The following is a 109226-nucleotide window of genomic DNA, read 5'->3' as shown; positions in this document are numbered from 1 at the left end:
ACATGGGGAAGAGAGCAAGATCCCTCTCTAAACATAAACATTATAAAAATAACACAAAAAATGGCTCAGCACGGTGGCTCACTCCTGTAATCCCAGCACTTTGGGAGGCTGAGATGGGTGGATCACGAGGTCAAGAGATCGAGACCATCCTGGTCAATGCGTTGAAACTCTGTCTCTACTAAAAATACAAAAATTAGCTGAGTGTGGTGGCTCCTGCCTGTAGTCCCAGCTACTCAGGAGATTCAGGCAGGAGAATCACTTGAACCTGGGAGGCAGAGGTTGCGGTGAGCTGAGATCATGCCACTGCACTCCATCCTGGCAACAGAGCAAGACTCCATCTCAAAATAATAAAAACAAAAGCAAGTAAGTGTGTGTGTGTGTGCCTATGCCTCCGAGCAAGTGCAGGTCGGTGTGCGTAGCTGTGTGTTGTGTCCAGGTGAGTAGGCACATGTGCATGTGTGTGAGTGTTGGATGCTGGGGCAGTCAGGCTTAGAGTCACTCACAGTCAGCACCTGCTCCTCACTTCCTCATGCCTGGTTCCTGCAGGTCCCCACAAGAAGCATGTAGGGCCCAAGCACCCCTGCCACCTCTGAACCCCAAGCACAGGCATGAGAGGGTGAGGGTGGCTGACTACAGGGCCCAGGCTTGGAGGATCCTGGAACTGACTCCTGGTGCATGTGCCACAACCACCAGCCTGCCCTGGCCCAGCTCCTGGGAAACACTTGCCCTTGGCCAGCTGGAGAGCTGTTGATTTGGGACACAGCCCCACAGCGATCACCATTTTATCCCACCCCCAAATACTTCCTAAGGCCATTTGTTGCTAGGAGATGGGCACAGGCAGCCTGCTCTGATGGCTTCCTAGACACAGGCTCTGGGGACAGGAAGCCCGTCTGGCCCCCTTCCTATGACGTGGCTGGGAGGCAGGGGATGGGCTTCGGGTATGAAGGATAGATAAGGGCAGCTTGGGCATGTTGGGGTGATCAGACCCAACATCAGGCTGTGGGGGCTACCAAGTCCAGTGGAGTCAAAGGAATGAGAAAAGACAAGAAAGAAAGTGGGACCAGGGGGCAACACTAGTATGGAGGCTGCAAAGGCCCTGAACTCTGGGAGCCCAGGCTATTTATTGGTGCTCAAACAAAGAAACAGGTGGTGAGGATGTGGGAGTTTAAAGGAAGCAATGTATCAAGTGAGTGAGCTACAGCTGTGATGGTGTAGCATTTTCTTTGCACTTGCCACGCCCCAACCCAAGCTAGTCTTTCCAGGCCACCCCCTCTGAGCCACCTCCCCACTTCCCCAAACAGGCTCCTCCATCCTTGGCCTGCAGGGCAGTTACGGTTGCTTTGCATGTGGAGTTGGTGCTCACTATGGCACAGCCCTGCCTGTAAGCTGGGGAATCCAGCCATTGAGGAGTGCTTGCCAAAAGAATGAATGAGCACTGTGATTCAGAAAGGGTCCTGGACCCACATGTGTCCCCCAACACAGTGTGTGACCTGGGCAAGCTCCCCCTCTGCACCGCATCTCCTCTGTCCACAGTGGTGGTTGGTCCCCAAGATCCCCAAGGGCCCTGCTGGCCCTCACCTTTGAAGCTCTGGGACACAATTATCAAGGGAGACCCACTGCCTACACTCCCAGGGCTGAGAGCCCAAACAAGCTCTTAAATCAATCAGCGACATCACCTTCCAAGTGAAGAAAACAGGGCCTCTGGCCTAAACACAAGGACAGGGCAGAGGAGGCTGCAAACACCCCTGAGCGAGATGGTTAGGAAGGGTCACTAGTTGTCTGGACCTGGAAGTTGAGGGACCCACAGAGAAAAGCAGGGAATCTCAGCTGGAAGATGGGGACAACATCAACTCAGACCCTCAGACTCAACCTGGTGAGGGAGAGTGGATACATCAAGACTCCTTACACCACCAAAATCAACTCTGGCTAAGTCTAGCCAAGGCAAAGCAAGTAAGCAATGTGCTGGGAGATTACAGGTTAGCTCACAGAACCAAAAGAAGAAATAAAAAACCACATACTGGAAAGGATTGGTTTGGATATGAAATTTAGGTAGCCAAACTACTGGGAAGCCCTTGGATGAATGAATTCCCTCTGCTTCCATCCTCAAGTCACTCTACTCAAGATCCAAATTTCCTTAATATATAAAGAGTTCCTACAGTCAATAAGACAAATGAAATTGCAATAGAAAATATGAAATAGAAAAAATGTCCATGAGTATAGACATGAACAGATAGTTCACAGAGCAAGAAGTAGAAATGGCCCTTGAGCTTATAAACAATGTTTAGCCTAATTTATAACCAGAGAAGTGCAAATGGAAACTATAGTTCAAGACCATTTTTCACTTATCACATTGGCAATCATCCAAAACTGTGATAACACTGTGTCGGCGTGGGTGTGGGAGACAAGCTCTCTCGTACATTACTGGTGGGAGTATAAACTGGTATGGCCACTATCAACATTTTTTTTGATGCACGTGCCTTTTGATCTGAAAACTTACTCCTAGAAATGTACAAGGACACTTGCAAATGTGCTGATGGCCCTAGTACAAGGATATTTATTGTGGTATGTTTTTCTTGTAATAGCAAGATTGGAAACAATCTAAATATCCATCAATAGAGGTTGGTGAGCTCTATAATAATGTAGCCACTCAGTGAACTCTGCAACTGTGAAAAAGAAGAATGAGGTAGCTTTACATACTGCAGCCTGGAATGATCTTCCAGATAGACTATCCCATGAAAAAGCATGGTGCATGCATATTTGTGAAAGCCTCCATTTCTGGTCTCTGAATTCAGAACGCTCACCTTTGTCTTGTGTGGCTACTGTCCACTCTCCACCTGTAGGTCACAGAAGCGTGACCCCTTGCACCTTCCCATGCGTCCCTTTCCTGGCCTCAATGGTCTTGGTTTCCAACTGTCCACACCTATGACTCTTTGCAGCAAGACTGTCATCAGGCTATTGGAGCCCCTTGGTCCTTTCTGCAGAGAGTTGGAAGTGTCCCCCTGCTGCAGGATGGCCCTTCACTAATGACTGACACGTGTATCCATAGCTCAGGCTGGGAAACAGAGATGTGACTCCACTCCACAGTCCCCCAAGGGACCTGCTTCTGTAGGATTTTGCCTGGGGCCACAGACTTGCATGGCTTCTCCCCTCCCTGTCTGCTACCCCCATTCCCTTACCACTCTCCTTGGGTGCCTGTCCTTCATCAGTCACTGCCATACAAATCAGGATCTACTTCTGGGGAACGTGACCCAGATTGCTGCCCCCTTACCCTGCTCCTTGCTTTTCGCAGCTAGGGTGTGCCTGCATATGCAATGTATGATGCAACATGGGCACCATGGTTCTTCTCGTTTCACAGGTGAGGGACCTAGAGCTCCACGGCTCACCTTGGGTCCCAGGTAGGAAGTGGCAAGTGACTTTGAAGCCAAGTAGTCTGGCTCCAAGGCCAAACTCACATCCACTGTTATATTGAAAATAGCCTAGAGAAGGAAAACTCCAAGTTCAAGGAAAATCTGCATTGTCAAAGCAGGCAAAGCAGGGAAGACCATTTATTTTCCCAAAAGATTGTATTCTGTGGTCTTCCCTTCATAAACACACATCCCACTATCAGATGCAAATCCTAGAGCTAGAAATGGGGCATTCACGGTAGACAGAGCTCCTGGGAACAGCACGTTTGCAGAGATGGGAAGGGACCTTCCCACTGGTTTTGGTTTCTCCATGGCTACGGGCAAAGCCTGCCTGCTCTGCATCCGGGGATCTTGGTCAGGTGTTGGAATCGGTGGGTGGATTGCGGGTACATTTGCACTGTGTCCTAGAGAGCCTCTATGCATTTCAACTCTGATTCACCTGCACCACCCACGTGCAGCCCGCAACCACAGGACCCCACCCTGGCCCTGAATCTCCCATGTCCTGGTGCCAAGCAGGTGAGTCAGCCTAGGAGGAGGAAGGGCTCCTGGAAACCAAGCCCATGCTGGGGTGGTGAGAAACAACTATCCTATGCAAGGAGGTGCCTGAGCACCCCCTGATGATCAAGCCTGAGCCCCTTCACCTCCCTGAAGTGTGGTGAAGGAAAGACAGGCCGGAAAGAGGCGGCAGTCTTCACCCACTGTGGTCGAGTTTCTCACTCATGCCAAGTTTTACATAGGCTGGGGACCATGTGCTTCAAGGCTAGAGGTCTTGGTGGGCCCAGGGCCTTGGAGGGGCCTGGATGACCAAGGGGTCTGAGGCTTAGGCCCTGGCTCTGCATGGGGAATCTTGGGAAGGTTGGAAGCCCACAGCCCCTACTGAAAAAGGAGCCATGGGCCAGATCTTTTGCACAAATCCCACCTGTGCTCCTTGACCGCCCCTCCCCACCGGGGCCATGGTAGCCAGGCAGGCAGGAGCCTCCGTCCATCCACAGGACCAGCATCCTGGGAGGACCCTGGCCTGAGCGAGCTGCTGCAGGGGACCCTCATGCTGGTTGCTTGGCTACTTGGCACCCTTTTCTCTGTGGGGCAGGAAGACATTTGAGAGCCACCAAAGATGGGCAGAAAAAACAAAGGCCACCACAGAGGAAGCTGAAGGCAGAAAGAGATGCAGAGAAAGTGGGAGAAACTTGGCTGTGCTTTGTGGGGGCCCTACAGGGACATCGGCTCCTGAAGGGATGAGAGAAAGGGTCCCCTGAACTTTGACACTCTGTTCTTCTCGAGGCCTGGCCAGCCCTGTGGCTCCTTAGAGGAATCTGGGTGCCTTCTGTCCCTAGTACCTGACAAGCCCCAGGTCAGAAGACCTGAGTTCACCTGCGCTGCCACGTGTAAACTGATGGCCCCGGCACCTTCGCAGGGTCTGAATAGCTGCCCTTTCTACCTGTTTCCCAAATTTTCCACACCGCCCAGAGGCTCATATTCAACCCCACAGCCTACAAGTCAACCAGGGGCCTTTGGCCACATGTACTGATGATGAGAATCACTAGATTGTAAGCTGCAAAAGGGCAAGGATGGTGTTTTGTTCCCCGCTACCCCTTGAACCTGAGGCCCAGCGAGGACTGCTGCTCACAATGAAGGAGAGCGAGTGTTCGTGGAGCTCTTTGCAGAAGCCACGGGAAGCCCTTCCTGTGCCTTCTCAGGCTTAGTTCTCAGACAGCCCCACTTTCCAGATGAGGAAACGGAGGCTAAGCAAGGAGAAGAAACTTGTGCAGAATCAGTGGTGATGCTGGGATTTGAACCCCATCCTGTTGGACTCAACACTTCCTCTGAAAAGACAGGATAAGGGAGCCGACTACTTCTGGCTTTGGGAACCGACAGAGAGAAGCAGAGATGGGCCAGACTCGTCACCTCCCGAGCTCTGCTGCACCCAAGGGTTCCCAGGGTCCTCTTCCTCCATTTGGCTCTTTTCTTCTCTGGACTCTCCCACCTTCGAGGACTGGACTCCTTGCAGGGAGCACAGAGCAGAGAACAGAGGAGGCCCATCTGAGGAGAGTGTGCTGGAGCAGATGGGGCACACAGAGAGCCCCCAAACCTGAGCCTCACCTGGAGAGCGGCTCCTGCAAGCTCAGCCCCTGTGTGCCCAGAAGTGACATCGGCATTCAGGAAAGGGACTGAGGGAGGAAAGAAGGAGCCATTCCTCTTCCCAGGGGCACCTGCCCTGGGTTCCTGAGGGAGGCTCCATGTTTACGTCTGCAAAGGCCAGTCCCAAACATGCCAGAGTGCAATGCCCTCCCTCAGACCCAGGGCCATCCTCAGAGCAGCCGGGAGGCAGCCTGTCCACTCTTACCGCAGGCAGATCACCCAGGCAGCCTCCTCTTAGAGCTCCTGAATTCTGGAGCATCAAATAGAAATGTGAAAAACAGGCTGGGCGTGGTGGCTCACACATGTAATCCCAGCACTTTGGGAGGCTGAGGCGGGAGAATCTTTTGAGATCAGGAGTTTGAGACCAACCTGGCTAACACAGTGAGACCCTGTCTCTACTAAAAATACAAATAATAAATAAGCCAGTCATGGTGGTCCACACCTGCAGTCTCAGCTACCCAGGAGGCTGAGGCAGGAGAATCATTTGCATCCAGGAGATGGAAGTTGCAGTCAGCCAAGATCATGCCGCTGCACTCCAGCCTGGGTGACAGAGTGAGATGCCGTCTAAAAAAAAAACGAGAGAGAAAATAAATGCGACAAAATGTTAACAATGGGTGAATGTAGGTGAAGAGTATGTGGCAGGGTGTTTTTTATTCTTGCAAATTTTGTGTAGGTTTGAAGTTATCTCAGAATAGCAAATGTAAGAATGATTCCTGCAGACACACGAGTGATTTCAGCTGTTCACAGGGCTCAGGCAGGAAGCAGATCTCTTGCCCTCCCTCTGATCTGGGTCACTTAGTCCAGTCCCTGAAAGCAGTGGATGGACAACCATGCCACCCTCTTTCTTCAAATACATCTTATTTTGTATCCTGCCCTTTTTGTGTAGCATTAGATCATGGGCATTTTCCTCTGCTATAAATATCCCCTCAAATATGTTGTTTCTTGTGACTCCCTAGTGCTCTACCCACGATTGCCTCGGCTGCTCCACCTTGGTGGAATTCAGTGATTCTTCTGCCTTTTCACCATTGTAAGTGATGCTTTGATGAACAGCTTTGTAGGTTCATCTGTGCTGCACCCCTGACCAGTCTGTTCTGGAAGAGTCTAAGGAAGGAGACAGGGGCATGGACCACTGGCTTTTGAAGGCATTTGGTGGGTCCTGCCACGCCGCCTTCCAGCATTCCAGAAAGGTGGTCCCAGTGAACAACCCACTAGGGCGGGGCCCCACTCCATGGCACCCTAGCAAGGCCAGCATCCCTATACAGCAAAATTAAACCATTTGCCAATTCAAGGCACTCCAGATGGATCTCTCTGTTTTCTTTGATGACTGATGTGTCCATTTTTGTCTCCTTCAGAGCACTAAGACTGTGCATTTTCCCAGGACTGTCAGGGTGGTTTTCTTACCAATGTGTGGTGGTTGTGAGGGTTCAATTGAGTCGATGCCTGCAAAGTGCTGGCCCAGTGCAGGAAAAGCACCCAGTGCTTGCCGGCTGTTTGCTGTGCCACTGCCTGGGTCACAGGCTGGGTCTGCTGCTCACTGGCAGTGCCACTGTAGCCAGGCTGCTCACTTCACTGAGCCTCAGTTTCCTTCTCTGTGCAAGAGGAGCACCTTCCTCACAGGGCTGTGGCGGAATGAAGGCAGGTAAAGCACTTAGGAGGGCGCCCTCCCGTGCCTGGTGCTCTGCAAATGCTACTGGGATTTGCACAGGAAGGAAATTGACCCTTTGTCCTATTTATTGCCCTTAGTTTCCTTCCGGAATCCGAAAGTGGAGTGTGGTGTGGTTGGCAGAGCAGGCTGCCCAAGGCAGCCAGGAGAAAGGGAGGAGGGGAGGAGGGGAGGGGTGGGGCGGTCTCCTCGAAGGCTGCTGTAATGCTGACCTAGAGAAGACCCCCAGAGTGGAGCATGTCCCACACTCAGCTGGCCCTGCTCCTGCCACCAGGCCTGGCACACATCGGGGGCTCCCTGAGCCACGTCGAGGAAGGAATGTCTAACACTTGAAAATATTCTAGAGCCATAAGGATAGTCCTGGTTGGACCCAGACCAAACCTCAAATTGGTCCCAAGGAAGATTTCACAACTTCCTTTGAGAGATGCCTCTCAGTGTTGCCTGGTGTGAGTCAGGAAGTCCTTCTTGAGAGCTAACCTAAATCCTTCCTGCTCGACCTCCTCATGCTCAGGAGAGGAGGCAGCAAGGAGGGGGAACAGGTGGGCCTCTCACCTCAGAGCCCATATGAGGCCCTGAGAAGGTGAGTCTGGGCCCTGACTCAGCTTCAGCCCACACTATTTCCATTCCCTTCCCGTGACTCAACAGGGGAGGGGCCCTGGGGCCACTCACCTCTGTCTTCTCAACCTTCAACTCCCCCCGCCCCTTCCTGGATTCCTGTGATGCAGGAATCCCTCTGGTCAGTGTGGAGGAACCCAGAGCAACTTGAGCCAGAAGCGGATGTCCAACCCGGCATGAGTCACCCCTCAAAATCAGGACCAGTGAGGGCCTGAAGAGGCCACACCACCTCTGGCAGCCTGGCCGCCTCTCACTTCTCTGGGAAAGTGGCCTGGAGCTCGCCTGGCATCTGGGCCCAGCCTGTGCCTCTGACCTGCACTGCCCCCTGTGTCACCCGCCTCCAGGGTGACCCTCCTCCTGGCATTCAGACAGCTCCACCCACTGCCTCACACAAACCTCTGCCACCCTGGTTAAAACACTAACCAGCTGTGTGACTTTTTAGAAGCCCTTCCCATGTCTAAAAACCAAGCTGGGAGGATGCTGCACCACTGCCATCATGGTTCTCACTGAACCGTCACAGGAAAAAGCATTTCTTGCGCCATGGCTGTGTGCAGAACAGGCTTCCCACGGCTGAGTCCCCCAGTCCCCCACAGACGCTGCCAATGAAATGCCGTCAGCCTCAAGCATGGTTCTTGGTACCCAGCCCTGGTAAAACCACGTGTCTCAGGCTTTCTGAACCACAGTGCCCAGAACTCTGGCTGGGCTTTGTCCCAGAGGACAAGACTGGCCAACCCCTGGCTGAGCTGGAAGAATAGCTCCCTCAGCTGGCAGGGACCTGCCCCTGTTGCAATTTGGACTGAGTAAATGCTGACAGGAGGAGCCTGCGTGTCAGGCCAGGATAGACAGAGGCAAACTCTGTACCCTTAGAGAGCTTAGAAGCTAGGGTTGGAAAGCATGGGAAAGGGTCAGACACCCAAGAGAAACAAGTGCTGATGTCCACCAAAAGAAAACTTACTGCATTCTATAAACTAAAAACAAACAAATGTTCTCCTGCATTGCATAGCAGAGGAAAAGACCAAATGACTCTTTCATGCAACAACTTAGATGAATCTCTCAGATAAAGTCAGACAAAAGAATCCAGATGCAAAAGAGCACGCACAGTATGGATGCCAAAAACAGGCAAAAGTCATCTATGGAGACAGAAGTCATGGTGGTGGTTTCTTGGTGGGGCTGGTGGAGGATGGGGTTATTGACGGGAAGGAGGCACCAGGGAGCTTTCTGGGGTCCTGGAAATGGTCCATGTCTTCATCTGGGGTGTGATGACGGGGTGGACACATTTGTTAAAAGGCATTGAGTTGCACACCAACATTTGTGTACTTTGCTGTAAATTTTGCCTTCATTTTAAGAAGAAGAGGAGGTAAGAAGAACCCTTGGGGAGACAAGCTGGGACCCCCTGCTGCTGACTCGCGGGTGTTGCCTTCGTGCCCCATGATTGTCGGGCCATTGAGGCCTCCTGGCAGCCTGATAGACCTAGAACTATCTATGCCAATAAGAGACAGATTGTTGGCTCCACCCCGTTTCTGAATCAGGAGGTCTAGGGGGGCCCTGGAATTCGCATTTCATGCAGCCTGCAGGCCATGCTGGGGCTCTGGCCCAGGAACTATGCTTTAGAAGAGACGGTAGAACATGGTACTGGCTACAGAATGTGCTGTGAGATCCCTCCAAGCTGGGAAGGACCCAGGTAAGTTCATAGAGGAGGTGCCCTTGAAAGATCAATGAGATCTGAAAATGCCCAAATAAGCAGGAACTGCTGGTTCCAGGGAGGGAAGTCAGTGTGAGGCAAAGTAGAGAGGCTGGGAAGTGTGGCGAACAGCATTCCAGCCCTCAGGAGGACAGGGCTGGCAGACAGATGTCTGAGTCCATTTTGTGCTGCTGTAAGAGAATACCTGAGACTGGGTCATTTATAATAATCAGACATTTATGTGGCTCATAATTCTGCAGGCTGGGAAGCCCAAGGGCATGGTGCCGGCCTGAGCTCAGCATTTGGTGAGGGCCTTCTTGCTGCCTCATCCCGTGGTGGAAATCAGGAGGGTGAGAGACCAAACTCACAGCCTCAAGGCCTTTTATAATCAGCATTAATCCATGCGTGATGGTGGGCACCTCATAACCTAAACACCTCCTATTAGGCCCCAGCTCTCAATACCATTGCACTGGGGATTAAGTGTTGAATACACGCCTTTTGGGGGACATTGAGGCTTCTGCTTAGGAGGTTTTGTTCTGCATGATAAAGCTTGAAAATAGGAGGCCCTCCCCCACCCCCACTGTGGGATTATGTTCCAAAGTCAGAAAGTGAGGCACAAACCACGTGTGGTCATTTACCTGTGACAACCTGTGATTGGCCTATGAAGGTCGATAGCCTAGCTCAGTGCTAAAGGGCCGGAGCAGACGCTGAGTTCACTGGCTGAGTGCCAGGTAAAGCCATCGGTGTGCACTGAGCACTCATATTGGATGACAAACCTGGACAAAGGGCCCTCCAGCCCTTCCCTGTAACAAGCAGGAGCCGGGGCAGAAGGGCAGAGGTGCAGCACAGCTGGGTCTAATGTGGGGAGCAATGTGGGGCAGGGCCAGGAAAGGGGCCTCAGCTGTTGGTAGGCTAGCAGGTAAACAAACCCATTACAGTGGAGGTGCGCTGCTGACCGCCTTTCCTATAAGCTCATGGGCCGCCTTCACAGCACCTCCCCTGCTGATTTTTCTGTGTAATCTTGTAGCTATTCTGTCAAGACACCATGTTAAACACTAGTTGAAAAGTCACTTTTTTTATAATTACCATATAATCTAGTAATTCCACTTTTGGGCATATACCAAAAAATACTCAAAAATAATTGAGATCAGGGTCTTCAACAGATGTTTGTTCACCCAAGTTTATAGCAGCCTTCTTTTTATTTGAGACGGAGTCTCACTCTGTTGCCTAGGCTGGAGCGCAGTGGCGCGGTCTCGGCTCGCTATAGCAGCATTCTTTACAACAACCGAAAGGTGGAAGCCACCCAAATGACCATCGATAAACAAAATGTGGTCTGTGCGTACAATGAAATATTATTCAGTCTTACAGAGGAAGGAAATTCTGGCACATGCTACTATGTGGAAGAACCTGAGGACGTAATATTCTGTGAAAAAAGCCAGCCATGAAAAGACAAACTCTATATGATTCCACTTACACGAGCTAAGGGAAGGGAAATGGGGAATTACAGTTCATTGGAGACAGAGTTTCTATTTGAGGAAGATGAAAAAGTTTTTGGATGGACGGTGGTAATGGTTGCACAACAATAGGAATGTGCTTAATGCCACTGAACTGTGCACTTCACCAGGGTCAAGATGGTAAGTTTTATGTGGACAAAAAGAACACACTAAGTTTGGCTGGGAGTGGTGGCTCATGCCTGTAATCCCAGCACTTTGGGAGGCCGAGATGGGCAGATCACTTGAGGTCAGGAGTTCGAGAGCTGTCTGGCCAACATGGTGAAACCCTGTCTCTACTAAAAATACAAAAATTAGCTGGACATGGTGGTGGGCGCCTGTAGTCCCAGCTACTCAGGAGGCTGAGGTGGGAGAATTGCTTCAACCTGGGAGGTGGAGGTTGCAGTGAGCCGAGATTGTGCCATTGCACTCCAGCCTGGGTGAAGAGTGAGACTCTGCCTCAGAAAAAAAAAAAAAAAAACATGCTATGTTTGTATTTAGGATCTAGTTTAGCTATGTCTAACAACAGTGGCTTTAACAAGACAGAGGTTCATTTCTCCAGCCGTCTAGGGGTGGCAGGGCAGGGCTGCAGTGGCAACTCTGCTCCATGCAGTCATTCTGGGATCCACCCTTCTGTCTCCCATCCCTAGGGTGTTTCTCTCATCCATGTAGCTCAAGACAGTGCGCCATCATGTCCACATCCTAAACAGCAGGGTTAAGGAAACATGGAAAAGGGCTTGCCCTCCCGCTTAATAATTTTTTTTTTCTTTTTTTTAGAGACTGGGTCTCATAGCTCACTGCAGCCTAGCCTGGGCTCTAGCAATCCTTCCACCTCAGCTTTCTGAGTAGCTGGAACTATAGCCACATGCCACCATGTCCCCATGTCCAGCTGAACTTTTTTTTTTTTTTTTGGTATTTTTTGTAGAGGTGGGGTCTCGTTATGTTGCCCAGGCAGGCCTTGGCCTCAAGTGATCCTCCCATCTCAGCCTCCCATAGCCCTGGGATTACAGGCATGAGCCACCATGAACAGCCAGCTCCCACCTCCCTTGAAGCACTGTCATTTGGGGCTTCTGTTCTAGAAGGGGGTGCAGTTGCTGCCTGGTGTGTTGTCCATCCCCTCCATAGGATGGCAGCTGCATTTAATCTCCCGTGGCCACCATGGAGGTGCTCTTCTCAGGTAGGCCTTCAAGAGAGAAGCCTCTGCAAGAAGTGCAGTCAGCTGACAGCCTCCAGCTACTTGGGGATCCGCCACCACATTCAAATCATCCTGCCCAAACTGGGACCCCACTACTGGCCATCTTTGCTCCAGAGCCCTCCTGGGGCTGGCTGAGTCTCCCCCGCCCAGCTCTCCAGTGGCCCCTCTCCTTCACAAGCATTGTGCTTGGTGTGCTCCATGCTCTCCCTGACTGCTCTGCCCCTCGCCCCTTTCTCCTTTACAGCTCCTTCTCCTAACACAGTTCTTGCATTTCTAACTCCTACCTGTCGTCTACTTCCCAGGGGACCTGAACTGACACCTTTGCCCCAGGCAATATCCCCAGCACACAGACGAGTGCCTAGCACATAGTAGGCACTCAACAGAATTTCCAAGTGAGCACAAAAAACACAGTGGGCAGTCAATACATGTGTGCTGAACTCAGCAAATTGCAAAGCAGCTGGGAAACAGCCGTCGCCGGCTCCCCTGAGTGTGGTGCTCCCGTAGCCCATGTCAGCCGTGCTTTGCCAATGCAAACAGGAGTGGAGAGTTAGACCCAGGCCCACTCCAGCTGCTGGGCCCCTTGCTCAACACAGCCCCTTCCTGCCACCTGCAGGGTGGGGTCTTCCTGAGCCCTCAGAGTGCACAGAAGGAAACATCTGCTCCGGGCCATTTAGGCCTCCCTGGCATGGGCACCCTGAGAATCCTGGTCCCGGGAGCCAGGAATAACAAAGAGGCTGCCAGGGCCGGGCCCCTGGGATGCTGGCCAAAGGCAGAGCATGCCTCCCTGGTTTGCTGGGCAGGAGGCTGATTGGGCTAAACGGGCTTTGTTGATGGTGACCCTTTGTTCCTCCAATGGTGGTTCCATCTGAGGAGAATTTTGGAGGCTGTTCATTCTCCCTGCTTCCCCTGCTGCCGCCCCAGAGACAAGGAGAGCAGCCTCCGAGTGGCCTGTTAGTTTCTAAAAGAGTCAGGTGTGGGAGGTTGCACCACGTGCTTTTCTGGACTCATGGTCTGCAAGGACGTGTGACAAGTGTGGCTGTAGGTCGATGAACTGTGTGCGGCTTGGTAACAGGCAGTGGATGAGCCAGGGGGAGCAGCAGGTGGCCCGGCCCCAGCGATGAACATGGGGCAGCTGGGTCTGATGTAGGCAGGAAGGAGACATCAGCAGCAGCAGCCCCGGGGCATGGGGGCGTTGCAGGGGGGCCAGAGACAAGCCAGAGATGCCTGGATGATCCATTCTGCAGAAATAACAATCTCGAATCGAGGACTGGACCTAGCTGTGGCTTGGTCTGGCCAGGGGTGGTGAGCAGCAGGTGTGCTGATTGCAATTAAGAAGTCATCGGTGTCAGACCAGAGTCCCCACGCTCTGCGCCTGAGTCTGCTGCGAGAGGAAAGCGATAGGGGCTCAGGCATGTCGAGGAGGTAGGTGGGCACGTGAAGGTGAGGCTCCAGGAAGGGGACACAAATACAGCAGTTCTTGGAGCTTTCTCCTTCAGGGGCAGGGGCAGGAGGACGGCCACTTGGCTTCACCACCAAGGGCCCGAGAGCATGGCGTGGAGGGAGAGGCAGATCTGGAGAGAATGCTGGCTGGTCTGCAGAGGGAGGCAGAGGAACGGGTTGAAGAGGGGAGAATTCCTGACACAAACTCCAAAATGACAAAGGAAAAGAATGACACATCCAATTACACAGACATGAGCAACTTCCAAAGACCAATCACAAAAAACAAAACAATCACAAAGTCCCCACCAACACGGCTGAAAGTAAAACAATTAGCTGAGAAGAAATATTTGTCACCTACAGACCATGGCAGACAGAGGATTTTATTTTAAAGCATCCTACAAATCACTAAGAAAAAAGCCCCAAAGAAATAGCAATCTGGAAAAGGACACAAAGAGGGAATGTGCAGAAGAAGAAGTGCCAGCAGCTGCCAAACCCACAGTCCACAAAATCCTGGATCAAAGAGGCAGGAGACAGCATGACAAGGTGCCACTCTCTGCCCATCGGGTCTGCACAGATTTAAAAACAAGGACCCGGTATTACCAAGGATGTGAGGAAAGACCACTGTGGGTGAGGGCATCAATTGGACAATGCCTGTCAACTTCTAGAATAATCATGTGTGCTTCCCTTTGATCCAAGAATCCTGCTGGGGGGAATTATTCCTGTAGAAGTTTGCTCAGGTGTGCGAAGATACCTGAGTAAGACTTTTCATCTCAGCATTGTGTATGATGCTGATGCCCCAGCATGGTGCCAAGACACCTTCTGGAGAGGACCCCGAAGGCCTGGCCAAGGGTGGAGGCTGTGGTGCTGTGGTCCCTGCCCAGAGGATGCCTGGCTGGTGCGGGGCAAGAGGGAGGTGGTCCTGGAGGCAGCGCTGCCTTGATCTACCCACAGGAGCACACTGGACAGGGGTCCTGTGAGTGTGGGATTGGGGTCCCCCAGGCCCCATCTGCCCTCTCGTGCCCAGTGGCATCGAGCAGTTGTCTTAGCCACTCTGACCTCCACATCCTCCTCTGTGAAACGAGGTGTGACAGGACTACTGCTTGGGCTCCTGAAATCCTGGCATGCATAGTGCTGTGTCAGGCACAGTTCTAGGCCCTCTACCTTCACTGGGCCTAGGCAGCCTCCTAGCAAAGGTGGATGAGAAGACACAGAGAGGCTGAGCAATTGCCTGAGGTCACACAGCTGCCCAGTGGCCACAGAGGACACAGCTGGTGTCCCATCCATCAGTCACCCACCCCCACCACGCAGGACTCACCTCTTCATGTGTAAGCCTGGGATGCCTGAGCAGGATCCTTGGGCTGCTTCTCCCAGCTGCAAGGACAGGCAGGCTCCACAGCTGGAGGCCTGGAGAGTCCCTGCCCCAGGAGAGGGTCTCAGCCAACAGTGGCTGTGGGGGTGGCAGACAACTACTCCAGCCCCTTGCTCCTCAGAAGGGCAACCTCTGGGGCCTGCTCCACGCTATCTCCCAGGGCTCCCGGCAGCACAGAGCCTGTCGCTTCACTGGTAACTGCCTTGATAACACTCTACTGGCTTCTTCCCTTCCCTGCCTCTCGTGCCCTCCCCTGGGGCTTCCTGCATCTCCCAAGCCAAGCACTTGCTCTGGAATCCTTGTCCCGGGGTCTGACTCTGAGCCCCTGCCCGAGACAGGGCAAAGCTGGAGTTGGGCCAGACAGCTGGGCTCCAGAACCTACTTTTTTAAAGTTTTTTTTGTCTGTTTGTTTGTTTTTTAAATAAAGAAGCAACGGGGTCTTGCTTCGCTCTGTCATTCAGGCTGGGGTGCAGGGGGCAGGCAGCCTCGAACTCCTGGGCTCAAGCCATCCTCCTGCCTCAGCCTCTCCAAGCGCTGGGATTGCAGGTGTGACCCACTGCAGAATCTGTTCAGTGGGGTGGCTGGAATGGTTTTGACCCACTGGACTGGTTTGCAAAACTTCCCACCCGGCACAGTCTCTGGACATTTTCCTAGATTGTGACAAGGGGCCACTGCCAGGGGAGAGTGAGGGACCCTTTACCCTCTGTGCCCCTCTGTCCCTGGGTCAGAGCCCTGACATTTATTGCACCCACCTGCCCCAGGGACAAAGTCCTCTGCACAGGGCGGGCAGCCAGCCCCTCGACCAAGGCCTCAGGAAGGTAAAGAAGCCGGGTCCACCCATGCTCACCACCTAACTTTGGTCCAGAGCAAGCAGTCCAGGGCTCCATCCCGCCTAAACTGGCTCCTCCCAGCCCCATCGAGAACCCCGGGGCGGGGGAGGGGGGGTGGGTGCAGAGGAGCCCAGTGCTTAGGTCAGCGGCGCCACCTGCTGGTAACCATCGGGAGGTGCTGGCGCCTGGTTCTCTGCTGGATGCCAGGCAGCCACTCTGGAGCATCGAGGGCTGTCACCCAGGAGGGCTGTCACCCAGTAGGGCTGTCACCCAGGGAGGCTATCACCCAGGAGAGCTGTTACTCAGAAGGGCTCTCACCTAGGGGGCTGTTACTCAGGAAGGCTGTCATCCTGCAGGGCTTTCACCCAGGGCTGTCATCCAGGGGGGCTGTTACCCAGGGCTGTCACACAGGAGGCATGTCACCCAAAAGGGCTGTCTCCCAGGAGGGTTGTCACCCAGCAAGGGCAGTCACCCAGGAGGACTGTTAACCAGGAGGGTTGTCACCCAAGGCTGTCACCTATGGCTGTCACCCAGGAGGAGCGGCTGCCCACCCACAGGTGCCGAGGGGCCTTTAGATAAGGTCTGCTTCAAGCTGCTGGGGTGTCCTGTGGCAGCCATCACACAGTGTCACAAACGGGGTTTAACACAACAGAAGTTTATCCTGTCAAGCCAGAGTCCAGGATCGAAGGGTGGGCAGGTTCCGCCCCTCCCGGCCCCTTCCCTGGCTTCTGCTGGTGACCGGAAGCCCTCGGTGTTCCTGGGCTCTGGATGTGACCTCTGCCTCCGTCTTCACGTGGCCTTCCTTCCTGTGTCTCTGTCCAATGTCCCCTGCCTTATAAAGATACCAGTCACTGGGTTAGGGCCCTCCCTAATCCAGCAAGACCTCATCTTTCCTTGATCACATCTGTGAAGACTCCATTTCCAAATCAGGTCACTTTCACAGGTGCTGGGTGGACACGACTTTTAGGGAGGTCACTACTGAACTCAGCACAGAGGCTCAGCTCAAACACCGCCCCCTCCATGCAGTCCTGCCCCACCCCCTGCAGTGTCCCCTGTCCTCTGAGCCCAGCAGGGCGCTGTGGGCCGCTGGATGGGCCTGCACCACACTGCACCCGGCTTGCTGGTTGTGAAGCATTTTCTCTCTACATCTATCTCACAGCACGCAGCTGAGCGGCAACTCCTCGGGGAGGCTGAGCTGGGTTAGGGGCCCCTTTTCAATGCCCCATGGCCCTGTACTGTCCCGATCTTAGTGCCGTTCATGCATTTAGTAGGGGTGTGACAGCCCCCAACCTGGCGTGGACACTAGAGCAGAACTTTGTTCTGTTTTCAAGGCACTGTCATTGATGTGTAGGCCTAGAATACTCAGAGTGGAGTTGGGTTTTACAGGTTGAAGCCTGGAAAGAACTGTTGGGTTTCTGCGTGTAGCATCTGTTCCATGACACGATATACAAGAAGGAAGAATAGAAGAGGCTGTGATCCCAGCTGCTTAGAGAAAGGGCTGCGGTTGCAATGGTCAAAAATGGCAGCCCAGTGAATCCCGTTGTCCATGGTGTTGAATTCTTGGAGACAGGTGCCTCCCTGCCAGCCAGCAATGTGAAAAACGATGTTCAAGATTGTTTTGATTCAAGTGTTTTGATTCAAGACAGGGATGGGTGGGACAGGGGGTGGATTTCTGCCCAAAGCACTTCCTATGTAGGACCAGCAGGGCAAATGGCTGTGGACCAGCATGCAGCCAGCCAAAGGGAAACTGGTGTGTGGAGATGTGCTCCTGAGAGTCAAGTGCATAAAATGCGAGTCAAATGTGGGAAATGCCAAGAAATGTTATATCAGGACATCACTCCAAATTTGGAAATAGAGGAAAGGTGGGCAGTGGGGAGATGATCTATCATTGAGCCACACTACCCCAGCCAGGAGAGAAGGTCTTGGGGAACCCCTCTTCTTTTTGTCACAAGAAAAAACTGTATGTTCATAGTAGGAGACAATTATGGTGATATTGAACAATCATCATTAAAATGATATCACCTGTATTTATTGATGACACTTCATAGTCTTCATGTAAGCCGTTCTAAATGGCTGCAAAACATTCATTTTATGGGGCTGACCATGACATTCTTAAGTTTCCCCTATTGCTGAGTATTCAGAGACTTTCCAGCTTTGGGTTTAAAAGTGATACTTGCCAGGTGTGGTGGCTTACGCCTGTAATCCCAGCACTTTGGGAGGCCGAGGCAGGTGGATCACTTGAGGTCAGGAGTTCCAGACCAGCCTGGCCAACATGGTGAAACCCCATCTCCACTAAAAATACAAAAATTAGCTGGGCATGGTGGCGGGCACCTGTACTCTCAGCTACTCGGGAGGCTGAGGCAGGAGAATCACTTGAACTCGGGAGGTGTACGTTGCAGTGAGCCGTGGTCACACTCCAGCCTTTGCAACAAGAGTGAAACTGTCTCACAAAAAATAAATAAATAAAAATAAAAGTGATACTCAAGTGCATGTGTCAAATTTTGCCCACTTTTTGGATTATTTCTTCTGGAAGGATTCCTAGAAGTGGAATTCCTGAGTAAAAGGAAGGCAGGGCCTTTGAGTTCCTTGATCAGTGATTTCACACTGTTGGGCCAGGGCCAATTTGGCTCTTAGCTGAATTTGGTTTGGCCCATGCAAGCCCATGGCAGTTTTTAATGCACATGAACTTTTTTCTTTTTTTTAAGAGATGGATTCTCACTCTGTTGCTCAGGCTGGAGTGCAGTGGCAGGATAACATCTCGCTGCAGCCTGGTCCTCCTATGCTCAAGTGATCCTTTCCCCTCAGTCTTCAGAATAGCTGGGATTACAGGCATGCCTCACCATGTCCCGCTGATTTTTTTTTCTTTTTTTTTGGTAGAGACAAGGTCATGTTATGTTGCCCTCACTGATCTCAAACTCCTGATCTCAAGTGATCTCCGACTTCATTCTCCCAAAGTGTTGGGATTATAGGCATGAGCAACAATGCCTGGCCTGTACCTAAATTTTTTTCCCCGCAAATCAGAATTTCCACAAAATCATGTGTTCTGTACCTACATTTTTAAAAGTAAGACTTCTGGCCAGGGGTGGTGGCTCACACCTGTAATCCCAGCACTTTGGGAGGCTGAGGTGGGTGGGTCACTTGAGTTCAGGAGTTTGAGACTAGCCTGGGCAACATGGCAAAACCCTCTATTCTCTAAAAAAAAAAAAATACAAAAATGAGCTGTGTGTGGTGACATGTGCCTGTATTCCCAGCTATTTGGGAAGCTGAGGCATAAGAATCACCTGAACCCGGGAGGCAGAGGTTTCAGTGAGCTGAGATCATGCTACTGCACTCCAGCCTGGGTGACACAGAGAGATCCTGCCTCAAAAACAAGAAAAGGGAAGTTTCCCACCAGAATGCAGATTTACAGCTTATCCTGGAAAATCAGAGCCGCCTAATCAATCAGTGTAATCCACTGCATTACAAGAATGAAGGGAGAAACATGATCTCTTTTTTTTTCTTTTTTTTGGAGACAAGGTCTCTTTCTGTCACCCAGGCTGGAGTGCAGTGGCACGATCTCAGCTTGCTGCCACCTCCACCTCCTGAGCTCAATATCCTCTCACCTCAGCCTCTTGAGTAGCTGGGACTACAGGCATACGCCACCATGCCTGGCTAATTTTTGTATTTTTTTGTAGATACAGGGTCTCACCATGTAGCCCAGGCTGGTCTCTAACTCCCGGGCTCAAGCTACCTGCCTACCTTGGCCTCCCGAAGTGCTAGGATTACAGGTGTGAGCCAACACACCCAATTGATAAAGCACATGTTATTAGTTTATAGCTTATACTTTAAAACAAAGATGATAACAGCCCCTTCCCAAAACAAACCTCCTCGCCTGGGGACTAGACTGCCTTTGTAAGACTAACAAATTAGCCACAGGATTAGAAATTATGGTTTAGGAGTCACGCGGCTGGAGGCTACAAGATTCTGACCCTCCCCAAATTGCTCCTGGGAATTACGTCCCTATTATAAAGCTTAAGATCAGTGCTTGAGAGATTTTGCCAACCCAGTACTTGATGGATCAACTGGCACCACCCAGACTGATAAACTGGCTCATCTGATTTTGTGACTCCTATCCAGGAACTGATTCAGCTCAAGAAGACAGCTTCGACTCCCTATGATTTCATCTCCAACCCAAGCAGCCAGCACTCCCGACTCACTGGCCTCCCCCACCACCTACCAAATTATCCTTCCAAACTCTGATCCCCAAATGCTGATGGATCATGCAAATGGAGACTGATTGGAGTAATAACTCTGGTCTCTCCTACAGCCGGCTCTGCATGAATTACTCTTTCTCTATTGCAATTCCCCTGTCTTGATAAATCGGCTCTGTCTAGGCTGTGGGCAAGATGAACCTGTTTGGCAGTTACAGGGGAACCCCTGCTTTCCTGGGGTGTCCACCACAGAGTGTAGAAGGCAGGTGTGTGGGCCTTTCTGGCAGCTTCCTGTGGTTTGGCCAAGCCCTGCCTCCCCTATGTCCCCCTGGGCTCTATCCTGTCTCCACTCACATTTAGGGGTGGCTGCTGCTCTGGGAATATTAGAATCCAGAAGAGAGATGGAGCCACATCAGTTTTTTTCAGGCATCTTTCTAAATGTTTGTATCCAAGTTAATCCCCCTTATTCACTGTGGCATTGCCTTTCTAAGCAATTACCTCTGTGCCTGCTGCTAAAGAACTTTTCACCCAAGAGGGGCAGCCTGGGCACTGCCCTGGGCATTAAGTCCTGTGTTTGATGTGCTCTTGTGATTTTACTTTGTTAGAACCAAATATTTACATGATGGGTTTGGGAATCTCTCTTCTTTTAGCTCCCAATCCAATATGAAATGCAGGAAACCAGTTTGTGATAAACTGCATCTGGCCACTAAGGGGGCCCCTGGGTGACCGTAACAGATTCACACCAGTGTGTGAAAATTTGCCTGCATTTCAGAGAAGATAAATGGGCTTTCCCTCTTCAGATGCCTGAAGGGAGTGCTTTGAGCTGAGTGGTACATGACCTTCCTCTAGCCCCGGGGCCCTCGGTGGACCTGGGCTGTCTGGCAGGCACTGGAACTTCCCTGGATGTTCCCTCCTGCACCAGCACCATTGCAACATATAGACCCAAGTGTGATTTATTTTGGCTTGGTGTGTATGCTTTTCCTTGTGTCAAACTGCTGTTCTTTTGACAATTCAGGAGACTGTTTTTTTTTTTTTTACTATAACTTTGAAAACAAAAATTGTAACAAAAACATTCCCATGACTGTGCTGTGGTTGGAGATTTTATTACAACATATTTACACCTTCCTTTTCCCTCTCATTTTCAGGAGCTGTTTCAGGACTCCTCCTCCTCCCCTAATAACTTGAGTCTTTCCTATGTCATAATAAAACTACATTTTCTTCTGAAAACTGGCAGGTTCTCCCTTTCTGACACAAGCAGCTGAAGAGAGGGTGGCAGGAGGGAGAAGAGCAGCCAGGGGACACTGGCCTGCATGAGGGCATCCCTGGTCTGAGTCAGTGGCCAGAGCCGCAGCCTGGCTCTGTGCCCGAAGTCTTGTCTGGGTGTCAAGAAGGCCACGCACTCACATTTCATCCCTTTCCATGATCGGCTCACTGTTCGTTGACCCTTGTTCCTTCTTTTTTGAGCAGAAAGGTGTCATCTAGGACTCTGTCCTTGGATGTGCATGAAAGTCACCTGAGGCCCTTGATGTGCAGGAATTCTTGCCAGCCTTGGATTGCAAGCCCCAGGCTATGGTACAGCAATGTGGATTTTGTAGCAAGCTCCCTGTATGATTGGAGAGTCACAAATGGAAAGAAATACTATAATCAGTGGAGAGAAGATGTGCACAGCTACTCAAGTGCACAGTTCTGTGACATAATACAAGGTGGGGGTGGACCTGTATGATGTCTTCTCCTAGCAGCCCCCACATACTTCCCCTGCCCTCAGTGGGCCAGGAGTCTCCTGCTTGGCCTCATCTTCTATTCCAAAGCTTCTGAGATCTGAATAGTTGTGCCCCTCCTTTTTCAGATGCCTCTGTGGCAAACCTTTGTTATTTGACTTTCTTTGCATGAAAACACCGAGAACACCAGAGAATGCCCCAGGGTTTCAGACTTAGTCCTGTCTCCTCATATTAAATAGAACCATTATTGTGTTCCTCTGGGGGAAGCTTCACTCTGCCTGGGTCCCAAGACCTTCCAACCAGCAAAGCTCCGTTTCTCCAGGGCAGGCATAGGAAAACTTTGTGACTGAGACATTCGGTGCAATACTGAACATCGTCCACTTTCACACCTCCACTCTCAGAACTATACCTTCTGGCTGTCGGGGAGTCAGCACCCTATACTGGTTTCCAGTAGAAAGCATAACATCTTGTAAGACAAACCATCACTTCAGCATAACTGAGTGATCATAAGCTCAGTTGCTTCCAGGTGGCAGCTGACGTAGTGAGAACAGTTAGTTCCCTGGTCAGGGGCTACTGCTGCATGTCCCTCACTGTGAATGGGGTACCTTGGTCACAAGCAATGCCGTGTGGTCAGCTGTGACGGCAACAGGCAGGGCTGGGGAGTCTATGTCCAGGTAGGGGCTCCTTGTGGTGAAGGCTGATCTCAGCCTTCTCCACAGTGTGGGCAGCCTGCCCACAGGTGGCCAACCGGTCCTCCTGGGAAACAGTGCCAGCCCAGGGATCGACACCAAGTCTCTCATCAGCACATGGGGCACTCGGCAGTGGTGTTGGCCTGGTCAGCCTGGTCAGGGCACGAGCAGGATGCTGAGCCTCTTGTGTCTAATTCCTGTCTGACGGTCACTTTGTCCATGGGTCCATCCGGCAGGCATGGTGGGCAGGGAAAGGAGCTGACTCCATCCACCTGGCATGCCATTTTCCCCACCTCAGGATCAAGAGCATCCTCTGCAGAGATTCTGTCTGGTGGGAACATGGGAATGTGGATGAAACTGTCTTCACAGTCAGAGTTGCTGAGGCAATGACTGCAGGGCGCCTCTGTCCTCTGGGAAGCCCGGCTGGAAGGCGCTTGGCAGTGGTACCTGCTGTGGCTGTGACAGGGGCTAGGCTGCAGGATGAGGCTTCCGGGAGAGGGGTCGTGTGGCAGGCAGGGTCGCGAAGCCTCCGCGTGCCATGTTGGCATAGTGGACTAGGGCACTCGGGGCGCTGTTGGGCCAGGCTCCGGGGTGCAGACTGCCTGCACTGCAACAATGAGGCCGGGAAGAGGCAGCAGTGTTCACAGCTGTTGACCCCCTTGAGCCAGCCCTCCACATCCTCATCACTGCACGGGCTCAGTGTCTCTGGCCTGGCTTGCCCAGGTTCTCTGATGTGAATCCTTACAGCATCAGGGCTTGCAGTGCCCTGGTCCCCTGCATGGTCACCTGGAGGCCTGCGGTGCTCCTCTCCTCCTAGGACTTGGGTTGAAGCCAGGTCCATCTGGGCTTGGGACTTGGGCCCTGGAGGAGGGGATCTGACCCACGGGTGGGGTCAGGGGCCCCAGGGCATGCTGCTGGTTGGCTGCGGCTGTGGGAACTCCATGCTCAGCCTTCCCTCCAGAGGCCCTGATGGGACCAAGTCCCCCATTGAATGGGATTTCTCAAGGCCCACAAGCCAAAAATATAAAATAAAAATAAAATAGCAGTAAAAACTAAGGTCCAGCAGCCATTTGGGGCTGCAAGACAGCTGGGCGGGTGCTGCCTGGGCTCCTTCCATTCCAACTTCTTCTACCGAGGGGAGTCACAGGCGGGTGCCACCTTGCTGCTGGGGTGTCTCTTGACCTGCCTCTTCTCTGTTATAAGCCCAGGCAGGGCCTGGTGTCGGGGTCCCAGTGGGCTTGCTGGGCGGGGTCTGTCGTTTTGTTCCAGGGCTGTCCATGGAAGATGTCGAAGTGACAAGAGTCCCAGGAGCCGTATTCAAAAGGGCAGCACAGGAAACATGGACCCCCGACATGTGGGTCTGTGTGGAGCTGTGGCATAGAGTACCCAGACAAGTGTTTCCATGTAATACAAAGCCTGACCTCACCGGGGGACAGGCTGCCCTCATCTTGAGCTTCTGGGGCCCTCAAAGAGTGGCTTGCTGCCCTGGGTCCTCAGGAAGCCCCCTTGTGCTGCTGGGCCTCAGCCTCGGCCTTCAGGACAGCCCTGTCAGGCCAGGCTGGGGGAGAACAAGGCTTTTGTCCCAGGGGGACTGATGGCATGAGCTCCTGGAGCTGAGCTGGTGGGGTGGGGAGGGCCAGTCTGTCCCCCTCACAGAGGGGCCCAATGCCAGGGGTCAACCTTGAAGGACCCTCACTCCATCTTGGCTGAAAAAAAGAAACATCTTCACCGAGCCCATAGGGTCCCTTCAGGGTGGGCCCCACAGACCTGGGCCTCTGGAGTCCTCGGGGTCCCTATGTGGCCCCCTGGCTTGACACTGAGGATGCCCTTGCAGGCTGCTGATCCCAGGGTGAGGGCTGTGTGCAGCCTGGGCTGGGGAAGCTTTCAGAGAACCTCAGGTCACTCCTAGAATGGCCCCCTGGGTTCAGGCTGGCTCAGGGCTTCCTGCCTCATGCCCTCACCTCAGGGCTGTTCGGCAGCCCCGATTCAGGACTCAGGTGGAAGAAACCTTCACTGTCACCCAGCACCTCGCATGGGGGCCTGTCTCCACAGCAGGTGAGAAGTGAATGGGCATGGGTTTCCCTCTGCCCTCCAGGCTGTCTACCCCATGCCAGGGCTGGACCTATCCCATGCCCGGCTGAACTCTTGGTTTCTGGGTCTGGGTCAGGGCTTCCCCCATCCCCTCTGCCCAAATCCTCTCTGGGTCAGGGACACTGATTCTCTTGTCTCCCTGGCTTGTTGTCTTGACACCCTTGGAGGGGCACTCAAGAATGAGGGGTCCCTGCTGCTCTCTGAGGCTACTTGAAGGTGGGGGTGGAGGCTACCACAGCTGGGTCTGACTGCTCCAGTGTCCCTCAGGGCCCTTCAAGGAGGAGAGGGGGACAATATGCAAAGTGAGGGAGGGGTGTTGGGGGTTCCTGCCCATGGCCCCTGCCTGTCCACACAGCATGTCCAGCACACACACACATGATCTCAGCACCTGCCCTGAGGAGCGGCAGACCCATCTGACTTTCTTAGAGTAGAGAAGGAAGAGGAGGAAGGAGAGGTGCAGGAGGAAGGCCAGGTAGGAGGGCTGGTGGGGCCAGGGCACTCCCCACCATTGGCTGCCCCAGAGGGTGACTCAGGAGGGGACCTTATGCTGGAGCCCACCTGGGGATGGCAGGCCCCATTGTTTTCCTGTGAGTTCCTTCATGGAGGTTTGAAGGTTCCTGAGGATGGTGGTGTCCTCCAGGGCGCGGCTCTGAGAGAGTCGCTCCTGAAATTCCCAGATGGTGCTCCAGGAAAGCTTCATGAGGTGCTCTAGGGACAGGGTGGCCATCAGGCCAGGAGGGTTCCCTGGGAGGGGGGATCTGTGCCTGCACCCCATTTCCACCAGGCCCACCTCCCACTGGTTGGTGCCTGGTCCTTCTTGGCCACCCGGGGTCCAGCTGTGCACAGGAGGCAACAGCTGGGGAAGGCCAGGCAGGGAAGTGCTCACCACACTCCTGACTTTCATCTGGGTCATGTGGGGAGTGGTCTCAGTGTCATCATGCCTTGCCCAGCCCACCAGGCCAGACCCCCCATCAGGACAGAGCAAAGAGTCATGGGGACAGTGTGACGATGCTTCCGTCAGGCCAGCTGGGATCTGTCCCATGTGTTCCCTCCCCCGAGCACCTTTGGGCATATGAGACTTACTCCTGTGTATTTTGAATGATGCATGCACCACGGCCGTCAGTATCCGCTCACCCTCCAACATAAACACATCCCACAGATGCAGGGTAAGCCCGAAGGATTTCTGTGGGGACAGCAGGTGTGGGAGGACCTGGCCTTTCCAGGCTGGAGCTGGTGGCCTGAGCAGGGCCCACCCTGGAGTACTGGGGACCCCTCTTCATGGGATGAGACCCCCCCATAAGACTGAGTCAGACAAGGTCCTGTAGCTCCTCATGGGGGGGCTCATCTCAGCAGCACTGTTGCTTCTGGAAGGAGGGGCTTCCTGAGGACTTGGGGCTTCCCTGGGCCCTCTCAAGTCGGGTCCTGCCCCAGTCTGCCCATGAGGCTGGGCCTGAGCCCTGGCCTCTGCCATGGGAGGCCCCTCTTGGGCAGAGCCTGGCTTGTGAGCCCTGCAGGGACCTGCCTGTGTGTCCTGCGAGCTGGGGGTGAACCGGGTCCTCCTGGGGGAACTGGACCTCTGGGCTGAGGGAGCTGGGCACTGAATCCCTGGGTTGGGGTCTCCCTGTGCCTCCTTACCCCATCAATGAAACACCGGAGGAGCCTCATCAGCATGCAACCCTCAGTGCACAGCCCTTCCTTGCCCTGAAGGGAGGAGCAGAGGTGCTCAGGGCCCCCTGGGTTACCCTGAAGTCCTCCCACTTCCAGTCCCCTCTGCAGACCCTTCTCCAAGGAGCAGAACCCAGGGCAGTGGCCAGGAATCCCCCAACACCTGCCCCATACACAGATGCCCGGTGGACACACTTCCCTTAGCCATGCTTAGCCAGAGCTTGGCCCTGGTCCCAGTGCCTCTGCCTCCCCCAAGGCAGGAAAAGGAAACCCAACTCTGAACCCATGGAGAATCCCCATCCCAGATCAGGCCGTGGCTGGGACTTGGCCTCTTGTCAGCTCCATGAGGACTCGAGCTGCCCTTGGATGGTGGGACCCAGGGCCTCTGGGGAGGAGCTGGGGGTGTCGTCCACTCACCAGGTGTCTCATGATTTTTGGGAAGGACTTGTGCAACACCTGCTCCTGTTGCAATAAGGGCCTCCAGAGCCAGGCAGTATTTGGGCCGTAGAATACTGAGAAGCCCCCGGCCCATCACCCCATCAGAGCCTACGCCCAAAAGCTAAGTAGTGGCAGAGGACCCTGGGCCCTGAAGCCTCCCTCCCTCTTATCTGGTGACCCCATCATGTGGCCTCAGCCCTGGGGAGGAGGGCCCTGACTGGAGGTGGTGCCCAGCAGCATCCTGGGACAAGGTGCCAGGAGGGCAGGCCTGTCTTTGTTGCTATGAGGCAGGGCAGAGGCAGGCAGGTGCCAGTGGGGAGAATGGGGTGGGAGCTGGGGGCTATGTGGCCATCTCCTGGATGTGATGTCAGGCTGGGGGACATGGGATGCATGGGGAACATTGCCCTGTGGGCTTCATTGGCCCATTCGTGGGCAGGGAGGGTGGTTGGGAGCACAGCCATCTGGAAGACAGGAGGACACTCAGGGAGGTGAGCGGTGCCTGCACAAAGTTGGGGGTGGCTTCCGGGGACAAAGGGCAGCCAGGGGGAGGTATCAATGCCCTCTGTTGTTGGGGGTGAAAGGCATCTGACTTGAGGTAAGAGGATCCCTGTCCAGACCCAGGCTGCTGTGGGACCCTCAGCAGGGACATCTTGGAGGCTCCAAACAAGCTGGGATACAAGGAAGATGACTTGCCTGGAAGTCAGGATCACCAGCCAGGGTGGCTGACCCTGGCATGGCTGTGTAAGGCCCCAAGGTAGCTGTCCACCTACCCTGCAGTGAGTGCCTCTCACCAGCCAGCAATTGGGCCAGCACCCAGAAAGCATCTTCCTCTGGCAGATACAGGAGGAGGATGGCGGTGATGCGGCTCAGGTCCCTGTGGTAGCCCACCTCCTGCAAGAGCCAGAGTCACCGTGGAAGGATGTCACCTGGGAGGGCTGAGGCCACCTGGGAGGGCTTATGTCACCAGAGATGGCAGAGGTCCTCAGGGACACCTGCTACAGGCCCCCGGGGATTTGGGGTGCAGCCTCTGCCCTCCTCCCCTGGCACTGGGCATGAGGACTCAACAGGTCATGCACGACTCAGTTGACAAGGATCCTGGGGGGACTCCTGCAGCGAGCGTCCAAGCTCACATGGCCCAAAAGGGCACAGGCAAGGATTGATCATGCCCCCTCCCCTGGGCCAGGCTGGGGAGGCCACTGTGCCAGGCCTGGAGCAGCACCTGTGAACTGCACCTGCCACAAGGGTAGGCAGCGGGGCGCTGACCACCACACAAAAGGTCCTGCAACAGCCCAAGGGCTGCCTGCAGAGAGTCATGGGGACAGTGTGAGGATGCTTCCATCAGGCCAGCCGGGATCTGTCCCGTGTATTCCCTCCCCCGAGCACCTTTGGGCACATGAGACTTACTCCTGTGTATTTTGAATGATGAGGCATAGGAGAGTGGCTGGGTCCAGACTCCACGTGGGCAGCCCATGGAGTTGGCTCAGCGGCTCTCCCTGCCTAGAATGGTCTGGAAAGTGGAGGTGGAGCAGGAGCAGCCACCTGGGTGACCCCCTCCTTGTCTGCTGCACTCCTATGGGGTTCAGGGAAAGGGAAAATTGGATCTCTGCCTGGTTTCTGGTGAAGAAGAGGCTTCCTCAGGATGCAAACTCATTTCATGACAAGAGGCTAACTCATCAGGCACCTCAGCAACTTGTCAAACCTGTCTCCTATGAGGACCATCCCACGTGGGACCCTGCCAAGCTCCTAGGCTTTGGGGCAACACCAGGAAGGGAAGGTCATTTCTTCATCTGAGGCATGGTGTTTGGGTCCAGGTGACACCAGGAGTCTGGGCTTCAACCCTTTTCTGCCAGCAGTGAGCTTGATTCCTGCCTACTATGTCCTGGTGGGTCACGAACACTGAATTTTCAAGAAGTGCCAACACCCCTGAGAGACACCCATGCCTGTGAATACGGGCACATGGCCCAGGAATATCGCTGCCCGGGAATACTCACAGGGTTATATGTAGAGTAGGCCATGAGGCTGTCACATAATTCCTGTTGCCTAGAAAAGAGAGAAAAGAGGGTTTTGTTTTGTGTGGGTGCTGTCAGTTTCATCTTGTCTATAAACCCAGACAATGAACACAATTCTGGGTTCAGATGATCCCCCAGATAAGCAGTGAGCTCTTCAGGACACCTGAGTTTTTCAGAGTTTTTACAGTAAAATCCACATTCCTTGCAATGCAAATATCACAGGTGTACAGTTGGATCAGTGATCATTTTCACTCTAGTTGACTTTTTCTTCCCCCTTTTTTTGGTTTGCACACACGGAAGTCCAGTCTTTGGGACATGTAGTTCCACTGTTCTGAACCAACGTGCAGAGCTTCCCGTCCACCACTGCAGCCCCTCCCAGAGCGGCTCCTTCATCCTCCAAGTCCCCAGCGTGTCCCCTTTGCAGCCCATGTCTCCCAGCTCTGTCAGCTGCTGGCCATCCTGACCTGTTCTCTATCCCTATGGTTTACTTTTTTTCAGAATGGTCGATGAACTGGAATCCTATGGTGGTAGCCTGAGGGGTCTGGCTTCATTCCCTCAGCAATACTCATCTAAGATCTACCCATGTTCCTGCGGGCATCGGGGGTTCGTTCCTTTTCCTCACTGAGTCATCTCTGTCTGAAGAGTGGACCCCCCTTCCTCCTCAGTTCCCCTGTTGAAGATCATCTCGGTAGCCTCCGGGTGTGAGTGACAATCAGGCAGTGAATGTGATATGCAGGTTTTATTTGCACATCAGTTTTCAAATCAGTGTGGTCAATATCTGTGACACTTTGGTGACGTGTGGTACGAGGCCACTGAGCTTTGTGAGCCACGGCACATCTGACTTCGGAAGTGGCTGTGCCCTGTCACGTGCCCGCCAGCCATGGATGAGAGTTTCCCAGGCCCCGCATCCTCCCTGGTATTTTGGGCTGTCAGTGTTGCCCAGGAAGGCTCCCAAGCCCCACCATCCTGCCACCTTCCTGTGGGTCCCTATCCTGGCTCTTTGTGGGTCACGGAGAGCACTTTTCACCATTCTGCATGATTTTTTTTTTCTGCCTTCCATCTCCTTGGGAGCCACCTGGGTTCTGGCCCCACATGTCTGTCCCAGCCTGGCACAGGGCTTAGAGCTGGGGAGGTGCTCAGTCCATAATGCTGGCTGCTGCCTGGGCCAGGAGAGCCCTTGGCAGCTCTCTCACTTTTCCTGGATGACCGCGGCCTCTGCCCTGGGGAAGCCCTCATCCCTCTGGATCGCCCCCATCTTCCCTTGGACCCCTGCAGCTCCCATAGGCCTTATCTGACTCGGAATCATTTTCTAAACATCATTTAGTTCTGCAGGGTGTGGCTGACATCTAGCTGGATGCGGTGGGTGATCCTGGAGGACCTCTTGCCCTTCTCCTTCATGACCTGTAGGGCAGGGCCAAGAGGAGGAAGCAGCCTCAGAACAGACAAAAGATTCCCTGCCCCTAACAGCAGTCATCCCACAGTCAGCACTTCTGGAAGGAAGGGAAGAAGGTTTCCTTCTGCAGAAAGCTCCTTTTTGCCTTGCTTCTGAAGCCAGGGAGGGTCAGCAGAGCCCAGAGCACCTGTAGTGCCTGAGTCACCATCTGTGCCCAGGATGTGCGTCTGACCACATCCCCCACCCCCAACCTGGGCTTGACGTTCCCTCTAGCTGGAGTCCTGGGCTTCTGACATGGCCCAGCCTGTTTGTCCTGCCCTGGCTGAGTGTGGGAGGGCTGTACCTTGCACTTCCCTTCTAAGCCTTCACTTTGTCAATGTCTAGCAGGAGTGACCATGCCCGGCCCCGCACCGCCAGGGGAATGCCTTTGTACACGTTTCGAGACAGCTACAGAGAAAAGAATGCTCCAGTGAGACAGGACATGGGGTGACTCGGGGAGGAAAGCTGGCAAACAGGCCTGCTGTCCTATGGTGAGGATGGGGTGCCACCCACCCACTGAGAGGCAGACAGTGCCAGGTCACAGCCATGGGCACCTGCCTCCTGGCTCTGCAGAGAGCAGTCACAGGGGCCACTCCCTCCCCATGTTACCTTCTTGCTGCTCCCATATTTTGTCCAGTCTGCAAGCATCATCAGCCACTTGTCAGTGCATTTTATTACCTGTCATCTTTGCTCTCAAATGAGCTGTGATGGAGTTAGCCGGGCTGCCAGGCCTCCAGCAGCAGCCCATGGATGCTGGGTCCAGGGCTTTGGGGCCCTGAAGGGACCCAACCTGAAGGAGCCAGGAAAAGGCAGACCCCAGGGACTGAGACCCTCTGAACTAACTGGAGCTGTTGGTCTGGACTGGTGATGCCGGGACACACCATCTTCAGGCCACAGACGCCCGGAGTTTTAGTTGGGTCCCAGCCTTCAACTGGGGACTTGGTGCAAACAGGCAGTGGACTCTGAGCCAGGACTGCAGTTCTTGGTTTGAGTTTTGGTCAAAGCCTCATGGGAACACAGTCCAGCCAGAATGGCCACCCCTCCCAGTGACAGCCGTGGCCCACTCACCACTGCCCAGGCCCACCGGCCGCCACCTCCGCCTCACTGACCACCCCGATTCCCTGTCCTTGGAGCAGCCTCCCATGCAGCAGGCACAGGCTCTTACCTTCACCTCCAGGGCACTCATGGGGGTGGCTCTGTTTCACTGTAAGGCAAGCCAGGCAGAGCTGAGGACCTGCCCAGGGCAGGAGCCATCCCCCTCCCTGAGAGAGAAGGACCAGCCCATCCCCATCCACCCTAAGTCTCAGCTCGGGACAAGGCACAGGGAAGGAAGGCAAGGGCCTCCCTTTGGAGCTGAGGCACCAGGACCCTGGAGAAGAGGGAGCTCGAGGCTGGCCTGGCAGGAGCCACTTGGGGCCAACCCCTCCTGGGCTGGAGGCAGCACCCTCTGTGGATGCTGACAAAATCCAGTCCTGAGACAGCATGGGTTCTCTCCAGGGTGGGTGGCTGAGCCCTGACTGACAGCATTGCCTTGCGAGTGACCACATCACCCACCAGAGTCCAGGGAGCCTGGCCTGAGAGCTGCCCAGTGCCCTGAGGACACACCTGGAGCCCATCCCACCCGACATTCCCCATGGGCCTTGCAGGGTGTGACCTCCCAGTGTGCACCTGCCTCTGCCTGCACCCTGGCTGCTGACCCTTCCTGCTCCCCATCTTCCCCCCATCCTGCCTGGCCCAGACTCCCTCTGGCCACCCTGGCCCTTCTTTGACCCTTTTCCTGTCAGAGCCTAAGAATGAGCCCTCCCTCCCTGATCTGTCCACACCCCTGCCTTGGCCACTTTCTCACGGGGCTGCCCAGTGCTGCTGGGGAGAAGCCTGGGGTGACAAGGGTGACCAAGGGCCCTGCAGGCAGTGGGGATGCCCCTACCACCCCGCCTCCAGCCTCAGCCAGCTCTCAGGGCAGTCGGCCTTTAGCCCTCAGCCTCCTCCCAGCCACTGCAAAAACCAGGACATGGGGTGCCTGACTGTCCTCCCCCTACTGTCCTGCCTGCCCCGACTCCACCTCCCCCATCCACCCTCTGTGGTGCTGACTGAGCCAGTGGGAAGCAGAGTCTCTGGAGGGCCATGCAGAGCCTTGGGGACTGACCAAGTGCCCCCACTGAGGGGTCCCGCCTGGGCCACAGTTCCCAGCCTACCCCACCTGTCATGGGATTCTTTGCAGGGTGTAGGTATACAAGAAAATTTTGGGGGGTGCGGGGTGAAGAATTTCAATGTACATTATCATGTATTATCTTACTGTGTAAATGCTTCTAAGAAGAGTTAAGCAACTTAAGGTTTGCATGCTATTCAAAATATAGCTTTAAATGCTAATAAAAAATGGATGCAAATGAAAAGTCTCTCTTGCTGTGGTCCGGGGAATCTCGATCTTTCTTTCAGAGAGACTTGCAGCTTTGAGTTGGAGCTGCCCTCTCCTTTCTGTCCACTGCACACCCCCACAACACATACACATGCACACACACACATGCACACACACACGCATACACACACATGCACACACACATGCACACACACATGCATACACACATATGCACACACATGCATACACATATGCACACACACATGCACACACACATGCACACACACATGCATACACACACATATGCATGCACACACCTGCACACACACACACACACACACACACACTCTGCTTCATGCCCTCACTAAGGAGGCATGGAAGGGAATGTGTGTCTGTAAGGAAATGACAGCTCAAGCCCCTTGTTTCCTGGGTGTTTGCACAGGCACCCTCCCGGCAGACCGTTCTTTGGTCTCTTTCTCCCTCTTAGTGAAAGAGAGAAGCAGAGCCCCAGCGGGTACGCGGATGCTTAGGGCCCAACCCAAGGTCATAAGCTTCCTCAGGAGCCTGGTGAGATGGTGGCACCACAGGTCCTCCCAAACCGAGGGGGCAGCATTTGGTGGAGCCTTGAGCCCAGGAAGGTGATAGGTGGGACGTCTTGGTTCATTAGACACAACCACAGTGCAGTGAGGAAGGGCAGCTGCCAAAGGTTTTATTCTCCAGGAGGAGGGGCTCTCGGGGGCTGTGAGCAGGAGGCACAGGGACTTTATTGCACATGTGTTTAGGTGATGGCAACCTACAGCTGCACTGGGAACTGGGACCCAGAAAGTCATGACCTCCTGCTCTGTCTCTCTCTTCCTCTCTGCCTTCTCTGTCTCTCTCCTTATCTCTCTTTTTCTCTCTCTCCATCTCTTTCCCTCCTCCTCTTCCTCCTTGCCCCTGTTCAGGCACCTGGGACCCTCTCCAGGGTGCATCTGCACACAATGCCAAGGCCGCCATCTATCAGGGCACACTCGCAGGGCGCCTCCACCTTCCATCACCCATGGGGTTGAGGGTCCCAGGTATGACCGCACTCTCCTGGGTGGGGGTCCTGTGCTCAGGGAAGCAGAAGCTGCAGGTCTCCACTGACTCAGGAGATGTGCCCACAGGACTGCCAACTTCCATCTCGTGATCTGCAGAGGTGATAGTGAAGGGTGTGGGCCAGGCCTGGCCCTGCACCGGGGTAGGGGTGACGGTGTGGGCAGCCATACTCTCCCCTGACCCAGGAACTAAGGGCAATCACCAGGCTATGATCACCAGGGGGACCAGGGGACCCAGGTGGGTGTCAGTGTCCCTCTCTTGCTGACCAGAACCTGTGCTGGGGCAGGGGTGGGCAGGCAAACCTTGGCTCTCACTTCTGCCCAGCCCCAAGCCTGCCATGCCCACCAAAGGGACACCTCCTCCAGGGCTTAGCCTGATGTCCCTGCATCCTGAGCACCCCCGGCCCAGGCAAGCCCAAAGGCTGGCACCCCACACCCACCCTTCCCGGGTGCCACTCTCCTAGGTATCTGCCTGCCAGGATGTCTTAATCTGATTTTATACAGCTACAGCAAATAATAAGGATGAGCCCCGGGCCTCTCCACCTAGAAGCAGGGGCAGTGACAGGACCGAGGGATGGTCTGAGGCTTGTCACGCAAGCAGTGAGAAGGGCGAGGACCCCAGTTTCATGCACTCACCCTGGGAAGACTTGGCCGGACTTTGACAGGGCCTTGAGCGGGGCTGGCAGGAGCAGGGATCCTCCTCTTCTTGAGGAAGCAGGCCACTACCACCAGGAAGCAGCAGAGGATGGCACACAGGCAGAGCCCCAGTATACTGTAGACCAGGGCCAGCTGATCTGCACTCAGCTTCAGCCCCAGGAGAGCTGCAAGACAGCGTGAGACCCCTCTCTGCAGTGCCTCCTCCTCTTCCCCTCATTAGGCTCAAGCAATCCACATGCCCCCAACCCACCCTGCTGCGAGCCTGTCTGGCTCCTGGAGAGGCTGGGCTCCTTTCCTGACCCTGAGGCTGGCTGGGATGCTCTCTGGATCCTGGAGGAAGTTGATCCACACCCCATCCTGGTGGCAACTTCCCAGGGCCTGGAAGCTGGACAACGTGAGCTGGTCCAGGATTAATAGGTCCAGGATTAATCTGTTACAAATCTGATGAATCTCTCACTGGCCATGGATTTCGAACTCACATTGGAAGCAGAAGGCTCACATTACTGTTGCCAGAGAGTGGGCTTGTTCCATGATGGGGGTCACCCATGCTTGCAGCAGATGCTTCAGATCTGAGCACTGGAGATACAGGCCCTAGAAAGACAGAGAGATTTCCTGCATGGAGCTTACTGTCTGGGGGAGCCGACCACCTCACCATCCCAAGCAGAAACAGACCATCACAGCGTGACAATAGCCTGCAGGCGTGGTGCACAGAACCCTGGCAGCTCATCCTGGGGAAGGTGCTCTAGTCTGGGAAAAGGCTTCTCAGAGAAAGGGGTCTGTTTTATTTTTACTTTTTCATCATAGAAGAGCGCACAGTTTAAGTGTTCAGCTTGATGAACTTTTACCCACGGGTGCACTCAGGCTCAGCCCCCAGACCAAGCTGGACAAGACCAAGTTCATGCCCAGCCCCTAGAGGGCTCCTTTGTCCCCTCCCATCCAATACATCCCCCCAGAAGTAACTACTCTTCTCAGCCCTTTGCTGTAGATTAATTCTGCTTCTTTTTGCCTTCTATAGACGCATGTGGAAGGTGCTCTTTTGAGTCCAGCTTCTTCACTCAACAATGACATCTGTGAGATCCTCTTATGTTGTTGCATGTGGTCATAGGTCATTCTTTTTCATTGCTGTATAGTATTTCATTGCATGAATACACTGTCATTTGTTGATGTTTTCTGTTTATGGATATTTAGGTTGTGCTAGACAGTGATACTTTTGACTGAGTAGAAGTTGCCTTGCTACGAAGCGGCAGAGATGATACGGAGGAACATTTGAGAAGGCAGGAACAACATGCACAAAGGCCTTTAGCAGGAGGGAGCCTGCCTGGGGCCCTGAAGGCTGGTGTGGCTTCCTGGCACTCTGCTTCTAGGCCACTGTGTTCTGAGCGCCTGCTGCCCTGGCCTGGTGTGTGGCCCTCCACACCCATTCCCACCTCCTCCTCCTGTGCCTTCGTGACCTGCAGGGGCTGGGAAGCTGAAGGAGAGTGACGTAGCCACAGAAGAAGCATGTGGAACCATGGCAGCTGGAGGCGGTGAGAAATGGAATCCCCCTAGGCCCTTTGCAGGAAGTGCGGCCCTGTCAACACCTTCATTGCAGATTTCTCACCTCTAGAACTGTGAGAAAAATAATTTCTATTGTTTTAAGCCACCAAGTTTTTGGTCAATTCTCACAGATCCACAGGAAACTCATATGTGTCTCATGCACTAGTAAATGGTATTCTGGATCTACTGGAACGGTCTCGCAATGAGTTCAGACAAGAATTACTAAAGGCAATTGGTGAAATTAAACATCTTTCCAGCCTGCTGGCCAAGGTGAGGAGAGACAGCTTTTTACTGGTATTTGCCTGTCCTTGTTCACATTTCCGCCCTTAACCTATAAATTCACAGAGCACAGAGAAGCATTTCCTCAGTCTATTTCACTCATGAAGCCAGCGTTCCAGCTTGAAGGCCTGTTAGACTGCAGACAGATTAGAGCTGGGATACAAAAAGGAAACACCCAAATTTCTGATGGTAGGCAGTTCAAAGTGTAGTTGGGATGTAGAGAATCAAAGCAGAGAGTACAATGCAGTGATAAAGAATATCAACTGGGCATAGTGGCTCACACCTGTAATCCCAGGACTTTGGGAGGCCGAGGTGGGCAGATCACCTGAGGTCAGGAGTTTGAGACCAGCCTGGCCAACAATGGCAAAACCCCATCTTAACTAAAAATACAAAAATTATCCGGGAGTGGTGGTGGGTGCCTGTAATCCCAGCTACTTGGTAGGCTGAGGCAGGAGAATTGGTTGAACCTGGAAGGCGGAGGTTGCAGTGAGCCGGGAAGATTGCACCAGTGCACTTCAGCCTAGGCAACACAATGAGAAAAAAAAAGAAAGAGAGAGAGAGAGAAAGAGAAAAGAAAGAAAGAAAGAAACAGAGAGAGAGAAAGAAGGAAGGAAGGAAGGAAGGAAGGAAGGAAGGAAGGAAACAAGAAAGAAAGAAAGAAAGAAGGAGAAGGAAGGAAGGATGGAGAGAAGAAAGAAAGAAAAGAAGAAAGAAAGAAAGAAGAAGAAAGAAAGAAACAAACAAACAAACAAACAAAGAGAAAATCATAGAGTTATGCCTAGACTCTAGTCTAGTGCAAAGCAGAACACCTAGTATAATACGGGAGTGAGTAGTACAGGAGGACTTCCTGGAAGAAGTGGCACCTGAGCTGAGTTCTGAAGATTGAGTGGGAGTTTGCCAGGTCTATTGGCATGCTTTTAGCTGCTAGTAACAGACAATTAAAATCACTCCCAATTTTCGCTCCAAAACATTGCCACTATTTTGGAGTTTTCTTCCAGATATATGTGTGTGTATGTGTATCTCATAAGTTTAAAAAGTTTTAGAATAGGCCGGGTGTGGTGGCTGATGCCTGTAATCCCAGCAATTTGGGAGGCCATGGAGGTTGGATCACCTGAGGTCAGGAGTTCGAGACCAGCCTGACCAACATGGTGAAACCCCGTGTCTACTAAAAATGCAAAAATTAGCCAGGCATGGTGGCGGGCACCTGTAATCTCAGCTGCTCAGGAGACTGAGGCAGGAGAATTGCTGGAACCTGGGAGGTGGAGGTTGCAGTGAGCCGAGATCACTCCATTGCACTCCAGCCCAGGCGACAACAGTGAGACTGCATCTCAAAAAAAAAAAAAAAAAAAAATTAGAATAATCTTGTACATGTTATTAACTTTCATTTTGCATTTAACTTTTTAAAAATGATTAAACTTTTCTCAGAATATTCTCATCATTAAATATTATTTAAAACATTATTTTAAGGTTAGGTAGTATTTTATCATATAAATAATTCATATTTACTAGTCCCCTGTTGTTGAACATATATGTATTATTGAACCTTTATGTTCTTTCCAGTCTTTCCATATTCTAAATACTTTTTTTCATCTCTCTCTTATTACTTATTTAGGAAAAATTCCTAGATGTTGAATTACTGAGTCAGAGCATAAACATTTTAAAGGCTTCTAACATATCCAGCCAGATTGCCCTTCAGAAATATTATACCAATTTGTTCCAGCAGTCATGAGAACACACACTTCCCTGAGCTCTTGCCAATGCTTGATATTACATTGTTGTTGCCTTCCAATCTGTTAATCATTTCTTTTTCCTTCTTTTTACCCTTTTTGCTTGGAAATATCTTCCCTAGCCCAAGATCAAATAAACGATAACTTTTCTCATTTAAAAAAATAATCAGTCTAGAATTTTGGTTTTTGATATAAGAATCGTGATGATTGTATGATATTCTACCCACCAACCAGAGCAGTGCTGCAGAGGTGCAGAGATGGCCTCCTGTTTCCTGTTTCCTCCAAGTTCTGGGTCTGTGATTTAGGGATCTGCTGGTGAGAGAGGTTCAAAACATCTTCCCACCTTATTTCATGGACTGTCATTGTTTCAAGAAGCAAATTATACCATCAGCTCCAGGAAGATTTTTCTCTACTGCTTCATCTGTTTTAAGATCAGACCATTGCAACCTGATTCTGCATTCTGCCATCTGATGGGCTTTGTGGTGGGTCATGTGAGGAGTTTCTATTTTTGTCTGTGTTCTAAATTTGCAGGTATTTTATTTAAAGTATAGAAGTAGTTTTAGTAGAAGTTACTAGCCAGGCTTTGCATTAGGTTTTTTTTTTTTTTTTTTTTTTTTTTTTTTGAGATGGAGTCTTGCTCTGTCGCCCAGGCTGGAGTGCAGTGATGCCATCTCAGCCCACTGCAAGCTCTGCCTCCCAGGTTCATGCCACTCTCCTGCCTCAGCCTCCTGAGTAGCTGGGACTACAGGCACCTGCCACCACACTGGCTAATTTTTTGTATTTTTACTAGAGATGGGGTTTCACCATGTTAGCCAGGATGGTCTCAATCTCCTGACCTCATGATCCGCCCACCTTGGCCTCCCAAAGTGCTGGGATTACAGGCGTGAGCCACTGTGCCCGGCCTAGATTCCTCATTACTCTTTTGCATAATGTTTAATCTCCCATGTGGCCCTTTTTGAAGTTCTTCCCTAGTCCCTCATCTGTCTCTTTTACTATATTTATATATTTATTATATTTATTTATTTATTATTTTGATTGGCATTTGCATTACACATATTAATGAGAAGTAATTTGGCATCTTAAAAATATCTTATATTTTCCTCATCATAAAATTACATGTTCATTACGGAAGATTTAGAAAATACAGAAAAATATAAAAAAGAAAAGTGCTACCTTTAATCTTACCACCTGGAGGAAAACAACTGCAAACATTTTGCTGTCTGTCCTTTCAGACTTTTTCTTAGTTTATACATGTTTGAGCATGCATAAAACTTGCATTGATATGATTATGATATTTCATCTTCTTATCCAGAAGAATAGAATATGTCTTTCCACTTTCCATTACAAAGAACCAGTTGGATTCATTTATTTATTCCACTGTTAATCTGTTTTGATTAATTCTTGTATCCTACTTTTTGGACATTTCTTTGATTTCTCACTAGTTTCTTGAGTAAAATTCTTTGTTCATTCACTTTGTTCTTTCTTGATTGACAATGAAAGCATTTAAAGATATGAATTTGACTCTTCTTGTAGCTTTGGGTAAATAGAGACAATAAAATCTAGAAACTTCTGAAATTAAACCTAATTTAGAGAAAAAAGGAAAGTGTACATTTTCTGTAGAGTACAAGGCACAACATATATGTTTAAAATTAAACTGTTATTAATATTATAAAATCAAGTTATTATTCATGTATCCATATCTTATTGCATGCTGGCTAGAATTATCAAATACTAACAGCAGGACAAAAAAGTCCTCACTAGTAATTTTAGGCGAGAGTCTGAGGTAAAGATGTGGGCATGATATCACATAGGGTTGCTTTCATATCTATCAAGACCTTAGGTCTGTGATTTTGTGCTTTCTTATATGCACAGAAACTGATATGTAATTGCAGTGAAGTTGTAACATACTAACCTTCCTGCGTTTTTACATTACAATAGAAAAAGCAAAACCCAGACCTCCTAATCAAACTGATAGTTTATTGTATCTCTACCTCAGAATATCAACTATAATTATATATAATTTTGGGTCTGCCGCAGGGGCAGAATCCTCATGGAGAACCTCTGCTAGGGTAGTGCAGAAGTGAAATGTGGGGTTGGAACCCCCATACAGGGTCTCCGAAGGGGCACTGCCTAGCGGAGCTGTGAGAAGAGGGCCACCATCCTCCAGACTCCCGAATGGTAGATCCATCAACAGCTGTACCATGTCCCTGGAAAAGCTGCAGGCACTCAATGCCAGCCTGTAAAAACAGCCAAAGGGGCTATACCCAGCAGTGCCACAGGGGCAGAGCTGCCCAAGGCCTTGGGAGCCCACATCAGAATGCCCTGGATGTGAGATATGGAGTCAAAGGAGATCATGTTGGAGCTTTAAGATTTAATGACTCCCCTACCAGATTCTGGACTTGCATGAGGCCCGTTGGCCCCTTTGTTTTGGCCAATTTTTCCCATTTGGAATGGGAACATTTACCCAATGCCTGTACCTACATTGTATCTTCGAAGTCGCTAACTTGCTTTTGATTTTACAGGCTCATAGGTGGAAGGGACTTGCCTTGTCTCAGATGAGACTTTGAACTTGGACTTTTGGGTTAATGCTGGAATGAGTTAAGACTTTGGAGTACTGTTGGGAAGGAATAATTGGTTTTGAAATGTGAAAAGGGCATGAGATTTGGGAGGGGCCAGTGGCAGAATGATATGGTTTGGCTCTGTGTCCCCACCCAAATCTCATTTTGAATTTTAATCCCCATGTGTGGAGGGAGGGACTTGGTGGAAGGTGATTGGATCATGGGGGTGGTTTGCCCCATGCTCTTCTCATGATAGAGAGTGAGTTTTCATGAGGTCTGATGGTTTTATAAGTGGCAGTTTCCCCTGCTCTCCCCTCTCTCCTGCTGCCTTGTGAAGAAATTGCCTGCTTCCCCTTTGCCTTCCATCATGATTGTAAGTTCTCTGAGGCCTTCACAGCCATGCAGAACTGTGAGCCAATTAAATCTCTTCTGCTTTTAAATTACCCAGTCTCAGGTATTCTTTAGAGCAGTGTGAAAATGAACTAGTGTACGTGAATTCAAATGATAATACTTAAGAGACTCATGTCCAAAGGACAACAGGAGCCGTTTTAGAATGAGACTATAATGAAGGATCTAAAGGGCTGTACTGGGTTCTCTTGACTTGCCCAGTGAGCAACGTTATGACCTTGGGCAGGCCCCTTTACATTGTGCAATGTGGAATTGAAATGCGATGGTGGATGGAACCTTGTCTTGAACCTAATTCCATGGGAAGCATTTAACATCATCATGACATCATATGTTTGTTGTAGGCATTTGGTACATACATTTTATTACCTCTTGCAAGTATTTTACTAAGAGGGGTCTGGTTTGTTTGTGGTTTTTGGTTTGTTTGCTTGCTTGTTTTTAGAGAGAAAGGGTCTCATTCTGTCACCTAGGCTAGAATTCAGTGTTGTGATCCTGACCAACTGCAGCCTTGATCTCCTGGGTTCAAGCGATCCTCCCACCTCAGCCTCCTGAGTAGCTGGGACCGCAGGCACATGCCACCATGCCTGGTAAATTTTTTATTTTTTTTTTCAGAGATGGGGGTCTCACTCTATTGCCCAAGCTGGTCTCAAACTGTTGGCCTCTAGCAATCCTCCCACCTTGGGCTCCCAAAGAGCTGAGATTACAGGTTTGAGCCACTGTACCCAGGCAAAAGATAACTTCGGAACACCAACTGAGAATGTTACTTACAATGAATCCTATCCTCATTCTCATTTACTTATTTGGATGGAGTTTCCTGAAATTTGTCTCACTGTCATCTAGGATCCTTTTTCTTTCTCTCCAACTGGGAGATTGTGTCTGGTTTGGAAACTGCAAGCCCTGTTCAGGAAAAGGAAAAGACCCAAGGTACACACCCAGTCCCCAGGTGATCATCAGGCCCAGGTGAAAACTCAGGCCTTAGGTGCACATCCGGCCTTAAGTGGACACCCAGGCCCCAGGTGATCACCAGTCCCCAGGTAGACACAAGGCCTTAGGTGAACAACAAGACCCATAGGCCATCAGGCCCCAGCTGGATACAGTCCCCAGGTGAACACAAGGCCCCAAGAGGGACATAGGCCCAAGGCAGACATCAGGCCCTAAGTGGACATCAGGCCTGAGGAGGACATCTGGCCCCTGGTGAACATCAGGCACAGGTGTCCAAGCAGACCCTGGGTGGACATAACTGTCTACAGGTAAGGAGATGACCTGAGGGGAGGGTGAGTAGTCAGTAGCCCAGTGGAGTCCTGAGTAGGCTTACGGAAGGAAGGGGCCGAGGGGACAGAGCTTTAAGGAAGCGACCTCACTTCCTTGATGACAGACCCAAACAGAACTTAGAACTCTGGTAACCAGGTGCCCATATCCTAGAGTCAGCCCCGTAACCAGCTCACTTGGTGGGAGACGCTCAAGAGAGCAAGGTGTTCTCATGTTGCTTCCCCACTTTGAGAGGTTGCTGCTTCAGGAATGGCGGGAGTGAGAGCCTTTTCTGATGATGCCGAAGAAAGCTCATCCCTCACCCCAGACACCTGTGGCCCTTTGTAAGAAGGTGCACCCAGGTACCACAGGGCAGCCCGGGGCAGGCCCTAGCAGGCCAGGCCACACCAGAGATCCCATCAGGGCTGCATCTGCTCATTGTCCCTGCCCAGGAGGAGATTCGGGAGCCCATGGAGGCACAGACACATGGTGAGGTGGCTGCAGCCTGGAAGACTTTGCAAGGGTGGTGCTTTTGGGCTGGAATTCCTTTGAATTCAGTGAGGTTGTCTCTGTGTTTGGAAATTCCAGTGGAAAGTGACTGACGCTGGTGACCCTTTCTCCTTTTTCAGCTCCTGGTCCATATGCAGAAATAGGAGCACTTGCAGCACCAGCTGTAGAGCAAGAGCCAGCATGGGAAGAGCCCCCTCCAGAGAGAGCGCTGGAGCTGGAGGAAGCTCCAGCCAAAGACCAGCCCAGCCAGGAGCTGCCTGAAATCATGGCACCTACTGCAGCCACTGGCCTTAACCCTGGAGCTGAAAGCGTGGCTGCAGAGACAAGTGGGAGGGAGGAGGCAACCAGCACGGCCCCAGCCAGCAGCTCCCATGCTGCCCCTAGTCCTGGGCATGGTGGCAAACATGGAGGCAGAGACCAGGGCATTCAGACTGGACTCCTCTCCCTTGCTGGAGAGAGGCTTCTCTCATTCACTAGAACCACAGCCCTGCTGCTGGAGATCCTGTATATTGTGCTAATGCTGGTGGGGTTTATCTGTGAGCAGGAGGTGCGCAAGAGCATTAAAAGAAGGCTGGGAAGAAGAGTTCCAGCAGCTCCTCCTGTTCTCAGACGCAATCTCCTCCTCCAGGCATGGATGTGTGTCTGCAACTGGGCATCCAGGCTGTTTGCCCCAAATGTGCTGCCCCAAACGGGCTCTTAACAGGTGGGCAGGGGGTGAGGGGACCAGGAGGTGGCTCCAAAGGGTACAGCAAGCAAAGCTTTAAAAGACAGCCCTTGTGCCCCAGGCTCTCCATGCCACCACCTGCCCTAGCGTTTATTAATAGTGTTAGAATTACAAGTTTATGAAATGAAATATAAGTGAAGTTTGATTTCTGAAACTTCTCACCTTTTTGAACTCCCTAATATTAGATGGTGTTTTTGAGGCTATCCTGAAAATCTCTGATAGTTGTGTCTTTTGTTGTGGTTGTTTGTGTGATTGAATTACCATCGAGCCAACTGCTATTGGAAACCTTTCAGGTATGGCTTTTAGAAGACCTTGACCCACTCTTGCCTGTTTTGACTCTCTGGTTTATTGTGGAAAGAGGGAAGATGTAGGCTCATGTCTCCGGCAGATCAATCACCTTTTGCCATCAAGGATTTGGCATCAGAGTTTCCAAGAATTATGTGTGCAAGTTGACACGCTGGTACTTTAGCTAATCTGGGTGTCAAAACAGAATGCCATAGACTAGGTAGCATAGAAAATTGATTTCTCACAGTTCTGGAGATGGTAAAATCCAAGGTCAAATGGTCAGCAGATTCCGTGTCTGCAGAGGGCTGGCTTCCTGGTTCATAGACAGCCATTTTTTTACTGTGTGTTTATATGACAGAAGGGATGAGGGAGCCCTCTGCAGTCCCCTTGATAGGGGCACCAATTCCATTCATGAGATCCCTGCCTTCATGAACTTAATCACCTTCCAAGGCCCCACCCCTAAATACTATCACATAGAATTCAACACATGAATTTGAGGAGGACAATAACATTTGCTTTACAGAATCAGGTCATCCCAAGCCATATGCACTCACAGGAAATCTATAATCTTCTATTAAGTGTTTGCTGGTCCCCTCTGGGGATTGTCTAAACAAAACTGTCTAAACAAAAATTTAGACAATTTTTGTTTTCTTTAAGAAAAATGATCTTTCATGTGATCCATGGTTTATTCATAGAAAAGCACTGTGAGTTCACACACTTGCTAAAAAGAAGGGCAATTGTGATACAAAAATGAGAGTGACCTCCCTCTCTCACTCTCTCTCACTTTTTAACCAACCCAATGGGCTGAGACATTGTAGGGACCCTTGGCTAGGCAGTAGGACTTGAGTAGCCATGAATGGCAAATACAACTTCTTGGTCAGTTTGGAGTAGAAAAGACAGTTTGTCAACAAAAGAAAAAGTAAAGCAGATGGAGAAGTTCTTATTTCGCATTCTAGCTATACCACCCCTTCCTTATCAAACCCCACCCCCAACTCAGGATCTAACACATAAAAGAGTAAACACGAAGGCACTGGTAACCAACTGACTCTTCTGAATGCCCTTGCTGTCTCCTCCAACAATTCCAGGCTGAGCATAGGGGTCGGGAAGGTAGCAGGAACATGACGATACACTGTGGAGGGCAGCCAGGGCTAAGACAGGGCTGATCACTAGGGCTAGAAATTAGGAAGGGAGAGGCTAAGTGCAGACCAGCCCTAGCCTCCAAGTCAGCAAGCAATGAGACTGTGACAAAAGCAGGCAGAGGAAGCTTGAGGTAGAAAGACGGGAAGAAAGCAAGTACGGGGCGAGAAGGGAACTGTGCAGCAAAAGCAGCCAATCTAATGGCAGAGGGAGACCGATGCTTAGAAGCTCATTTGGTGAGAGGGAATGAATAGAGGAGGCACAGAGATGGGGAACAAACATTTAACTAGTGAGAGAAATTTAAGACGAATGGGAAGAGAAACCTTGCAAAAAGGACACATTCATGCAGATCCTCAAAGATGAACACGCAGTCATCCCTACATGTAGAAATATGCTCAGTTACACATATAAAAACACAGATGCATGGAGAGCAAGCATACACACAGACACATATTTCTACACATGCATTCATGTGTGCCCAGATACACACATACTAAACATGCAAAACATGACAGCATTTACACAGAGATATGCACCCTCACATGTACGCAAATGTTACATCCTCACACAGAGACCCACATTCCAGTGTGCACATATCCACACAGGTACACAGCCATAGAACTGACGTACGTACACATCAACATATAATGTGCACATACAGACAGGCATGCACAGATATATCTATGCACATAGACACACGGACTCAGTCATACAGATACACACACTCTCTAACACAAAGGTGACCAGTGTAGATGAATATTGTGAGCTCCGTGGCTACCCAGACCTTCATCTTTTCCTTGCACTTGTTTCAAAGGTGCTCAGCAGACTCCTGGTGAGGCTGTGTGTAGGGAAAAAAAAAGAGAGATCAGACTGTCACTGTGTCTATGTAGAAAGGGAAGACATAAGAGACTCCATTTTGAAAAAGACCTGTACTTTAAACAATTGCTTTGCTGAGATGTTGTTAATTTGTAGTTTTGTCCCAGCCACTTTGACCCAGCCAGGAGTTCACAAAAACATGTGTTGTATGAAATCAAGGTTTAAGTGACCTAGGGCTGTGCAGGACGTGCCTTCTTAACAAAATGTTTACAGGCAGTATACTTGATAAAAGTCATCGCCATTCTCTAGTCTCAATAAACCAAGGGCACAATGCACTGTGGAAAGCCACAGGGACCTCTGCCCTTGAAAGCAGGGTATTGTCCAAGGTTTCTCCCCATGTGATAGTCTGAAATATGGCCTCGTGGGATGAGAAAGACCTGACTGTCCCCCAGCCCAACACCCATAAAAGGTCTGTGCTGAGGTGGATCAGTAAAAGGAAAGCCTCTTGCAGTTGAGATAGAGGAAGGCCACTGTCTCCTGCCTGCCCCTGGGAACTGAATGTCTCGGTATAAAACCCGCTTGTACATTTGTTCAATTCTGAGATAGGAGAAAAACCGCCCTATGGTGGGAGGCAAGACACGTTTGCAGTAATGCTGCTTTGTTATTCTTCACTCCACTGAGATGTTTGGGTGGAGAGAAACATAAATCTGGCTTACGTGCACGTCCAGTCATAGTACCTTCCCTTGAACTTAATTATGACATAGATTCTTTTGCTCACGTTTTTTGCTGACCTTCTCCTTATTATCACCCTGCTCTCCTACTACATTCGTTTTTGCTGAAATAATGAAAATAATAATCAATAAAAACTGAGGGAACTCAGAGGTCGGTGCCGGTGCAGGTCCTTGGTATGCTGAGCGCCGGTCCCCTGGGCCCACTGTTGTTTCTCTATACTTTGTCCCTGTGTCTTACTTCTTTTCTCAGTCTCTTGTCCCACCTGACTAGAAATACCCACAGGTGTGGAGGGGCAGGCTACCCCTTCAGCTGTGTGAGGCAGGGGCAGGAGCTTCAGAGTCCTCACAGCTTTGTGAGGCAAAAGTCTGAGTCCAGTCCTGGCCTCTGCCACTCACCCACCACTGGGCTATTAATGCTCTGTCTGTAGGCGAGAGATTCTGCATAGACTAGTCGGGATTTTTTCTAACTGGCCATTTTTCTCCTTGGCACACCCACTATCCCACTGGTAATGGCATACACTCTGCAAGGGAAACCTGAGAAATGGTTGTCAGTCTCCTCAGACAATAAGCATATCCTCCCACCCATAGCTACCTCAAGCGCCCATCAAATCAGAACCAGAATTATAAATACTTATGACTTTACAGTAATTGGCGACACATATACTATAGTATTTACAGTATCATAAATGCATCTATTTCTCTGGTTAAGCAATCTCTGAGATGGAACAGTGTTCTGTGTTTGCCAAGGGAGACAGGGCCAATGCCCAGGACATGCAGGACATAGGGGTAGAAGGTGGCAAATCGTGGGGATTTCTGGTCGATTTGCAGGGCCCACTTCCTCCATCAACAGTGGGCTGTAGTGAGAAGCTTGCCAAGGTATGCATATTGAGTGGAGTTGGACTCTCCCCATCCTTAGCCCTGTGGTCCTTTGGCCTCAGCCACAGGTGCTCAGAGTCCTCTCAGGGTGAACAAATGTTTCAGTGTTTTTGGCCTGACCTGATACTACCTGGGGACTACCTGCACTATTTTTGGAGTGCTTGCACTGGGTCATCATTCAATTGCAGCTCTTGGAGTTGGCTGAGGAGCTGCTCCTCATTACAGCACGCCTTGTCCTGTGCATAGGAGCCTTCAGGCATTACCCTCTGTGACCCAGGCCCATCGATGCAGCTTCCAGGGCCAATGACAAGTAGGACTCACTGCTGTTTGGGGAGCTTACAGCCACAGGTACATGTTGGTACACACGGGGTCTGCTTTCATTCATATCTAGATAGCCATCATCATTCAGGAGGCAGGCCTCAGTCAAAGTGAGAAACAGGCAGCCAATGGGATCCAGGGGGTGGCCCACCCAGCCTTCCAGGTTTGTGATGGTTGTGGTTCCTCTCTGCAGCACTTCTTACTTCTGATGCTTGTAGATTTTCAGGTGCCACCACTGCTGAACCTCAGAGTATTAATAATAGCCACAGTGAGTCTGAGGGCCTCTTTTGGATAACCATGGGAATATGGGGCATCAAACCTAGCACAGGCTGTGGCACCTGCTCAAACCACAGTGGCTGGCCTTGGGAATTAAAGAGTAGTCTTGGCCAGGCATGGTGGCTCATGCCTGTAATCCCAGCATTTTGGGAGGCCGAGGTGGGTGGATCATGAGATCAGGAGATTAAGACCACCCTGGCCAACATGGAGAAACCCCGTCTCTATTAAAAATACAAAAAAATTAGCTGGGCATGGTGGCGGGCGCCTGTAGTCCCAGCTACTCGGGAGGCTGAGGCAAGAGAATGGTGGGAACCTAGGAAGTGGAGCTTGCAGTGAGCCGAGATCGTGCCACTGCACTCCAGCCTGGGCGACAGAGAGAGACTCCACCTCAAAAAAAAAAAAATTAGCTGGGCATGGCGGCACGTGCCTGTAATCCCAGCTATTTGGGAGGCTGAGACAAGAGAACTGCTTGAACCCGGGAGGTGGAGGTTGCAGTGAGCCCAGATCGTGCCACTGCACTCCAGCCTGGCAACAGAGCTACTAGACTGTCTCAAAAAAAAAAAAATACTCCACAGATCCTTGAAAATATGATTATATACATTTTCTTTTTTGTTTTGTTTTGTTTTGTTTTGGCTTGGTTTTTTTAGACGAAGTTTTGCGCTTGCGCCCAGCCTGGAGCAGTGGTGCGTTGTCGGCTCACTGCAACATCCGCCTCCCGGGTTCAGCCATTCTCCCACCTCAGCCTTTCAACCAAGTAGCTACTTTCTTTTTCCTTTTTTTTTTTTTTTTTGAGACGGAGCTTCGCTCTTGTCACCCAGGCTGGAGTGCAATGGTAAGTTCTCGGCTCACTGCAACATCCAACTCCAGGCTTCAAGCGATTCTCCGGCCTCAGCCTCCCGAGTAGCTGGGAAACAAGCCCAGCTAATTTTTTTGTATTTTTAGTAGAGACGGGATTTCATGATGTTAGCCAGGCTGGTCTCAAACTCCTGACCTCAAGTGATCCGCCCGCCTCAGCCTCCCAAAGTGCTGGGATTGCAAGCATGAGCCACCGTGCCCAGCCTGATTATATACATTTTCAATAAACTTATATGAAAATGGTCTCAGTCATTTTAATAATTAGAATACCAAAATCAATAAAAATGTAATAACATTACCCACTAACCAGAATATATAAAAGAAAGACTGACAAAATCAGGTGTTGGAAAGGACATCTAATTAGAATGCTCTTAAACTTGTGGTTGGGTTGTGTATTAGTCAAAAAAATCTTTGGAATTAAAAAAATTAATTGATAAATTGTGTGTATTTGTGGTGTACCACATTATACATATATACACACACACAGACACGCATTGTAGAATAGCTGAATCTGTATATATATATATATAGCCACAGACATACATTGTAGAATGGCTAAATCAAGCTACTTAGCATATCAGTTAGCTTAGATACTTATCTTTTTTTTTTAATTTTTTTATTTTTAGATGGAGTCTCCCTCTGTCACCCAGGCTAGAGTGCAATGGTGCAATCTTGGCTCACTGCAACCTCCGCCTCCCAGGTTCAAGCGATTCTCCTCCTGCCTCAGCCTCCTGAGTGGCTGGGATTACAGGCGCCCGCCACCACGCTCAGCTAATTTTTGTATTTTTAGTAGAGATGGGGTTTCACCATCTTGGCCAGGCTGGTCTCAAACTCCTGACCTCATGATGCACCCACCTCGGCCTCCCAAAGTGCTGGGACTACAGGCATGAGTCACTGTGCCCGGCGAATCAATACTTATCTTTTTGAGTGTGTTTGGTGAGAACACTTAAAATCTGCTGTCAGCAATTTCATATGTTACCACATTTTTTTTTTTTTTTTTTTGAGACGGAGTCTCGCTCTGTCTCCCAGGTTGGAGTGCAGTGGCACGATCTCGGCTCACTGCAAGCTCTGCCTCCTGGGTTCATGGAATTCTCCTGCCTCAGCCTTCTGAGTAGCTGGGACTACAGGCACCCACCACCACACCTGGCTAATTTTTTGTATTTTTAGTAGAGACGGGGTTTCACTGTGTTAGCCAGGATGGTCTCGATCTCCTGACCTCGTGATCCACCTGCCTCGGCCTCCAAGAATGCTGGGATTACAGGCGTGAGCCACTGCGCCCGGCCACCACATTGTTGTTAACTATAGTCAACATGTTGTACAATAGAGCTCTTGAGCTTTTTCCTCCTAGCTGACATTTTTAGTGAGATGCACTGCATTTGAACATATGCAGTTACTATGACCAAGCTATTTTGTTTGTAGGGCTGTACTTAACTAAAATATACATGTGTACCAAAAGAAATTAATGAGAATGTTCATGGTGGCTTTATTCCTAACAGCCCCAAACTGGAAACAAACCAATGTCCATCAACAGTAGAATTGATAGATGTGCCATATTCATGCAGAGCGCCACCGAGCAGGGAAAAGAAATGAACTGCTTCATGAAACCGCATGAAGGAGTGTCACAAATGTAATGCTGGGCCAAAGAAGCCACACACAAAACCATTCCTACTGAATGGCCTGCCATGCATCCATTTACGAAACAGGCAACACTAATTGGGGCTGCTAGAAACCAGGTGACTCTTTGCTTTGACAAGACAGATGGGCAGTGGTTAGGGAGCAGACCTTCAGGAGAGGGATTTCCAGATTGTTATTTTTATTTCATTTTCTTGGACTGTGTGGTAGCTCCAAGCATGTGTTCTCTTTGTGATAAATTACTGAGCAGTAGAATAACAGGATTCCTGTGTATATTATACTTTATTAAATGTATTTGAATTCATTTTTGCCATTAGGACAAAAATATATTATATTTGTGAATTTTAAGTGTATATTTATTAAATATTGACAAATGTATGTCAGTGTAATACAAATCTCTATGAAGATCTACAATATTTGTCCACATATATTTTGTCTTATCCCCTCTCTTTTTATCTTCTGGGATTCCAATTAGGTATGATAGGTATATATTGGACCTTTTGATATGGTTCTGAGGGTCTCTGAGACTATTTTTTTTCAAGTATCTTTTTTCTCTCTTCTTTAGATTCAATAATACTGATCTTTTTTCAAGTTCACTGTCTCTTCTTCTGTTATCTTCATTCTGCAGTTAAACCTATTGATGAATTTTTTTATTTAGACATTGCATTTTTTTTAGTTCTAGAGTTTACAGTTCATTGTTATAGTTTTCCTCTACTGCAATTTCTGATTTTTACATTATTGCAAGCCTAGATAGATTCTGCCTTTAACCACATAGATTCTGCCATTAACATTACTTACTACACTTGCTTTATCAAATATCCATCCTCCTATCCATTCTTCTATCCATTATTAATCTTCCTTTTGGGGGGAATGAATTTCAGAGTAAATTGAAGACACCAATAAATATTTGCTTCTAAATACTTAAACATATATATCATTTACTGGACTTCAACAATCTCTTTTCATGTATGTGAGCTTTAAAATCATTGTCTGCTAATTTCAGCATCTAGGTCATCCAGGTTTGGATTCTGTGGATTGTCTTTTTTCTTGAAAATGGATCACATTTTCGACCAGGCGCAGTGGCTCACGCCTGTAATCCCAGCACTTTGGGAGGCTGAGGCAGACGGATCACGAGGTCAAGAGATCGAGACCATCCTGACCAACATGGTGAAACCCCGTCTCTACTAAAAACACAAAAATTAGCTGGGCATGGTGGCATGTGCCTGTAGTCCCAGCTACTCGGGAGGCCGAGGCAGGAGAATTGCTTGAACCCAGGAAGTGGAGGTTGCAGTGAGCCGAGATCACACCATCGCACTCCAGCCTGGTGACAGAGCGAGACTCCATCTCAAAAAAAAAAAAAAAAAGGAAAAAAGGATCACATTTTCTTGTTTCTTTGTATATGGAGTAATTTGGGGTTGGATTCTTGATATCAGGAAAAGAAGGTGAAGGTTGGACACGGGCATTACAGGTGGATGGAACAGCACAGGCAAACTTAAGAGAGAGAAGAGAAGTGTGTTTGGGGGACAACATACTCTGACCAATGTTTTGATTTAAATAAGGACAATTTACTATATGTATAGAACATTTAAAAATGCCTGAATGAATGAATGAATGACCAATGTGGAAGAGACCCATAACTTTATGACGACCCATATTTGTTAAGGACCCTTGGAGAGTTCTCTTTCTATTGCATGGATTACTTATCTCTTCTCTGGCTTTTTCTTTTAATTTATTCCTTTTTTTTTAAATTGAGACAGAGTCTCACTTCGTCACCAAGGCTAGAGTGCAGTGGCATGATCTTGGCTCACTGCAATCTCCACCTTCTGAGTTCAAGCGATTCTCCTGCCTCAGCCTTCTGAGCAGCTGGCACTACAGGCATGCACCACCATGCCTGACTAATTTTTGTAATTTTAGTAGAGACAGGTTTTCGCCATGTTGGCCAGGCTGGCCTCGAACTTCTGACCTCAGGTGATCCTCCCGCCTCGGCCTCCCAAAGTGCTGGGATTACAGACATGAGCCACTGCACCTGGCCTCTTTCTTTTATTTCTTAACCTAGAACAGAGCTTCCTAGTGTATATGAGTTGGAAGGCTTCTTTTTTACATTAAAACATTTCATAAATTTCTACACAATAGTAGTTGTACTTTCGTTCAGTCTACAGATAGTATTAAATAATGTAAAGAGTAACTTACCTCCCATCTTAAGTCATGAAGCTTAGGAATCACATATGATCTAGAGAATGAATAAAACAGGTCATAGAAGCTATGACTGGGAGAACTGGTATTATAAAGTATATCTAGGACCAGTGTGCATTTTATTTTGTGATTTGGTTGAGGTTTTTTATAGACTTGGAGACGGAGACCTTTAGGTTCTTTGTATTGTTGCTATATGTAATTAAAATTGATATTAACCAGTAGTACTGACAAGACTTGCTTTTGTTGACAGTATTTTTAAATGACTAGATTTTTACTTGAAAGCACTGTGTAACTAACTACAAAATAAAATTGTTTTCCATTTATGAATTCTTGTGGGAATACAACCATTTAAAGCTGCTTTTACCATTATGATATAAGTTAATGCACTTTGGCAATAATGTATTAATTGCTCAAACATTGTCTGGACATAATTAATGTAGATCCCAGAAGTGTTTGTTAGGACCCAAGAGTATTTTATGTGTCAGGAATTTCTTCTTAAATGATTAAATATAAAAGTATGCTTGGTATAGATTATTATATTTAATCTATATTTGTGACTTTTTCCTTTTATGTGCAGTTTCTGTGAAAAGAGCTTTTAAAGCAACTGTCCCAAATAGAATGCTACTATCTCTGTACCTCCATTGACTTCCTTTCTGTAAAGCCTCAGGTTGGCTGTACTGGAGATTATTTGCCTTCCAAATTACCATCTGATGGCAAAGAAGTACCATTGGTGGTGCCAAAGTTTAAGTTATTTTATATTCAACCCAAGACACAAGGAACTCCTTCACCTCTGGAAGAACTTTAAGGTAAACAAGAAAACAGGATTTAAAAATCAATATGTAGCATTTAAATGCTGTTACTTTCTCTTTTATATCTCTTTTTTTATTTTTTGAGACAGAGTCTCGCTCTGTCGCCAGGCTGGAGTGCAGTGGGGTGAACTTGGCTCACTGCAACCTCCACCTCCCAGGTTCAAGCGATTCTCCTGCCTCAACCCTCCCACGTAGCTGGGACTACAGGCGTGCACCACCAGGCCTAGCTAATTTTTATAGTTTTAGTAGAGATGGGGTTTCACCTTGTTGGTCAGAATGGTCTCAATCTCTTGACCTCATGATCTGCCTGCCTCGGCCTTCCAAAGTGCTGGGATTGCAGGTGTGAGCCACTGCACCCAGCCGATTTGGACTTTTTTAAAGAAATAATATATAATTGGCCATCCATATCCATGGATGGTCTCAAACTCCTGACCTCAGGTGATCCACCCGCCTCGACCTCCCAAAGTGCTGGGATTACAGGCATGAGCCACCACATCTGACCAAGTATAGAGTGTTTGTATGTGATTAAAGTTAAGTGGTTATCCACTGAAAACTGATGACTATGAAGTATAAGAACTTTTATGCAACCCTGATGGTAACCATAAAGAAAAACTTCCGGCCGGGCGTGGTGGCTCATGCCTGTAATCCCAGCACATTGGGAGGCCAAGGCAGGTGGATCACGAGGTCAGGAGTTCAAGACCAGCCTGGCCAAGATGGTTAAACCCTGTCTCTACTAAAAATACAAAAATTAACTGGGCGTTGTGGTGGGCATCTGTAATCCCAGCTGCTCAGGAGGCTGAGGCAGAGAATTGCTTGAACCCACGAGGCAGATGTTGCAGTGAGCCAAGATTGTACCACTGCACTTCAGAGTGGGTGACAGAGTGAGACTCTGCCTCAAAAAAAAACCAAAAAACAAAAAAACAAAAAAAAAAACCCCAAAACAACCTTTCACTAGATACAAAAAAGAAAGAGAAATCTTTCCATATATATTACTAAAAATAAAAAATCTAATCACAAAGGAAGATAGAAAGCAGGAAGTGAGGAAAAAAAATTGCTGAACAGAACATCATTAACCAAGTGGCAATAGTAAGTCTTAAGTATAAATAATTACTTTACATGCAAATAATCAAATGCATCAATCCAAAGATACAGATTGTCCAAAAGGATAGAAAACCAAGATCCAATGATATGCTGTCAACAACACTCACCTTAGACTTAGTAGAAGGAAATAAATAAAAAGATTAGAGCAAAAATAAATAAAGCAGAAATGAAGTTGTATACTTTAAATACACACAAGGTTTGTCAACTATACCTCAATAAAGCTGTAAAAAGAAAACGAAAAAATGGTGCAAAATTTTATTCATGCGAGAAGAATAAGTCCTAGAGACCTATTATACAACATAGGTCCTACAGTAAATTTTACAGTACTTTATACTTTAAAAACTTGCAGCTGGGTGCAGTGGCTCACGCCTGTAATCCCAGCACTTTGGGAGGCTGAGGCAGGCAGATCATGAGGTCAAGAGATTGAGATCATCCTGGCCAACATGGTGAAACTCCATCTCTACTAAAGATACAAAAAATTAGCTGGGCGTGGTGGCACACGCCTGTAGTCCCAGCTACTCAGGAGGCAGAGGCATGAGAATCATTTGAACCCAGGAGGCGGAGGTTGCAGTCAGCCGAGATGGCACCACTGCACTCTCGCCTGGTGACAGAGCAAGACTCTGTCTCAAAAAAAAACAAAAAACAAAAAACAAAAAACAAAAAAACTTGCCTAGAGGGTGTCTTTTATGTTGTGTTATCACATAAAATAATAATAAATAAGAGCACTGGGGAAAATTTTGAAGTTATTGGATATGTTTACAGAATAGACTATGTTGATGGTTTTACAGATACATACTTATCTCCAAAACTACTGCTTTTTGTAAGTCAATCATTCTTCCATAAACTCATTTTGTAAAAGGCAGATAAGTAACAGAAAGAAAAATAGAAACAAAGAACAGGTGCAATGAATAGAAAACAGTTAACAAATATGGTTTATTATTAATCCAATTATGCCAATAACTAATCAATGGTCTAAATTCATCTATTAAAAGACAGATGTAGAGTGAATCAAAGAACAAAATGCAACTGTATGGCATCTTCAAGAAACACTCTTTAAATATAAATACACATATAGTTAAAAGTAAAGGTATACAGAAAGATACACTATACTAAGACTAATAAAAAATAAAAGCTTGTTTTGAGACAGAGGGGACTTTAGAACAAGGGAATTCATTAGGGATAAACAGGAACATTTATTAATTTTGAAAGGGTCAATTTTTCAATCAGGGATATCAATGTACACATATATGCCTCAATGTATATGCCTAATGACAGAGCATCAAAACACGAGGCAAAAACTGATACAACTGCAAAGTGAACTAGATATATCCAGTATTTTAGTTGAAGATTTTAATACCTTCTATCAGTAATAGACAGACATGGCAGACAGAAAAATCAGGAAGGTCCTAGCTGAACTTCCCCAGCATGATTAATCAACTGAATATAATAGATATCTATAGAATACTTCCACCCAGCAACAGAATAAGGGAAGGTTTACCAGGATACATCACATTCTAGGCCATAAAATATACATTGAACAATGCAAAAAAATTAGAAATCACACAACACATGTTCTATGTTTTCATACCCAATGGAATCAAACTAGAAATCAGTAACAGAAAGATCTGGAAAATCCCAAGATACATGGAGATTTAAAACATATGCTTGTAAGTAAAGTATGGGTCAAAGAAGACAACACAAGATAAATTAAAATTAGAAATAGTGTGAGGGTCTCTCACAGGGGGGCATATTGTGATGGTTAAGACAGAAATCAGTGGCATCCTTGAAACAGTTGCTGGGAACTGAACTGCACTATCAGCAGAGAGGGCGTAGTAGGTCCATTGGTGGCTGAACTATTAGAGGAGATACTGCAAGTGAGGTGCAGCTGCAGATTTGAGGCAGACTCACCAATGGTGAGGGAAGAACAGCAAATGAGTCATAACCAGGGTCTGACTGTAAGGTGGCAGGATGTCAGCAAAGGCATGACTGGTGAGCTAAAAGGCTGGCTACTCGGTGGCATCTGAAATGACCCTATGATAAAAACTGTCCATGATCTGAGTGCCGAGTAATTGGTGAATAGGCCTGGAGAAGTCACAATTATGTGAGGAACTTTGGGAAACCTGGGACAGCAAAAGCCATGGCACACTGAGGCTTGGAAAAATGGTTCCATGGGGATGTAAAAGGAGTTGAAAAGTCTGGGTGGTAGTAGGCTTGGAGTTGCTGCATTGTGAGCAATGGCAGGCTAGAATGGGACAGGACCAAGAGGACTCAGAACTAAGCAGTAAGGTCTAAACACACTGTGTGTGCTGGAGGTGATGTCATAGGCACAAAAGCTTGATCTTGGAGGTGGCCCAATCAACCCTAAGTTTTGGATCCTATCCATCCCAAATGGCTGCGAAGCACAACTGAGATGCCAAGTGTTTCTAGGATGAACAGGCTGTAGAAACAGTGATAAAGGTGGCCCAAGAGTTAAACTCAATGGGGCCTGAGGCTGCCTCCATACCTTGAGTCTCTACATATGGAGCTGCAACCTAACTTAGCATGGAAAGAAACCTGAGGCCTAACTTAAGAGTGTATTTTTGTAACAAATAGCTGAGTCCCAACCAATAAAAGCAGCTGAGATTCAGCCAATCATAGGCTGCCAACATATCAAATCATGCCCAATAAACGCAAATGCGAGGCTATAACTCGTCCAGCTGTTTGTGGACCTCACTTATATTTTCTGTCTATAAATGCTCCCTCCTGCACACGCTTTGGAATGCTCCCTCCTGCACATGCTTTGGAGCAGAGCACTGACCTCTTCTGGTCCTGAAGGCTGCCTGATTTGTGAATAATTCTCTACTCAATTAAAATCTCTGAAATTTAATTTGTCTAAAGTTTTAAATACATCAGTAAAGGTCTTGCTGGATAGGAATGTAGTCATGGTTGGTGGGACAGTGTGTGGCCATCCTGAGTGCACGACAGGGATGGTTACAATGAGAGAGTCTTCCAGCAAGTGGAAAAATCAGTATGTGATCTAGAAAGGCATGAACTAGTCTCCAGGGGGTACAAGGCATAGAAGCTTCATGGGCATGAGGTATTTCCTGGAAGATTGGAAAGATCTGAGTGGGCTCAAGGGCTAGATGAGTGTCACAAAAGCGCTAGCCTGTAAAGTTGTCACAGCAATAGAGGGGTCCAAAGAAAAGCTAAGAAAAAAAGGTGAGGAGGCGTTTATGGAAGCTGATCCAGAAGGGAAGCTTGCTATGTGTTAGAAGAAAGCAGACTTCTTATAAGAGAAGGCGGCCTATGACACAGAAAGCTGCTGTAGTCAATCAGGCAGTGATATTAGCCAGTAGCATTGTCACATAGCAAGATGGCAGAGTCCACGGGATAGGAGTCAATTAGCAGTGAAGTCCCAGCTTCCACTTCTCATGAGGAAAGATGTGAGTGCCAGACAGAAGGTGTCATGAGGCCGATGTTGCAACTAATTGTTGGAATTCTCGCAATCTAGCAGTGGAGGCACTGCACGGTGAAAAATCAAAGTGAGAAAAGGGGATCAAATCTGGAGTGACTCTTGTTGGCAGCACAGTCAGAACCAGTCAGTGTAATGACAATGGGACCCTGAGTCAGCCCAGTCCAGAAGCAGCATAAGAAGTTGGGTCCCTGGGAGATGAACTGGGTCCAGTGGATGGCCTCTGCCTGAGGCACCATTCGAGAGTTCCTAGTTGGGGCTGTGAGTGGAAGCACAGCTCACAGGCTCGCTGACAGTAGTAGTAGTAGCAGTGGTAGGAACAGAAGTCAGGGCACTCCTTCCAACACTGGAGATGCTAATCAAATGGAATTTTAGTAGGATGAGCAGGGTCCTGTCCTCACTAATCAGGTGTATTTTTGGTACGAGTGACCCCGGGGGTGCTTATTGGCAGTGGAGGGGCAGTTTCAGGTCTGAGGTTTGTGGTAGACGATGTGGAGTTAGTAGTAAGCAGGCCATACAGTGGAGGACACCAACAGGGAGGCTCCCAGTCCAGAGCATTGCATGGCAGTCATCCTCAGGAGGTTTGCCCAGGCTATAGAGATGAGGCCCTGAACGAGAAGCACTAACATAAAGCAAAGGCAGCAGTGGCAATAACCAGGATGGGGTATGCCTGTCTGTAGGCCAGAAATGTGATTCAGCCCAAGTTACCTTATCACTAGAAACCTAAAGGGGCTGATGTGCTTCCCAGGGCATCTGCCAGGGTATTTTTCTAGTCTTCCAGCTGTCAGCTCACTCTCATGCAGGGTTGATTCTGCAGTCAGGTTCCAGAACCCCCAGTGGGACAGCAAGGTGGTGGTGGCTGCCATGTCTCAAAGTGGGATCAAATACAGAGTGGTTGGTGGCATGCCCATCCCTATAACAGTAACCGGACAGGGAGAGGTGAGGAGACCCTGAGATGCCAATGCCAATGGTGGGTGGCCCTGAGGTATGGATAGCATCCCTGAGAAGACAGGTAAGTGGAAAACATGATTCAAGGATTCCTTTCCTAGGGTCAAGACAAGGGCTGTGGCAGCATCAAAGCCCAGTTAACCCACAATGGGGTGGCAGGTTGGCCTAAAGAACCATGCAGAAAGACTGAAAGGCGGGTTTGCCTCTTGGGTGTGGAGATGAGTAGTGGCAGCAGTGGGCAGCTGTTAATATGGGCCAGCACCAGGGGCAGACATTAGTGCCAAGAAGGAGTCAAGTGGCCAACTTGTTTACAAAGAAGGGATGTTTTTCCAACAGCCCACACATTCTCTCCATTAGCCCACTGTAGTCTGCTGGTATGGAACGCGAAATGCCCAGGTGAATGCCATTCCCCAGTGCCCACTGTTGGGTGACCTCAATTGTAGAATGGGTACCTTGGTTGGACTGAATGACATGGGGGTTCCACAAAAGGGTCAGGACTGAGGTAGGAAGAAGACCTTCTTGGCTGTCAACATCAACAGAAAAGCAAGGAGCAGGCTACAGTAAGTGTCAACAATAGTGAGCATAGCTGGTGAGGCCTGCTCCTTGCTGGAGTAGGCCAATAAAATCGACTTGCCACTTGGCATGTGGGTAGTCACCTTTCCAAATGTGACTAAGGGAGAAAAAAGAGTGATGTCTCATCGACAGAGCAGCCAGTCTTGGACGGCCCAAGCAAATGAGCTGGATGGGACAAGGAAGCCCCATATGCAAATCCAAGTTGACAGTCAGGCCTAGCTTAGATGTCCCAAAGTCAGGTGTGCCCAGGAGGTTCAGCCAGTCCAAGTACCACAGTCTCAGCTATAAGGGTAGGGATGTGGGTAAGGCACTCTGCCTTTTGGTTATATTGAGAGGCAGCATCTTGGTGACTGCTGTGGGCTGACACATGGTGAACAAGTGGCACAATTATTAAGTATCAGCAATGTACCCCCAAAGGGAAGCAACCCCACCCCAGTGCCTGGTCATGGTCATCCAGTGTGATGCCACCCACAGCCATCAGCAAAGGCCCCAGAATTGGTGAAGATGTGGATTTCAGGATGGCCTTGGATGGCAGAACCAAGACAATGCCTGTAATTTCTGCCCACTGAGCTGAATGACCCTTCCTCTGCAGCTGGAAGGGAGTGTCTGAAGCAGAAGGATGGCTAGTAGCTACCCAGATGGCACTTCTGCATGTCCCATCAGTGAAGCAGGCATACCCCTACTGCAGCAATGTGATGGTCCCCCAGCTGGTGGAAGGGCCCCAACTAACCAAAGGCTGAGTGGGAGCTGTTTATTGGAGATCTTCCTCAGGCACACTGGAGGAGCAGAGACTGAAATCCTCATGAGGCACTGAAACTCCTAAGTGTTCGGGCTTGGCTCAGTCCCGTGACTACCATTTCCACTTGGCAGGAGATGGTCGGTGGTGGTGCCCAGTTTGCAAAGATGAGGATCCCAAATCCAAGGCACAATGGAGATCTATTTTTAATGCAATGGGCTTGGATCCTGTCAGTGTCCATCTCAGAGAGGGCTAGGTAAGCTCCAGCCAGCTGTCTCAAGAGAGTCAAACACATTAAACACAGGATTTATGCCAAAAGCCCACTGGAAGAAGAGACCTGGATTGGGAAATCTAAAGCCTCTATGTGTCAAAAAGTGATGTTCTTGAAACCTAAAGCCTACATCTGCAAATCCTTCCTCCAGAGGACCCATAGAAGAGCCTCCTGGATTGCCTGCTGGTCAACCCTTAAAGCTTCTTCTGGAGAAGGGCCTGAGGGAAGGTGGATGTCTCATAGGTGACCTGAAAAATTGAACTTACTGGAGGTTTGGCATATGTTTTCTCCAGAAGCCAAAAATACCAATGATGCCCTGGGTCTTCTTGGTGGAAATGGGATCCCTGAGGGTAACGAGCCTGAGGCTGACTGGTTGTAGATTTTGTCTGCCTTCCTTACACTAAATATAGCCTCACAATTTGGACTTGGTGGGGAAAGGGTGGGAGCAGGGTGAGGGATAAAAGACTACCACACATTGAATACAGTATAGACTCTTCGGGCGATGGGTGCACCAAAATCTCAGAAATCACCACTAAAGAACTTATTCGTGTAACCAAACACCTCTTGTTCTCCAAAAACCTACTAAAATTTTTAAAAAGTAACAATAGCTTAACGATGTGGAAAAGAATATAAGAATATAATAGTTCTTTCCTGATATAATCACATTTTCAATTTTATTAATTTAAGGGAGTATATTTGGCAATTCAGAAAGATCAAGGGATGAGTACTCTCTAGATGTTTAAAAAGAAACATCAATTAGAATCATTTTGTTTTGCCATAAATAATGTCATACGCTATTTAGTATGCTGGAAATTTTTCTTCTATTATTCGACAAAAATCAAAGATTTATTCCAAAAACTAATTTTCTCAACATCAAAATTTATAATATGAGTAAATTATAATTTTAAAATTTTCCCTTAGAAATTCATGCATTCACAATGTTGATCTCCAGAACAAGGATTGAATACATTAGTCAGACGTCAGTTTCTTGATGTTTTGAATAATATAGTCTGGCAATTTCTTTTGTTTCTTAGCCTTCCGTATGTAATACTTGGATATTGTCCATATTATTGAAATGCAAATTTATTGAAAGGATACTAGCATGTCCACTGAGATTTATAGTGTATCAGTTTTGGAAAAATCCCATCTCATTATATGAAACTGTACTGAAATAAGAGCAAAACATTTGCAAACCATATAGCTTTAAGTAATTAGTGACTTGTTCAGGTCTGCCCCTTAAATTTTTCTGTTTTTGGAAGAAATCAATGAATACAGACTGTTGAACTTGGATACTCCACATTTAAACAATGCCAGTTTAAATTCCATTCTTCCTATAAAACTAACATTTTATATCCAAAAAAATAAATAAATATAGCCCCACAATTTGATGGAAATGGCAGGCTGTTGTATCATGTGGGATGATGGCTCATCCCCATTGAGTTGTGTGGTTAGTTGTCAATATGAGGGTCCATTGAACCTCTCCCTCTTTGTTATCGGGCAGAAGGACATTATCCACATAGTGCCACAAGTGGACATCAGGTGGCAGTCAGAGGGTAGCTAGATCTAGTCAATGCAACCTTGAGCCAGCAGAGGATTGTTGAGGTAGTCCATCAGATGCCTCCTAACAGTGTACTGTCAGCCTTCAAATCTGAAGGTGAACTGCACTTGATCTTCTTCACAAATAGACACAATAGAACATGTTTGCCAGGTCAGTAACAAAACCAAGAGGGAGAAGCATTCTGAACTTCTTACAAGACAATGACAATGCTGGGTAAGGGGACTCTAAAAGGAAGTACAGCCTTGTTGAGGTTGCGGTTTTTAGTAATGAGCCTTCATTCCTTTCCCTGGCCTTGAGAAAGGGCCATTGGTGAGTTAAAAGGTGAGATGGTGGGTTTCAGAACACAAGCTCTATTAACTGGGCAGATCCCCTCTGTGCCTTCCTTGGGTGATATTATGAGGTACTGACCACCTGGAGGAGTCTGGGGAGCTGTATATGTTCCCAGTAGGTATGACCTACTTCCGTGCAAAGAACTTGGTGGGGTGAGACCTTCAGTTGGGGAACTGAAGTGCCAAAACGTCCAGGTCAATGATAGGAAATGGTCACTGAGAGACGGGCAGGAGAAACACTGATGCTCATGGGAGAAGGATGAGTCCCACCTTAACAGTGAGCACAGCAGGCATCCTAAGGGTTCATCTTCCTCTCAGTCCATCAACGGGCACAGGAAGGCTGGTGCACTGCATGGGCAAAGCAGAGATAAGAATGACCCATGATCCAGTGTGTAATAAGACTATACACGTCTACAGGTTTGACCACCAGACTTGGATGTGATAATCTGATTGACACAGGAAAAAAAGCATTTGGCTAAATCCATCATATGATTAAAACCCTAACCAAACTAGAAATTGAAGAGTACTTCCACAATCTGGTCAAGTGCATCTAAGAAAACCTACAATAAACATCCTAAACTAAGTTAGTGGGTAAAGAATGTTTACTCCATAAGATTGGAAACAATACATAGTAATCACTTTGACCACTTCCATCAACATTCTACTGAAGGATTTTGCTCAAGAAATAATGCTAGGAAGAAAATCAGCCAATGGATCTTCAAAAAACTTAACGTGGGAAGGACACCCTATTCACTAAGTGGTTCTGGGAATAGTGGCTGACCATATGCTTAAGAATGAAACTGGACCCGTATCACTCATCTGTACAAAAATTAACTCAAGATGGATTAAAGGCCTAAATGTAAGACCTAAAACTATAAAGATCCTAGGAGAAAACCTAGGAAAACTCTTCCAGACATGGCAATGCTCATACATTGTTGGTGGGAATGTCAATTAGTTCAACTTCTATGGAAAAAGTAGGGAGATATCTCAAAGAACTAAAAGTACAACTACCTTTCGACCCAGCAATCTCATTACTGGCTATCTACCCAAAGGGAAAGAAATCATTATATAAAAAGGCACTGCACTCCCTTGTTTATCGCAGCATAACTTACAACAGCAAGGTCATGGAACCAAGGTAAGTATCCATCAACGGTTCATTAAATAAAGAAAATGTGGTACATATACACCACAAAGTACTAGGCAGTCATAAAAAAAGAAAAAAATCATGTCCTTTGCAGCAACACAGATGCAACTGAATGTCATTATCCTAAGTGAATTAATGCAGAAACAGCCAAACATTGCATGTTCTCATGTATTAAGTGAGAACAATGGGTACACATGGACATGAAGATGGAGAGAATATACTCTGGGGACTCAAAAAGTTGGGGGGAAGAGTTGAAAACGTACCTACTGGGTACAACCTCCAATATTTTTGGGTGATGGGTATGCTAGAAGCTCAACACTCCCATTGTGCATGTGATATACATATAACAAGCACGTGTACCTTCTGAATCTAAAATAAAATAGAAAAAGAAAAAAGCCAAAGAAAGACATCCCGGGAATCCAGGGAGCAGCGGCTACTGCCTCCACTGCTCACTGCAGCCTGCAGGTTCCACGCCGGCAGCTCCTGCCTGCGGGCAGTGGAGCTGCGGAGAATGGCGGGATGGGTCTAGGTGCCAGGGCCAGAGCCCAGGAAGGGCGCTGGGTGGGGGCCTGGCCGGCGTCTGCCTTGCACCGGAGCAGGGGTGCCTGGTGAAACGGGCAACCTGATGCTCTCTGGGCCCTGCTCACGTTCCCCTTCCATCCACCCTCCCTTGCATTTTTCTGTGCCTGGGGTCCCCATAGGAAGCGGTCACATCCAGACTCACCAGGCCTGAGATGCTGGAGGATGGAGAAGCGCTTGCCACGGGAAAAATCCTCCAGGAGCACATGAACAAAACTTCGCCTGCACCTGGGACATCCTTCTGTACGGCTGGCCTACGAGGCAAGTGTTCTGCACACGCTCCTTGGCTAACTCCAATGCAGAGGAGCACATGAGCCCAACCTCCACGGCAGGTGCAGATTTTTGTCTCCCTTTTATAATGTCTGTATTCAAATGACATATCCCGGAAGCCTCTTTCTGATAGGATGAGACCAGACTCTGTACTACAACACAGATTGGATAAATCTACAACTCTGATTGGTTAAGATTATCCAGTCAGGGCAGGAGACTATTATCCAATAAGAGTTGTCAAAAACAGTTCCCTCTCACCCAATCAGAACCAAGCTTCCAAGATACAGCGGTTGAGTACAGCCATGATAAAATGGAGGCGAAGGCCCATTCCGCTATTTTCTCTTCGTGGAGGCTGGGCTCGCGTGCTGCTCTGCGCTGTGGGCGTCATGGACCGGAAGCGTGTGCGGCGCGCCTGCCTTGAGGCCAGCATCAGGGAAGGGTGTCCCAGGTGCAGGCGAAGCTTCCTTCACGTGTTCCTGGAGGACTTTCGGCTCGCAAGCGCTTCTCCATTCTCCCAACGTCTCGGGCCTGGTGAGTCTGGATGTGAGTGCATCCCACGGGGCCCAAGGCACAGAGAGAGAGAGGAACGGGGTGGAGGGAGGGAAGCGTGTGCAGGGGCCAGGAGCGCCAGGCTGCTCGGGCTTCCCGGCCCCTGCAGCCCGCCAGGAGCTGTGGCCCCGCTCGGGCCAAGGCAGAGGCCCGCCCTCCTGCTGCTGGCGCTGTCACCTCCCTGTGGTCCTGCCTCCTGGGTCCCTGAGGGCCTCCTGTCATCTGGAACTGGAAATAAGTTAGTGAAGCGAAGTTTTGTGAATATTTATTGGCCTTTGCGTCTTTGTCTTCATTTTCAGTGCTGGTTTTTCTGTTGGGTCATTTGTGTTCTTACGTTGATTTGAAGAATTTAAAAAGGTATTCTAGAAATTAATCCTTTATGGGGTCATTTCTAGTGCAGATAGTTGTTTCTTAGTCTGGTCATTGTACTTTAATTTTATTTCAAATTTCTTTCTTGCTGGTAAATAAGAATCTAATTGATTTTATAGATTGATTTTGTATCGTGTTACCTGGCTTAATTCACATATTCATAGCCATCACTTTTGGATTGTGGTGGGTTTTTCATGTACTTATGTACCGGTAGTTATGTATTTATGTACTTAAATACGTACTTAAATACTTATGTACTTAGTGTCAGCCACGTATGATAACAGCTATATTGCTTAAACATTGGTTCTTACACCTTTATTTTTCTTTATTTTCTTCTTTTATTGTCCCGATCACACCTCCTGAACACGGTGTGTCTGGTTCTGATTCCAGAGAAAAGGTTTCAGTGATCCTGTATTCCTTATGTAGTTTGCTATAATTTCATTTTAGACAAACTTAATCAGATTAAGGAAGCTGCCGCCTTTTACATATGCTAAGAGTTATTTATGACTAATTGTTGAATTTGGATAAATGCTTTTTTTAATATATACTGTAAATAATCATATGTTTTTCTCCTATTTTTCTGAAAATAGGATATTTTACATGAACTATTTTTAGATGTTAACCAATCCTGCATTTTTTAGTATATCCCACTTGATGTCAATGTGTTACATTTCCATATGTGGTTTAATTCATATGATATGATTTTTTTTAGAATATTTGTATTTCTGTTAATGAAAGAGAGGGCCTATAATTTTTTTTTCTAATGTCCTGTTCAGATTGTGGTGTCAACGTAATGCTGGCTTCACAAAAAAAAAAAAAAAAAAAATTTCCTATATTTCTTTTCTTTGGAAGAGTCTGAGAAATTTAGGTGTTTTCTGCCTTAAATATTTGGAATATTTCTTTAGGTATGGAATTTTCCATGTGGAACAGTATTTTTGTTGGCTGGTTTGACTTCTAATAATTCAAATCCTTTGGTATATGTAAGAGTTTTCTTGTTTTATGTTATTTTTGTGTCCATTTTAGTAAGTTTATTTTTATTTTTATTTTTGTTTTTTGCAGGGCAGAGTCTCGCTCTGTCTCCCAGGCTAGAGTGCAGTGGCGCGATCTCGGCTCACTGCAGCTTCTGCCTCCTGGAATCAAGCAATTCTCTAGCCTCAGCCTCCTGAGTAGCTGGAACTACAGGGTGCGTGCCACCACACCCGGCTAATTTTTGTGTTTCTAGTAGACACGGGGTTTCACTATGTTGGCCAGGCTGGTCTCGAACTCCTGGCCTCGTGATCCACCTGCCTCAGCCTCCCAAGGTGCTGGGATTAGAGGTGTGAGCCACAGTGCCCAGCTGTATTTTTTAGTACAGACAGGTTTTCAGCATGTTGGCCAGGCTGGTCTCGAACTCCTGGCCTCAGGCGATCCACCTGCCTCGACCTCCCAAAGTTCTGGGATTACAGGCATGAGCCACCATGTCCGACCTAGAAAGTGTATTTTTCAATGTGATGTTATTTGAATCTCTGTTGTCAAACTTGTAGTCCTAAGTATTTCACAGAACCCTCCTAGTGTCTCAATATACTGCTCTATACAGCAGGCTTCTCTTTTGATTCCTGATATTGGTTTTTTGTGTCTTTTCTCTTTGCCTTAGTTAGTTTCACTAGGGGTTTCTAAAGTGTATTAACATTTATAAGCCAACTTTTTTTTTTGAGACGGAGTCTCACTCTGTCACCCATGCTGGAGTGCAGTGGTGCGATCTCGGTTCACTGCAAGCTCCGCCTCCCAGGTTCAGGCCATTCTCCTGCCTCAGCCTCCCGAGTAGCTGGGACTACAGGCGCCCGCCAGCCCGCTCGGCTAATTTTTTGTATTTTTTAGTAGAGATGGGGTTTCACTGTGTTAGCCAGGATGGTCTTGATCTCCTGACCTCATGATCCGCCCACCTCGGCCTCTCAAAGTGCTGGGATTACAGGCGTGAGCCACCGCACCCGACCCTATAAACCAACTTTTATCCTGGATTTGTTTCTGTTGCATTTTTTTTCCTATTTCATTGATGTCTGCTCTTTATTACTTTAATTCTGCATTCTTTCATTTTGATCTTTTTTAATTCTTGAGAAGGGAGTTTATGTGGTTGATTGTCAATCTTTTTTTCTATCCTAACACATTCCTTTAAGGCTGTAAATTTCTCTCTAAGATTTATCTGACAGCCCACATTTTCCATCAGATATTTTCAAACCCTGTGTCTGCAGCCACGTTGACCTCCCAGTGTCTCCACCCTGTATTGCCTACAGCCATGCCAGGCCTTGTGTGTCTCCACCCTTGTGCCTGAAGCCTCTATCTTCTTGCCGGTATCACCATCCCGTAAAGACTGAAGCCCACGTCTGCCCTTGTGTATTGTCACCTGGTCTGTCCTCTGCCTGCACTTTATGCCCCCTGTCAGAAGTCTCCATTTCTTGCTCCTGCAGCCCGTGCCAGCCGTGTGAGTCTCCATCCTGTGTGCTTGCAGCACATTGCTTGCCTTGAATGTTGCCATCTCCTTAGCCTTCAGGCAGTAGCAGTCCTCCAATGCCTCAATCCCTGTGGTTGCAGCCCATTGTGATGTTTTTGTCTGTCTGTCCCCTGACTTCTGCCCATGCCAGCTTATGTTTGCTACATTCTCTGTCCCCCTAATCCATGTCTACAGTCAGTGTTTTCATCCACGCTTTTTGGGCCATGTCTGCACTTGTGTGTCTCCTTCCCCTGTGCCTTCAGCCCATTTCTGTCCTTTATCTGGATCATTTCTCCCAGGAGACTATGCCCAAAACTCCTATCCCCAGTGTTTGTACTTGTAGCCAGTCTCTTTCTTTGGGTATCTCCGTCTGTTGTTACTGCAGCAGAGGCCTGTCATTGAGTGTGCCTGCTTCCCGTGCCTGTCTTCCTGTGTCTCCAGCCCTTGTTCATGTATCCCACATTAGGACTCTTGTGACTCCACCTGTCTTTATCTCTGTGCCCCCTGCCCGCGCCAACCTTCACCTACTCTGTCCTGCACCTGTACCCATGTCTGTCCCAGGTGTGCCTCTCTGCCATGCAGCTGTAGCCAGCGAGCTCCCTTTTTGTCTGGATCCCCTGTGACTGTAGCCCAGGTCTTCTCTCCTGTGCGTGCAGCCTGTGTCTGCCCTTGAATGTCCCCATCCTCTGTGCTTGTCACCCGTCGGCCAGGCCTAGCATGTTTCCACTCTGTGCCTACACCCATGTCTGCCTCCAGGGTCTCCACTCATGGTGCCACAGTTTGGTTCCTGGTCCCTATCCTCCTGGGGTGGATTCTGGCATTGTGTTGGGAAGGAGAAGGTGACCCATGAAAGGGAAGCCTGGAATGATGTAATGGGCAAGGAAGCTGCCATTCAGCAGGCTGCACAGTGGCAGAGAAGACATGGCCAGTCAGAATCCTCCCTGCATCGGGGCACTCACGTGGGGCTGTGCCTGGTATGGGGAGTAAGGGGAAACTGGAGCAGGACCTGGTCTGGAGCCACCTGGCCCTCTTGGGCCTGAGACCCTCCCCACTGCAGGGGCTCCATCACTTCCCCGGTGGTCCTGCCTCCTGGGATCCTGCCCTGCAGTGTTTCTGTAGGGATCCTCTCACCTGGAACTTGCAGTGACGGGTTTCATGTGAGATAGAGTTTAGCAAATGTTTATTGGCTTCTGTGCCTTTTCTTCATATGCTTTGCTCATTTTGTGCGTGTTTTTGTAGGGTCCTTTTTAAATATTGATTTGAAGGATTTATCTTAAATCTGCAAATTGATCCTTTATTGGCTCATTTTTGTCATAGATACTTGTTCTCTAGTTTGATCATTATTTTCTATTGGTTTCATACTGGTATATAGTAATCTGGTTGATAACAATAATGTATCCAGTAAGTTATTAATTGTAACAGTTTTGGGGTTTTCAGGGATTGTCTAGGCATGTAATAGTGTCATATACACACAATGACAATTTTTTTGGTTTAAAAATTAATCCTAATGCTTTTTTATTTCTTACTGTATTGTTTCTCCGCTACAAGGCTGATTAAAGAGTGGTAGCAGGCATCTTTATCTGGTCCTGCACTGGTGGAAAAAGCTTCCCATAATTCTCTGTTAATTATGTTATATGTTATTGGCTAGTATTAGACTTTATCAGATTTCATCAAATTAAGGAAGTTGCCTTTTTTTTTTTGAGATGGAGTCTCGCTCTTGTCGCCCAGGCTGGAGTGCAATGGCTCGATCTTAGCTCACTGCAACCTCCACCTGCCAGGTTCAAGCGATTCTCCTGCCTCAGCTTCCCGAGTAGCTGGGATTACAGGCACCCACCGCCATGCCTGGCTAATTTTTGTATTTTTAGTAGAGACGGGGTCTCACCGTGTTGGCCAGGCTGGTCTTGAATTCCTGACCTCAGGTGATCCCCCCGCATCTCCTCCCAAAATGCTGGGATTACAGGCATGAGCCACCATGCCTGGCCGGAAGTTGCCTTCTTTTTTTAATTATTTTTAATTTTTTTGAGACAGAGTTTTGCTCTTGTTACCCAGGCTGGAGTGCAATGGCGCAACCTCGGCTCACTGCAACCTCCACTTCCCGGGTTCAAGCGATTCTCCTGCCTCAACCTCCCGAGTAGCTGGGATTACAGCCATGTGCCACAACGCCCAGCTAATTTTGTATTTTTAGTAGAGATGGGGTTTCTCCATGTTGGTCAGGCTGGTCTCTAACTCCCAACCTCAGGTGATCTGCCCGCCTCGGCCTCCCAAAATGCTGGGATTACAGGTGTGAGCCACTGCGCCTGGCCCGTCCTCTTTTTATATTTTACTCAAGTTTTTTTGTGTGTGTTTGTGGTTCAGTTTTAAATTTTATTAAATGCTTTAAAAAACTTTTCAGCTAAATGATCTTACTATTTTCTCCTGTATTTTTCTGCTAATGGGATGACTTACATGATTTATTTTGAATGTTAAGGACCTTGCATTTTGGTGTATATTCCATTTAGTATTGATCTACTGTGTTTTCATAGGTGGCTTCATGCATATAATATTTTGCTTAGAATATTTGTAGCTCTGTTTATTTATTTATTTATTTATTCATTTATTTATTTATTTTTGAGATGGACTCTCGCTTTGTTGCCCAGGCTGGAGTGCAGTGGCGAGATCTTGGCTCATTGCAAGCTCCGCCTCCTGGGCTCATGCTGTTCTCCTGCCTCAGCCTCCCAAGTAGCTGGGAGTACAGGTGCCCACCACCACGCCCGGGTAATTTTTTTTTTTTTTTCTGTATTTTTAGTAGAGACGAGGTTTCACGTGTTAGCCAGTATGGTCTCGATCTCCTGACCTCGTGATCCGCCCACCTCGGCCTCCCAAAGTGCTGGGATTACAGGCATGAGCCACCACGCCAGGCCCCAGCTCTGTTTATTAAAAAGGAGATACATACTGTTTATGAAAGAGGTGACATAATTTTATTCATTTGTGTTCCATAATGTGTCCTTGTCCAATTGTGTCCTCAATGTAATGCCAACTACACAAAAAAATTTTAAAATATTATCTTTATTCTCATTTTAGTGTTTTTCTTTGTATGGACTATTCCATAATTATGAGCTGGGAGTTTTACTTGTGGAACATTTTTGTTTGTTGGTTTGATCTTTTTTTCCAAGAATTTATTCAATTTGTTTAGTAGACTAGGAGTTTTTCTATTTCATGTTATGTTTGGGTCAGTTTGGTTAAGTTGGTTTTTAAATGTGGTGCATTTTGTTCTCTGTTGAATTTTTAGACCCTCATATTTCACAAAGTCCTCTTAAGTTCTTGTTAAGGTCCACAGGCCCAGTGAAGAATGTGTCTGTGTTGATTTCTGATATTGATGGTTTGTGTTAACTTCTCTTTTTCTTAATCACATTGACTAATGGTTTATTGATGTTATTTGTTGATTTGTTTTGTTGTGCTTTATTTTTTTCTTATTTATTGATGTCTGCTGTTATGTTTTTTATTGCCTTTATTCGGTATACTTCCAGTTTGATTGTTTCTTAGCTTTGATCCCTGAGAAGGGAGCTGAGATGATTGATTTTCAGTCTCTCTCTGTTCTGACATCCTCACTTAGGGTGTACGTTTCCACTAAGCTCTGATCTAAGCATCTCCTGTATGCACTCAGCTGTTTCCAACCCCTGTGCCTGCAGCACTGTCTGTCTCCCAATGTCTTCATCCCTGTGTCCCTGCAAACATGCCATGCTTTGTGCATCTCCATCCCAGTGCCTGAATTCTGCAGGTTCTCTCCATGTCTGCCCTTGTGTGTTGTCAGGTTTTGGCATCCTCTCAGCCTGCAGTACAGATCTTGCCTAGATTGTCTCCTTCCCCTACGCCTGCCTCCCATGTCAGTCTTCATTTGTCTTTGGTCCCTCTGCATGTAGCCCATGTCTTCCCTCACGTGTATCCATTCCTTGTCCATATGGGCCATGTCAGGATACCTGGGTCTTCACTCATCACCTAGAGGTCCATATCCATCCTCAAGTGTCTTCATTCCCCAGCTGCCCTGTGCCTGCAGACATATCTGTCCTTAAGTGCTGCCATACCATGTGCCTGTGGTCAGTGTCTTCCTTTTGTATCTGAAATCCTTGTGGCTGCAGTGCTGGCTTCTCATGTGTCTGTCCCCATTTCCTCTGCTGCACCCTAAAGGTCTCATGTGTCTCCATCACCTGTTCCTGCCTTGGGTTACAAGTGACACAGTTTGGTTATGTGTTCACTGAAGGACGATTTGATTCCTTCCAGGTTTTCGTCACTGTGAATAAAGCTGCTGTGTGTATTTTCTTGTTGGTTTGTATGTGGATGTGTTTTCACACCAGTTGGGTAGATGTGTAGGGGCACGGTTGCTGCATACTGTGTGATGCTGCAGTTTCCTTTGCAATAACATGCCATGCTATCTTGTGAAGTGGCTATGCCATTATGCAGTGTCCCCAGTAATGAAGGAGAGTTCCTGTTCCGTATCCTCGCCAAAGATTGGTAGTGCTGGCTTTTGCTTGTTTGTTGTTCATATAACTGTCCTAATCGATGTGTATAGGCTATCTATCTCATTGCTGTTTTAATTTGCTTTCCTTAGCCTACAGTGTGTTACTTTTTTCTCCTAATTCCCTAGTGTTCACCATGTCTTTATATGCTTATTTTCCTTCAGAATATCTACTATTGGGAGGTATTGCTACATATATTTGTCCATTTGTTAAATGTAGTTTATTTTCTTAACTTTTGAATTTCACAAGTTCTTGGTATATTTTGCATGCAAGTTCTTCTTCAGATATGTGTTTTGTAAATACTTTCTTTAAAGATAAGTCTGGCAAGGATGCCCTCTCTCACTACTCCTATTTAACATAGTATTGGAAGTTCTGGCCAGGGCAATCAGGCAAAATAAAGAAATAAAGGGTATTCAAATAGGAAGAGAGGAAGTCAGATTGTCTCTGTTTGCAGATGACATGATTCTATATTTAGAAAACCCCATCAACGTCTACGGCCATACCACCCTGAACATGCCCGATCTCGTCTGATCTCAGAAGCTAAGCAGGGTTGGGCCTGGTTAGTACTTGGATGGGAGAAAACCCCATCATCTCAGCCCCAAAACTCCTTAAGCTGATAAGCAACTTCAGTAAAGTCTCGGGATACAAAATGTGCAGCAATCACAGGCATTCCTATACACCAATAATAGACAAGCAGACAGCCAAATCATGAATGAACTCCCATTCACAATTGCTGCAAAGAGAATAAAATACCCAGGAATACAACTTACAAGGGACTTGAAGGACCTTCTTAACGAGAACTACAAATCACTGCTTGAGGAAATAAGAGAAGACACAAACAAATGGAAAAACATTCCATCCTCATAGATAGGAAGAATCAATATTGTGAAACTGGTTATACATTGGTCGTAAATTCAAAGTAATTTATGGATTCAGTGCTATGCCCATCAAACTACCATTGACATTCTTCACAGAATTAGAAAAAAACTACTTTAAATTTCATATGGAACCAAAAAAGAGCCTGTATAGCCAAGACAATCCTAAGCAAAAAGAACAAAGCCGGAGGCATCATGCTACCTGACTTCAAACTATACTACAAGGCTACAGTAGCCAAAACAGCATGACACTGGTACCAAAACAGAGATATAGACCAATGGAACAGAACAGGGACCTCAAAAATAACAAGACACATCTACAACCATCTGATCTTCAACAAACCTGGCAAAAACAAGCAATGAGGAAAGGATTTCCTCTTTAATAAATGTTGCTGGGAAAACTGGCTAGCCATATGCAGAAAACTGAAACTGGACCCCTTCCTTACACCTTATAAAAAAATTAACTCAAGATGGATTAAAGACTTAAATGTAAAACCCCAAACCACGAAAACCCTAGAAGAAAACCTAGGCAATACCATTCAGGACATAGGCATGGGCAAAGACTTCATGACTAAAACACCGAAAGCAATTTCCACAAAAGCCAAAATTGACAAATGTGATCCAGTTAAACTAAAGAGCTTCTGCACAGCAAAAGAAACTACCGTCAGAGTGAACAGGCAACCTACAGAATGGGAGAAAATTTTTGCAATCCATTCATCTGACAAAGGTCTAATTTCCAGACTCTACAAGAATTTAAACAAATTTACAAGACAAAACAACGCCATCAAAAAGTGGGCAAAGGATATGAACAGATGCTTCTCAAAAGAGGACATTTATGTGGCCAAAAAACATATGAGAAAAAACTCAACATCACTGATCATTAGAGAAATGCACATCAAAACCACAGTGAGATAACATCTCACACCAGTCAGAATGACAATTATTAAAAAGTCAAGAAACAATAGATGCTGATGAGGCTGTGGAGAAATAGGAATGCTTTTACACTGTTGGTGGGAATGTAAATTAGTTCAACCATTGTGGAAGACAGTGTGGCGATTCCTCAAGGATCTAGAACCAGAAACACCATTTGACCCAGCAATCTCATTACTGGGTATATACCCAAAGGAATATAAATCATTCTGCTATAAAGACACATGTACACGTATGTTTATTACAGCACTATTTGCAATAGCAAAGACATAGAACCAACCCAAATGCCCACCAATGATAGACCGGATAAAGAAAATGTGGTACATATACACTGTGGAATACTCTGCAGCCATAAAAAAGGATGAGTTCATGTCCTTTGCAGGGACATGGATGAAGCTGGAAACCATCATCCTTGTTTGGGGGGTGAGATTTATTGGCTCTGTAAGCAGAACATGAACTTTTGCCCATTTATAAAATCACATTGTCGTCTGGAAGCAGTGGTTCATACCTATAATCCCAGCACTTTGGGAAGCCGAGGTGGGCGGATAGCCTGAGGTCAGGAGTTTGAGACCAGGCTGGCCAACATGGTGAACCCCTGTCTCTACTAAAAATACAAAAATTAGCCAGGCGTGATGGTGGGCGCCTGTGATCCCACCTACTTGGGAGGCTGAGGCAGGAGAATCGCTTGAACCTGGGAGGTGGAGGTTGCAGTGTGCCGAGATTGTGCCACTGCACTCCAGCCTGTGCGACAGAGAGAGACTCTGTCTCAAAAAAAAAAAAGAAAAAAAAATCAGATTGTCATTATCTTCCTTATTGCTTTTAAGAGTTCTTTATGTATTCTTGATGTAAGTCCTTTGTCAAATAATTGTGTGGCAAATACCTTCATCCAGTGTGTCTTAAATATTCTTTTGATGAACAAAGTTCTTAAGTCTAATTCATCAATCTTTTCTCTAACGGTTAATGCTTTTTGTATTCTGTGTAAGACATTGTTTATTCCAAGATCATGAAGATACTGTCCTATGTTTTCCTGCAAAAGCTTTATTGTTGTATCTTTCACACTAAATAGAAACCCTCCTTAAAATCACCAACTCCTACTGCATTCTTAAAATATTTTGCTAAACCTTTCGAAGATTCTGGCACCACAACACTCCCTTCCCAGCCTCAAACCTTTTGGGGAGGTGAGGACAGAGAAAGAAAGAAGCTGGCAGGAAAAACCCAGCCTCAGCCAAGACCTAGCCCAGATAGTAAATTAGCAGGGCTGGGAGTCTCCATCATATCAGCAGTCATATGTCTTAAAACCAGAATCTACCCAGATTATATATATATCTTGTATCTGCCACTGCCATTACCTTCTTTTCACTTTATGTCAAAAAAAGAAAAAGAATCCCAGCACTGAGGCAGAAGGATTGCTTGAGGCCAGGAGTTTAAGTCTGCAGTGAGCTGTGATAGCGCCACTCCACTCCAGCCTGGGTGACAGAGGGAGACCCTCTCTGAAAAAAAGAAAAGAAAAGAAAACCTGTCATGTTACTGACCAGTAATAGGGGCTCCCAAAGTATAAACTCGCCTCAGACCCCTGTTTGTTCTTCCTGCTACCCTGTCCATTCTGCCTCTGCCCTGTTCCGAGGCTGGACCATACCATGAAGGAAGGCCCCTTGGTTACAGCCTCCCCAGCCCGTCAGCCATGCTGCCAAGAACACTGGAAAGAATAAAAAGCTAGAGGGAGGTGGCTGCCTGCAGGAGGTTTAGCATAAAGGAAATAGGAATGGTAACAGGAAATTGAAGAAAACAGTTAAAAAGAGCAGTCATTCAAGAATGACTCCACTGATGCCACCTGTGCTGTCCCCCACCTGACAGAAATGGACCGAGGCAGCTGCCAGAGTGGATATGCAAAGGCAATTCACATGTTCATTAGTGCCCTTTTATGATGTAACCTAGTCATAATGAGATTGCAGGGAAGAGATAGAAAATAAGATGCTTCCAATCTTGATCATAAGAATAGTATTTCCTGCTGGCGTGATTGTGTGTGTGTGTGTGTGTGTGTGTGTGTGTGTGTGTGTGTGTGTGTGTGTGTGAATATTTTGGATTAGTTTTCACAACATTTTACATTGGGTGAAACCCAAAACTCATTTTGCCTGGAGTAATTTTTATTCATTGTTAAATCTCTGTAAAATTAGAAATATAAATATGTGTCTGCTTTATTTACTCTTCACAAAATATGTTATCTAGACCTGTTTGTCTATGATGCCTCATAGGCTTGTTCTCTCCGAATTAGGAAGCCAAAAAAAAGTGGTAAAAGTCAGATGGTTCATAGTCTTTTTGAAAACCAGTAGCCATGTGCATTTTACTTAAAATAACTTTTTTTTACCTCACCAAAGTACAGCATGATAGGTTATGTTCAATCCCTCTCGCTCTCCGTGTGTGTGTACATATATATGTATTTTATTTTAGATTGAGGGGGTACATGTGCAGGTTTGATACATTGCTATATTGTGTGATGCTGAGGTCTGAGGTACAGTTGATCCCATCACTCAAGTGGTGAGCATAGTATACAATGGTTAGCTTTTCAGGCCTTGTCCCCGACCCTGCCTCACCCCTTTCAGAGTCCCTAGTGTCTGTTGTTCCCATCTTTGTGTCTCTATGTACTCTATATTTAGCTCCCATTTATAAGTGAGAACATACAGTATTTGGTTTTCTGTTCCTGTCTTAGTTTGCTTAAGATAATGGCCTCCAGCTGCATCTATCTTGCTGCCAAGGACATGGTTTCCTTCTTTTTTATGACTGTGTAGTATTTCATGGTGTATATGTACCGTATTTTCTTTATCCAGTCTCATTGATGGGTATTTAGGTTCATTCCATGTCTTTGCTATTGTGACTAGTGTTGGAATGAACATATGAGTGCACATGTCTTTTTGGTACAATGATTTGTTTTCTTTTGGGTACATATCCAGTAATGAGATTGCTGGGTCGAAAGTTAGCTCTGTTTGAAGATCTTTGAGAAATCTCCAAACTGCTTTCTACACTGGCTAAACTAATTTACATTTCCACGAGCAGCGCATAAATGCTCCCTTTTCTCTACAGTCTCATCAGCATCTGTTATTTGTTTGACTTTTTAGTAGCCATTCTGACTAACGTGAGAAGGCATCTCATTGTGGTTTTGATTTGCATTTCTCTGGTGATGAGTGATGATCAGCATTTTTTCATATGTTTGTTGGCCACTTGTATGTCTTCTTTTGAGAAGTGTCTATTTATGTCCTTTGCCCATTTTTCAATGGGGTTATTTGTTTTTTGCTTGTTGATGTAAGTTTTTCTTATAGATTCTGAATATTAGATACATCGTTTGTGAATATTTCTCCCATTCTGTAAGTTGTCTATTTACTCTGTTGATAGTTTTCTTTGCTGTGCAGAAGCTCTTTAGTTTAATTAGATTTCACCTCTTTTGGTTGTTACTGCAGTTGCTTTTGGGGACTTAACCAAAAATTCTTTGCCAAGGCCAATGTCGAGAAGGGTATTTCCTAGGTTTTCTTCTATAATTTTAATAGTTTGAAGTCTTGCATTTTTATTTTTATTTTTATTTTTATATTGAGATGGAGTCTCACTCTGTCTCCTAGGCTGGAGTGCAGTGGCACGATATCGGCTCACTGCAAGCTCCGCCTCCCGGGTTCATGCCATTCTCCTGCCTCAGCCTCCTGAGTAGCTGGGACTACAGGCGCCCACCACCATGCCTGGCTAAATTTTTTTGTATTTTTAGTAGAGACGGGGTTTCACCATGTTAGCCAGGATGGTCTCGATCTCCTGACCTCGTGATCTGCTCGCCTCAACCTCCAAAAGGTCTTACATTTAAATCTTTAATCCATCTTCAGTTAGTTTTTTTATGTGGTGAAAGGTAGGTGTCTAGTTTCATTCCTGTGCATATGGCTAACCAGTTATCTCAGTATCCATTTCTGAATAGGAAGTCCTTTCCCCATTGCTTGTTTTTGTTGAAGATCAGATAATTGTAGGTGTGCAGCTTTATCTCAGTTCTCTATTCTGTTCCAAAGATCTATGTGTCTGGGTTTTGTACTAGCAACATGCTGTTGTGGTTTCTGCAGAGTTATAGTATAGTTTGAATTCCAGTAATATGATGCCTCCAGCTTTTTTGTTCTTGCTTAGGACTGCTTTGGCTATTCAGGGTCCTTCTTAGTTCCATATGAATTTCAGAATAGTTTTTTCTAAATCTGTGAAAAGTAGTTTGATGGGAATAGCATTGAATCTGTAAAGTGATTTGGGCAGTATGGCCACTTTAATGATATTGATGCTTCCGATTCATGATCATGGAATGTTTTTCCACTTATTTGTGTCATCTCTGGTTTCTTTCAGCCTCCTTCCATATATTAATCCAATAATGAATTTGTGTTCAGGGACCTGTTCAGTTCCAGGTAATATTGTAGGTGCTGGGGACTCCACAGTGAATGAAACAGGCAACAGTCCCTGCTCTCATGGAACTTACATTCTCATGGGGTCTGGCAGTTAACTGAAATAAAAGGTAACATATGTACCATATTTGAAGGGGATATTGCTGTGGAGAGAAATAAAGCAGGGAAGGAGGATTGGGAATGTTGGGTGAATGGTGCAATGTATATACAGTAGTCAGGGAGGTGACATTCGAGCACTTGCCCCTCTTCCCTGAAGGGCTTTGGTGTCTGCATGAAGGTTTATTTCCCACCAAGGACTAGGTGTGGAGAGTCAAAGTAAGGAGGTGATCACTGCCTTGACTGTGCCAATAGGAGCTGAAGGGACGCAACGGTGGTCGCCTCAGGTCAGCATCACTGGGAAGTGAGCATCGCAGCCAGACCCACCTGCAGAGCCCCGGGCCAGCTGCCTGACGTCTTGAGTGGCCCAGAAATTGAGACCCAGTAAAAGGACATGAGTCTGCTCTCACTATCAAGTGAGGCCCTCACTGAGCTCAAAATGGTGCTCCTAGGAGACACTTCCACACATTCTGCTCAAGTCAGACATCCTGGGGTCTTTTTGGAATGTCACTCCCAGGAAGGCCCTGCAAATTACTCTCAGTCCTCACATTTCATGCTCCTGGTGCGTGTTAGCTGTTTTCCAAGCCAAAGGCAGCCCTGACCCAGGGAACCCCTACACCTCCTTTTCTTTCATCTAAGAGTCTACTCTGAGGTCCTGGTTTTGTGTTATGATGGGGAAATCTCTATCTCTAATATAATTTCCAGTAAGAATTCTGGAGGGACAGAAAGCCAAGAGGGTGAATGTGACAGATAGAATTCTAAGGATAACCCCCATGACTCTCCCTGGAATAATGTCCTGCCCTTTATATGACACAGGGAGGTGGTCCGGATGTGCCCCACCTAATCACAGAGCCCTGTAAAAGCCAAGAGGTGTAAAGCATGAGAAGGACTCTGCATGTTCTTGGTGGCTTGAAGAGGGAGGGGCACATGAGAAGGAGCTGAGAAGGGCCTGGGCCCCTGGCTGACAGTCACCAATGCTTTAGTGCTAGAAAGTCCCTAGCTGTGCCCAGAAATTGTCATGTGGGTGCTCTGCAGTTCTGAGGTTGACACCTGCAAATGTGGTGCCACCGGGTCCTTTGTCTCCGTCTCTGTCCTGATGCCCTCAGACCTCAGCCAGGCCAAAGATGCTGTTTGCTTTGCCTTCTGCCTTCCTTCAGCCGGGGGATCTTGGCCTGGAAGTCACTCTGATGAATGTGTGGAATTCAGCTGTAAGTCTCTTCTGCGTCCTCTGTCACCTCCCAAGAAGCATGATGAGGCACAGCCACCCCACACCTTCATGGGTGGCACCTTGGCTGTGGTCCTTGGGCCCTGCCATGCCATGGACCCTTGGACACTGGTGAATCAGGCAAGGGCATGGGTAGAGAGTCCCTACATCTCACCTGCATCTCCAAAGCTGGAATCTGTAACCCTTAGCAAGTTGTAATGGGATGAATTTAAGAGTTTTAAAGGCTGCTGTTTTCGTGTTTGAAACTACAATATTAGAGCAGTATTGTAGTATTAGAGTCAGCAGCTCCGTGAGGTGGTGAGAACCCCAGCCCTGGGGATGTGCAGCCAGGAGGGGAGGTGAGGCACAACAAGAGCATCCTGTAGTGACTTTAGGCTTGCTTGTTTCTACAGACAGAAAGTTCCTAGCAGTGGGATTTGTTTGTTACCTCTTTCTTAGAAATCCACCTGCCAGAGCCCAGCTGTTGTTTTGCTACTGTTCATTGACACAAGCAATGAAATTTAAAAGTTACAAATAGCACTAAAGGCCCCTTTGACGGTCACCCCCAGTTCTGTCCCACCCAGTGGTAGCCAGTGTCATCATGCATGTCCATGCAGGCTTCTTATGCTTCATAGTCACGTGTGCGTGATCATGAACAACACAGCACTGTAGTGTATGTGTGTGTGAGTGTGTGTGTGTATGTGTGTGATGTTTGGTTTATCATACTGAGGCAGGAGAATAGGGTCTGGAGGCAGAGAACTTAAAGCCAACTCATGCTGAATTCCTAAAGGTGAATCAAGGGAAACCACCAAGGTCTGGGGGCAGGGAACCTGGGGTCAATTCATGCTGACTCCCTAAAGAGAACAGCTGGATCTGGGGGCAAGGAACCTAAGGCCAATTAATGCGACCTTCCTAAGGCTACCACCCCCCCACACACAAACCAATCTCCCCACACCCAAGTGGCAAAGCATCAAAGGCTCTTCTACTATAGCCCTCCCCTTCCACCACATCTCAGATGGAAAGGGAGAGTGCCTTGGATTGGCCAGGGCCAAGCACGAGCCATCCCTTCCTCTGCATAGGGCACCAGTTCTCCCCAGCCTTTAATTAGCCGTGACCAAATCCTTCATCCAGGTAAGGGGTAGCCTATAGGGTCCTCAAAAGGAGTACTTAAAACCCAGAAAACTTTGTAACCAGGCCCTTGAGCCCATTGCTCGGGCCCACTCCCACCCTGTGGAGTGCTTTCTGGCTTTAATAAATCCCTGCTTTCCTGCTTCCTTCCTGTGTTTAATTTCTTTGTTACTTTGTGTGTTTTGTTCAATTCTTTGTTCAAAACGCCAAGGACCTGGACGACTCACACTCCCTTCCTTCCAGTAACAATACCGTAAGACTCACGCTATAAATTACTTTTATTCACTCAGTATCTGTCCGGAGAGCTTCCACATCTGTCTCACGCTCTTAATTGTGGCATAGATTCCTGGCTCTGGCCTGTGCACCCTGCTTATTCAGGCATCCTCTGCTGCATGAACATTTACATTGTTTCCCATTTCTCTCTGTCATCAGGAGGCTCACAGAGGAGGAGAATTTCTCGGGGGTGGGTTAGGTCTGTGCTCTGCATTTAACTGACCATGGCTGATTACTCTCCAGAACGCTGCTGCCAGCTCCCTCCCTCCAGTGGGCCCTGAGTTCATGTTTCTGTAGATCACCCCCCTGCCCTTGATGTTACCAACTTTAAAACTTTGCAACTTGATGGCTGAAAGTTAGTTTTTCATTGTTCAGTTGTGTTTTTCTGATTTTTGGGAGACTGGACATTTCCTGTGTTTGCTGACCGTCTGCATCTCCTCTCCTGCTCTGTGCACCATCACCCTGCTCCAGCTGCTTCCTGGAGCCTCCCTCCTTCCTCTCCACCTGCCCACGTCCTCCTCGTCCTTCAGTTTCTTCCTAAGGGCCCATGGGCTTTCTTTGGCTTTTACGTTCCTCTCACTCCGCCTTTGGCTGTTGCTGGGCCTCCCATCCCCTGGGAGGTTTCAGAGGATGGGGAAGACACAGGAGTGCAGTCGCCATGCAGTGCAATACGGGCCGTAGTATTCATTCTCCACGGCCTTTATTGAGGACTTACTGTGTGCCAAGAACCTGCTCTAAGAACATAACTGTGCTCCCTCACTTCATACTCATAACCACCTGTGAGATGGGCAATGTTCTCATCCCCTTCTACGCAGAGAACATGGAGCCACAGAGGAGTTCCATAAATTGTCACCAAGGCCTTCCACTGGTGTGCGGCAGGGTCAAGATTGAAACCCAGGCCGTCCAGGCCTGGGGTTCAGCCTTTCCAGTGCTCTGCTAGGTGTTGGACAGGGCCAGTGAGACACAGAGAAAGAGCATCACCTGACTTGGGCTGGGTCAGGGACGGCTTCCCGGAGGAGGTGACAGCTCAACAGAGCCTTGAAGGAGGATCAGGAGGAGCTGACTAGGCAATGAATAGAATAAGTATGTCCAGGAAAAGGGAAGGGCCTTCTCAGTGTTGCTGGGAGGCTGGAGAGCTGTCCTGGCCCAGGATGTGTGCCGGGGGGGGCAGGAGATCAGGCCCAAGGGGTGGCCAGGGCCAGATCTAGAAGACTTGGGCCATCCCACATCAATACCTGATCCCATGGCCAGGCAGGCCTTCCACTGCTCTGTGCACACTGGTGGGCAGTGCCCCATGGGACCCCAGGAGCCTGGACCCCAGCCACTCACCTGGGCTCCTGAGACCCAAGGCACAGGCACAGGGGTGGGGGGGTGCGGCTGATTTACATCTAACAGGTCGAGGGGGAAACTGCACGTCTCACTGTGCAGATGGAACCCATAGCCGGATAGACCTGGGACACAGCCTGGATTCACAGCCTTTTCCTGCTGCTGTGTCCCCACACCCCAGGCAGGGAGCAAATCTGTTCTCTGATCTTCTTTTGTGTCCAGTTAACCATGTCTCCAGACATGTACTTGATCAGGGGCTCAAATACATAAACTTTCTGAGAATTGAACAAAGCAGTGACCAAAGGCTGCCTCAACACTGGATGATGTTGCTTAGAGCCCTGGGACCACGAGTCAGGACCAGCCAGAATTGTGACCTGGTGCTGGCAGAGGCTGTCTGGTGCTGCAGAATCAGCCCTGGCCAGTTGTTCCCTGACCCGTGCTGGGACTTTGGCTGAGACACTTCCCGTCAGCTGTAAAACAAAGAAGACTGTCTTTCCTATTAGATATGCCTCAAAAACACAAAAGTGCTTTGAACCTGCCAAACTTCCTCTTGAAGAGTCACAAGCACACAAGAAAAGGCTCTGAGAAAGAAGGCCTGTAGTTAAAAAAAAAAATACTTTGGCTTTCTTTCTTTTTTTTTTGAGACGGAGTTTTGTTCTTGTTGCCCAGGCTGGAGCGCAATGGGCGATCTTGGTTCACTGCAACCTCCACCTCTCAGGTTCAAGCGATTCTCCTGCCTCAGCCTCCCAAGTAGCTGGGATTACAGGCATGCGCCACCATGCCTGGCTAATTTTGTATTTTTAGTAGATATGGGGTTTCACCATGTTGGTCAGGCTGGTCTCGAACTCCTGACCTCAGGTGATCCGCCTGCCTTAGCATCCCAAAGTGCTGGGATTACAGGTGTGAGCCACCACACCTGGCCGCTTTGACTTTGTTTAACCCGGCATTTTTCAAGCTAATATGACCACAGAGATCTAGCAGCACCTGTTAACTGGACAAGCACATGAGGCACAAGCAGAGGGCTCTAGGAATAACCCTCCTTGGCTACTCTCTGGTCTCAGGGTGCAGGGGAGAGTCTCTCCTGCATCCAAGTCTGCGGCTGCCCAGAGTGTGAGCCCAGCCCACGGAGCTAGTGCCTGAGAGGAGTTCTTCCTTTCTTTTTCTGTCAATGGAGCTTCTCTCTCAAGGTTCTACTTCACCTGGCTGTGTCAGTCTTAGGGTTTTCCTGTTTCTCTTTGGGGCTTCATAGGGGTTCTGAGATTTTATGTGGGTTGAGATGGTGGTAGAAGAGGAAGGGCACGGACAGCTCCTCTGGTCAGTTGGGCAACTGCCATCTGGTCAATAAGGCACTGTCTCCCCCTCAGGTCCAGTGGCTTTGGTGGCTTCCAGGCCATGAATGGGTCCTGGAAACTCCCCAGAGCTGCTCTTGTCCAATAGAACCTGCTACCGGCCTTCCACTCAGCCACTGCTTCACACTATGGCAGGGTGTGCAGTAGCTCTCTCCCTCTCCACTCCCCAGCCCAAACTGGAGGAGAATCAGGGATCTGTCTTTAATTTTTTTTGTATCCTTTGATTTCAGACTTGCTTTTGAATAGATAGTATAGTCAGGTGGCTTGAAACCCAGAAAGTATTGAAAGATATGATAGAAAGTCTTTTTTTCCTTCTTTTTCTCCAGCTGCCCAGTGCTTGCCTCCCCTTGAGTAAATAGTTTTATCGAAATATAGTTCCCGTGCCATAAAGTTCACCTGTTTAAAGTGTACGGGTCTATGTTTTTTAGTATTAATGTATTTACAGAGTTATGCAACCATCACCATAATCTAATTTTAGAACATTTTGATCACCCCAAAAGGAAACTTTGTCAGTCTTCATTCCTCCCTAGCCACAGGCTACTACTAATCTATTATCTGTCTTTATAGATTTACCTGTTTTGGACATTTCACATGAGTGGAATCACACAATATATGGTGTATTGTGACTAGTTTCTTCTACTTGGCATAATGTTTCCAAAGGTCATCTGTGTTATAACATGTATCAGCAGTTCATTTTTATGGCCAAATAATATTCCATTTTATGGATATATCATATGTGGTTTATCCATTCATCAGTGGGTGGACATTTGGGTTGTTTCTGCATTTTGGCCATTATTATTAATAATGGTTCCATGAAGGCCAGGTGCAGTGGCTCACACCTGTAATCCCAGCACTTTGGGAGACTGAGGCAGGCAAGTCACTTGAGGCCAGGAGTTCAAGACCAGCCTGGCCAACATGCAAAACCCTTTCTCTACTAAACATATAAAAATTAGCTGGGTGTGGTGACACATGCCTGCATTACAGGCATGCATCACCATGCCTGGCTGATTTTTATATTTTTGTAGAGACAGGGTTCACCATGTTGCCCTGGCTGGTCTCAAACTCCTGGGCTCCAGCTGTCCACTTTCCTTGGCCTCCCAAAGTGCTGGGATTATAGGCGTGAACCACCATGCCCAGCTGATAAACCACATTTATGAAAAACCCACAGCCAACCTCATATTCAGTGGTGAAAGACTGAAAACATTTCACCTAACATAGGAACAGGTCAGAACGCCCACTTTTACCACTTATGTTTAACATAGTATTGGAATCCTAGCCAGAGAAATTAGGCAAGCAAAATAAATAAAAAGCATCATATTGGAAGGGAAGAAGTAAAACTCTTTATTCACAGATGAAATTACCTTACATAAAGACAATTCTTAAAATCCAGTAGAAAGCTACTAGCACTAATAAAGGAATTCAGCAAAGTTGCAGAGTACAAGGTCAACACGCAGAAATCAGTTTTATTTCTATACACTAGCAATGAAAATTAAAACAAACCAACCTACAATAGAAACCAAAAGGATAAAATTCTTCAGAATAAATTTAAGGTGAGAGACTTGTGCACAAAAACTACGAAACATTGCTGGACAGAATTAAAGGCCTATATACATGTAAACACTGCTCAGGTTTATGGATTGGAAGACCTAATATTGTTAAGATGCTATACCACCCAAAGCAAAATACAGACTCAATGCAATCTCTATCAAAATCTCAATGGCCTTTTTTGTAGAAATAGAAAAGCTGATCCCCAAATTGGTGTGGATTTCCAAGGGATCCCAAAGAAACAAAACAATCTTGAAGAAGAGGGACAAAAAAGCTGGGCATAATGGTTCATGCTTGTAATACCAGGACTTTGGGAGGCTGAGATTGGAGGATTACTTGAGGCCAGGAGTCTGAGACCAGCAGAGCAGCATAACGAGACTGGTTTCTACAAAAAATTAAATTAAAAAAAAAATAGCCAGGTGTGTGTCATGTGCCTGTAGTCCCAGCTAATTGGGAGGCGGAGATGGGAGGATGGTTTGACCCCAGGACTTTGAGGCTGTAGTGAGCTATGATTGCACCACTGTACTCCAGTCTTGGTGAGACTGAGACCCTGTCTCAAAAATTAAAAAATGAGTAAAGTAAGAAAAAAGAAGAAAAAGGAGGACAAAGTTGAAAGACTCACACTTCCTGGTTTCAAAACTTATTACAAGCTACAGTAATGAAAAGAGTGTGGTCATGGCATAAGGAGAGAGATGGAAATCAATGGAACAGATTGAGAGTCCAGAAATAAACCCTCACATATAAAGTTCGTTGATTTTTGACAAAAGTGCCAAGATCATTCAATAGGGAAGAGCCAGGCTCTTGAAAAATGGTACCGAGGCCAGGCACGCCTGTAGTCCCAGCACTTTGGGAGGCCGAGGCGGGTGGATCACCTGAGGTCAGAAGCTCAAGACCAGCCTAGCCAACATGGTGAAACCCTGTCTTTATTAAAAATACAAAAAAGCAGCCGGGCATGGTGGCAGGCACCTGTAATCCCAGCTACTCGGGAGGCTGAAGCAGGAGAATCACTGGAACCCAGGAGGTGGAGGTTGCAGTGAGCCAAGACTGTGCCATTGCACTCCAGTCTGGGCAACAAGAGTGAAACTCCATCTCAAAATAAATAAAAAAAAATAAAATGGTAATTTTTATGTGAATTTTACCTCAAAAATATTTTTTAAGAGCTGCATAGGGAGACTTTGTCTGTAGGAAAAAAAATCAAAACCTTAGCCAGGCATGGTGGCCTGCACCTGTGGTCCCAGCTACTCGGGAGGCTGAGGTGAGATGATTACTTCAGCCGAGGAGGTAGAAGCTGCAGTGAGCAAAGATCGAACCACTGCACTCCAACCTTGGTGACAGAGCAAGATCCTGTCTCCAAAAAAAAAAAATTCAGAGCTGCCCTTGCCCTTGTGCTAATGGGCTCTCCCTCTATTACATCACCTACCTGGCTCTTAGGGGCACCTGAGTTTAAGACCCCTGCTCTAGATTCATGTTACCAAATCCCCTTCCAGAGAACATGTAGTCAGTTACGCCACCACTCAGGATCCAGGAGAGAAACATTTTCACCAAACCCTGCTCAACACATTGACTTCCTCATTTCAGTGGGTAGGAGAGTGAGGTTCAGAGACGTTAAGTGACTTGCTCCAGGTCACACAGCCAGTCAGGACAGTGTCAGGACTGGAACCCAGTTCATCTCATCCTGAACCCAGTGACCTGTCCTTGTGCCCCACAGGTTTCCTACAGCTGGGGAAGCCTCGAATAGGTCTGGGAGCCCCATTCAAGGGTTCTGACGCTCAGAAACTCATCACAACCCGCTCTGAGGCCCTCAGCTGGCACAGTTCCCAGCCAGGTGAGAGAAGAGGAGGAGTTCAGGCCCCTGAGTCTGGGAGCAGCTGCCGGTGGCCAGCTTCCTCCAGCATTGGTGGAGGGGGAGCCACCAGGGGGCATCTGCGTGCATAAGAGTCTTGGTCTTGGCTGCCCAGTTAGTCATGGGGCCGCCCAAGTATCTGCTCCTCTTGTGCCAGGAGTGGAAGGAGCAGCTCAAAACCAAGCTGTGGCAGGTGCCACAGGAGATGGGCTTGCCTGAGATTAGCACCTCCCTTTCCACCAGGAGCCGAGAATACTCAGGTTGCTCATTTGAACCCATATGATGAAGTTTCCCTCCCTCTCTCTGGGTATTTATTCTGTAGTTTCGGTTTTCAAAAACAAAACCCTTCTGTAGCGTGAAGTTCTCAGAGTGGGTGCTGTCTCCAGTGTGTTCCTTGTAAAACAAATGGATTTTGCTTGTGGTTGTACGAAGTCTCATAATTACCCCAGGGAGGAGTGGTCCAGTTGTGAAAGGGGATGGGGTGGCACATCAGCTTTGTTTTGGGGCTGTCCTGTGCATCCTAGGATGGTTGGCAGCATCCCTGGACTCTACTCATTAGATGCCAGTAGATCACCCCCCACATTGTCATGAGACAACCCCAGTGTCCCCAGGCACAGCTACCTGTCTCTTGATGGTGAGGGCAGAAGCATCTTGGTTGAGCACTGCTGTTGTAGAGACAGCCTGGATGAGAAGAGGAGAGAGATGAGAGGCTAAAGCCTCTTTGAGGTGACGGTGCAGACTCTGGAGCCCAGCACGTGTTGTCAGCTGGGCCTCAGCATTTCCCTGGACAGTGTTGCCCTTGGGTTTCCGACTGTAAACAGCAGGAATAAATCCCACGAGAGGCTCATGCCTCATTCTCCGTTTGCTTCTTTTTTCCTTTTCTTCCCTTTCCTTTTTCCTTTTCCTTTCCTCTTTGTTTTTTTGAGATAGGGTCTTGCTCTGTCACCCAGACTGCAGTGCAGTGGTGCAGTTGTAGCTCACTGCAGCCTGTAGTTCCTGGGCTCAAGGAATCCTCCCACTCCAGCCTCCTGAATAGTTGGGACCACAGGCACGCACCACCGTGCCCAGCTGACTGTATTGTTTTGGGGTTTTTTTAGTATGTTTTGTAGAGATGGGGTCTCGCTGTATTGCCCAGGTTGGTCTTGAACTCTTGGCCTCAAATAATCCTCCTGCCTTGGCCTCCCAAAATGCTGGGATACAGGCATGAACCACCACGCCTGGCCTACATTTCTAGTTTTGACAGATGTGCCAGGGTTATGCAAAATGTCATTCTTAAGGAGAGTTGGATGGAAAGCATAGGCAAACTCTGTGGTATCTGTTTAATTTTTCTGTAAATTTAAGGTCATTCAAAAAGTAAAAGTAAAAGTTCATTTTAAAAAACTGAGGTGGTTATCATTCCCTCTGTGTAAAGCACAGGAGGCCGGCCTACAGAGTCAGGCTGTGGTTGCAGGGGCAGTGCTGGGAGGGCCTGGGCGTGTTCTGCTTCATGATCTGGGGGCTGGCGAGTTCCATCTGTAAGTCTTTGGAGCTGTGCGCTCACAGCAGATGTAAGTCATATCATAATAACTTTTCGAAAGTTTAATTCACATAACAAGGTCAGGAAATGTCCATTTGGGCTGTGGCACCTCAGATGCTTATCCAGCCATGAGCCTTGGCCCGTATGCTTCTAGAAGCATCCACTCCCACATAGCATTTGTCCAGACCCAGGGCACCTGGGGAACAAGGAGCAGTATTGGGGAGATTTGAAGTTTCAAGTGGGGAGGTCAAGAAGAGTCACTGAGAAGGGGCCAATTGAGCAAGGAGCTGCAGAGGGCGTGGAGGGCCCTGAGAACATTGCAAGTGGATGGCACAGAGCCAGGCCCTGAGTGGGAGCCTGGCCAGTTGTGGGGACAGCAAAGAAGTCAGTGAGAGCGGGAAAAAATGGGGTAAGGGAGATGAGTGGGAGGAGGTCAAGATTATGGGGGGGTTGGGTGCTTTTCGAGGTCCTTGGCTTTGCCACAGTAGGGTGGGCGTTGCAGGGAAGGGTTTTGAGGGGAAGGGGCATGATCTGACTCAGAGTTCACAGGGTGCCTCCCTCCAGCTGCAGTGCTGAGAGCAGCTACAGGGACAACCACTGGGAAATTGGGAGACCTGTTAGAATTGAATTGCAATGACCCCAGGGAGAGACGAGAGTGGCTTGAAGCAGGCATGAAGGTGGTGAGAAGTGGTCAGATGCCTCTGCAGAGTGAAAGGGTAAACACCATAAAAGTTCTATCGTCTGGCCGTCTGGCTGGGGCGGTGGCTCACCTGTAATCCCAGCACTTTGGGAGGCAGAGGTGGGCGGATCGCCTGAGGTCAGAAGTTGGAGACCAGCCTGGCCAACATGGTGAAACCCTGTCTCTACTAAAAAAAAAAAAAAAAAAAAAAAAAATGGCCGGGCATGGTGGCTCAAGCCTGTAATCCCAGCACTTTGGAAGGCTGAGGCGGGTGGATCACAAGGTCAGGAAATCGAGACCATCCTGGCTAACATGGTGAAACTCCGTCTCTACTAAAAATACAAAAAAAATTAGCCAGGCGTGGTGGTGGGTGCCTGTAGTCCCAGCTACTCGGGAGGCTGAGGCAGGCAAATGGAGTGAACCCGGGAGGCAAACTTGCAGTGAGCCAAGATCGCGCCATTGCACTCCAGCCTGGGCAACAAGAGCAAGACTCCTTCTCAAAAAAAAAAAAATATATATATATATATAGTCGGGCATGGTGGCAGGCACCTGTAATCCCAGCTACTCAGAGGCTGAGGCAGGAGAATCGCTTGAACCCTGGAGGTGGAGGTTGCAGTGAGCCAAGGTCATGCCATTGCACTCCAGCCTGGGCAACAAGAGCAAGACTCCGTCTCAAAAAAAAAAAAAAAGTCCTATCATCCCATAAAACCACTCACTCCTCATTGCAGCCCTAGACTTGCTCTACCCACACACTTCAAAAGGGGGCTCCGCGCTCTTTACCCTCCTGCACCCGCGCCCATCCAGGGGTCAGAGCAGGATGTTTTCCTCTAAGAGGAAGCAAAGCGAGCGTGTGTGCACTCGTGCAGAATAGAGTTTGGGCCACTCATTTGATTTCTTTGTAGATGTTATTCTCGTATTTTTTCCAATAAGAAACACCATAACTAATGACTTCAGAGAGGCTCTTCCTAGTGTATTTTTAAGAGGAGAGGCAGTATTAATAGTTCCAGCCGCATGCCAGCTAGCCCTCTGTGACCCGTCACAGTGAACAGCAAGCTCTTGGGGCCCTCTTAAGCTTGCGCTTTGAGGCTTCTGCCTGCCCTGGTGGTTCTGGGGTCCCCCAGGTTACCAGGCCTGAGGCTTCTGAACATCCCCTAAACACAGCCTAACTTCCCAACAGTCTCCTTCCCCTTGGGGAGTCTCCAAAAGGAGATTTTTTTTTTTTTTGGAGGCAGAATCTGGCTCTGTCACCCAGGCTGGAGCGCAGTGGTGTGATCTCAGCTCACCCAAGTAGCTGGGAATACAGGAGTATGCCACCATGCCCAGCTAATTTTTTAGTAAAAACAGGGTTTCACCATGTTGGCCAGGCTGGCCTCAAACTCCTGGCCTCAAGTGACCCACCCACGTCGGCCTCCCGAAGAGCTAGGATTACAGGCATGAGCCACCCCTGCCCAGCCTGATGGTTGCTCTGAAATAGCCAGAGCTGGGATGCGGTATAGAGCTGTTCGTTTCCCAGTGCTGCCTTGAGCCTGGGTTAGATCTTCTCTTGATGCCAATCCAGGCCTTTTGTTTCAAAGTTTCTCTTGGGGTCTCATGGGACCTTGGCTTCTCCCACAGCATAGTCCCACAGCCTGGCCCCAGGGTGGCACCCTCCTGAGGTACTCAGAGGTGTGTGGTGTTGATAGTTGGTGGGGGCAGCTCTTAGGGCTGGAAGTGGGAGGCTAGGACTGAATGACTTCAGCCAAGATTTCCTCCTCCCCACTCCTCACGGTGGAGATCCCAGGGTGAGGGACCTGCAGCTGAAGTCCATCCATACAGGCAGAGAGACTGAGGGTGATTCTCAGACGAGTGTGGGCTGGTCACTTGCAGGTCTTCCTAAAGCCCATGCTGGCATTTCTGATTCAGCAGGTCAGTGGGGGGCAGGGGCTTCTCTTCACTCTTAATCAGTTCCCAGCTGATGCTGATGAAGCTGATTCAAATGCCATGCTCTGAGAACCCCTATACTTAGGTAACAGGGCACCTGGCTGCCTGTAGGTTACCTGTGGCCTCTGGGCTGACACAACTAGTTGTAGGCGATATCCTACCGGTTAATTTTAACTTGCAGTCTTTTAGAGGACAAAGACCTGTTTTGGTGGTTCACTGAGTTGAACAGCCTGGTGGGCTGGCCTTCCCAGCACTTCTCATCAGTCTCAGGGCTGTGCCACCAGGCCCTAGGTGTGCATTGTTCTCTCTCTTTGCTACCAGTGGAGTCTCCACCACCGTAGACCTTTTCTGGGACATCAGCTTGGATCTCCCTGGCTCTTCCATTCTGTCTGGCCCCTGAGCCCAGGGAGTGTGGGCAGCGTGGTGAATGGGGACAGCCACGTGTGGGGAACCGCCATGCTCACGGACTGCCTGTGACAGTGAGAAGCCTTCCTCACCCACACGGCAGGGGCATGTCTCCTAGCCAGAAGGCTGTGCTCCATCAGAACCAAATCAGGGCTCTTTCACACGCCCAGGACTGAGCAAAGATATGGCATTAGCCTGGGTTAGCTGCGGTCTCTGGTGCTAGTTTGTCTTTTGTTTTGGCCAGATGACTCTTTATTTCTGTCCCTCAGCTTTGCACTATGCCGGATATTGGTGTCAGCAGGTGCTGTTCCAACCTCCTCATGTAAATGAACCCGGAGCCAAACTGGATGCCCCTCAGTCTTTGTGGTAATCACCTACCCCAGAGTGTGAGCTGAGAAGCGCCCGGCCCTCTCCCCATGGTCCACAGCCTTCTCCGCATGTGATTAAAACTTAGCTGTGACATTCTGCAGTTAGGGCCACTTTTGAAATTGTGCACTTACTGCTTCAGTTGATGTAAGTAATAAGATTTAGGATGTGATTGTTTAAAATGTGTTTAAGTAGCCATAGCATACAGTTGTTCAAAGAGCAGAAAACATTCCTAAATTTTAATTGTCTAGTGTTTTATAGTCTTATTTCCTGTTAGTTGCATTAATTAAAGGTTACTGCAGAACAGTCCTTGTTGAGTGGAAGTATTCCTTAGAAGAGGTACAAGCTTTTGGTTTCTATCTTGCTGAATAGTCTGCAGGACAAAAGCTGCATGTATAGAATTTTAAAATGCAGGGACTTTGTTACTCTTGTCAGAGGCGTTGGAACCAGTGCAACTCCATCTTGAATAGAGGCTGGGTAAAATAAGACTGAGACCTACTAGGCTGCATTCCCAGACAGCTAGGGCATTCTAAGTCACAGGATGAGATAGGAGGTCGGCACAAGATACAGGTCATAAAACCTTGCTGATAAAACAAGTTGCAGTAAAGAAGCCAGCCAAAACCCACCAGAACCCACCAAAACCAAGATGGCGACAAGAGTGACCTCTGGTCATCCTCACTGCTACGTTCCCACCAGCACCTGTCACGGTTTACAAATGCCATGGTGACGTCAGGAAGTTACCCCGTATGGTCTAAAAAGGGGAGGCATGAATAATCGACCCTTGTATAGCATATCATCAAGAAATAACCATCAAAATACCTCCCCAGCATTAACATCAGCACAGACCTAAAGTCTGATAAGAAACATTTTATAACCTCTCTCTGAAGACTGCTACCTGGAGGCAAAGCAGTTTATTTCTTAAATATGTTTGATTGAAGTCTCAAGTCTCTCTAAAATGTATAAAACCAAGCTGCACCACGACCACCTTGGTACCTGTTCTCACGATCTCCTGAGGGCTGTGTCCCGGACCATGGTCACTTATATTTGGCACAGAATAAATCTCTTCAAACATTTTACAGAGTTTGACTCTTTCATTGACAAGACCATAGAGAGTAACTTCTGGATGTTACCATGGCATTTGTAAACTGTCATGGCCCTGGTGGGAGTGCCTTTTAGCATGCCAATGCATTGTAATTCGTGTATAATGAGCAAGAGGACAACCAGAAGTCAGTTTCATCCCCATCTTGGTTTTGGTGGATTTTGGCCAGCTTCTTTACTGCATCCTGTTTTATCAGCAAGGTCTTTGTGACCTGTATCTTGTGCTGACCTCCTGTCTTATCCTATGACTAAGTATGTGTAACCTTCTGCAAATGCAACCCAGTAGGTGTCAGACTTATCTTACCTAGACCTTATTCAAGATGGAGTCAGTCTGGTTCAAATGTGTGTGACACATTTAGATGGTCACAGGGGAGGTGGGGGGCCTTCAAATTTTATTTTGGTTCATGATATGGCTTGGTGTGTATGCTTTTCATTTGTAAAATTGCTGTTCTTTCGACAATTTAAGTGACTGTTTCATTGACTGTAAGTTTGAAAATAAAAATTAATTAAGAAAAAAATTCCGATGACTGTGCTGTGGTTGGAGACTTTATTTACCAAGATGTTTACCCTTTCCTTTCCCCTCTCATTATGAGCAGCTGTGTCACTCCTCCTCCTCCTCCCCTAATGCTTTGTAATCTCTCCTATGTCGTAATAAAGCTACAGTTTATTCTGAAAACTGGCCAGTTCTCCTTTTATTGAGACAAGCAGTCAAAGAGAGGGTGGCAAGAGGGAAAACAGCAGCCAGGGCAGACTGACCTGGATGGGGCGCCCTGGTTACAAGTAATGCGATGTAGGCTGCCGTGATGGTGATAGATAGAGCCAGCAAGTCTGTGTCCAGGTAGGGGCTTCCTACAGTGAAGGCTGATCTCAGCCCCCTCTACAGTGTGGGTGGCCTGCCCACAGGCAGCCTGCCGGTCCTCCTGGGAAGTGGTGCTGGCCCAGGAATCCACAGCAAGTCTCTCATCATCAGATGGGGTGCTCAGCAATGGTGAGGCAGGTGTGCAGCAGGCAGGGCCTCGAAGCCTCTGGGTGGCGTATTGGCATATGAAGCCGGGGCACTCGGGACACTTTGGGCTGGGCTCCAGAGATCAGACTGCCTGCACTGCAGCGATGAGGCTGGGAAGAGGCAGCAGTGTTCACAGCTGTTGGCCCCGTTGAGCCAGCCCTCCACATCCTCATTACTGCACGGGCTCCCGTCTTGCCCAGGTTCTCTGATGTGAATCCTTACAACATCAGGGCTCACAGTGCCCTGGTCCCCTGTGTGGTCACCCTGGGAGCCCGTGGTGCCTCTGGTGCCCCTCTCCTCCTAGGACTCCAGTTGAAGCCAGGGACCTCTGGGCCTGGGACTCACAGGTGGGGTCAGAGGCCCCAGGGCACGCTGCTGGCTGGCTGGCTGGGGCCACAGGAACCCTATGCTTAGCCTTCCCTCCAGAGGCCTTGATGGGACCAAGCCCCCCTGAATGGGATTTTCCAAGGCCCATTCAGCAGCCATCTGGGGCTGTGAGGCAGCTGGGCGGGTGCCACCTGGGCTCCTTCCATGCCATGTTCTTCTACTGAGGGGCATCGCAGGCAGGTGCCGCCTTGTTGCTGGGGTGTCTCCTGACCTGCCTCCTCTGTCATAAGCCTGGGCAGGGCCTGGTGTCAGGGTCCCAGTGGGCTTGCTGGGCCAGGCCCATCCTGTGGTTGCAGGGCTGTCCAGGTAAGATGTTGAAGTGACAGGGACCCTGTAGCCCTGTTCAAAATTGTAGTAGGGAAACCATGGATCCCAGCATCCAGGTCTGTGCAGAGGTGTGGCATAGAGTCCCAGCACAGGTATTTTTATGTAATACAAGGCCTGACCTCACCGGGAAACAGGCTGGCCACATCTTGATCCTCTGGGCCATCCAGAGAGCAGCCTGCTGCCCTGGGTTCTGGGCAAGCCCCTTCGTGCTGCTGGGCCTTGGCCTCGGCCATGGAAACAACCCTGTCAGGCCAGGCTGGGGGAGGACAAGGCTTTTGTCCCGGTTGGCTGATGGCTTGAGCCCCTGGAACTGAGCTGGTGGGCTGGGCAGGGCCAATCTGTCCCCCTCACAGAGGGGCCCAATGCCAAGAGACACCCTCGAGGACCCTCGCTTGAGTTCTCCTGAAAAAAAAGAAACAGACGGGGTCGGCATCTTCACCAAGCTCATCGGGTCCCTTCAGGGCTGGGCCCCACAGGCTTGGGTCTCTGGAGTCCTCGGGGTCCCTGACACTGAGGATGCCCCCGCAGGCTGCTGATCTCAGGGCGAAGACTGTGCGTAGTCTGGGGTCAGGGAGCTTTCAGGGAACCTCACGTTGCTCCTGAAATGGCCCCCAGGGTACAGGCTGGCTCAGGGCTTCCTGCCTCATGCCCTCACCTCAGGGCTGTTCGGCAGCCCCAACTCAGAACTCAAGTGGGAGGGACCTGCACTGTCACCTAGCTCCCTTGCCACCACACATGGGGGCCTGTCTCCACAGAGCATGAGAAGGCCCCGGGCATGGGTTCCCCTCTGCCCTCCAGGCTGTTCACCCCATGCTAGGGCTGGACCAATCCCATGCCCAGCTGAACTCTTGGTTCTGGCTCTGGGTCAGGGCTTCCCCCATCCTGTGCCTGAATCCTCTTGGGTCAGGGACACTGATTCTCTTGTCTCCCTGGCTTGACACCCTTGGAGGGGCACTCAAGAATGAGGGGTCCCTGCTGCTCTCTGAGGCTGCTTGGAGGTGGGGTTGGGGGCTTCCACAGCTGGGTCTGACTGCCCCAGTGTCCCTCAGGGCCCTTTGAGGAGGAGAGGAGGACAGTGTGGAAAGTGGGGGAGGGGTGTTTTGGGGTCCTGACCATGGCCCCTGCCTGTCCACACAGCATGTCCAGCACACACACACACGCGCTCAGCACCTGCCCTGAGGAGCGGCAGACCCATCTGACTCTCTTAGAGTAGAGGAGGAAGAGGAGGAAGAAGAGGTGCAGGAGGAAGGCCAGGTAGGAGGGCTGATGGGACCAGGGCACCCCCCACCATTGACTGCCCCAGAGGGAGACTCGGGAGGGGACCTCGTGCTGGAGCCCACCTGGGGGTGGCAGGCCCCAGTGTTTTCCTGTGAGTTCCTTCATAGAGGTTTGAAGGTTCCTGAGGACTGTGTTGTCCTCCAGGGCCCAGCTCTGAGAGAGTCGCTCCTGAAACTCCCAGACGGTGCTCCAGGAAAGCTTCATGAGGTGCTCTAGGGAGAGGGCGGGCATCAGGCCAGGAGGGTTCCCTGGGAGGGGTCAGTGCCCGCACCCTATTTCCACCAGGGCTACCTCCCACTGTGTGGTGCTGGGTCCTTTTTGGCCACCCCGGGGTCGAGCTGTGCACAGGAAGCCACAGCTGGGGGAGGCCGGGCAGGGAAGTGCTCACCACACTCCTGACTTTCATCTGGGTCATGTGGGGGATGGGCTCAGTGTCATCATGCCTTGCCCAGCCCACCAGGCCAGGCCCTCTGCTCGGATGGAGCAGAGAGTCATGGTGACAGTGTGAGGACGCTTCCCTCACGTGTTCCCCTGGGCACCCTCAGGCACATGGGACTTAACCCTTGTGTATTTTGAATGATGCATGCGCCATGGCTGTCAGTACCCACTCGCCCTCCAAGATGAGCACATCCCACAGTCGCAGGGTGAGCCCGAAGGATTTCTGTGGGGACAGCAGGTGTGGGAGGACCTGGCCTTTCCAGGCTGGGGCCAGTGGCCTGAGCAGGACCCATTGGGGTTTCCGTCCCCTGGAGTGCTGAGGACCCCTCTCCATGGGATGAGACCCCTCCATGAGGCTGTGGTCAGACAAGGTTCTGCAGCTCCTCATGGGGGACTCATCTCAGCAGTGAGGTGGCTTCTGGAAGGAGAGGCTTCCTGAGGACTTGGGGCTTCCCTGGGCCCCTCCAAGTTGGGTCCTGCCCCAGTCTGCCCATGAGGCTGGGCCTGAGCCCTGGCCTGTGCTGTGGGATGCCCCCTCTCAGGCAGAGCCTGGTTTACGTGCCCTGCAGGGAACTGCCTGTGCCTCCTGCAGGCTAGAGGGGATCTGAGTCCTCCTGGGAGAGCTCGACCCCTGGGCTGGGGATGCCGGGCACTGCGGGACAGGAGGGTCCCTGGGCTGGGGTCTCCCTGTGCCTCCTTACCCCATCAAGGAAACATCAGAGGAGCCTCGTCAGCATGGAACCCTCAATGCACAGCCTTTCCTTGCCCTGAAGGGAGGAGCAGAGGTGCTCAGGGCCCCCTGGGCTGCCCTGAAGTCCTCCCACTTCCAGGCCCCTCTGTAGACCCTTCCTCAAGGAGCAGAACCCAGGGCGGTGGCCAGGGCTCCAACACCTGCCCCATGCACACATGCCCAGTGGACATAATTCCCTTAGCCCTGCTAAACCAGAGTTTGGCCCTGGTCCCAGCGCCTCTGCCTCCGCCAGGGCAGGAAAAGGAAATCCAACTCCGAACCCATAGAGAATCCCCATCCCAGGTCAGGCTGTGGTTGGGACTTGGCCTCTTGTCAGCTCTGTGAGAGGCTAGAGCCTCCCCTGGCCTGTGGGGCCCAGGGCCTATGGGGAGGAGCAGAGGGTGTCATCTACTCACCAGCTGTCTCATGATCTTTGAGAAGGACCTGTGCAGCACCTGCTCCTGGTGCGATAGGAGCTTCCGGAGCTGGGCAGTATTTGGGCTGTAGAATACTGAGAAGCCACCGACCCATCACCCCATCAGAGCCCACGCCCAAGATGTGGAGGCATCAGCTGGAAGAGCTGGGCAGGGCAGGGAACCCTGGACCCCGAGGCCTCCCTCCCTCCCATCTGGTGACCCCATTACGCAGCCTCAGCCCTGGGGAGGAGGGCCCTGGCTGGAGGCGCTGCCCAGCGGCATCCTGGGTTGAGGCGCCAGGAGGGCAGCCTGCCTTTGACACCATGAGGTAGGGCCGAGGCAGGCAGGTGCTAGTGGGGAGACCGGGGTGGGAGCTGGGGGCTGTGTGGCCACCTCTTGGATGTGGGATCAGGCTGGGAGACATGGGATGGGCAGACATTGCCATCTTGGTTTCGTCGGCCCATCCATAGGAAGGGAGGATGGCTGGGAGCACAGCCAGCTGGGAGGCAGGAGGACACTCAGGGAGGTGAGTGGCGCCTGCACAAAGTCGGGGCTGGCTTCGGGCAACAGAGGGTGGCCAGGAAAACGTATCAATGCTCTCTGATGTTAGGGATGAAAGGTGTCTGGCTTGAGGTTTGAGGGTCCGTGTCCAGACCCAGGCTGCTGTGGGACCTCAGCAGGGACATCCTGGAGGCTCCAAACAAGCTGGGGTACAAGGAAAGCACCTTGACTGGAAGTTGGGATCACCGGCCAGAGTGGCCGTCCCCTGGCATGACTGTGTAACACCCCGGGGGCAGCTGTCCACCTACCCTGCAGGGAGTGCCTCTCACCAGCCGGCAGCTGAGCCAGCACCCAGAAAGCATCTTCCTCCAGCAGATACAGGAGGAGGATGGCGGTGATGCGGCTCAGGTCCCTGTGGTAGCCCACCTTCTGCGAGAGCTGGAGTCACCATGGAAGGATGTCACCTGGGAGGGCTGAGACCACCTGGGAGGACTCACATCACCAGAGATGGCAGAGATCCTTGGGGACACCTGCCACAGGCCCCCGGGGATTTGGGGTGGGCATGAGGACTGAACAGGTCACATATGACTCAGCTGACAAGGAGCCTGGGGGACTCCTGCAGCGAGCGTCTAAGCTCATGGCCCTAAAGGGCACAGTCAGGGATTGTTCATCCTCCCTCCCCTGGGCCAGGCTGGGGAGGCCACTATGCCAGGCCCGGAGCAGCACCTGTGAAGTGCACCCACCACGAGGGCAGGCGGCAGGGTGCTGACCACTACACAAAGGGTCCTGCGACAGCTCAAGGGCTGCCTGCCCGGCACAGGAGGGCGGCTGGGTCCAGACCCCATGTGGCAGCCCATGGAGTCGGCTCAGCAGCTCTCCTTGCCTGAAATGATCTGGAAAGTGGGGGCCGAGCAGGAACAGCCACCTGGGTGACCCCCTTCCTGTCTGCTGCACTCCTACGGGGTTCAGGCAAAGGGGAAATTGGATCTCTGTCTGGTTTCTGGTGAAGAAGAGGCTTCCTCAGGATGCAAACTCATTTCATGACAAGAGCCTGGCCCATCAGGCACCTCAGCAACTTGTCAAACCTGTCTCCTGCCAGGACCATCTGCATGTGCCCCTGTCAAGCTCCTGGGCTTTGGGGCAATGCCAGGAGGGGAAGGTCATTTCTTCATCTGAGACATGGTGGTCAGGTCCAGGTGACACCAGGAGTCTGGGCTTTTCTCTCTCAGTTTGACCCCTTGCTTGGGTGTCCATGCCAGCAAGTGAGCTTGAGTCCTGCCTACTACATCCTGGTGGGTCACAAACACTGAATTTTCAAGAAGTGCCAACACCCCCGAGAGGCACCCATGCCTGTGAGTATGGGCACATGGCCCAGAAATATCGCTGCCCGGGAATACTCTTAACATCAGGTGGTTCTGTAGGGTGTGGCTGACATCTGCCTTGATGCGGTGGGTGATCCTGGAGGACCTCTTGCCCTTCTCCTTCATGACCTGTAGGGCAGGGCCAAGATGAGGAAGCAGCCTCAGAACGCACAAAAGATTCCCTGCCCCTAACAGCAGTCACCCCACAGTCAGCACTTCTGGAAGGAAGGGAGGAAGGTTTCCTTCTGCAGACAGTTCCTTCTTTGCCTTGTTTCTGAAGCCAGGGAGGGTCAGCAGAGCCCAGCGCACCTGTGGTGCCTGAGTCACCATCTGTGCCCAGCATGTGCGTCTGACCACAGCCCCCACCCCCAACCCGGGCTTGACATTCCTTCCGGCTGGAGTCCTGGGCTCCTGATACAGCCTGGCCTATTTGTCCTGCCCTGGCTGAGTGTGGGAGAGCCTTACCTTGTATTTCCTGGGTTCTGGGACTTGACTTCATCGATGTCTAGCAGGCGTGACCACGCCCTGCCTCACACCAGGGGAATGCCTTTGTACATGCGTCGAGATAGCTACAGACAGAAAAACACTCCAGTGAGACAGGATGTGTAGTGACTTGGGGAGGAAAGCTGGTAAACAGGCCTGCTGTCCTATGGTGGGGACGGAGTGCCACCCATCTGCTGAGAGGCAGATGGTGCCAGGTCATGGCCATGGGCGCCTGTCTCCTGACTCTGCAGAGAGGAGTCACGGAGGCCACTCCCTCCCCACGTTACCTTCTTTTTCTTTTGAGATGAAGTCTTTCTCCTGTCGCCCAGGCTGGAGTGCAGTGGCGCGATCTTGGCTCACTGCAACCTCCACTGCCTGGGTCCAAGCAATTCTCGTGTCTCAGCCTCCTGAGTAGCTGGGATTACAGGCACCCGCCACCGTGCCCAGCTAATTTTTGCATGTTTAGTAGAGACGGGGTTTCGCCATGTTGGCCAGGATGGTCTGGAACTCCTGACCTCAAGTGATCTGCCCACCTCAGCCTCCTGAAGTGCTGGGGTTACAGGCCTGAGCCACCAGGCCCAGCCACCATGTTACCTTCTTGCTGTTCTTATATTTTGGCCAGTCTCCAAGCATCTTCAGCCACTTGTCAGTACATTTTATTTCCTGACGTCTTTGCTGCCAAATGAGCCATGATGGAGTTAGCAGAGCTGCCAGGCCTCCGGCAGTGGCCCATGGATGCTGAGTCCTGGGTTTTGGGGCCCTGAAGGAGCCAGGAAAGAGCAGACCCCGGGGGCTGAGACCCTCTGAACTAACTGGAGCTGATGGTCTGGACTGGTGATGCCAGGACACACCATCCTCAGGCCACAGAACCCCGAGTTTTGGTCAGGCCCCAGCCTTTAGCTGGGGACTTGGTGCAGACAGGCAGTGACCTCTGAGCCAAGACTGTGGTTTTTGATTTGGGTTTTGGTCAAAAGCTCATGGGAACAGAGTCCATCAGGAAAGACCGCCCCTCCTGGGGACAGCCCTGGCCCACTTACCACTGCCCGGGCCCACGGGCCACCCCCTCCATCTCACTGAGCACTCCTGATTCCGTGTCCCTGGACCAGTCTCCCATGCAGCAGGCACAAGCTCTTACCTTCACCTCCAGGGCACTGACGCGGGCAGCTGTGTCTCACTGTAAGGCAACCCAGACAGAGCTGAGGACCTGCCTGGGCCAGGAGCCATCCTCATCCATGAGAGGGCCCCAGCCCTCCCCATCCACCCTAAGTCTCAGCCCAGGAGAAGGCACAGACAGGGAAGGAAGGCAAGGGCCTCCCTGTGGAGCTGATGCCCACGAGGCACCAGGACCCTGAAGAAGAGGGAGCTCGAGGCTGGCCTGGAGGGGGCCACTTGGGGCCTGTGGGGTGCCTTGGGCTGCACAACGGGGCTGCTCCTCCTGGGCTGGGGGTGACACCCTCTGTGGGAGCTGAGAAAGTCCAGTCCTGAGACGAGATGGGTGCCACCCAAGGTGGGTGGCTGAGCCCTGACTGACAGCAGTGCCTCATGAGTGACCACATCACCCACCAGAGTCCAGGGAGCCTGGCCTGAGAGCTGCCTAGTGCCCTGAGGACACACCTGGGACCTGTCCCACCCGACACTCCCCATAGGCCTTGCAGGGTGTGACCTCCCAGCATTCACCTGCCTCTCCCTGCATCCTGGCCGCAGACCCTGCCTGTTCCCCGTCTTCCCCCATCCTGCCCGCCACAGAGATGTGACCCTCTGTCTGGCCACCCTGGCCCTTCCAGGCCCCTATTCCTGTCAGAGCCTAGGTATGAGACCCCCAGGTCTCTCACTGGGCTGCTCAGCGCTGTTGGGGAGAAGTCTGGGGTGACACGGGTGACCAAGGGCCCTGCAGGCAGTGGGGCTGGCCCCACCACCCCGCCTGCAGCCTCAGCTGGCTCTCAGGGCAGTCAGCCTTCAGCCCTCAGCCTCCTCAGCCAGGACATGGGGTGCCTGGTTGTCCTCCCACTACTGTCCCGCCTGCCCCGACTCAGCCTCCCCCATCCACCCTCTGCGGTGCTGACTGAGCCAGCAGGAAGCAGAGTCTCTGGGGGGCCACGTAGAGCTTGGGGACTGACTGAGTCACCCCCACTGAGGGGTCCCAGGTGAGCCGCTGTTCCCTGACCACCCCATCTGTTTTCCTCCCCAGACTATCAGCTCCACCCTGGGCCAGCTTGGTTCAGGTCCATCCCAGAAGTGGCAGGTCTCACAGGCTCACCGCCCCCACCCCCCACCCCAGGCTCCTCCCTCACTCCATCCTGTGAGTCCTGAGGGGCCGGCTCCAGGCTGGGCTCCCTTACCAAGCCCAGGTCCCTTCCCAGCACCACTCCCGGGGCCTTCAGCTGCAGGCTCTGTTGCCCCCCTGGCCTCACTGTGAGATGCCCAGGACAGGCCCTACCCTTCTTGCCCCCCAGCCTCCCTTGCTGTCCCCATGCCCCTCCCTATAGGATGCCCCAGTGGGCCCCCTGAGCCCTTGGAGACCTGCTACACAACTGCCCACAGGCCTGGCCAGGTGTCCCCTTGCCCTGTGGCCACCACCCTCAGATCTCACCAGGGCAGGCCCCAAGGTGACAGGGCCAGACCCTTAGGCTACCCCCTCCTCTCCTGCTGATGTGGAGACCTCAGTGCTGAGAGCCCTGGGGCTGACCCAGCCCCCTCTCTGTCCCACCCGCTCTCCCGAGCTCCCTAGATGGGCCTCGAGGCTCTGCCCTAACCCTGACCACAGGCCGGACTTGCAGGAGAGGCAGGGAGGAGTTCTGACCCTGGAGAGGAGATTGGCCTGAGCCAGGGAAACCTGCCCTACCTCAGAGAGACCTTTCTAAAAACAAAACCTGTCCCTGAGGTGACACTGGTGGGTGGGGGGACAGAGGACTCGCCACACAACCGAGAGGCGACTGGTGAATTTCCAGATGTCAACATGCTCATGCTCTGTGTCCACTGCTGCCCCAGCTCAGCGTCCCTGTGACCCAGCAAGGGCCAGGGAGAGAGGGGCAAGGTGAGGGGCTTGGGGTCCTGAGGGCATGGAGAGCCTGTCTTCACCCTGTGATCCTGGGAAGCCCAGGACCCCCTGACCAGGCTCTGACCAGTAGGGGAGGTGAGGCCCCACCTTCCTCAAGGGAGTGGCCCAACCTGTACCTGCTCATACTTAGTAATGATGATGTTGCCTTGCCCCTGGGTGGGCAGGATATCCGGATCCTCATCCATCTCCATCCTGCAAGACAAAGTCATCCAAAGGCTGTGCCGCACCCGAGAGCTCCAGAGAACACCCAAATGGCTCCCACCAGACCCCCAAATGCTGGCCAGACAGGTGAGCCCCATTCCACCATTGCTCCCCGAGACAAAGAGCTAAACCCAGTATTCCCACCCATGCCCTAGTCTCTAGAGTCCCTGCTCTGGACCAGGAGTGGGCTCCTTCCTGAGGACTTGAACACAGGGGGACCTGGACAGAGAGGCCCATTGTTCCCAAATGCCCTAAGACAGACACACACTTGCCCTGGCAGGACAAATGGCATCCACCTGCTGAGGGTAAAGGGCCCATGATGGGCTGTTCCAGGCACCTGGAGGCAGTTGGGGTCAGGAACCAGACATCTCTAGAGGATCAGCCTCCTGGGATCCTTCTAGGACCATGAAGATGCCCATTTTTCTGTAGGAAGCAAGACATCTGGTGACTGCTCCGTTTTGCTCCAATTCTCACGCACTCTGGCTGGTGAAGCCGCTTCAGGAACAACACCAGCTAAGCAGCAGGGCATTTGGTTTGGGGGAAAAATGACCTATTGAGTCCAAAGCAGCCTCTGTGCTCGTGGAGACCCCGTCTCAGGTGGAGGACGGTGGACTCCACAATTCCCAGCTGTCAATACAGAAGGGGGCTTCGTTTTCCTGGATCACCAAGGAAAAAACAAGAGAACTCTGGGGCCGTGGTCCTGGAGAACACCCAGGGGGACCATCCTCCTTGGGAATACTTGGGCAAAGGGAAGACAAGACCTCTAGAGGATCACACAGAGAAGGTTCCAGTCCCCAACCCCTTTGACCAAGAGGGACGATCATCACCCTCCAGGCAGCCCTCTAGAGCTCCTTCATTTTCCACAACTGCCCGAGGGCAGAGGGCTCCCCACCCCACTCCCAGACGAAGGACCCCATGTGTCCAGTGGGTCCCACAGCAACCATCAGTGACCGCACCTGAAGTCTGAGTTGGTGAGACCTCCTCCTGTGGGGACCAAGCTTAGGGCACAGACTTGGACTGAGAATCACCCCCTCCACCCCATCAGGGTCCAGAACCCCAGGGAAATTTGGGATCTAAGGCAGGGAGGCTGCAAAGGTCAGGGCTTGAGTCTAGTACTGCACAGGGCAGGGCTGACAGCAGGGCCCAGGGTCACATCTGGGTCTCTGGGCCAGTCATCACCTCTCTGACTCTAGACATCTCACCTGTAGAATGGCTACATTTGGGGACAGGATCCACCCCACGGAGTCGCTGTGGGGATGAAGGAAAAGGCCATCTACAAGGTCAGCACAGAACCTGCACCTGGCGAGTGCTCAGCGATGCTATGACTCATCCCCACTATGAATAGAGGCAAAGAGGCTCCAAGGACAAACCCGCTGTCTGAGGTCATCCAGTGGCCAGCTGGCCAGGCCTCTGCTAGTCAGGCCCTACTGAGCAGGCCCCGTGACTATTTCCCCACTGATCATATTTTCACTAAGCCCCAGTGTCCAAGTCTCTGCTGACCAGGCCCCCACTGACCCAACCCATGATGACCAAATCTCCCACTGACCATGTTCTCGATGACGAGGACCCCGCTGCCCAGGTCCCCACTGCCCATGTCCCAGAGCAGCAGTGCTCAAAGTCCCCTACCCAACTGCCCAAGGGCAGAAGGCTCTTCACCCCACTGGCAGACAAGGGACCCTCTGTGTCCAGTGGGTCCCACAATGACCCTCAGTGACCGCATGTGAAGTCTGAGTTGGTGAGACCTCCCGTGGGGACCCAGCTTAGGGCACAGACTTGGACCGAGGACCACCCCCTCCACCTCACCCATAGGAGCTCTGTCCCAGTGGCTCTTCCAGGGCCAGACTCTGCCCCAACAGGGGCTGGAACTCCGGGTGGATTTGGAATCCAGGGCAGGGAGGCCACAGAGGTCAGGGTTTGAGTCCAGCATAGCACAGGGCAGGGCTAAGAGCATGGCCCAGGGTCACATCTGGGTCTCTGGACCAGTCACTGCCTCTCTGACCCTAGACATCTCACCTGTGGAATGGGTACATTAGGGGACAGCACCCACCCCCACCAGCGTCACTGTGACGACCAGCAAGACGAACATCTATACCGTCAGTGCAGAACAGGCACCTACCTAGTGAGTGCTCAGGGATGACCCTCCTCGGCACTTGCCCAGAGGCCAGCACCGCCCGGTAGCGACTGTCCCAGGTCAGCAGGGAGGGAACAGAGCAGGTCACACTCACCTGAGTCTGCTGATCCAACTGTTCCTCTCATTTAAGAAAGCCTCCTCTGAGCAGAACCAGAGACCGCTGTGTATCTTGTCTCCAAGAGCTCCAGACACAGAGAAGGCAGCCGGGTAGGCGGGTGGGTACTCAGCACCAGTGACATTACAGGGTCATGGCACCCATCACAATGGGCCCCCGCCTGGGTCAGCAGGGCCCAGAGTCAGCGTCCTCCACCCCTGAAGCATCAACATGTGTGCATGCAGTGTGTTTGTGAATGTGAGCGTGCACACGTATGTGGGTGAACATGTGTGCATATGATGTGTTGCTTCTGTGGCTGGGCCAGGTGGCCGCATTCATGTACGCACTCAGGTCCTTGTCACTGTCACCCCTGGCCCTGGGCCTGTGGCCAGCATCAGAGTGTCCACAGGTGCTCCCCAACCTCAGCCCTCCCTAGGTGGGGCAGTCCTGTGGGTGGGGTGCAGAGAATTGAGGATCGAGGGCAGAGGGCAGGCCCCCTCTTTAGCAGGGGACTCAACTAGGGTATAAATGCTAGATCTGTGTGGCAGGGCCGGATTCCACACACCTGCTCACCTCCTCCTCCCAGTAGCCCTCCGGGGTGATGTGACTCATCCCCACTACAGATGGCGGCAAGCAAGCTCCAAGGACAAACCCCTGCATGAGGTCACCCAGCGGCCGGCTGGCCAGGATCCCACTAACTGGGCCCCCACTGACCAAGCACCCCCCGACAAGGCCGCTGCTGACCAGTGCCCCACCACAAGTTCTTCACTGACCAGGTCCTGACTGACAGCCTCTTGATGACCAAGCCCCCAGTAATCAGATCTCCACTTACCAGGTCCCCACTGACCAAGACCCATTGACCAAGCACCCAGTGACCAGGTCCTCACTGGCAGTCCCTCAATGACCAGGCCCCCTGACCAACTCTCTGATGGCCATGCCCTTTCTGATCATATTTTTTGTGACCAAGTCCCAGTGTCCTAGTCTCTGCTGACCAGGCCTCTACTGCCAAGGTCCCTGAGCCATGGAGCTCAAAGTCTTCTTTCAGTGACCCCCTTCAGTCCTCAGAGCCACCCCTCCCCACATTGGCACCCATAAGCCAGGCACTGGGGGTCTTCTCAGGTCAGGGCCCCTCCTCTGGGACACAGGGAGGGGCACTCGGCCCCAGGCTTTGGGAGCCCAGCTTCATGCTCACCCCACAAAACTCTCTGGGCCCATCTCAAAGGGGCAGTGAGGTGGCCTGGCACCACCTGGACACACTGGGCCTATTCCTGAGCCACACAGCCAGAGGAACGGGGGGACATTTGTCAGACAAGGCACCCCGCTCTATTGGGCCTCCCAGGGCCCTTCCCTCAGAGCCTGGATCTAGAGACACAGCACAGAGGCTGCAGGGTGACCGGCCCAGAACCCTTGAGACTAGGCTGGGGACCACACAAGAACTGTCCACAGACAGCCAGAAGACCCTTTGCTAGTTTCTTGATACCTCATTTCTCACCAGCTACCCTTCCCACACCAGGAATCCCCTTCATGCAGAGTCAATGAGGAGAGTCAATGAAGATGTCACAGAATCCGTGGAAGGAAAGAAAACAAAAGATGGGTGGGGAGAAGAGTTGGGAGTGTAGCGTTGTAAGGGTCCTGTACTATGCGTATTATTTGAGGGTTGGCTGTGATTAATTAAAGGTGTTTCTTGCAGACAACCATTACACACACACACTCTCTCTCACACACACACAAATATACATACAGATATATATATATGTGTGTATGTATATATATATATATATATATAATAGAGAGAGAGGGGGGGTCTCAGTCTGTCACCCAGGCTGAAGTGCAGTGGCCCAAACACAGCTCACTACAGCCTTGACTGCCCAGGCTCAAGCGATCCTCCCACCTCAGCCTCCTGAGTAGCTGGGACTACATGTGTGGGCCCCCATGCCTGGCTGCTTTTGAAATGGTTTCTTGTAGAGATGGGATCTTGCTGTGTTACCCAGGCTGATCTGGACCTCCTGGCCCCAAGCAATCTTCCAGGCTCGGCTGGAAGTGTTGGGATTACAGGGATGAGCCACTGCACTTGGCTTAGACATGTTTTTAAGAAGCATAAATACGAAGGTCAGTGTTGCCGTGAAGTCAGGCAGGGGTTGGCAAACTATGGCCCACAATCCAGATGCAGCCCCCTCCTGTCGTGGTGAATAAAGGTTTATTGGAGCCACAGTTCCTCCCCTGTGTTCACTTCTTGTCTGGGGCTGCTTTGGGGCTGCAGTGGCGGAGCTGAGTAATTGTTGAGTAGGTGCAACAAAGACCACAGGGTCCACGAAGCCCAAGATGCTACTACCAGGTCCTTTGCAGAAAAATCTTGCTGAGCCCCGGGGAGGGGCCAGGTGCAGCCGGGAGGCCAGTGGGGAGGCTGGTACAGTAATCCAGGCGAAAAACGATGGGAGCTCAGATTAAAGCTACCATGACAAGTGGCTGGAATCAGGATATATTTTGGGGAAAGGACCAACAATACATAGATAAAATGAACAATATTTAGAGTTTCAGATTTTCTTTCTACCAAAGGATCCCTTTCTAAAAAAAAAAAAGTACGAAAGATCAATTTTAAAAACTGACCAAAGAAACACCACCACAAGATTATTTGTTTGATTGAAGCTGGGGTTGAGCCTGGGTGCCTTGTGTTTTCAACACCCCTAACACCCTGGCTGTTCCAGAGGCACACTACGGAGCCCCTTGGGTTCAGACGAGCAGAACTTGAAACCACAGATCGGAAGGAGTAGAAATCTGCGTATCTTTCACACAAGCCATAATATTCTAAGCCACATCTTTGCAGGACACTGACGTGGGGCTACTTCACCCACAGCCAGCAAGCATCTGCGCCAGTTCCGGGATTTGTGTCCACCCTGTTATAAGAAGGCAGCTGCTTGCGTGAGGCATGGCGGTGAGGAAACAATGCCACCCGGATGTCACCATTGGCCGTGTGGACTGGCTATACCATGGGCCAGACGCATGTCTTGGGCAGACACTTTTTAGATGCCAACTTGCCTGTAGACAAAGATGACGCAGAGGTGGCCTCGGGGAGGGCCTGTGTGATGGGTTGAATTTGTCCCCTGAAATTCCTGTGTTGATGTCCTTAGCCCCAGTGCTTGAGAATGTGATCTCATTTACAGATATCGTCTTATAGAAATAAGTTAAAATGAAAAATGAGGTCAGTAGGGGGACCCGCAATCTAACGACTGGTGTCCTTAGAAAGGAAATGTGGACAGAGACACACAGAGGGAAGACGAGGTGAAGAGACACAGGGAAGGCCACCTACATGCCAGGAGAGAGGCCTGGAACAGAGCCTTCCCACACCACCCTGGAAAGGGACCTTCCTGCTGACACCTTGATCTTGGACCTACAGCCTGCAAGACTGTGAGACAGTGAGATTCTGTTGCTGAAGGTGCCCAGTCTGTGGTACTTTAAGGAAGCCCTAGCAAACCAATGCAGCCTGGTAGCCCACAGCTGGTGAAAAGATGGAACGAGCGACAGAGCCCCAGGCTTCCCGTCTACACCTCCCAAAGTGCGCTACGGGATCCTTTGGTGGGTGCAGGTTTGCAAGATAATTTTGGGAGGTGCAGGGTGCATAATTTCAATGTACATTATTATGGATTTATCTTACTGTGAAAATGCTTCTAAGAATAGTTTACTTAAGGTTTACATGCTACTCAAGATATAGCTTTAAATGCTAACAAAAAGTGGATGCAAATGAAAACATTCTCTTGCTGTGGTCCCAGGAATCTCGATGTTTTTTCAGAGAGACTCACAGCTTTCAGCTAGAGCTGCCCTCCCCTTCCTGTCCACTGCACACCCCCAAAACACACACCCATATACATACATGCGCAGACACACACATGCACACACATACATACATGCACACACATACGCATGCACACACCTGCACACACACACACACACAC

The 109226-nt window shown here is 49.6% G+C and overlaps 2 protein-coding genes, 1 long non-coding RNA gene and 2 pseudogenes across 3 annotated transcripts; 1 reads left to right on the top strand and 4 right to left on the bottom strand.

Annotated features, from left to right (window-relative positions):
- Positions 1–21101: 21101 nt before the first annotated feature.
- LOC129054739 (TBC1 domain family member 3D-like) lies at positions 21102–28336 on the bottom strand. The gene is made up of 8 exons (XM_063719042.1): positions 28299–28336; positions 27854–27917; positions 27409–27508; positions 27022–27116; positions 26150–26296; positions 25598–25697; positions 25073–25222; positions 21102–21619 (listed from the first exon to the last, which is right to left on the bottom strand). Exons 1-8 carry the CDS (start codon positions 28334–28336, stop codon positions 21495–21497), a joined length of 819 nt encoding a protein of 272 aa, XP_063575112.1. The 3' UTR covers positions 21102–21494.
- Positions 28337–28473: 137 nt separating this feature from the next.
- Positions 28474–105447, bottom strand: LOC100453892 (TBC1 domain family member 28-like; annotated as a pseudogene).
- LOC129054733 (tumor necrosis factor receptor superfamily member 13B-like) lies at positions 33154–34694 on the bottom strand (annotated as a pseudogene).
- LOC112129602 (CMT1A duplicated region transcript 15 protein-like protein) lies at positions 42051–43484 on the top strand. The gene is made up of 2 exons (XM_054535507.1): positions 42051–42389; positions 42530–43484. Exons 1-2 carry the CDS (start codon positions 42371–42373, stop codon positions 43108–43110), a joined length of 600 nt encoding a protein of 199 aa, XP_054391482.1. The 5' UTR covers positions 42051–42370; the 3' UTR covers positions 43111–43484.
- On the bottom strand, positions 96551–100069 carry LOC129051024 (uncharacterized). The gene is made up of 5 exons (XR_008514983.1): positions 99775–100069; positions 98257–99438; positions 97448–97542; positions 97003–97068; positions 96551–96719 (listed from the first exon to the last, which is right to left on the bottom strand). It is a non-coding gene; the product is annotated as an uncharacterized LOC129051024 (long non-coding RNA).
- Positions 105448–109226: the final 3779 nt, after the last annotated feature.

Source organism: Pongo abelii, chromosome 19, assembly GCF_028885655.2.
Source record: "Pongo abelii isolate AG06213 chromosome 19, NHGRI_mPonAbe1-v2.0_pri, whole genome shotgun sequence".
Lineage (NCBI taxonomy): Eukaryota > Metazoa > Chordata > Mammalia > Primates > Hominidae > Pongo > Pongo abelii.
Note: the sequence above shows the minus strand (reverse complement) of the source record. Positions and strands in the feature narration are given on the sequence as shown.

Coding starts and splice junctions, on each gene's coding strand:
- LOC129054739 (XM_063719042.1), bottom strand. CDS start 28,336: ATGGTCCTCATAGGAGACAGGTTTGACAAGTTGCTGAG. Junction 27,117..27,408: donor GCTGGCCCAATTGCTGGCTG/GTGAGAGGCACT, acceptor AACTTTGTGCAG/GCACCGCTCACCTCCCTGAG. Junction 21,620..25,072: donor ATGGGGCCTGCCATCCCCAG/GTGGGCTCCAGC, acceptor CCAATCATACAG/GGAGCTTGCTACAAAATCCA.